This window comes from Lates calcarifer, linkage group LG4, assembly GCF_001640805.2.
Source record: "Lates calcarifer isolate ASB-BC8 linkage group LG4, TLL_Latcal_v3, whole genome shotgun sequence".
Classification (NCBI taxonomy): domain Eukaryota; kingdom Metazoa; phylum Chordata; class Actinopteri; family Centropomidae; genus Lates; species Lates calcarifer.
In genome coordinates, this window is record NC_066836.1 from 17991210 (window position 1) to 18133382 (window position 142173).

The following is a 142173-nucleotide window of genomic DNA, read 5'->3' on the forward strand; positions in this document are numbered from 1 at the left end:
TCCAGAGCAAGTGCAGCAGCTTTTCCTCACTGATAATATTCTCGACTTCTGGATTGAATTAAATATAATCAATTTAAATTTACTCAAAGAGGACAGGGTTGTAGCTAAAAAATATTAAATATTAATTTTGGAATAAAAAATGTATTCCAGTGTAGTGCTGTCCCCAAAAAAGCTCTCTTCAGTGTAGTCACTCAGTCATATTTGCTTAGATACGTGAACATACAGGCTTTTAACAAAGCTGTCAAGAAAATAGAAGAAGAAATAGACACATTTCTGTCTGACCACAGCCACAGTCCTGAAGAGACGTTTGAAAACACCTGTGTGGGCACAGGAACATTTCTCAGATGAACGTGTTTTAGAAACAATGTCTTTGCACAGAAACAGATACTTGAGATTAACTTCTCAGCAAGTCTTTTATCAGCACGGAGAATAACAACATTTTAAGTTAAATCATCACAACTAATCCTCCACTGACTGTCTCATTTAAGCTTGATTGATTGACTCATGTCCCGCTGCTCGGATATCCCATAGGAAACTGTCATTTACTTTTTGACAGATTTAACAAAATAAGGGAGTGTTTCCTCAAGTTTAACTATAAATGACATTCAAGCAGATGTTTCTCCAAAATTAACTACAAATACACCAAGAATGTGTAAGAACAACATGATTTAAAAAACTCACACCCACATCCGACAATGAACCTTTAATTACAATACAGTCAGGCCCACATGCCAAGCCAGATTTTTTAAAGAACTAATCCAATGAAGACAAAATACATTTTAAATTCTAAAAATAAGTGTGTGAGGTTATCATGAACCCTTTAGGTTTTATTTCTCTTGAAGTCAGCTGTGTATTCGGTCAATAGCATTCCCATGGTTTATTACTAGAGCACCAACGTAAAGGCTGTGGCAATAATTTATGTATGACCCCTGCCATTTCTTAGTAACCAAATCAAAACCATAAACCACCAAAGCCTGTGTCTGGGAATCACTTCAGTGGTCAGCACCAACATAGTTTTGCAACCACCAGAGTTTTATCAAATTACATTCTTTATTTAACTTTATAGGTTACATTATGAGAACAAACAAACAACAGGTGTAGAAAAAGATACACGTATTTACAATGGCAAACAAGTGTAGCAATCATCAGAGTTGGGCATGGTGGTGAATCTCTTCTCAGGAGACAATGTGGAGGGAATCCGACTTCACTTACTGAAAGAGAGAGGACTTCAGTCAGACCCACAAAAGCACCTGACCTTTCAGACATGAACCTGCACACTGCTACTGAAAACATGGTCCTTTAGTGCATTAAACATTATTGTGGCCAGGTAGTAAACACTAACTCCTACCTCTCGACTTCCATACTGTTCGTGTGTCCATTAGTGTCTCCGTTGGCTTTGTGATCAGCGTCAGTCTGAGGCTCCTGGGACCCGTTAGTGTGACCCTCATCCTGCTTCACCTTCTTAACCACACCTTCCTTCACTGGACTCTCCTCTGGTTTCCTCTGAAATACACCACCCATGATCAGAAATACAGCACACGTGATTCATGTTGTAATTAAATCAAAACATCTAGCTCCCTCACCTTCTTTCTGACCAGGTGGGAGATGTCAGAGACCGGAGCTGTGGAGGCGTGTCCGTTGGTAGAACTGACTCCATTGGTCGATGTGCCGTTAGTCTGGATGGAAAGAAACATCATGACACATCAGTTTTGGTTTTTTTTTTGTGGGCAATACAATCTAGATACAACTCCCATTCAAAACACACCTGTATATTTGGATTTAGTGCAACTTACTTTTGAACTGGAGGAAGTGTCACCATTCTGTACGGAGGACCCAGGGAACGCAGAGGAAGTGGAGCCTCCATCCTAACAACATTTAAATGAAGTTTAAATTAAGTTCATGTGTAGCTCGCAGTTAACAAACCATGCTACGCCTGCAAGACACTATCCACCACCACAATCATTTTCTTTTAAATGAAAGTTAGACTTTTTTTGAAGGAAGTGAATTCTAAGCTTGTCAAGCCTTTAGACCTGCAGACTGACATTTGAAATCTGTGTTTAAATGATGCGTATAAGTATTTAAGATCATGTTCTCCGGTGGCCAGAGTAGAGTGTAAGAAAACAAAAAGCAAAAAACACAAACACTCGTCAGGGCTGTACTCAGTCTCTTTTTGCTACACGGTGCACCACCTTTGCAATCCACAATTTTATTTGTGCCCACAGCAAAAACACCAAGTCCAGCAAAAAGTCATACAATGCAACTTTTCACATTTGATAGATGTGAGAACAGCTGCACTGCACTGCATCCATCAGTGGTGATGCAAAATAAGCAATTATTAGTGCCTGAAATCTAAATTTACTGCTTACTATGGAGACTACTGTTTATAATGTCAGGAATAGCAACATAACAAATCATGTCTCTACAGTTTGAAGAAAACAAGCCCATCCCCAACTCACCAGTACACCCTTCACAGCCTCAGCAGCAGTGCTTGCCGTTTTCTGTCCCTCTGTGGCGTCCTCCACCTTCTCCTGGATCTCTGGGAGCAGAGCCTTCAGCTCCTCCATCTCCTTCCTCTCATTCGGCAGAGCCTCGGGGCCCTCGGCCTTGTCTAGTAGCTCCTGCAGTTTGTCTGAAAGATGAAGTGGCTGTGTCAGCGTACAGCTCACTTGGAAAAAGTGGCTGATAGATGGCACCTAAACAGGTGAACATGTTTTCTATCCAGGTAAAGCTGTAGCTGCTTACCCAGCCTGCTCTTTATGACAGAGATGGAGCTGTTGAGCTCCTCGATGGCCTGTCTGTACTCAAGGTTCAGGCTGTAGGTCAGGCCGAGCTGGTAGTGAGTCTCAGCGAGGAGGCGGCTGTCTGAGTCTAGGTGCTTCACCTGCAGCTTCAGACACTCCTGGAAATCCTCCAATGCCTGTGTGTAATTTCCTACAAAGAAAAAGGCAGGAACTCATCACCCACTGCTCAGTAAGGAAGTAAAGGACCGTTTCAGACAAAGGTGTTGGTTTTTCCAGGCTATGCCTCCATTTATAGTACTGTCTCAAGGAGTTGTGGTTTGTTGGATCCCCAATAGTTGTTACTTTGGCAAATACCACTCCCCCTGGGGCCAATTTTACAAGTAATTCCTCAGTGATTGTTTCAGACATTCCCTAATATGAGCGTGAATTTAGAATGGCATGTAATTATTTTTTGATGAAAAATCTGTTGATTATTTTCATGAGAATTTCACAGTTAGAAAATTGTAAAAATGCCCATCACCATTACCCAGAGCTCATGTCATGTCTTGTTGGTTGTTTGACCAAGACCCAAAAACACCGAGTTTGAAGTGATAAACACAAAAAAGAGGAAAATGCTCACATCTGAGAAGCTGAGACCACTATGTTGACACTGACAACATTAAGTCCCCTCAGACATTTGTACGGGTCACTTCAAAAAAACAAAAAAACAAAAAAAAAACAAAAAAAAAACAGCAAAACACAAAATTTGCTGAGTAACTTGTTTGTACCTGATTCAGCAGAAACTTCACCCAGTTTCAGGTGGGCCTGAGCAGCCATCAGCTGGTCATCCTTACTCTCTTTCCTTATTAGCAGAGGGGGAAAAAAAAAAGTCAACACTGGAGCTGTAGGTCAGTAACTATCAAATTCATATCATCACAATCATGGCTCAAAACACATCTGACGTTTTCATTACCTCTTGTAGATGACTTTGGCGACTTCCAGCATCTCCCAGGCCAGCTGCAGGTTCCCCACCTCCTCATCGTCACTGTCCTGAACAAACACAGACACAGACTCAAAAAATGAGTCACATCCTCAGCTGAGTTTTTTTTTTTTTTTTTTTTGATGTGTACTGGAGCTGATTGGTCAAATACCTTCTCAGCTGCATTTCCTTCGCCTTGCTCCTCTGTGTCGCCCTCCATTTCTGCATCACCGTCTTCTTCCTCTCCCTCTCCCTCTCCTTCCTCTTCCTCCTCACCATCTGAAGACAACCACCAAGTGTTTAGATAACATGAGCAACATGCCAGTACAACCATCACAGTGCCATTTACAATCAGGGTCTGAAAGGACAGGAGGGAAAAGGGGGGGGGGTGGACCCACCTTCTGCTTCCTCTGGCTTGTCTGCAGATTCCTCTTCTTTTCCTTCCTTCTCAACCTCCACTTTTTCTTTCTTGTCCTCATTTTCAGCAGGTTTGCTTTCGTTAACCTCACTCTTCTCTTCTTCATCTCCCTCTTCCTTTGCAGCTTTCTCTTCTTCATCTCCCTCTTCCTTTGCAGCTTTCTTTTCCTCATCTCCCTCATCCTTCGCTTCTTTCTGTTGTTCATCACCAGCCTCAGCCTTTTCTGCATCGCCATTCTTTGTATCTTCGTTCTGCTTCCCTTCAGCTTTCTCAGCGTCTTCAGGCTTCTTCTCCGCCATGGCGTCATACACCTGAACCCTCAGCTCGTCTCTGGTCTTCTCTGTTAGGGTTAGGGACAACAGTTAGGATGAGCACAGTGTAAACAAACAGCACAAAAACTATTTGTGCACCATTTTCTTCCCTCACCATCAATGTTTTCTGTGGTCTCAATGTTGGAGTCTTTGGGTTTCTCCTCCTCCTCCTCCTCCTCTGGCACTCCTTCCAGAGCATTACCCAGAACTGAGTTTTCCATCCTACAACAACACAATCTGTTAGGTCTGCACACGTTCAACAGTTTTTAAAAACACAGCGATTAAATAACCTATGGTCATTAACCTGTAGATTTAAGTGTAGATTCCCATTTTTATGAAACCCATCAAAACCATTGAGATAAGATTAAAATATTCATAAGCTTACCGTGCCAAATCCAGCAGCGCTTTACCACACCAGAAGAAAGCCTCTCCACACTCATCTGCTGTGTCTCCATACTTTTTAGCTCTGAAAGGAAAATTTCAGAAAAACAAAGACAATCAGATTTTACTATTGTAATTAGAAGTGCAATGATTAGTTACTCAACAAAATTAATGCAATTTGATACTTAATTTTTGGGGTAATGTTTCAGTGAAAATAACGCCAAAATAAAACACACCTGTTGATTCTTGTTTGACATTACAGTAATATGAACATTGTTGGACTTTTAGTCAGATGTCAGCTTGGGCTCTAGGAAACTGTGAGGACTGTTTCAGCTTAGAAGTTGAATGTTATGATACGCTGCACTTCTATTTTAATTCACGCAATATGGTTCCTTTGTTAGACTTGTGTCACTGACCTCTCCAGGATATGAAACTATACATAAATACTGACCTATTTTTAAGCACATTTGCCCTCTAAAAGACCTGCTTTACAGCCCCCTTCTCCTGGCCACATACTGCTACTGTGAGCCCCTTTGTGCCATTACTGTATTTATACACGTTGTTTAATGTTTCCCATGTTCTACTGTAAAGTTTACCTGTGTATGAAATGTGCAAATAAACTGATCTGACTTAATATTGCCCCCACCCCTTTAAAAGTTTAGAGTATGTAAAAACTACACATTTTAAATGACATTAATCTGCATAGGTGCAGAACATCAAACTGCAAACATTAATTTGCACATGATATACTATGTCGACTATTCTCCACAACACGCTGGATTTTTTCCTCACAATTTCATCTACGCTTTAAAAACGTTCAAAATTAACCACGTTGACGCACTTCTGACTCTTCGCTGCTACTTATTTTTGAAGCCTGTTAGCTGCAGCTGTGTGTGACGGACAGACTTTAATATAATGAGTTTGAAGCCCCTTTGGTCTCTTTTGTCTAATAGTTAACTCACAGCATGCCGCAGGCTTCCTGCAGGGCGCTCACCGCCTCCACCACCTTCCCCATCACCAGATGCTTCTTGCCCGTGCCGATTAGCTTGTTGGCCTCCTCCATGTTACCTACACTGGACGGAGAGAAAACTCATTTTCAACTCAATTCTTTGTCCAAAACACTAAACGCCTGACAGTTTAGCTCTTGAGTCTTCATTATAGTGGAGGGTTATCTCGAGTAAAGTACAACACACAAAATGATACGTTAGGTAACGGCATACCTTGACAGACGGGGAACAAAGACGACTGAAAAACTAAACGTAGTGTCCGACGGTTTCTGGCTGGCTCAGCTCGTCTGTCCCGCCGTTCACACTAACTGATCAGTTGTTTCAATTTGGCGCGAAATATTACAGCCCTTTCCGGCCTACTTCCGGGTTTGTACACGAGCGCGGGAGAATTCTTAAAGGCACAGAGTATTTCTGCGACTATCACAACAACAACAAATACTGCTACCAGTAGTGTTTTCTTTGTTAATGCGATTATTACTTCTACTGTTAGCATTACTACTGCAATTATTTATTACCACAGCTGCTATAACTACTATTAATTCTACTACTACCTCCACTTTGACAGCAAGTATCACTACTTCTATTATCAGTACTACTGTTTATAGCATCTACAATGCAGAAACACAAACAGAAGTCTGTTACTTGACTACCACTGCTGCTATATATTTTACTTTTATTACTACTTCTTCTACCACTACTGCTGCTAATATAAATGCTGCTATTGCTACCAAGTGTTCAATACTGAATAAATATTATCCAGTAAATAGCCTAATTATAAACTAGAGACACAATACGTATTTCAACATAAAATGATGACATAAATCCATGATTTAAAAAAAAAAATCTTTATTTACATTTATTTCACAGTGTTTCTAATAGTTCATTACAGGCCAATTTTATTTGACCCCGGCAGTTTTGTTGATCAAGACAGACAGATCAGTGATATTCATAAAATTTTGAGTCTCCATACTACTGCATGTCAGTGTTTTATTAAAGCTGTTCAGTATAAGAATAACCTGGTGTGTGTGTGTGTGTGTGTGTGTGTGTGTTTCACTCTGTATGTGTGTGTAAGTGCAGTACATGCAGCTGTCACGTCCTGCTGTGAGGGACAGGGATTGTCCAGCTCCCCTCTGAGCTCCTCCTGCTGACTCCACTGTGCCACTGCCTCATCAAGACAAGTCTGGACCTGGCACCCAATCAACCTCACACTGAGACGGTCCCTCTCAACCCTCCTCACACTGTCTTCATTAGGGAAACAGCTTTAACGGCTATAATTTCTCAGTTAAATCTACCAGCGCCACACCACAGCTTATTCAGTCACACATTTCACTATGATTTCACCAAGCAGCATCAGTGTGAGTGGAAATTATTTGAGTTAGTTTATTTTGGGTAGAGCCCCTGTTGTGGTAGGTTAAAGGCTGTACATAACATTTGCTTCAGTTTGCCATGTAAATACACAATGATCACAGTATGTACTCCCCCCCTCATATAACAGTATCTCCCTGATCTTATCATCTAACATATGGCATATTTCCCCAAACTGTTGAATTATTAATCTAATGACATCCCCTGAAACAAAAGAAATACATTCAATGAGAAAATATTTTAAGTTAAACATTAAATGTTCATTTTTTGTTGAGATCTGCTGATTCTATTTATTTGGTGTGTTAAGGCTGATAAGCAATACACTTGAGATGAAAACCCCACAGAGCAGTAAAGTACAATACAGCCATCAATCCATCATTGAATGCAAAATGTGAATCCTTTAAATATATTCTTCACCCTCAGACCTGCATTATTTACCAACATTAGATCACAATCTCTCAATCCACCATCACATCCATTAAAAAAAAAGAAGAATGACTGAACAGTTTTGATATTTTGCAGGGCTGAACATGATCACGACACGAGCACCCTTCAAACATCAAGTTGCTTTGGATCAGTAGTAGAGCAGATGCATCAATTATGGGAATATTGTGAGATCTGGAGATGCGGGGCAGCGTTTGATCACTAACTCACCACGGTGCTTCTAACAGGAGGTTATTGTATGTCCCCCCTCTTATCTGGCCCTTGATGCGGTGCCCATGGCAACGGCATGCAAAGACGTCGCTCGGTGACAGTGGAGAAAAGAGGCACGGTGGAGGGGCTGGTTGAGCAGATAACACCCAGACTCAGGTGGACTAATATTCTCTGAAAAACAGTGCAGCTTTCCTCTGCAATTGATATTTCGAAAACATATGTAGAACTTAATTTCCTGGACATCAGATATTTAATATTGTTACAGAGTAAAGTAAGATTTGGTAATAAAACTGTATTTTTGTATTTATAGGAAGGGTTCCTAAAGGTCACTAAAAAAGATAATTCTCTTTGCCTTGGTCTGCCTTTGGCTAGTTTACATAAAACTCTTGCTAGTTGAAAAACAACAATGTAATCTGAGATACACTGTGGTCTACAGTATGTGAAACCAGCTTCACTTCCCCTTCATTGTTTTCTCTCTTGTAGGTGTATGTTAGATATGGAAATATTTTCTCTACACTTTTGCTGGCAAACTGAGGCATACAGTTCGCTCTGATTGGTAAAACAATAGATATCATTAATGGGGAAAATGCACATAATTTTTAGAGATGTGAAACTATGTCCTGATACAACATTTCATTTCGCAATCAGTAGATGATGACAGTGAAACAGGTTTTCAAGTGACTCTTCTGAATCTTAACAGCTGTTCTGTGGCGTCAACAGATATGATAATACCTGTGTGACAACAGCACGTTCAGTCATTAAACAGGAGGAGCTTACATGACATAACCAAGACCCAGCAAACCAGCACGTACTGTATGTCAACCAGAGTAGTTTCATATTTTATTAAAAAAAAAAAAAAAACAGAACTGCAGCATTTGTGTGAAAGAAACAGAAATCAAACTAAAAATGATATTGAAACATTATATTTACAGACTCTTTCATCAGGGAGTAAAATGTCAAGTTAAAATGATTTTATCATTAGCCTCTACAAACTGCCATCAGTGTGAACATTCACAGACAAATGGTGCTGTTCCTCAGCCTTGTCATTATGTAAATATAACAGTGGTAAGGAGGAAACGAGAATGAAAATTGCCTTCTGCAGCCCACAGAGCAAGTACGAGATGTTGCAACAGCGCACCGCCCCGTGCATTAAGTCCCATTGTAAATACAACATAGTTTTGTAGTGAGCGACAATCCAGGAAGCATGGAGGAAATTGGCTGGCAAGTGCAACTGTCTCAAGAAACTTAATAAAACTTTATGAGATTATAATTTATATAAATTAAGCATACTGAACTTGTCCTGGCTATTTGCTTTTTTTTGTGTGTGTTGTTTTTATCTGTTTTGGGGATCTGTTGTTTCTCCTTTCAGCATGTAGAATATGAGCCCATGTTTGACAATGTTTTGTCCTTCTCAAAGTTTTGTCTGAGGGTCTCAGTCCTGGGTTGAAACATGGTCATTACACCAAGTGAAACTAGTGAAACACTATAATGAAAAGTGTAGCTTGAATGGTGCTGGTGCTGCCTGTGATTTATGTCCAGAGGAAAGTTAATTAGTAAGTCACTCACTGATAAGGCACAAAGAGGCCACAACACAGAGAGCAGAGGTTGTAGCACCTATGTGGAGGTGTTGTTTAATGTCAGTTCATGATGACAATGGATTTCTTCCACATCCTGAAAGAGGGTGAGTCATATGAGTAAACCTCATGACTCTGTGACCCCTGCATGGCTGGAACTGCAAGGCATTACAAACCTGCTCCATTTTTTAGGTGAATAATTCAGTGTTATGCATCAGAACGGGTGACTGAACTAATCTAGGGATTGAAGGTTGCCCTGTGCTCCTGACTATGGCGAAAATACAGTGGTCACAGATTTCCCTCAGGGATTATTAAAAACTTAACTTGAAGAATACTTCCTGGAGTGTGTCCTCTTCGATCTGCCCCCATATCCCTTTTCCTGGATCTGACATGGTTTCACAAGAGCATGAAAAATTCCAGAAAAGTGATGTGGGAAAACTGCAAAGTCATGCTGTGTAGCGGGGTTGTAGAGACTGACTGGATTTAAGTGGGCTGTGGTCACGTCCTGAACACTTTTATCGCGAGAACTGAGCCGTTGTATAAATCCCCAATCGAGCTCGTCGCCTCCTGCACTCCGCTCTCCTCCTGCGTCTGTTAGTGTGGTCAAAGTCAAGGTACGTGTAACAAAAATGCACCAAATTATATTTTTCTCTCTGTCTTTTTACATGTTTTAAGTTTTTTTTGGTTTGAAGTGTTCCGTTGTGCGGTTGTTGGAAGTTTTTCAGTTGCGCAGCTGCAGCTGAATTCACAGCTCAACAAGTGTTTTGTGTGTTTTTTTCCCACAGAAAATTATAAACTTTGTTCATTCTGTAAAACCAACATATTTTTTTTAATGCAATGTGTGGTTTTAAGAGAAAAGGAAAAGGTGAATTTGGTGATAATTCGTCGCTGTTATGTAAAACATTTCCACTAACAGAAAGGAGGAGAACTTCTGGGTTGCTTTCAAATCAAGTCTCAGGAGAAAATTTCGACGTTTTTGGTGCTTCAGTTGGGGTCAGCGTTAGCTCGTAAAATACCAAAGTGTACTCGGGTGTAATAATACTATCAATTTGACCGGTGACCTCAGTAGTACTATCCCTGAAAATGTGCCAGGAAGTTGCGACATGAAAGAAACGTCGAAGATAGTGGTAGATATCCTCATGCGGAAACACCTGTGAATTTAAACTGAGAGAAGAAGTGGTAATGGTCAGTGGGTTTCGGTTGTTGTCAGTTTAAGCACCAGTGAAAGTGTTGGATGGTTCAGTAATGTCAGTCTGGGCTGAAGTTTGCACACAGAATCAGCCTTAAGTAAACATTTGCTGTAACATAGCCTACATCAGGTATCAGTCTGTGGTATTCAATCATGAGTTCAGAAAAAAATATCTTCTTCTCTCTTTCTTTACTTTTGGTTTCATGATGACTATTTTATTACAGTGTATTTCATAATTTCCTATTCTCATATGGCCCTAATATGTTTTCATAGTGCTAAAGGATGGCTGGTCACTCCATTGAAGACATGCATTATGTCAAAACTATTTTTCCACCTTTAGGCCTGCAACTAACAATTGATTATTAATAGCATGAGTAATTGCACTGTCTTTAAAATGTCAGATAGTAGTGAAAATGCCTGTTAAAGTTTTCTATAGTACACAGGTATTTTATTTTATCTGACAAACTCTCAGAAACTTCATGTACGTCAGTTTATTATCACATATAACAAAGAAAAGCAAGAGAAGTGCTCACAATGGAGAAGCTGAAACAGGTGTTTGGTGTGGTTGCTTGAACAATTGCCTCATAGATTAATCTATTATCAAAACAGCTGACCATTAATCACTCAACATTTCTACAGTACAGCTGCCTTTTCACAAGCTTTCAAAATCTATTATAAATTGACTTGTGGTAATAGAACACATTCATTGTGCTGTCGCATACCTTCAGTGATGAATGCATTGTAAGTGAAATATTTGAGTCATTTTTGAGCTCAAATTCAAAACTTTTGCTGGCTCCAGCTTCTCAAAGGTTGGGATTTGTTGCTTTTCTTTTTGTTATATGATACTAGACTGAATATGTTTTGGTGCGACTATTAAACTGTTCATATGTATAAAACATACTTCAGTGTGCCATTGTGGGATCTGGAAAATTGTGCGTTTCTCCCAAGTTTCAGATGTTTTATAGACCAAACAATAATTTGATTAATTGAGATGCTTATCAGTTCTAGTTAAGTAGTAAAATACACAGTTTTTTTTTTTTTTTTACAAAAAGAACAGTTGTACAACTGGGCTGATATTCAATACAAGAGAGACACAGTTTCCCTCTCCTGTAGATGAGGAAACTTGAGTTGTTTATAGTAAACACAATGCACAACTGTGAATTTGAGAGTAATTCATAACCATTTACTTCTTGTTTCATCCAATCAGACTGAAAATGGCAGCAGGCAATGCACAAATTGGAAAACTGGCCCCAGACTTCACAGCCAAAGCAGTGATGCCAGATGGACAGTTCCAGGATCTGAAGCTGTCAGACTACAGAGGTACACCTAAACCTGTGTCTCATCTTCTATTGGTTAGAGGACATGCTTTGATGCTGCTCTCTTCTGGACTGTGATTCACTGTTTTGTGAATAGACATTCATTTGCACTACTAAGGACAGGAATTAATTAGACTGTAATTACCATAGGAGCATTGTCACTTGACAAACTCAATGGCTTTATATTTGTTTTTTCCCTTTGTTGCAGGGAAATATGTCGTCTTTTTCTTCTACCCACTGGACTTCACCTTTGTTTGTCCAACTGAGATCATCGCTTTCAGTGATGCAGCTGACGACTTCAGGAAAATTGGCTGTGAGGTCATCGCCGCCTCTGTTGACTCACACTTCTCCCATTTCGCATGGTAGTAACAAGGCCTTATATCTGAAACACCCACAGGATTGCTGTGGGGATTTACTGGTCCTTGCAAACTCCTCACTTTTTTCCTTTTGGTTTCTGTTCTCAAAGGACCAACACACCACGAAAGCAGGGTGGACTGGGTGCCATGAAGATTCCCCTGGTATCTGACACACGGCGCACCATCTCCACAGATTATGGTGTCCTGAAGGACGATGAGGGTATTGCCTACAGGTGAGTTTAACAACGTAGATTCGTGCTGTTTCAATGTGTGACCATGAACCAGTGAAGTCAGTTTTAGTTGCTGTTCCTTCTGCTATCAGAGGGAGAAGGTACTTTTCTTGAGGTACCACCCTCAAGATGTTACAGGCAGAGAGCACAGACTGTACTGCCACCACTTACCTCTCTTTTCTGGGGCTAACCTCAGGCTGCATTCACACAGACATTTGCTGTGTGTGCCGACACGATCCAACTATCCGACATGCAGTTTGGTCAGAGTATAACTCCTGCTTCACGTCTTTGGAGACTCATGAGGTGTCCTTTCTCTCTGTTACAGAGGTCTGTTCATCATTGACGACAAGGGCATCCTGAGACAGATCACCATCAATGACCTCCCAGTCGGACGGTCTGTTGAGGAGACCTTGCGTTTGGTCCAGGCCTTTCAGTTCACTGACAAGCACGGAGAAGGTAAGTTACTGCTGCAGTTCTGTTGCACTGTAACGTAGACCATTATACTGTGTCTCGTTGTATACAGCCCGTATTTATTGAGCAATCATACCAATCTAAAAGATTCTGAGATTGCTTGAAATTGATTGATTGCTTGCTAAATTGATCGTTTGGCACCAATAGATTTTATATTATCCAAACCTCTGATACATTTCCTTGCTTTAAACCCAAGGCAGTGATGGTTGTTTTCTGTATATGTTCGTAATATCGGCACATGTTGACTGTTTCATCTGCCAGACCTGAACTCATTACACGCTTATCTTTTCAGTCTGCCCAGCCGGCTGGAAACCAGGAAGTGACACCATCAAACCTGACGTCCAGAAGAGCAAAGACTTCTTCTCCAAGCAGTAATAAGCTCAAGGCCAGAGTCTGCTGTCTGCTGTAGGAGATTTCATTTAGAGATTACATTTCCCAGAGAACAATATTTAAATCAACCGCTGTGCCTGTGGAGGAGTGGTTTTGTAGTTTTGATCATGTGTGTGTTCTGTTGTCTATAGAGCAAATAGTGCACTTGTGACCAAAGTATATGATTGTGTAATTATGTTGTGGTAATGTACACTATTTTCCCTGTCTGACTCCCTGTTTGTGCTTTCAAGTCATTCCTTACCATTGTTAGATTTTTACTGGAAAGAAGCCACAAAAAACCTTTCACAATTATCTCTAACTTTTTTTTTTTTTTTTTACAGTGCACAATAAATGTTCAATAAAGAATATTGTGTATAACACTCTCTTCAAAGGACATATTTACTTCAAAGCCCAATAGGTGGGATGTAATTAAATTACACTCACCTATCAGGGTGTAATTGAACAACATCCCAACAGGTGAGACTTTGGGGTCTTGTTTAATATTATCAAGTCAGGTACATGTTGGATTTTTTTTTATGATGTACAATGCTACAGCTACTGTCACAGTATCATGGGTACTATGGGTACTTTGTTTCCCAGCTTTTTCTTACATCTATTACCTTAGTGTTTCTGCACAAAAAAAGAATAGTGGAAGAAAAACTCCAGTCTCAAGTGTCTCAAAAGAAGCTAGAGGCTTAGCTACTGTACTGAATTGTGTAAATGGTGTTTTTACACAGCTGATTAGACCTCTTCAGTTTTGATTGACAATCACTCCTGTTAATTTTGTGATAACTCTACCTACAAATCAGATTCTTTTGAATATAAAATACATAATAATTTAACTCGCATTAATGTGAGGGCCCTCAACAGGGCCTTTAATTTGTCCTTCCCATAGACCTAATACCTCACCACAGACATTTTAATTTGGCACAAGATGAAAAGCGCTGGTGTAATTCATCGTAGCAGTTCTGGCTGTGTTTCACTTAGATGTTTTACTATTATGGCCCTGTATTGTGAATGTTGGCTTACTGACCTGACTTACTGGAACACCAAACAAAGCAATTCAAACAAAGCAATCATTAATGTTATGTATTACACCTATGGTTTTGCTGCAACTTCAATTAATATAGAATTGGCATGTGTCAAGTATCCAAAGCTTACCAGTCAGTTAACATTCCTGTTAATGTATTTTACTTGAATAAACGGGCATATTAATTAATTACCTGTTAATGATTCAGAAAATCAAAAAAGGGGGAAAAAAAGGTTATTTATTCTACCCCCTTCTACTTCATGTAAAGTCCTGTTAGTTAAATGTCAGTCCACCTCCTCCACTAACCTATATATGGTACACAGTGTACTGTATCACTGGGGACATATTTTTGGCGGGAAACACTGATTATGAGATCATATTTGTCTGGTTGTTTCATAGACTATAGAGCTGTTTCATGTTTGAATAACTTTATCCTAACTTGTTCAAAATTGAAATAGGCTTCTTTGACCGCATGATAATTTCAAGAGGAAAGTGAAGATAATATTACTGTTTCTTTTCTGGAATTAGCTGAGATTAAATATTTATGTTAGTTAGTTTATGCATTAGCATTAGCCATACCTAGCTAGCTAACCGGCGGCAATAGAAAAGAGGAAAATGGCAGCAAGGAAAATGTGTCTCAGGAAGAACAAGGAGGAAACTGCTGAGGTTTGAACACACCACACACAAGCTGAAAATAATATTTGTTACGAAGTTATTTGCATATTAATGACTTTTTCTGTCTGTTTAGTAAAATACGTAAGGCAGTGAGCTGTCGCCATCGCGTGGCCACGAGCTGTCACGTTCATTTGAATGTTTTCTCCTTTAAAACGTCTTCTTGTCACTGTTTAAAGTGGACAGGTTTATTCCTGAACGATCTAAAAACCAAGAACGAGTCCCTCGTCTTCGTTAAGAGGATGATGGCTGTGGCAGTGTCCTCCATCACCTATCTCAGAGGGATTTTCCCGGAGGATGCCTACAGATCCAGATATCTGGAAGGTGATCACAGATGACCACAAAACTGATGGACATTTTTTGGAAAACCTTGTAATTTTTAGCAGTGTATTCCAGGCAGGCAAAGTTTAGGAAGAGCAGTGGATCTCATATGTGGTTCACTTCACGATTTTAAAAGACAGATTTTTTAACTCTATTCTGTAATTAGTACTGTATTCTACTATAAACAACAATCAGGGAGAAATAACATTTATAGACCTTGTAAACATGACAGGTAGCTCCAGAAATCATAATTTAACAACAGGCTCATTGCGGATATAATATGATTATCATAGTAAGGACACATTCTGCTATCTGTCGCCTAAATGCCGTTTATTTTGTCATTTGCTGTTTGCCACATTACCAGATCTGTGCATCAAAGTTTTACGTGAGGACTGCAGCACGCCTGGTGCCAGCAAAGTTGTGAAATGGTAATTAAAATAAATTATAATAAAGATTATAATTTTCCTGTCGTAATGCTCCCAGACTTTAGAGTTGTCTTCAGCCTGCTGCTCGCAGCAGCTGGCTCAACCTAAGAGGCCAAACCTGGCTCATTTAAAATGGATAATCTGCAGTAATAATCAGCACTTAATTTTTTCCCTATTTATCCTGTTCATCCCTGTTTCTTCCAGGATGATGGGCTGCTTTGATGCATTAGAGAAGCAGTATGTAAGTTATTGCATCTGTGAATGCTTTGTAATATCTGGTCTGCAGTTTTGATCAATGCTGCAACCACTTTTACTAATATTAAATGTTGTCCTCTGAACAGCTCCAGATCGTGTACATTGGGGTATGTAAATCAGCAGCATTTAAGTTTAACTCATTGCTTACATAGAGCAAAGAAGTTACCAACAATTACTTTGTATATATTATTGCAATTTAGGTGTACACCAACCCTGATGAACCAAATGTAAGTTCTCTCCTAAATTACTGAACAATTGGCAGTCGGATCAACATTAAGAAACACTGATTGATTTTTCTCTTTTTGCAGTGCATTATTGAGTCGTACCAGTTCAAATTCAAATACACAGAGAAGAGGCCAGAGATGGATATACTCAGGTTTGGTTGGACATACTGTGTTTGCATGTGTCATATACTGTAGATGTGGTCTCCACAGGTGAGTTAGTAGTGATATAACCTTCATGAAATTGCAGAAACAATGACATGAAGATGCAGGTGACACTGGAGGACACCAAGAGAGCCTCTGTGCTGCTTGTCAGGAAGCTCTTCCTGCTCATGCAGAACTTGGATGCCCTTCCCAATAATGTCTACCTCACCATGAAGCTCTACTATTATGATGACAGTAAGATGTCACAGAGAATCAATTAAAAATCCAGTTTGATTATTTGGGTTGTTTAATGAAAACATCTCATCCTGCTCCCCTTTTAAAGTCACTCCTGCTGACTACCAACCACCAGGCTTCAAGGAGGGCGAATGTGACAGTCTGTGGTTTGAAGGTGTGGCTGTGCACTTCAAGGTGGGTGAGGTGCAGACGTGCTTCCACAGTTTGAGAGTTCGTGTGTCCGTCGAACAAGGCCGGCTGGAGAAACTTCAGGAAGGGAACCACCTGAGGGAGACCAAGCAGGTTTCTCAGAGAGATGCACCAAGGAGCGATACAATCAAGGTAAGTCCAGATAGAAGAGCAAGAACCCAAATTTCAGTTTCATAGTGTTCTCACAACTGAGGTTTTCTGTTTGGCTTCTTCTTATAATTATGAACACCTTGTTACAGGCTCCTCGCAAGAAAATACACGATGAAGATGATCTACCCTCTGAAGATGGTAAGTTAATGTGCTGTTGCTGTTACAAAGCTCTAAAATTTATCTGAGGTGATTCACTGAACACTTTACTTTAAACAGAGTCTGCACAGTTCAAGAAACCCACCAGACCTGTGGCAAAGGTAAAGATGTACAAAGGAATGATCGTAAGAGAGTATGCAGGTTATAGACAAATACAGAAATCATGACATTTTGGAGCTTCTCATGAATTGTAAAAAGGGTTATTATCTTTTTTTTTTCTATCTTAGAAACATGCAGCTGCCAAAAATCTGGCAAGGAAGAGAAGAAGAATTTAGCCAACAAGACAAGTGCTCTGACAGCGATACAAACACATCAGTGAAAAATGTCTTTATTTTATTGAAATATTTACAGTGTTTATGTCACAATTTACATGATTAACAAATGAGTTAGACTAGTTCCTTCAATAATTCACACTACACACAAAATGATGCTGTCACAGCTCTAATTTAAACAATGCAGTACAATAAGCGTACACAAAATGTACAATATAGATTATTTAAATCAATACAATGTTCAAAAGTGTTTCATTTTTTTAGTATTGTATTTGTATACAAATACATTGATGTGTATTGTTAAAAAAATAAAAGCTGATTGTAAACTTTGATTTGTTTTGTACAAAAATGTAAATAACATTTCAAATTCTATTAACATCACATTGCCATTATTTGTCTTAGTTACCACAGCTATTTGTCTCTGATTGACTTGAACTTTGCTACATTTCCCTTCAATCAACAAAACATTGAAAATCATGGCTCACACTAAGGACGGATCTCCATTGATCAAGGCTTGTTTGTCATCACTTCAGAGCACTGACGTTTGATGGTTTTTCATTGAGTGATGGAGGCAATATCTGTCTCCAGACCATCTGTTACTGTCTCTGGCTCAGTGTTACAGCTTCATCCTCCTCTGTGTGTGTTTCCTAGAAGAGACTGTCCACATCGCCCATCTCCACAAACACCGTCTTCAGCTGGGAATAGTATTCAATGGTCACCTGGCCATTCTCCCGCCCTATGCCTGGTGAATGTAAGGATTATACATTTACTTCCACTTACTGTGAAAGGGGAAACTAGGTTTTAAAATAATGAACTACTTTCCACACAAATCATATTAGCTACTGATAACACATTATATTTTGTATGAAAACACAATGTTAATAGAGTCATTTGTATGAATATTCCCTATAACTAGACTTGGTTCATTTAAAACTTACAATATCTATTTTAACCTGGTTTGAAAACAGAGTTGGAACCAGGACAACTTAATGGCTACAATCTCTGTCCTAGTGATGCAGGTCACAATAATCAACCCTGTAGTGTTGCAAGCAGACTGAAATGATGTTAATAAAAATAAGAATTTGCCGGTGACACTTAGCTCTTGGTCTATGTGCAAAAACACAATCAGACTGTACCTGACATTTTAAAGCCTCCAAATGGCACCTCCACAGGAGTGATGTTGTAGTTATTGATAAAACAGGAGCCAGCTTTGATCTGCTCAACCACACGGTGTGCTCGCCTCACATCCCTACAGATGTAAAACAAAACATTTTTTAAAACCCTTCAATTAGTCGTGTGCTCATTTTAAGAATATTAAAGCAGTGATGTATTGGGCCAAAAATTACAGTCCAGACTGTGAGTATTTGGATGGTTTCAAACATGTTTTGTTCTTCAGACTCTGTGCTTCAACAAATTCAATTCAACTATGTGTAGGTTGCTATCGCTACATAATGAACATTAGCATTAACAGCTGTTTACTTACCAAAAGCTTCAGCCATCATCGCATTTAGAGGTTAAACTATGCCCTCTAGGCAGCACTACTTCTTCTTATCATGTTAGACTGAGAGCAGACTGAGCACTACTGTGACTCACTATCACAAAGTGATGTTACAGTACACTTAGCTACTAAAGGTTTTTGGGCAGCTATTTGTCATTTCAGCTTTAGTTGATGCACAAAAAAAGCTCACAGGTGGCTCAGAGTTGATTGAGAGTTTCTACTAATATGTGGAGTAAAGAGGTGATGATGATAATGAGGAAAAGCAAAAATTAATCAGAGAGATGTGAAAGGTAGCTGGTTTGCCAACATCAGCCTAAATCCAGATTCGTCACGAAGAATAAAGACATTCTTATGGTTTAAAAAAAATCTGATTTATTGGCCTAAAATGACCTAAAATTACCTGGTGAAAACTCCTGCAGCCAGACCCATGGTGGTGTTGTTGGCTCTCTGCAGCACTTCCTCTTCTGTTTCAAATGACAACAAGGACATGACGGGACCAAAGATTTCCTCCTTCACACATGTCATCTCATCTGTGCAGTCACCTGTATTTGTAGAAAAGTACCAAACAAGTCAGTGGACACACTGATACTTAAAAAACTCAGTCACTCTACACTGTATGTTCTCTATCTATATATATAAGTATGCTGAACTCTTACCCAACACACACGGTGTCATATAGTATCCACCTTTGAGTCTGGGGTCTGATGGGACAAAACGTTCACCTCCACACAACACCCTGGCTCCCTGGAAACAAAAAATTCACACCACAGTCTAAATTTAAGTTGCTCTACACAATCCTTTCGACAAAGAAAAACACATCATTCTGACAAGTCTTGCCTCTTTCTTTGCCTGATCCACAAAGGACAGGACTTTTTCTAGATGTGGCTGGCTGACCAGTGCTCCCATTCGGGTGCTCTCTAATAGCGGGTCTCCTATCTCAATCGCCTGGGTCCTCTTCACAATCTCCTCCACAAACTCAGGCAGAATATTCTTCTGAACGAACACTCTTGTACCGTTGCTGCAGACCTGTGATACATTTGAAATCAAACAAATCAAACAATATGCTTTCATGTGTAGATTGCACACAAAAATAGAATGTGTCAGCACATAAAGATGCTAAAATGTGACAGCGTATTGAAAATGCAAAACAGTGCACACTACCTGGCCTTGGGACAGGAAATTGGCCATGAGAGCTCCCCTCACAGCGTTCTCCAGATCACAGTCCTGGAAGATGAGCAGAGGAGATTTCCCCCCAAGCTCCAGAGTTACAGGTTTCACCCCCTTGGATGCCATCTCCATAATCTATGGATCAAAGTCATTTGGTTGCAAATCAATCACTTAACCTGATCTCATTACATATCAGGACAGAAACATTTTTAATACCACAATAATAAAACCAAGAAAAAATGACAGGGTTTGTAGAATTTTTAGTTCACCACATATAAATAACACTGACCTTCTTGCCTGTTGGCACACTCCCAGTGAAGGACACCTTAGCCACGTCAGGATGGTGGCAGAGTAAGCTGCCAGTCTCCTGGCTACCTTGCACTACGTTGAACAGCCCCTCTGGAGCGCCAGCCTTCGTATAGATCTCTGCCAGCATGACTGCTGTCACGGGCGTCACTGGTGATGGCTTGAACACCATGGAGTTTCCTGTTTTATATGACAGACATGAGAGAGAGAGAAAACAAATAACTATTTATACTGAAATTGTTTGACTCATTTTGCAAACTAGAAACCACTCAAATCTGATACAGTTGCCCATTAAATACATGTAGTTATGACTGTGGTTGTGAATTTGGCACAATAGTTACATTGTGAATGTTGGGGCCTGTTACATCAAGAATTAAGTAAAGAGATATACCACTGGGATACAGCTATTTAAATTCATCATGTTGCTGTAGTGCCATCTGTAGGTGAAGAGCCATTATATTTTTATGGATTGTTCAGAGTAAATGTGTATACCCATCATTTTGATTTGGCTGCAATTACACATGTATGTTTAGGAGTTACAACAGATTATGTTAAATAAGCCAAACCTAGAAAAATGTACAAACATTTAAAGGAAAAATGCAAAAACTTTCTTCAGGTTCAACCAATATCTAAACCTACTTTAAGCCTTACCATTCAGGAGTTATTAGGCTATATGTAAACTGCTTTATAAACTGCTGCACTGTGGGGTTATCCAAACCCAAAAGCTAAGTTTTCCTTGGCCCATGCTTCAACTTTTTATTATGTCGTTTTTGAGATATTCTGGTAAAAAACAAATAAACAAACACAGCTAACCAAAAACATAAGCTTCCTGACAGGAAATCATTCACAGTAATATTCACAGATGCCTTGATAGCTTTAGAAGAATCTCATACCACAGGCCAGAGCTGGAGCTGATTTCCAAGAAGCTATCTGAAAAGGATAATTCCAGGCACCAATGCCGACGCAGACTCCCAAAGGTTCCCTGCGGGTGTAGGCGAAGGATCCTCCGGGCAACTGCACATGCTGGCCTTGACATGGGAAAACAGAGGCATAAACATGATGAAATAAAAGGTTCAATTGTCATTCTAAAAAGTGCTGATGCTGGAATGCAAAAATGTATGTCATAACATTTTTGCATAAAGTAAAAATGTCCATCAAACTGGATTTTCACACAAACAGTGTCTCATAATGAGCTAATGGGCTCATAATATGGGCATCCAGACCAGAACTTGTAATTAATAAAATTTTCATAATGTAAAGTTAAATGGCCACCATCCCTGTATCTGTTATTTATTTTCCACATGCTGGCTGAGTATGAAAACACTTAACTAATAAGTGAGAGTTGTAACCAACCTGCCAGAGTGCTGGCCAGTCCTGCATAGTACTCTATACACAGTCTGCCGGAGTCCACGTCCAGACGAGCCTCTGTGATGGACTTCCCATTGTTGACCACCTCCATTTCAGCTATCTCCTCTCTCCTGCTCTGTGCATGAAAACCGGGGTTAATGTAATAAATTGTGTTAGTGTAGGAACAATACTGGATGTACAAAACATTCAGGAAATCTTTCATGAATTTTGTAGAAGCTATTATCCCCTATTGAATTTCATTATAGAATTTGTGATCATTGTGATTTGTAATCATAACAACAACTTATTAGCCAATTTAGGTATTTAGCAACTATGAAACACAAACACACAGAATGAACACCTCAATGATATGGGCAGCTTCTATCATGATCCTCGCCCTCTCCATTCCTGACATTTTGCTCCAATGGCCAAAGGCTGATTTGGCAGCCTTCACAGCCTGATTGACATCCACAGCACCACAAGGCTCCAAATGGCACAAGATTCGCCCTTCAAGGTGCAACATATAATGGTGACAACAGCAAAGTATGCAGGTTAAATATAAAAAAACAACAGGTTACACAGTTTCTATTTGGCCATCTCGCATTGCTTGTTCATTTGGTTAGTACTGATTCATTGTGAGTCATCCTTCAGTAAAGAAGCAAATTAAGTCCAGGCCTGTAGGGTATGGGCTGTGGCACACTGAATTAAGACTGACATTTACACGGCGTGCGCGTTTCATTTCCAGTGACAGGGCAGCACTAAGATAAGGAGCATCATTGTTCCTGGACAGTGGGCTGCACACAGGCTGTGTGCCAGCTCAAAGATGTCTGAACTGAAACTAAGAATCAAGCCAAAGAGAGCCTTAAAATTAATGAGACTGAACATCTACAATGCACAGGGTACTAGGCAGGCTATAAAAGCTAAGGATGTGGTCATATGTCTTGGTTCTGCTCTACTGAAGCTGCCCCAGGGCCATAAAACTGGTTACATATGACTGGGTGTGACTATATAGATCAACAGTATTTAAAGGAGCATGAGCTAGAAAGTTTTCAGAAGGTCAAGTAGCCCGTTCAAGTATCTGATATTGTTTTCCTAGGCCAGAGATAACCACAGAGACATCTTCACACAGCAATGTGCATAGTCCAGTTAGGAGACAGTGTCAGTAAGGTCAGAAATGTTTTCCCCCAGTATTAAATGACTGTATGGCTTACCTGTGGCAGGTTCATAGACATTTTCCTTGTTGCAGTTCTCTTGGCTCGTCCTTCTCTTGCCAGCCCAGAAGTTTAGCGGGACTGTGACGTTCACTGAGGCCGAGGAGACGCATCGAACCGCTGCCCCGAGAGGAGCAGCTGCGGGCCGCCGCCGCAGGGACACAGCGAGCCTCTGGATCATACTTAAACTGGCCGTGTTACTCAAAGTTTACCCGATAACTGTAAAATACATTGTGCAGGTTAATGCGGTGCAACACTGTCACATAATACAAACAAAACCGACAATTTGAGAAAACGCCAACTACAGCAAGTGTACATAACTGTCAACATTAGCTACTTCTACCTGTCATATATTCATAATGTTTCACTACTGTATTTAAGTCTTGGTAATATACATACCCTCAGATGTCCTTACATTAAATGCGGTTTTGAAGATAATGAATCGAAATCTGTTTGTATTTTTAGTTAACGTTACTTTCTTTCGCTGAAGCTCAACCAGGAGGCGGGGCAAATAAAGTATACGTCCGAGGCTGAAATACGACAGCTAAAGCGTAACAGATGATTGGATGGCTTCACTGTCAATCACAAAAAGAATATTTGGTAATATTTGCAAATTAAAAATCTTATAAATGATAAACTCTGCGTGCACGACAATGAACATACATAAAAATATGTTGTAATACATTTATATAATTCAAACTGTGAGACTGTAAAACTTAAATTGGTGGTGGCGTGGGAGGAGTTCCGCCACGATGATCTTCCTGCACAGCAGCTCAGACGGCACATTGCAAGCATGGCCGGCGACAGTGAGACACATCTAACGGACCGCGGCGAGAACATCAACATTATTCGACAACCCTTTCTCATCGGTGTCTCCGGAGGCACCGCCAGCGGCAAGGTTGGCACCTCACTTAGCTAATTTGACAGTTTTCGCGAATTGTCATGTTTAGAATTTGAGCTAAATCACGGCAGATGAGTCGACAACCGGCAGATACTGGACCGCGTGGCTTCAGCGAAACGACGTGGGGACTTGATTGACAGCTCTCTCATCTGTTTAACCACCAGGCTTTCAGTTAGCACTGGTTTAAGTTTACATGCGTGTCCACCGTCTTTTGTACTTAAGTTTGTGGTTGTTCGGTTAGGCGGTAGCAGGACCGACTACCTTTAGCCTACGTGGAGATCACTGATTTTAGCTTAGTTAGCTACCTAGCTAAATTCCATCACATGCTATCCTAGCAGCGTCGGGTGAGCTAGACAATAGCTAGTGCTAGCTTGGCTTTAGGGTAGCTAGACTGTGTTTGTAAACATTGCCAACCACATTTGTTTCCTGTCTTCGGTATTTAAATGACAAGATAGTAACGATATATTCGGTTGGTAAGATGAATACCAGTTGTGTGGCGTTAAATTTGTTTGTTTTAGTTTGAATGACCAGGGATAACTGCCAACGTTAAATAACGTTAACCTAGATGTTGGTGTACTGAATGATAACACAGACGGGCGCCAGCGGGAAAAAACAGCAGCTCAGAAGATTTCTATCTCGCCTGCGCCCCTTTGTTCACCTTTAAGTTGACAAAAAGTAAAATGAGTCAGGCGTTGGTCGGGTTTAGTGTAGTGTAACATTAGCCGAGATTAACCTGGGCACATACCGACCTTTATTTTAACAAACGCATTTATAGTCTCCGGGCTTTGCCGTTTGCCGTAACTTGCGCGGCTGCGTGGGCAGTGGAAAAATAACGGCAGCACGCAAGCTCCGGTCCTCCTCTTGTTCCAGAGAAAATACACAGACGTGGATATTATCGAAGACGTCACTACATCCCTTTGTTATGAACCGGGTGTATATTGCGATTTACGAGTGGCGCATGAAACTCCACCTCACACACACTGGAGACACGAGTTGAAATAGTGCGTCACAGCCAAAATGATTTTAAAATAATAGTGTTGATTATTTTTGACCTTTCATGGTTCTTACTGATTTTTCGGTTTCACTAGCAGTGAAAGTACAGTACAGAAATAGATATGAGGGCGAAGACTCGCCTCTCTTCCGTGTACTTTCATCCCAGCTTGCCCCCCCCACCCCCACAACTTTGTCCTAGATATCAGCACACGGGCACTGAGCCACTGTTTTTCTTCCTGGAAAAAAAACGTCTCAAAGGGCTGGATGACGGGTTGCCTGCAGTGTTTTGACGCCAGGCTAGACCGGTTTTAAGTGAGAAGTTAGTGACTGCTTCAGTGGGTGTGAGATCACCCTCTTTTCATGAATTGGGTGATGTAATTTTAGCCTCCTTGTCTGAAGGGCCCCCCCCCCCCCGCTCAGTGAGGCAGCAATGCAGGTTGCTTTATATTTTCATCAGCCTCACTGCTGATGCCTGTACAAAGGATAGATCGGATTTTCTTGTTAAATATAGAAAAGTATTTATTTTTTCTGCAGTCAAAATCAATCACCTGTCAATTACTGGCAAATAAGCAGATAAATGGTCAATATCTATCAAGTGGCCAGGGCATTAAAAACAGAGAAAGCTTGCTTAGTATGACAGTCACACCTCGGAAACAGTTATTTTACAGTCAGTCATGTCATGACAGTCATATTTGCGGCCGACGCTGTCGTTTTATTGCACTATTGCACTACTAAACACCATTATTGTTTGGATCTGTGGCGTGTTCAAAATTGGGCCCAAAATCCTGTGTTTGAGTGCGATGACACAACCACCCAGCCCTCGAGTGGGGGCGTCCAGATTCATCATTGTAGCACAATTTCATGAACACAAAAGCAGCACAGCCTCGGGCAGCTGAGGAATGCCCAGTCAGCACTGGGTATGAGATTCATTTAGTTGGGGAGGTCAGTGAGGACAAACATGGTGGGCCACAGGACAGCTCACCTATGGTTGTATTAGCTGACCTCATGCACGGTGGGAATTATCCACCCAATCTAATTTGTAGTAAAACATCACTGTGGGTTTAACACTAAAGTGTTAATTCTATTCAGTTTTGACTGAATTGAAACTAGTCTAATCATTACAGTGCTTTCACTTATCCTGGTACTGGTGTGGCTGCCGATTTTTACTGTGCCCTTGAATAGTTTTTAACCCCCATGTATGTACACTGTCAATACTCCCATCACCCAGTTTTTCCATCTAGTGACCTGCTCCAACAGCCATCTCTTTTCTGTTCATCTGTTCCTGCAGTCGTCAGTATGTGAGAAGATTATGGAGCTGCTGGGGCAGAACAAGATCGACCACCACCAGCGGCAGGTGGCGATCCTCAGCCAGGACAGTTTCTACAAGGTGCTGACTCCAGAGCAGAAGGCCAAGGCGTTAAAGGGCCAGTTCAACTTTGATCATCCAGGTATGAAACACTGGATAGCTGGTGGCACAGCTCAGGCACTGTGCCAGGGATAGCACCTCAGCTAGTTTGCAGCAGGCGTGTTAGTTAGTCATATCACAGATTACAGTGGCCTCAAGGAGGGGATTATTCATGTAGTACTTAATTTGCAAGTGGAGTTTCACTGTGGTTCTCAGGTTTTGAAATTCCCCACATACCTGACTTGATAAATGTGATGACGTGTGTAAGCAGATGCAGTCATTTGTGTTATTAATAACAACTGAGTCAGCTTCAGTGCCACACATTAAAAATGAAGGCTCAGATGACAAAAACTTGCATTACACTAACAACCAAACTGCTTATCTGATATAAAAACAACGTTTAAATCAGGCTTGTCCTCTGCTGCATGCTTTACTGCCATGTGCGTAAATTTCCCAAAATGATCTTGGCAGAAGCATAGACTCCATTTTTGGAGTCTGACTTTGCTCCCCTCTTGCTCCTGTTTCCTTTCACGGCTGATTTTAAAAACCTTGCAGTCAGCAGGCCTTTCTCAGAGGCAGCTGCTCTGCGGCTCAGAGACCGAGCCCGACACGTGCTACGTGAAAGGAATTCCTGAGTTACCAAAAGGTGCAGTGTGGGGGTCCCACGTGTCACTGGGTGCACACTAAGCTTGTGCTACTGGGTTTAAGCAATATGAAATCCCACTGAGTTCACATTTCTGGCCTTTTCTTGTCCCCAGATGCCTTTGACAATGAGCTGATCATGCAGACACTCAGACAGATCCTGCAGGGGAAGACTGTCCAGATTCCAGTTTATGATTTTGTCACTCATTCCAGGTGAGCACCTCTCTTTGTTTCCTGCTCAATAGCTCTTTGGCCAGCACCCATCATTAAGCGTTACTGCAGAATAGATGCTTTATCTACAATTAAAAGTCATGATAAATAGGTTCCTGACTTGGCATTTAACTTGATAACTTATGCAATCTTTTTGAAATTGCATGGCATCATGTCTGAATATAGTCACTGACAGAAAGAAGGAAACTTTTCTGTGTATCATTCCAGGAAAGAGGAGTTTGTTACGGTGTATCCGGCTGATGTGGTCCTGTTTGAGGGTATCCTCATGTTCTACTCACAGGAAATCAGAGATCTGTTCCAGATGAAGCTGTTTGTTGACACAGATCCAGACACACGGCTCTCACGCCGAGGTGTGTAGCGAGAGCAGTGCACCTCCTAACTTAAGTTTGCTAGTTTTAAAAGATTAACCAAGGTAATCTGAGTACTATTAATAAGAGATACAAATCGATTCTTTTTGCAGCAGTGTAGGTTCTCCCAAGTCTCCACCAAATAACGCCATTGATTATTAGTGTGGGTTTTTATGTACATGTATTTCTGTTTTTTCTATATTTTGTTAAATGGCTGTTACTTATTTTATCCCTCTTTTCTGTGCTTCCTCTTTCAGTTCTAAGAGACATCAGTGAGCGTGGAAGAGAGTTGGAGCAAGTCCTGGCTCAGTACATCACCTTTGTGAAACCGGCCTTCGAGGAGTTCTGTTTGCCAGTAAGTGGTTTTCCTAACTTCATGCCACGTCTCTGGCTGTGCAGTAGAGTCTGACTGATGCGCCTCATAGCTTAGCACAGCTGCATTCATGTTGATATATATTTCAGCTGATGTGCAGCACAGCAAAAATATGGGGGTGGGGTGGGGGGTGGGGGCTTCCCATCCAGTACATATCATCCAGTACATATCTTGATCATAATCCTTTAGAGTCAAATGCAAATTCATTGGCTCCTTGACTTGATATCAGTCGATTGATAATCAGATTTTTTTTTTTTTTAAATCCCAGGTATCAGTTTGGCTGTATTGTGCAGTACACACAAGAAAAATGAGGTCTGTCTGGTAACTTGAGCACTGTTTAACCATGTCTTTATTTCTTTAGACAAAGAAGTATGCAGATGTGATTATTCCACGAGGAGCAGATAACCTTGGTAAGGGCAGAGTGATTATATAGAACTGACATTTGTATTGTACAGGTTTGGAAACGCATCTCTCGAGGCCTTGTGAGGCGTTTGTGTTAAAGTGGAACTCCACTGATCTTGGCTGGGGCTGAAAACTAGTTTGAAAATGAAAACATCAGGGGGTGTGGAGTTTAGAAGACATTTATTCACCAGACCTCTGTATCCCGATCCTCACCCCTGCTTTAGGCTAGTGGCTTGAGGCTACATTAGCCACTGAGTCTGACAGTGTTTAAGAAATGCAAAGCTTAATCAGCGTTGTAGTCTCAAGTCCTCTTTGTAACCATCTCTCTGTCTCGTTCTTTTCCCGCAGTGGCCATCAACTTGATAGTACAGCACATCCAAGACATTCTGAATGGCGGGCTAAGCAAGCGTCACAACGGCTGCATGAACGGCCACAGTACTCCACGTCAGCGGCGGACCTCCGAGTCCAGCAGCCGGCCTCATTGACCTCGTCACACCTCTCTTCACAGGGCGGAGAGGGGTGTGGGGGTTGTGCTGTAAATAATGCCTCTTGGCATCACTGTATTTAAGAGAAGAGGAAAAAAAAGATGCAAAAAGAATTGAAATGCCTTTTATTATTATTATTAAGACTACTCTTGTTATTAGTTACTTTCATTGTAATTGTTGAAGTTCTTGGATTCAAATTTTTTGTCAGGAGGGTAGAAGAGAAGATCTTGTTATTCTTGTGATGAGACCATGGGTTAAAATTGACCCCATGCATTTTCCTCCCAATTTGCATTTTGTTTTTTATGTATCCCCCGCTGCTCCATCGGAAATCATGCCGACAATGAATAAAAGAGGGGAAACCTTTTTTATTTTTTAATGTCTGATAAAACTTGAACCCCTAATGGCTGGGGAAGTCTGCTAAATGTTTGGGTATGCTGAACGAGAAGGATGCAGAGTAGAGGACGAGTTGTACAAACCAGGATTGCAACTCTGTATTTGTACTGACAATCTTGGTCGATGTTTCCCACCCTATTTCTTCAGTGTTCCCTCATTGTATTGTTTAGTGTAATGTGTTACACTAGAAGTCTGTTTACTACACAAAGTGTCCACCACATTGATTCTGTATGATGTCTGCAGCAGCAGAAATGCAACACAGGATTTTTCACTACCAATTGTCACATTGAAAGTATTGTGACTACCAGACCAGTGAAGCCAAAGGCTGGAAGGTTCAACCGGCTACTGTATTAACTGAGTCCAGTGTTGTGGGTATTGTTACATTTTTTGAGATGCTTGTCCCCTCTAATTAACGGCTTATTGATGAGTATTGACTGTCCCAATCAAAACTTATTAATACATCTGCTCCCGTTTGTGAATGACAAAGAATTGTTGATTCATGAGAAAGGTGCTCAAATCTGGATATATACTTTGCATATACTGAATAAGCTTAAGGTATGACATGTATACTCAGGTTGATTATACCGTTTTGATTTGAAATGCCAGAATAAAGGTGTGATGAGGGTGTTCAATGCCACAGCAATATCAGTTATCCCAGGTGTGTGGAACAATAACCACAGAGACCCACCACAATGCCTCTGCAAAGTTGCCTCAGGTTAATGTGTACAGCAAGTATCCGCACTAGAAACCAGTTTCCATTCTAACGCAAGGTTACAATAAAAACTGTTGAATCAATTTTGTATTCCATGTGCTGTATTTGTTATGTATAGTGCAATTGAATGAATGATTTGTACCATGACATTTTGTACGTATGGCTGTTGAATTGGCTTTGAATGATTTTTATGACGTCGTCAGTTTCTTTATGGTTAATAAACTGGTACAGCCCAGTGTATCCGTTTCATGAGTGTTTTTTCGAAAAATAAAATACCGTTAGTATTAGTGGGTCGTTCAGTTGACTCCCAGTGTGTCCACTAGAGGGCGCGGTCAGCCGCTGTATTTCTGCTCCCTTAAAATGCTGACGGATATGGGAGCATTTGGATGCATGGTCAACTTGAATACTAAAAGTGAGACTGCGTCGATTTTTATGGTGAAAATTTAAATTAAATAAAACGAAACAATAGGTTACTATTACACTGACTACTTTATTATGTCGCGAACGCTACCAAAAAAGCAAAACTATCCCTTTTGATGCCGAGGCCAGAATATACGAGGCGTACCTGAACGCAGCAGGAAAAGTTGTCAGTGGGAAGGCTTCAAGATGGTGGTATGTATCATTGTAGCTCCATGTTTCTGGTGTAAACTGTGAGCAGGTGTAGCTAATATTTGGGTGAATTCTAACCTCTCCCTTTTATATGTGCATGACAGAAATTTGGGCTTCAGTTTAAAGCCACTCTGGAGAACGTCACCAACGTGAGACCGTTGGGCGAGGACTTCCGCTGGTTCCTGAAGGTAGGATGGCTGTCAAGCTAGCATGCTAGTTCACTGCTTCATATAATAACGCATTCGCTTATTCACTCTCTGCTTAGTAAGGGTCATGATTTTATCATGTTCGTTGTTAGAGGAAACATACTGACACCGACCCCGTCTTTAACAGCTAAATAAGGAAAAACGTGCACACTGTGCTAATAGTCAATACTGTTGACTATTTATCACTGCACACTGTTCGATGCTCAGATTCCCACTATTGTCAGAACCAACCTCAACACTCTCCTGAAACATTACAGTAGCTTGGTACCAATTTCACTCCACTTTAACAACAGTTGTTGCAGTTGCGTGTGGGAATGTATCCCAGCCTCCACCCCTCCTTGTATCTTTAGTTCAGGTCCTTTCCAAATGAACTGCAACAGTGTAAGCTTTAATCTTGGCCAAATGTAACTTTGTATTTTTACTTTCCTGCCAAGGATGTGTGAACACCACAGTCTCTGTATTTTTTTCTCTTAATTTAGCTGAAGTGTGGGAACTGTGGTGAGATCCCAGATAAATGGCAGTATGTTACCCTGATGGTAAGAATGCAAATGCTCTTTGTACATTTTACCAGAATATCTAAAAATAACACACATGAAGCATCCAACCTTTGTTTTTTCTTTTTTTTTATGTTTCCATAGGAGAGTGTGCCACTAAAAGGAGGTAGAGGCAGTGCCAGCATGGTGCAAAAGTGTAAACTTTGTGCCAGAGAAAATTCAATCGGTATGAGCTGGCACACCATTTAACACAGTTTGGCTGCATTTTTGAGGCAAAAGCTCTGGTGGAAGAATAATACAGTGTGTCAACTTCTTCCTTTCAGATATCTTGGGAGACACAATCACGCCTTATAATGTAAATAAACATCCCATACTTCTACTCTTAAGCACACACACTACCAGCCTATTTTCATGCAGCCTGACACAGGACACACATTTATTTTATCCCCAGTGCAGCTGTATTGCAACCAGTTACTTCCAACATACTGCACATTGTATCTGCTAGTCGAAAGCACTTGATCTACCTTTTAGGCAAATGCTAATTATGTAAATACTTTAAGCAACATACAAATAATGTTAGTTAGATACTGATAGTTATAGGTTGTTTCAGTAATGAGAAACAATAGTAAAAACAATGCACCTTTTATATATTGTTTATATTTTTATTTCATATATAGTTAGTGGCTCTTAATATGCAAATGAAACAGCTCAGTTTTCAAGCCATTAACAGTGTGTGTCTCTGTTTTTAATGCTGTCTGTTTGCTGGGTTGAAGGGCGAGGACAGTGAAAGGTTCAAAACTATGGTGCAGTTTGAGTGTCGAGGTCTGGAGCCTGTTGACTTCCAACCACAAGTGAGAAGATTTGTTTCAACAAAAGTTTTACTGTGTGTGTGTGTGTGTGTGTGTGTGTGTGTGTGTGTGTGTGTGTAGTATTAAATGCACATTGTGTAAGTTTTTTAATCTGCCTTTTTCATAGTTGACATTTGAACACAGGTGGAATTAATGACATTATGTGTGCCTGTCCCTTTGTACTGCTAACATGCCTGTTCACTGGAATGTCTGTTGCTATCTGTTGCTCAAAAGTCAGGGAATATTTTACCAAAAAAAAAAAAAAAAAAAATCTGTGACTATTGTCCCATTGTCAGAGGTCTGGAGACAATCAGAATCCACATAACAAATGCCTCTGATGTGAAGTGAAATCAGTTGACCTGCTGAAACCATCACCTGTTTGTCCCACTCCAGAGGAAACATAGCAGACAGTTATCTCAGATTAAGGCTTTATATGTGTCATTCAAAACTATAAAGTATTCTTCTGCTTCCAAGTAACTTGGACAGTATGATAATGTCATGTGACACTCCCTACTTTCCTCCTCCAGGCTGGCTTTGCTGCAGAGGGAGCAGAGTCGGGGACACCGTTTCCTGAAATAAACCTACAAGAAAAAGTGAGTCCAGTGGGAACATTTTGTCTTGTAGAACATTCTCTGTTTAGTTTTGTTGTTTTGTTCAAGTGTTAACTTTTTAGGGAATGTTTGACTTGAAACAGAATTTCAACCTTTGATACTTGGTGATGAGTGAAGTGGATTTCAGTAGTTATTTTGTTAATTTTTTGGTCAGTGATTTCGCAGGTGATCTGAGCTCAATAACAAACCAATATGTTTTGAACACTTCAGGACTGGACAGACTATGATGAGAAAGTCAGCGAGTCAGTGGGAATATATGAGGTCACACACCAGTTCATCAAGTGCTGATGTCACCATGTGATGAGCCTCAGAGATGGGCGAATGAACACTACGGCCAAACATCTTCAGGCTTGTTTCATGGCAACAAGGATGCTTCAGATGCTGAGGTGGCTTGGTTCGGTTGATGGTGAACATTAAGAGGTGTGGATTAACAGCACAGGTTGTCCATAAACACGTCTTGGATTGATCAGCGTGCTCGACAGACTTTTTTTCACTGCCTCAATAAAATTGAAGGGTGAAAATTTTTCGTTGAAGTTTTTCTTTGCTTTCACTCCCTGCATACACTTATTCTGACAATGACACACTTGACTTGGTTCCTAGGTCAAGTGTGTCATCGTCATGGATGTTCCAGTTGTGTCAATGGAAAGTGTATTGATGGATGGATGAAAGATCAGATATCCCTTATTCATGTAAAATACAATGCACTTTGAATTTAAAAGATTTTTTTTTTTTTTTTTACATCATGTCGTATCCTAATTTATTGTGTATATATTGTACATTCTCAAACGTCAGTCGATGCATTCGAACATCACATCTTGCTATAAAATCTACAGTTTTATGTGGGGGGAAATCAAAAAGTAGAGAGTGCAGTTAACTACTGGAAAGTACAACAGTTATGCAACTTCAGGCAATATGAAACATTTTTGTAGCAAATCCAAGCAGCAAAGGAGTCCTGAGCTATCTGCTCAGTTGAGCGTCAAGAGGAAGTGCTGTTGTTTCTAAATGAAGTGGGATGAGCAAAGATTTCCAGTCTGGGAAATATTAAGTGATAAATACTAAATGAGGAGCAACAATTGCAACAGAAAGAATCATAGGTGACTGTTTGAGCAATAAAGAGTAAGAGGTCTCACTCTGTCCAGATTTTAAGGCACTGAATAAGCTGACGTGTATTAATAAAATACAGATGGTGGATGGTTTAATTTGATTTTTTTTTTTAATTTTATTTTATTAAGAACAGTGGACGTGAAAATATTTTGAATATTACATTTGTGTAAATTGCGCAATTGAGTAACTAAACTGCCACCACTGACATTTTCATCCCTAAAAAAGGAATTTAAGAAGATAGTTGTCATACAAAACACAAAGACAGTTAATGAAATTAAATTAAATAAAGATACTGTTCATAAACTAATTCAAGACAAAATTGAAAAGATTATCTGAACTTATTCAGATACACTTTTGAAGTGAAACATATCCTCACACACACACATATACGTGTATATATTGATCCACCGATTTTAAGGAGAACGTTGTGGTGTTGTTTTCCCCACCGAGTGACGCATTGTGTCAGACACAGACGATCTTTGCTGTGTAGTTCGTTAGCTGTGTCAGTGCTACTGCTGCTCACAGACCTGTTTGTCTCCGTCTGTGTTTGGACCAGCTGCTGAAGAGAAGCGACCATGGCACCTGGAAAGAGTAACAGGGTGTTTGTCATCGGTGTGGGCATGACGAAGGTAAATTTATTTTACCTTTTTTGTGTCAGTCCACAAGACGACATGAACGACCTTATGTAAGACTTTATGTTAGCCTGGTTTGCTAACTCCAGGCTGCAGTACACTGAACAAAACTTCAAGTTTTGCACTTTAACGTTGCAGTTACTTTACAGCCCGTTGTGTCTGGGACTGGTGCAGTTCATTCGTCGGACAGTAATTGTGTTTATATTGTTTGACAGCTCGACAGTGTCTGTCCCAGCTGGGAGTACACACTGTGAACAATAGCTAGCAAAATTAGCCCAAACAAAGTGACATTGTTGCAGTTTATGTTTGAGTCTTTTGTTTTAATTTGTCTGTTTTTGTAAGATAGGTAATTATAGGTGAAGGTTGAATGCTCTACACACTTGGCTCTGTATCTCATGCCCCCATGCCTACTTTGAGAGTCCATAGTTCATGGCCAAAAGAGTTACAAACTGTGCCAGGGGTCATCACTCCAGCAGGGTGCTAACGTTATTAACTGTAACTCCACAGCTTCAAGTCGAATCTCAAGTAAAGACGACAGTCTTTCAGCACCATTCCCATCACAATGACACAACACTTGTAGTGAATTTAAAAGTTTTCCCTTTGCACTTGTTTGCTGTTTTGTTTATAAACTGAGTTTCTGTTCAGTGCGACTGAGAGGTGATTCAAAAGAATGTGCTCACAATCCAAGTCCTTCAAGAGCAACAAACCTGTCATTTGTGTAAGCCTGATGCTCGTGTCAGACTGATCTGGAGACAGCATACAGAAGTGGTGGTATCACTTACAGTTCTACACATGTTGTCATCACTAGAAAAATACTCTGTTACACTGTTAATGCCTTTTCCATCTGTCTATTGTTGTTGATGTTTACTGTTGGTGTTGAACTCAAAATTTGTAGCAGATATACAACAAGAAAGCAACAAATGTTGGCTACTTATAATAAAAACGAAGAGCTGGATTTTCTGAAAAAAATATTTGAAATGTTTTCTGTGATCTTTATAAACATTGTTTATAGTTATTATGATAGAAAATCTGTTTAAAGTATGAAATTTGTTTTCCAACTACAAATACAAGCTACAGTGACCTGATCACTGTAGCTTCACCTTTAAGATGGTGAAGGTTGTAACCTTCACCATCTTAAAGGTGAAGCTCCCATCAACAGGGGGGCTCTGTCAATTAAGTACAAAACATTTTTAAATATAGTAACACAAATATGTCTGACTTTTTTATGTTGCTGCAGTTTGACAAGCCTGGAGCTGGAGACAACAGCGACTACCCTGATATGGCCAAGGAAGCAGGTTCTTATCTTTGCTGAATATGGACATTGTTCAGTCGTTCAAAAGATACCATATCTAAATATCTGTTCTATATTACGTACCACTGTGTTTTATAACTGTAAGTTTGCATCCTGCTTTAGGTCAAAAGGCCTTAGCAGATGCAGGAATCCCATATTCTGCTATTGAACAAGCCTGTGTAGGATACGTCTACGGTAAGGCCTTGTTGTTGAGTCTCCAATGAAGTGTGATTGTTTCATGTGTTATTTATGTTTTACATGTTCTTGACTAAGACCCTAAATACTTGACCCTACAACTTGATATTCCCATGTACTTACAGTGTCTACTGTCAGATCCCTCCTGTAACGTCCTATATCCCGCACACTATATTCTAAAAACAATACATTTTGGTATTGAAGGAAAAATTATGTGTGTCTCATATTATAATTACCTCAGGGGACTCCACATGTGGGCAGAGGGCCATTTATCATAGCCTGGGCATGACGGGGATCCCCATCATCAATGTCAACAACAACTGCTCCACAGGCTCCACTGCTCTCTTCATGGCACGGCAGCTGGTCCAGGGAGGTGAGTCAAGACCTTGAAAGTGATAAACCACCTAATATCTGTTTTTTTTTGTTTTTTTTTTTTTTTTAAAGGAGGCTGGAAAAGTTTGCTCTGTAACAGATATCAAAGGCTGTGGTCAGAATAGATTCGTGGTGGTTTCAGTAAATTCCAGTAATGTCAGCAGAAAAAAGTTTTGCAATGTCCATAGAGGCTGTTTGAATGAGTTCCACAGCATAATCTATTATCTGTTATGTAACAGAAACTGTAAAACTCTTTCATCTCCTTGTGCAGGTCTTGCTGACTGTGTGTTAGCCCTCGGCTTTGAGAAGATGGAGAGAGGCTCTTTGTCCTCAAAGGTATAAAACTGTATATTTTGTTGTACTGGATGTAGAGGAGGTAGACAAAATAACATGAACACTTCACATTATCTTGCAGTCTACCATACATGTGTTGTTACTGTGTCCACTGGCTGTAGTTTGTGCTAGTAGCATGGTTGTTCTGGCTGAAAAGGAAGAATATGACTCGGGGTCCACACTCGAGGGATACACCTCATTGATAAACATTTAAGAACAAATCACAGCAGACACAACTGATTAGTGTAGCTGCACCATAGAAATTAAGGAAAAGCGAACCTCTGCTGTCTCTTATTAGTTTTCATTAACTGCTTATTGCTGTTGAGGGAATTTCTGTTACAGAGGAGCAGAGGGAGCAGATTGTTGAGCAGAATAAAGATTTCTGGTTTTAAAAAGCCAACACAAACAGGCTGAGCAATTTTTCAAAATGAATTGCTCTCTCTAGTTTTCGCTTGTAGCTAAAACATAAAAATATAGAAATATATTATATAAGAATCTGTTCTCACCAAATTATTATCTAAAAACTACCTGTCTCTAGTTTATGGACAGGACCAATCCCATGGACAAGCACATGGAGGTAATGATCAACTGTTATGGGATGGTGGCAGCACCGGCAGCACCACAGATGTTTGGCAACGCTGGCAGAGAGCACATGGAGAAATATGGTACATGCTACATGTGTGTTAAATGGAGGAATAGCTTACATGAGCTAAAATATGAATGTTACGGTTGTATCTTGGATTGTGTTTCACAGTGTTTCACCATGTCCATTCTCTTCAAGGCACGAAACCGGAACACTTTGCTAAAATTGCCTGGAAAAACCACAAGCATTCGACCAACAACCCGTAAGACACTGCTCGTACCATTATAAAAACATATTATTGCTTCTAAATTTGAGCTTTTTCTCAAGTTTGTGTCAACATGTATGTGTGTGTTTATGCAGTTATTCCCAGTTCCAAGATGAGTACAGTTTGGAGCAGGTGATGAACTCCAGGAAGGTGTTTGACTTCCTTACTCTACTTCAGTGTTGGTGAGAGCCTCACAGATTTAAAGTTAAATAAGGAAAATCTTTAAAGTGGCCATCAGGTACATGTATCGATGCCAGGATCCATTTGACTGAAGTTCTGCTTCTCTCATCAGCCCTACATCAGATGGTGCTGGAGCAGCCGTTTTAGCCAGCGAAGCCTTCGTCAGGAATCATCATCTGGAGAACCAGGCGGTGGAGATTCTCGCCCAAGAGATGGTGACTGACCTCACCTCCACGTTTGAAGAAAATAGCTGCATTAAGATGGTAAGAAATGTAGGATGCTTTTACAGCACTCATACCTTTTTTTGTGAGTGACATGGTTCCTCCCAGTGAAAGTAAAGCTCTGTACCGTTTTAAAATCCTATACAACTATATACAGAAATAAGGTAATATCCTGCATGTTCATCATGTAATTATGATAAACGTATTTCCTTAAAGGAGGTCCTAAACATGCTGATACTTTTTGGTTTTTCTGCTCAGGTGGGATATGACATGTCTCGGTTGGCGGCTAAAAAGTGTTTCGAGGCCACAGGTCTGAAGCCCAGTGACGTTGACGTGGTGGAGCTGCACGACTGCTTCTCAGCCAATGAGCTAATCACATATGAGGCCCTGGGGCTGTGTCCAGAAGGTAAGACTGCAGCTTTTAAAATCCTTCTCATCCTCTAGCGGTTATCCTCCAAAATTTGGCTGTTGGAGAATCAGAGGGGGAATGGATATGTGTCGCATCATCCCTCTTCCACCTTTATTTAACTTTCTAAGGTTGACTTATATCAGTACACTGATAAAGATCCGTCGTTGTCAGTCATTGCCAGGACAGTTGTACACGAGGGATTCAGAGCTGCTTTTCAGAATGACATGTTCTGAAAAGTTGTGATGGAGTCCCAACACAAGTATCTGTATCAAGCCTGATTTCTGCAACAGGCAGTGGAGAGTTAAAGCTCTCATCCCCACCACTTCTGCTGTTTGATCAGCTTTATTGACACAAAAAATTAGTAACTGCAGAGAGAGCTGGAGGCAACAGAAAGTTGGCTTTCAAATGTTGATGACACACAGAGGTACCCAACCATATCTTGGAGGACTTACAGCTTCATCTGTTGTTGAACAGCTCAGTTAGCTCCATCGTAATGTTAAATTAGTTTAATCTGTCGACCTGTTTCACTGGTGAACATCCACTAGTTGATATCAGTATAATTTGTGGATTAGCGCTCCAAGGCTTTCTCCTGAATCCTGGACCTTGTTTTCAGTGCAGCATTTACACAAGCCAATTGTGTTTGTCCTTATTTACTAAAGGACTGCACCAGATTCATCACCGCACAATGACCACTGTGGCAGAGGTAATTTAACATCAAGATGAAGCAGGTGTAAAATCTGTGGTACTGTTTTAATGGTCCACACGCAAAGAAAAACTGGGTCGAAAGTGTGTGTGAGAGAGAAACAGAGATGTGTTGATAGTACAGAGATTAAAAACACCTTTATTTTCAAAAGGGGTTTTACCAGATTTTATCATGCTTTAAAACTAAAGCAGCAGAAAAGAAAGTCTTTTGCTTTCATTGTTTTCCAGACGTGCATCACATTCCTTAAGCAGCTCAGTATCAGTTCCTATGTAGAGACTTAGACTTAGACGGACTTTATTGATCTCTTTGGGATGACTCCCTCGGGGAAATTACGTTTCCAGCAGCAAATACAGACAGAACACATCACACAGGGCAGTACAACAACAGTTTGCGAACGAAAGACAGGGCAGCATGCAAGACAGTTAGCAAACGACACAGAATATAAATAGAATAGCAAAAGAATATAAATAGAATAGCAAAAGAATATAAATAGAATAGAATTAAGGGTGATTTAAGATAAAAATGCTGAGTATACTGGACTCTGTATGGCATTGACATAAATAAATATAAATATGCTGAACTGTATATTACTTGAGTGTCCAGGTGGGTTATTGCACTTTAAGGGGGGCTACCACTCCCTTCTGTCCTCCATACCCTACCCTATCTCCTCCTCCCCCCAAGTGAGGAGTTGTAGAGCGTGATGGCATGGTGGACAAAGGAGTTCTTCAGTCTGTTGGCAGGAGCAGACTCTCGCTGAACAGGCTCCTCTGGTTGCTGATGACGGTGTGCAGAGGGTGGCTGGCATTGTAGTTGCACTCAGTCCAAATGAGAAGAAATGCACCTGGGCTCAATTTTCGTCTGAAGTGTTGCTAAATTGCAATGATTCAAATTTCTGTGCCCCTTACAGTGACAGATAACAGGCTTGATAAATATGTTGTAATGATATAGCATTATTTTAGTACAGCTACCAATCTGTACTGCTTTGTCATCTTCTTGTGTGTTTAAAATTCTCTGCAGGTAAAGCTGGAGAGCTGATCGACAGAGGGGACAACACCTACGGGGGCAAGTTTGTGGTCAACCCCAGTGGTGGTCTCATCTCTAAAGGACATCCTCTGGGCGCCACAGGTATGTCGAGTCCCTGATTTTCTGACTCTTAATGAGAACAGTTTTTTTCCCCACACTGACCAGCAGGTGGCATGTGTCTCATATTGATGGCCAGCTGGTTTGTAACTGGGTAAAAGTGATCCTAAGCCTGCATGTGAGAGGGCAACAGGCTGTGGCTTTGGAAAGCCTCCCCTCTAATCTCTCCACATATTAAACCATTGCGGGGTGAGACTGAGCAAACAGTGCAGCTGGCTCACCCAGCCTCTGCAAAAGCGGGCATCATCTTCTTCCTCTATTCTTCCAGATAACAAGGTGAATCAGTGTCATATACTCCGTTATGATACTGACATGTCACTTTCTCATTCTTCTTTTCCTTTTGTTTATCATCTTAATTGCAGTTTTTTCTGAATAATCAATCCCTCTTCCTCATTATTTGTACCAGGGCTTTCCCCATCCATGTCATCCATACTCCCTCTGTCTCCAGGGTCACTCTCCCAGTGTTCGAGTGCCCCAGTCAGATAAGCTCTGGCTGATCCGTGGTGTTGCTCCTAATCTTGCCTGTAAAGGGCCTGACCTTCGGGAGCACAGAGAGCAGATATATCGACAGCTAATCGACTGACTCGAGCAGGGACCACCTCACAGGAGTGTGTGATTGTTATGTGTTGACATGATATCCAGCAACCTTGAGGGGTCACCAATGTGCAGCTTGACCTGTGCAGTGAATTACAACATTCCTTTACAATTGTGATCATCCTTTGTCACCCTGAAAGATCATTTGTAATATGCTCTCTGTAGAAGAATTTACTATATTACTATTGCTATTGCTCTCAACCTCCCTTTTCTTTATGTTTAAATTCTATTTCTGATGTGATTTCCAGAGTCTCTTTATTTAGATAAATTGCCTGGTGAACTCCACAGTAAATGGCATATAGACAAAATTGCTCTCACAAACAAGTCTCTGTGGAGAAGATTAGGAGAGCGCTACAGAATGTGAAAGACGCACTACGAAGAGGTCTTTACTGCTAAGTCCCTTAGCTTATTGGGATAATGGAGACATGCAAAAGCTCATTAAGCAGACGGGATGAAATGCTTAGCTATAACGCTAACGCAGTAGCTGACCCTGGCGAGATTAGGGAGTGAGTTGTCAGATTAGGAGACAACGTGTCACCCTTGTCAGTGAGGATGTTGTGTTTTACACTTACTGTCTTCACCTGGTGAGTCAGACATATCAAGGGACTGAATCCTGACACAGCAGTGGTATTTTAGTTGACGATCATTCTAATTAAGAAGAAGAGCAACATGTATTGACCACACTCCACACAAATTGCGTCCGTATCTGGTGGATGTGCAAATAAACTGTCAAGTTCACCGTGTCAGCTTAACAAGTGATAAAATGTCTGTGCCGTCTTTACAGGTTAATGTTGATGTAACTACTAGTAAAAGAACTGTGTGTTTTATGAAATGGGAAAACTGAGAAGTTTGTTGTTCTGTGCAACAGTGCACCTGTTCAAAAACACCCACTAATGTATCCTACCTGCATTTTGTAGCAGTACTTTCCAGGGCTGTTTGTCCTGTAAAATGCAGATTTCATCCTTGAACTGCATTTCAAATCTGAATCAGTCCACATAATAAACATGGGACCTAAAAACCTTTTATACATCAGTGAATACTGTTTGTGTGATGCTAATGCTTTTTGCAGCTTCATCAGCACTAATTTATATGGGGCAGCTCCTAACACCACATCCCCCACAATGACTCATGTCACTCTCACCCCCTGTCTCCTTCTCTTGTGCTCCCGCAGGTCTGGCCCAGTGCGCAGAGCTGTGCTGGCAGCTCCGAGGCCAGGCTGGCAGGAGGCAGGTCCCAGGGGCAAAAGTGGCCTTGCAACACAACATTGGCTTAGGAGGAGCTGTGGTCGTTGGTCTCTACAGGATGGGATTCCCACAGGAGACCAGGTGAGCAGGTCGTTAGCCACAGTCTGTTATTAATTCAGTTAGATACTTATTTTAGCACAGGAGAGATCTGTTATAGGTGTATTTTTTATGGCGTCAGTCTGTCAGTATGTCCTCCCTGCTGAAGAAGAAAATGTTTTCCAGCCATTTAAAAAAGAGGTAAAAGAAGGTTTCTGATAATGATGTCCATACTTTGTGTCCTCTTTTGTACTGTTAAGTATTTTTTGTGTGTTCTTCTCTTCCTTATTTGGCTTTGTGCAGTAAACACAGTACATTGCATTATCCTCTCTTTCTATTCCTGCAACAAAATATCTAGACTGAAATTCTTCAGAACCTTAGGTGTAACTGAATCACAATGAAACCTCAGCTAGCTTAAAGTCCTTTTTTCACACTGTGTTGTACGTCATATGTTTTGTCCCCACAGGTTGCACATAGGTGCAGTTCACACGAGCTCGGGCAGCAGTCTGGAGGGCTTTAAAGCTTACCCTGTCTTCAAAGAGATTGAAAAACATTTACAGGAGGTACAACAGCATGTTGTCACTAACCGATGTCTCCCTCACACTTGAACCTGTTTGATCTTATGGAATGTTTGCAACTAATGAAATGCCTCTGTATGTTGGATTTTCTTTAGTCGCTTTTCTTCCTTTCTTGTCTGCAAATGTGGCAAATGTAACCACGTATCCATTATTGTTTCATAAAAGGGTCCATCCAAGGAAATTACATTTCTCTCTTTTTCAAGGCAGTAGGCAATCTATGGCCTTTACTTGCTTTTATTCACTAAAGCACCATAGAGTATTGTACCAACTAAACTGTACATGAGTTGGACCATAATAGCAGACATTATTTGTACAGCACTTTTCAACAAATAAATATAATAATAATACATAATTCTTTGGTGCTGCAAAAATGAATGACAGGTCTAAATCTGGAACATGACCTCTGTTGTAATGTTACCATAAAACAGGGTGGTCATACCCTGTGTTCAAGGCTAACTGTGCTTTGACATATATGAAAAGATTACAGGGACCAGTAATTTATGTGCATTAGTGAAGCTGCGTCCTGAAGCCTCCTTTTTAAATGTGCAAAATGGTGTCTCAAAGAACCTCACAGTCCACCCTGCTGTGTTAAAACATATTAATTTATGTTTGAATGGCTTTAGTTTAAGACTCTGTTGAATCCCAAAGCACATATTTATTTTTGACATTGACTACATGAAGACTTTTGAGCCTTTGATTTGTCACAGATCTATCAGTTTTAACATGCATGTGACAGTGGCTGACGCCTCTGGTGTTGGTTCCTCGTCTCATTCCTAAACCGTCAAAGTGCACAAGAGAGCTGCTTTATAGCAATGATGTGGCATCAGTGGTCGGCTGTAAAGTGTGCCGTGGGTGGCAGGATTATACATTTGGAGCATGTATTCATGTTGATTTAGATTCTGCTCACTCCTGCATTTGAGCTTCCCTTCTCCCTGCGCTTGCCAACTCAATGTCAAACAATATCTGTGGTACTCGCTGATGGATTGTTACAATCTCTGAGAAGCTGCAGGAAACTTCAGTTTGATTGGTGACTCCAGTTGTTGGTCACATTTCTTAAGAGCAGACATGATGGTGCACCTCTCCACTACTTCTTGTCCAGAATGGTTTGAGTTGTTTGTTGTAGCACTGAGGAGCCACACGAGGTTTTTGTGGTTAGGGTGAGATGATGTGTTCACGTGTACAGGAATGCAGCAGTGTTACAGAGTGCTGAGATGCCAGAGGCTAAATTCATTTGCACACATTGGTGAAATGTGGGCAATACAAAAATAATAATAATAATAACAATAATAACATAAACAGGATTGTAACCATAAGCTGCATGGCTATTATAAAGACAAATACACAATGTACAGTCAATATTTCCTTAAATAAAAAGTCAGTCTTTGTTATTGATTTTGAAATGTGGGGGAGAATTACTACCTGTCTATGGCCAAATTTTTATAAGGACTATCTCATGAGCCTTTTCCACTCCCTGCAGGAGGGAGAACAGCTTGTCAAGAAGATTGGTGGAGTGTTTGCATTTAAAGTGAGGGATGGACCAGGAGGGAAAGAGGCAACTTGGATCGTGGATGTGAAAAGTGGCAAAGGTTCTGTCTCTAATGACCCAGGTATGTATCTAAATGAAGGTGTTTAACTCTGCTTCTAGGGCCAGATAATATGTATTTGTCACAGCATTGGGATTTGAAACTACTTCTGTCAGTGAGACTAAAAAATCCATTAAAACAGCAATTTCATACAAGAGGACCTCTCAGCCTTTTTCTATACACTGACCTCTCAGCAGCACTGTGTGCTTGCACCTACATGTGCCCTTTATGTCTGCTTTATTATGGCAAATATTTCAAGTGGGTTTCTTTCTAGAGAGAACACGCACATATTTGTCATATCTGAACTTTTTTTGATTTGTCCTTTTTTATTGAAGCTCAAAAGAAAAAATAGGTTCAATCCCTTCAGATAAATAAGACTGAGAACTGAAGTACCTGAGTAATGAAGTAGCTGAAATTTTGAACCCACAATAGCTCACAATAGTTTTTAAATGGCTTCTTTGTTGGATTTAAAGACTGATAAAACATGAAACTAATTTAAAACTCACAATTAAAGAGCAAAAAGAGCAGCATGCAGTCTCTAAAAGCACAGTCTGTTTCAACTGCTCTTTGCCTGAAAGTCTGCCTCCACTCAAAAATATGCTTATTGTTATTTCAGTTGGATGATTGACCTTCACTGTGCAGAATGATGTATGTATGCAGAGTTTTGACAGTGGGAGGGTGTTTTGATATTCATCTGCTAAAAGGGGGAAAGTTTCTCTGTGCTTACCCTAAATACCTTTATATGTGAGTTCAGGACATTTAATTGTAGGTGAGTCAGTTTATTATGTAACTCCTCTCTATTTGTGATAATGTTATGCTTCATTTTAGCCACAGCATAAATGTTACAGTAATTTTATCACAAAAGTAAAACAGGAAGTAAACATAGGAAACCTCGCTTAGAGACATGTATGTTATTTCACACTCACTCTCAGTCGTGTCTAATGATCACGTCTTTAAAGAAACAGACTCAGGAGACTCTGGAAAATGAAGGGAAATGTAGCATCAATCTGTGACTGCCACCTGTCACCAGCTTTAAAGGTGCAGTCACTTGTTTAGGGTTTATTTGGATCATCGTCATCATTGGGGTAAATTACTGTATTTCATTGCTTTTATTTGTTGTTATCTTCATTTCTTGTCTTTTTAATTGTTTTTTATTTCATTGAAATAATGAAAAAAAATTATTGTCTAATGTGAGCAGAACATCTCTTTCACAGCTTATGTGCAGCTCTTTTCTTCACTCTGCTACCTTTACATGCTGGGTCTTTTTGCCAGAACAGCTTGCATCTCTGAAGTTTGAAATTCTCATGTGAATGCATTGAAATACTTATTATTTATCAGTTGACTTGAAATAATGTCTTATGATGTGTTTTTCACATGTTTTGTTCTGTTCTTATTTGACATATAAAGACAAATATGTGCATCTCACATACGTATACTGTACAGTTTAAGTCTGTAACTGTAGGGTTGCGAAGATTCCTCTTCACAATTTCCCTATTTGATGCCTCAAGCATATTGAAAAAATGTCATCATTTTACCTGAGGCAGACATCATGCCTCTTTCTGTGAAGCGGTAAAAACTTGTACTCTGCTTTAACAGGCTGATGGTGGTTGCTCGACATTTTGCAATTTTGAAGCATTAGTCATAAAGGTCTCGGAATTGTTTGCACTGGACTTCTGTGCCGTATACAACATATTTTTACACTAATGGAAGGTTTCATCAGGTTGCCAATATACTGCAAAGTGCTTTCTATCTTTAGCATTGTAATAATGGTTCCTAAAATTTGCCCCATGTAAGATTTGTTTCCCTTTTGAGCAAGTGGAAGATGTTTTTCCTTAATGTGTGCACAACCATGGATGGATTTTTTTGTTCTGATGCATTTGATATATTGTGGTGGTTAGCTATAATAAATAAATTCTTGCCTCTTTATTTTTCTTTTAGATAAAAAGGCAGACTGCACCTTGTCCATGTGCGACGAGGATCTTCTGGATTTGATGACAGGAAAGTTGAACCCACAAACGGTATGTGTAATTATATATTAACTATACCTTTGTTTTTCTGTTTTACACGTGAACAAAGCATTACAGTCAAATGTAAGAAAGTTTTTTTCTTATTTTACATTTACTGTGTAAAAAAAAATCCTGTGACATTAGGCTTTCACCGCTATAGTTTTGTTAATTTTGTCAGAACCATGGAAAAAAAACATGTATTAGATTAAGATTTATGCACAGACAGGTCATTTACTGGACAATTTTTGCAAATGTCATAATGTGACATCAGAGTTACATGGACCCACACAATTAAATTCTAGTAACTGACTGCTAATCATTGTAGGACTTTACTGTGCCTCGTGTCTTTATTTATCTCCACTGGTTTTCACAAGTGTGAAGAAATTTTCCCCTCATTAGGTTTTAGGTTGTATTAGACAGTGTCTCATCAGGTTGATTCCACTTAAGCCCAGAAACCAACAGTTCATTATTTGACTCTAGCTTAGCTGAAGAAAACAAATGGCAATCGGCTGGCCATTCCTCAACAGCGGTTGTTATAGCAACTAATGCTATAGCAGAGACCCTCAGAGACAGGACAAGACAGAGCCTCCAGTAAATAGCTGTAACACCCCATAACTAAAAAACCCCTCTCGGTCAGTTATTTCCACAAGGCCTCACTAAGTAGGACAGAGTTATTGATGCTATATAACATGATTTTAATAAAATGTTGTTTAATGTTTAGGAGTAGGTATTTAATACAATCTTCAGGCATGCGTGGATGTATCGTGGTTCCTTGAAGAATAACCATGTTTACACATGTAGAAAGTATGACAAGGTGTGGGATTGAATATGATCAATGTAGGAAGGCTTAAGTGACCAATAGTGACCAACAGACAGAAAACATGAAAAAAACAGGCCATTTTCCATAATATTACAAAGATTACAAAGATTTTGAGTTGTAATAATATATTCCACCAATTGAAAGTCTAAGGTTTGAAGTGAATCTGTTTTCCTGCCAAATGTAAGTTTTCAATAGTTTTCAGTGTATCAGAGGTACATCTTTCATTGACAAACAAATTATTAAGTGTAGTTAGATGAAGTCAAAAGTGGACTGTTTATCTTTTTCCTCTCACCTACTGTCTCCTCAGGCATTCTTCAAAGGCAAGCTGAAGATCACTGGGAACATGGGCATGGCCATGAAGCTGCAGAACCTCCAGGTTACACCAGGCAAGGCCAAGCTGTGAGACACTGAGTTTCGTCCTATGAGCAGCAGTTCAAGAGCAATGGAAAACTTGATTTCTCCTATTGAAACTGCAATTGTGCTAATCAATGAACTGACATAATACATTCATAATGTGTTCAATTTTGAAAGACGTTCAACCTTCAGTTCCAGCTGCTGCTTTGATATCCGAGCACACTGAGTAGTGTGCACAGAATTGCTAATATAGATCTAGATCCATCATGTTAAAGTCTGATATGAATTCTGAGTGTATAGGAGCGGCTTTCTAATATGCAACATCAGTGAAAATAGTAAGAAATGTGAATAGCTTCACTGATCATCAAGATGTGCCTCTGACCTCTGTCTTTAAAATGAAACTTGTGGTTTAAAATTTTGATAGATAATTATGTATAAAATATACATCTGTAAATGAGTGAATTTATCATTTTTTGTAATAAATCCCTTACTGACAATAACAACTTCTGGAGTGTTTTTTCCCTTAATGTGGGCCTGGTCAATGATCTAAATAATTACATTAATATTTACCATCTCTGTTTGTCATCATATTGTGAAATAAATAAAATAATAATTTTACTCATTACTATGTCACATATTTTCATAAATATATTAAATCTATATAGGAAGGAGCCTCAGAAAAATCAGAATTTCTATGTGAATGCACTTGTGTTGGGGGCAGTTCTTCATTTCGGCCATTAATACAGTCACATGAATTGACCAGGTTTAGCTCCCTTATGTAACAATGCACCACTAACATTTTACAGCTTGTTGAACCAGTGAGCCTGAGCGAAGAACAGCGCTCAGTACATTAATTTAACTGTCAGTACAAGACTGTACATATTCTCACAATAATCCATTCCACGTGAGTGAGGGTGAGGGATGTCTCAAGGTTATTTAAAGAAACCTTAAAGAACAAAAATAATTGTTGGCGTATTCTGATTTAAAGCCTTAGAAATTCCATCAGATTAAGTTTGTTTGGAATAAAGCCATCATACTTTTGATTGGATTAATCCTATCCAAAAATCAGATTAAAAAAGATACTGCACACAACAGCATCATTGCAGTTTAAAAATGGTACTGCATTACTCGCCCATCCACTACAGCCTCAGGCTTGTAACTGCAGCACAGTTCTCTGGTTTTCACTGGAATTTAAACAAAGGGATTTCAGTTATGTCTGCTATCGCTGTGTTTTTTTCAGCATGTGCCCTACTTCCCTCTTTCTCCATTTTCCCTCCATTTGTTTGCCATTTATTTTTGACTTGATCCAGACCTCTCCCTGTTGGCCTCCCCCAATCCGCCCACCAGTGTCCACCTTCTGCCAGACCCAGTCTGTGTTCCTAATTGCTCCTATCCGGCCAACTCCCTTTAGCCCACCCCCATCCCTGTCTCTGTGCCAGGTGGCCGGCGGGCCAAATGGTAATATTCAGCAGCTGCACAGGCCGCATGGCTGCCTGCCTGTCTCACTGACCATTAGCAGCGGGCTAATGGGTCTTTAGGAGATATACTGTAACAAGCGCAGTAATAAAGGGGTGGGGTGAGGTGAAGCGGGAGTGGTGTTAGCTGAGGATTTTCAGGCTTGGTTTGCCTGAAGTCAACCTCAGAGGCTCAGCCTGCACTCGAATAAATAACCTTGGCTCAAAGTTTTCCTAGAAAGTTAAATAAAATTGAAGATCGGATATGCTATAATTGGACCCATCAGTTCTGCAGAGGCCTGGTCTTTGACATTGGTTCAGTGGATCAATCCTCTGCATGCTGTGTAAAAAGCAGTCACCACGTTCACCACCTGCCTATAAATGCCTCTGAAAAATATATTCTGCATCTGTAAATATGAGAGCTAGAAGTGACTGACACTCTGCTGAGCAGTGACATCTTTCTTGCAGGCATGTAGTAAGTACAAGCCTGTGTACAGAACTGGACTTTGTCTAACAGCGTGCTGAGCGGACTGGGGATGTGTAGCTGAATTTATATTGTGCTCTCTTCTCTGACCTTTGAACAGAGATACAGTATCTAACAAAAATAATTATTGTACACAAACAGGAAGGAGCTCAATACAATGTATTTCCCGAGTCTTATGAGTTTAATAATCACAGCAGCCTTTAACAACAACAGTGTAATTCATTGCTATCCATTCATTTCTCTCGCACTTGTAACTGTTTCCATTGATATAGCCTTTTTTGAACCATCTCTAAAATTAAAGGAGCTATTTGTAAGTTTTGCTATTGCTATATAACCAATGTTAGCATTAACAGCTGTTTATTACACATTGTAGAAGAAATGCTGCAAGCTCATCATCAAGCTTCATTCTTTTACTCACCAAGAGCTGTCTCCAGCAGTGGAAAGCAACACCAGTGTTCTGCTTCTAGTTCTATCACTTTTTGCTTACTGAAGTTAGCATGCTAAAAAGGTAGCCCTGACCCAGCTGGCCTGTCTTATCACTTTCCCATAGCAACTGACTGTAGCATCCAGACTGCTCTAAAGAAGTAGCTCTGCTCAGAGGACCAATCCTAACCTCTTGTATTGTAACTGCAATGATGGCGAGCAACCATCACTATCACCTGCTCCTAATAAGAAACCTTGTTCGGTGGTGAGAAAACATACAGTATAAAAAGCACAATGATTGTCACGTGCCAGTTTGTATAGTCAAGATTGGTTAGGATGTCCACAGACTCAGGGGCAATATAGTATTCTCTGGAGTCAGGACAGACATGCAGAGTAATTCATCCACTTTGTTCACAAATATATGCACAAAATCATGCTTACTTGCATGCTTGTGAAGCTGTAGTCTGTGCACACCCCACCACCTTTCACTGCATACACTATATTGCTCTGCTGATGCCTGGGTGTTTTGTCTTTAGGGGAAACAACCTCCTCAGTGTATTACTGGGCTTGAAGTGCACAAGGATACAGTGTTAGATATTCTCAAAGGAATAGCAGTGTTGTTCCATTGTTTTTTCTTTTCCTCTCTGTCTGTTCTGTATCTTTTGTGGTTTTGTTAAAGGTTCAGTTTGGGTGACCAGATGTTTCCCTGATGTGTCCTTGCTCCTTCTCCTTCCCCTCTGCTCCAGTGGATGATAAGAATGAAAGAGTATTGATCTGTGTGTGTGGGTTTCCTGTATACATTGATGTTGAAGCTTCTGTCATCTTTAGAGTGCACCACACAGTCCATGAGGGCCGGTCTATTTCTACTTTTATTTTCATTCATGAAAAATAGTTGACGCAGTACCTGAGAGCAAAGCTAGCCATCCACAGAAACATCCATTATCTATATCACTTATCCTTTGTGTGTTGCAGGATGGCTGGAGCCGATCTCATCTGACATTTGGTGAGAGGTGGGGGTACACCCTGTACAGGTCAACAGTCTATCACAGGGCTGACAGACAGAGACAAACAACCATTCACACTCACACTCACACCTAATTAGAGTCACCAATTAGCCTGCATGTTTTTGGACCGTGGGAGGAGGCCAGAGAACCCAGGAAGAACACGCCACTCTGCACAGAAAAGCTACGAGTTCAAACCCAGAACCTTGCTGAACCTGCTGTGAGGCAACGGTGCTGACCACTGCACCACTGTGCCACCCAACAATGAACAAATAAATAACTTTAAAAAGAAGAAGAAGTGATTGCCAGTTTGTTTTACTTTGTGATAAAATTCATAAAATTTTTGCCTGTTCTTAGTAATGACTGCTTCAAAGCTTTATATATCTAAAGTTTGATTAGCTATGAGGCGGCACGCCAGTGTTTACAGTGGTTAGCACCGTTGCCTCACAACAATAAGGTTCGGGGTTCAAGCCCCGGTTCACCTGAAACAACTCTAAATTGCCTGTAGGTGTGAATGTGAGTGTGAATGGCTGTTTGTCTGTATGTGTGGACCCTGCGATGGGGCTGTGCTCTGCCTCTTGCCCAATGTCAGCTGGGATAGGTTCCAGCCCCCCACGACCCTGAACAGATAAGCGGTATAGATAATGGATGGATGGATGATTAGCTATACAGTTTACCCAATAGCTAACTACTAGCTAAGCTACTGGTCAGTCCAGAAAAAAATCATTACCTTTGAAAGATTAGGAGCTCAAATTATAATAGGATGTAAAATGGTAACATTTAGACACATAAAGTCATATTTTCAGCCTTTCAGACGCATTAAAGAAAAAAAATCAATATGTAACCATAGCAACATTGTTAATCCTTTATGCTGTGTTAATGGTTGCCAAATAATACATATGGAAGATTGCTGTGATCTGTATACCTTGGTATACATGTCGCCCAGTGCCAGCTGGGATAGGCTGCAGGTCCCTGGTTCAGTGATATAGTTAATGGATAGATGGATGAAAAAACTGCTGTCCTACTGTCCCACAAATGTGGCCGCCTTAGATAATACCCATAAATCTGTCTTTAATATACTTTACACTCTCAATGCTGTCCTTTCAGTCTTTCTCTTTTGATCATTTGGACAGTGGGCTGGTGATCACAAGCACTTCCTGCAATTTGTTCTCTAAGGTTGCCTTGGTGATTGTGTTTCTCTGACATTTATAACCCTGTCTTCTTCCAAGGCTACTCCTGTTGTTTTTTTTTCTCCTTTCTTTTAAAAATCAGCACGGCACACCAGTGAAATTACATCTTATAACACATTTAAAAAAACATGTTGTATTGATACAGTGTGTAGAATTATTATTATATTTGCTTTTCTGTACTTTTGTTTTGTTGTGGATTTCTGTTTTTACTCATGTTGAATACTCTCATTATAAAGTATTTATGGTACTATCCAATCAATGAAACTTACTGGCCTAACTAAACTGATGTATTACAGTTCCCAAAGGTATATATGAGAGCTGCAAAAATACTTAACCTATGGCTATGTACATAGCAATGCAGATAGCAATATATTAGCTTCTTTGGCCAGACACAACACTGATTTAATTCTTCTTATGAATTCTTCATATAAAAAATCAATAAGCCATCCACACTCCCAGACGTTCTTGGCTTTGATGGAACCAGTCCTCAACTATAATCTTCTAAATCTCCTCTCTTCAGACACTTGACACCTTGATACAACCAGTGTCATGTACTTCCCCTCTGGCTCCTCTGGATTGGTGGGGCAGTCCGTGCTACGATGCCCTTTCTGGTCACATCCCCAGCATAACATTTCTCCTGGCTGGCTCCCCAAAATGTTGTGACTTGAAACCAAGGTCCCATATTACAAGGGCCAAGATTTGAGTCTTTAGCCTTGCTCAGATGCTCAAAAATTACTTATAGGTCTTCAGAAATCATCAGGAAGAGTCAGAGTTCAAGGCACCAGAGTTTTTATTGCTGGTAAAAAAAAAAAAAAAACACCGGAGAGCAGTTCTCAGCGCCGTCAAGCTACACGAGAAGGGCTCTGAAGAACAACAATTTGTGTCCCTCTTGTATACCTCTCAGGGTTATGGTTTTCCACGCCTGTTTGATCATTTCATTGGCTTGCAACATTACACCATTAGCTCTTCTCCAAAATGTTACTGTTGCTGGAAAATCCCATGTGAACTGGTCTCAACTCCTCAGGGCATGCCTGGGCATACCTTTCTTTTTCTCTCAATTTTACACCATTATTTCTTAACTCTTCCTTGTAATATATTTTTTAAAATGATATGTTTTCCTTCACATATACATATGCTTATTCTACACAATATACAATGCATGTAGTGCACACTAACAGCTATTTCATATGGTAACCTTGAACATACAACATTATTATTTTATCCTTCACACAGCATATTCTTAATTCTATTCATCTGCAGCATTGCTCAGTTGTTAGAGGTCAATTCAATATATCTCCTCATCATTCTCTCTGCTCATCACACATCTGTTGAAAAATTATACTACAACCTCATTTGGTTTAATTTACGCTGGCATTTCTAAGTGCTTGAAAGGGACATTTGTTCAGGTGAATAAGTAAACAGCTGTCTTTTCTGAATGCCTTTAAGAGAGAATTGTCCCTGCTTGTCAACTTGTCAGATTTCTAAATGAAGTGTTAAATACTTGCACATATGCAGTTTTCAATCCTGAAAATGTAAAAAACTTAAACCTAATATCCCCAAATGAATTTTAAGAATAACTCAAACAGTATGCTATTTGTATATTTTCATATATTTGTATATTTTTCATTTCTCATTGTTTTCATTTTTACAGAGTTAGAACATTTTTTATAAATTTTAGACTACAGTGAAATGTTTCTCTTTACAAATACAGAATGGCAGCTTTTGAAACATACTGACATAGTAGAGATAATCTACATTTTTTAAAAACTTTTGAAATACATAACATGTACAGCACATACATACGGACATAGTTCAGAGTGTGACCTGTTATTGTCGTCTTGTGTTGTTTTTGTCTCACCTGATTCAGTGTACATCAGTAACATTCTGGTCCCGTGTGCTTCTCCTTTGGTCATTTAAGGCAAAGAGGGGATACAATGGGGTGCAAAGACAACTTGACATGACTTCAACACAAGGGCAGACAGTCGTCTTTGTTTTTAACTGTCGTTTTGCTTTGATTCTGACAATGATGGTACAGTACTGCAGGTATATGAGGCAGAGTGCCCACTTAAGATTGAGGAGAACAAAGGCAGTGAAGACAAGTGTAAGGAAAGGTGTTGCTGAGAAAATGTGGGAAATTGTAAAGAATCCCATGTTCTTCCCCTAAAGATCTGTGACATTTGTTTCTGAACTAAACTGTTACATATGTGTGTTCAAATAAAGGTTTCTTGTTGTAGGTCAGTTATTCCCATTTTGTCTCTTTGTTGTGTGCTTTATTGAGTTAGTGAATCTATTGGAAAAATACTTCAACCAGGCAACATTTTGCCTGAGTTTGATTATAGAGAACACAATGACAAAAAAAAGAAATATACAAAAATCCCAACCAATAAAATGCTAAAAACATATCAAACCAGATTGTAATGCATAAAAAGAGATATTTGATATTTGTGTTTTTTTCCCACAGTCCACAGAGGGATAGGTTCCTTTAATTATATTTGATATTAGCTTTTGTGTTCTCCTTCTCCGCTCCTTTGAGATGCAGCTGACTCACAGATCAGTTTGACATGTTTATCAGCCAGAGCAGCGCACTGCCACTGCTGGTTCCAAATAATACATCTGATAAATATGTACACTCACAAACATACACAATCAACTGTGGGTCATCATTTAGGTTATGTAGAAAAAAATGTTTTTTTTTTCCTTCTGCATTCATCCACTCTGGGCCGCTCTCCTTCTCAGCAAGAGAAAAGCATGGGAACTTAGTCACCGCCAACTCCTTAATTTGTTTTCCTCTCCTGCTGGCCCGGCAGCTGTGGATGTGCCAGTAGCTGTCTGGAGGGGAGCTGCTTTTATACGTTAGTCTCCAGCCCGTTCATATCAATGGAACAGTGGTCCTTGTCCCTGTGCTCTCTCTTGTGATGAGAGGAGTGAGCGTGCTTCTTCTTCTCTATTGGCCGAATCCCCTCCTCGAGCTGGATCAGGCGAGCCACGTCTGGGGAGAGGTGGTCCTGTTTGCTGCCAGGTGGAGGCGGCTGGTAGCAGCCGTTCTTCTGGTTCTGGTAGGTCATCATCTGCTGGATGCTTATCATGGGTTTAGTCTCGCAGATCAGAGGCACCTGGGGGATACAATGAAGAGGAGGAAGAAGAAAGACTTAATTAGTCATTTAATCAAGAAAGTGATGCTTATTTTTGGGGGCTTTTTCATTTTGATTGGAAAGTGTGACATGCAGTAAATTTGAAGGTGGGATAATGGTTTGCCTGACTCCTTCCATAGTTAAAAATAACTAAATAAAATGTCAAACCCCTTCTTTTAAGCTGCAGTACAGTTGACTGAAATGACCTACACACCATACAAAGGAAAATATATTATGAAGTTGTAATCCTCATCCACATACCACCTCTCTATCAGTCTTTCAAATAAAGATCAATATTTGTGTACACAGGAAAATGAACCATTGAGTCGGCCTTGTTCTCTCACCTGCTCCCCCTCTTTGACAAAATCTTTTCTGCAGATATGAGCCATGATACCTGTGGCAAGGGCGTCACCCATCACATTGACCATGGTCCTGAATCGATCCCTAGATGATAAAACCAAAAGTCATCCACAGTGATGAGGGTCTGATTCAGTTTTATGCAATATAAATGCTTGTCGTATAATATTTGAAATACATAAAGTGTGGTGTCTGGTGCCAACTCTGCATATTTTGTGACTGCATCTTTATATAAACTCCAAGCAAAAATTTTAAAAGTTGGTGGCCTCGATTGTGTTCAGCTGTTCATGGCAGACAGATTAACCCTTACTTACAAAGCCCAATCAACAGCAATGATGAGAGTGATGTCGTCGGTGGGAAGACCCACTGAGGTCAGTACGATCACCATGGTTACCAGTCCAGCCTGTGGGATTCCTGCTGCTCCGATACTGGCTGCAGTGGCAGTGATGCTGGGAGAGAGAAACAGAAGAGTAGAATGTATTTTTTTTTTTTTTATAACACACAGAAACATGATCTCATCAAAGGTGTGTGTGATATCTCTGAAGGAGGGAAAGTATAAATCAGTTTGTGAGGGGCAGAGCTGCATTTGTAAAAGAATAAAGTGAATGTAGGGTCAACAGTACTAAGTAATGATTAAAGTACTCACAATTTTGAAGTACTTGTAGTACTTGAGGTACTTGAGTGCATCCTCTTCATACTACTTTATGCTGACACTTCACTATATTTAAGAGTGCAATATTGTACTTTCACTCCACTACATTTAGATAACAGCTGTCTCAAGTTACTTTGCATATTAAGGCTTCACACTCAAAACATGATCAGCTTACAATGGAGGTTCCCAACACTTTTTGCACTGCAGACTAATTTTCTTCAATTTGGTGACCTTATGACATTCAGGTAGCATCCTAACACAGATTTCATGTCTGTGTATTTTTGTCAATATATTTTTGTATTTTTGAGGAAAACTGCAGAACATAGTTAAAAAAAAGACTGACCTTTTGCTAAGCTCGCCCTCTTTAATAACTCCCACTGTCAAGCTCTCTACAACTGTACATTTGCACATTACACTGAAAACTGTGGCAAATTTACCACCACTAGTTCATAATAATTTTATTTTAAATATTTTTTTTTTTAAATAGTTTTTTGAAGAAATGGGTCCTTGATTTCACACAGAGCTAAATAAAGGCAGGCTTCTCATTTCTAGCTGAATTTTACCAGCTGAAATTAAAATGGTTGCTAGTTAGCATAAGTAAACTGACTGAAAGCTCCCTTTCCAGCTGACCTTTTTTGTGTGTTTCCAGCTGACTCACTTAGAAACGTGGAAAAGGGTGTTTTTCCTAATGTAACCTGTTGCCCCCCAAAATAGTGCACTTTGCTAAAAATATTTTTTCTTCATAGCCATGTGCTAAATGTTTCAAAGCCTTGTACCAGTCCACAGTCCTGAGGATGGGAACCTCCAGCTTAGCGCTAGATGAAACTAAAATAGTTCAAACTGACTCCACCTCAACCTGTCATTAAAATGCTGCTAAACGTCAAATCCAAAAATAAAATATGCAGTGTATAATAATTATGTATTATGACTTTTAATCAAGTAAAGGATCCGAATGCCTCCTCCAGCTCTGCAAATGTTCTGGGGGGGGGGGTTTGGGGTTAGAATGCAGATGGAGCAGCTCCATGGTCAGCAGCCAAACGGCACGGGAACAGGATGCAGAGAGGGAAAAATTATTATAATTCTGGCGTGACAAGGGAGATGAGTAATACAGGTCATATGGGTTTTACCGCCAAGGGATTATGAGGGAATGGGCACAGACTGCAGCCATGAGGAGAGGTCTGCTTAATGTTATTACAGTAGGAAATGTCATCAAATCACAGGAGGGACAAGACTTTTTTTTCTTGATCTTGGTGAACTTGTTTACCTGTGGTTGAAAGTTATAGGGTGGTGGTACTGGTGGGATGGGGCCTGTCGGTGTTTTTGTCTGTCTGTGTGTCTGTCTGTGTCCCTGGGGCTTCCAGACTGATTTAGCAGAAATCAGATCAGACTAAGAAGCTCATATGAGGCGTAATCTGTGTGACATTTACATATATGTGTATCTAGTAAATCCCATAATATTTTTTATTAATTCAGAATTAAACTAAATGTGTGACATTAGATTAATTCACATGTTTCACTCAAAACACCACAAGTATGCCTGCACCATTTTTTTGACCCAGATGAAATTTGCTTATATTGTAATACTTTGAGGAGGCTTTTCCTAATTTGCAACAATTGCGGTTCAGATCAAAACCTGCCCAAAAAGCTGTTAATAATGTCAGAGGAAAGGTTTGATTTTTGGGGATATGCATTTACTCACTCTCTTGCTAAGAGTTAGATGAGAAAGTTGATACCAGTCTCACTTCTGTAAATTAAATATGAAGCCAGTGAAGCTGTAGCCTGGCTTCATGGAAGTTAGCCTAGCACATAACCAGTATAAATGTAGCATAAAAAACAAAGAAAAAGAAAAAGAACAAAACACCATAAAACAGGCTTTAATTTTTGTATGGATTTAAAAATTAGATATAATATGTTGATCAGGGAGCTTTACAGGTGCTAGTAGGTGAGTTTTGTTACTTAACGGAGTCAGGCTAACTGTTTCCCCTTGTTTCCAGTATCTGTACTAAGCTAACCAGGCTCTGACCAAAGGTAAAAAAAATAAAAAAATAATACACATCAAAGTTCACCAATTAACATGTTATATCTTATGCATTTCATCTGTACAAAAACATTGCAAAAAGTATAAAAACAACAACAGCCAGGCTATCTGTTTACCCCATTTCTAGCCTTTATGCTAAGCTAAGCTGTGCAGCTGCTGGTAACAGCTTCATGTTACAGTACAAGTATGAGAGTGGCGTCAGTCTTCTCATCTAACGCTTGACAAATGTCAAACTATTCCCCTGAAAGCATATTCCACTGATTTTGTCTCAGTGAGGGATTGTGAGGGATTCACAAGAGACAGTTTTATAAAAGAATGCTCAAAACCTGTACAGGGACAACAAAGAGATCTTAACATTTAGTGTCAAGTAAAGGGTGAACCCCCTGTGTTTCCCATACTGCAACCAAGTAGCAGTCTTTCATTACACCCTGGCTGCCAGGTAAATCTCGTTCAGTTTCCATTCCACCTGTCTGTAACTGCTTTTACAGACTATTTTTACACCTCATGAACAATAAACTGAACTTGATATTGGAAAGGGAGGCCCCTTTAAGCCCTGTTCTTTTATTTCACTACATTTACTGAAGACATATATAAATAAAATATTTATAAAATCAATAGAACTGTTTAGAAAAAAGCTTTAGAGGTTTGCTCTCCTCACAGATGTTTGACATTTTTGTCTTATATTTCTGTGACCTCCCTCACCTGCTGACATTTATGATAGTTCATAACATTTTCCATCTAAAGTTTTTATGAGCTTGCTCCAGTCTAGATTTAGCCGGTCTTACCTGATTGTGATGATCTGTCCAAAGTCAAGCTCATAATTATTCACTTGGGCGATGAAGATGGCTGCCACGGCCTCGTAGAGTGCGGTGCCGTCCATGTTAATGGTGGCCCCGACAGGCAGCACGAAGCGGATGATGCGTCTGTCGATGTGATTGTTCTCAAGGAGGCACTTGAAGGTGATAGGCAGAGTGGCAGAGCTGCAGCAGGAAAAGATGATGATGATAAGAGCTTCTCTAAGACAAGCAGAGTTATCAATTGTGTGATACCATGAAATGCCTCTTACAGGAGCTATAATTATGTGATTAATATATGCTGTTGACAACAAAGACACAAGTGAAAATCTTTTGTTACATTATTCCAATTAGCTGTTTTCTCTGTAGGAGTCCTTTTGCTTTCTGCCACTGTGACAAAGGCATAAATACCCAAAATGTTTATCCATTTGTCAGTTTATTTACCAGATTGACTGCATTGTGAAAATGTCTGTCAAAGCTGTTGATATTAGAACCAAAAACCAAAGATATGTGACTAAAATGTTTTTCACATTTGTAATTCTGGAAAACACTGATGTAAACAGACATAGTTTATGTTTCAGTTGCTTGTCTTGTGATTGATTTACATACAGAAGAACATATGTGAGAATGTAAACCTTTCAAATAGCCAAATAAATTCCATAAAACTGATGCACAAGAGCTCAACAGTCAGTATGTATCTGATGTGTGTATATGTTTACATTTTTCGTGACACTGAAATAAAAAAACAACTTTATTTATGTTTTTTGTTATATGAGCAGTTAAGCAATACCTGAATGCTACAAAAAGATAATTTTATTTTGTTTAGTTTTATGTCTCAATTTACTGTAGCAGCACATAATCAAAAAAAAATATTGTTTCATATTTACTGAAAGCTTCACTGCTGCACTGAACAAGGCCTCTAAATATTTCTCATCAGAGAGGATCTGAAGAGGACATGTCAAAGGGGCCAGGACTAACTGTTGACTTACACTAACTGTTCATCCCTTCAAATGGTGAAAAGATGTAGTGTTGTTGGAAAAGACCAATATATCTCCAATGAAAACATAAAGAACAGCCCCTAAGTGTAGAGTCCAAGGTCACAGTGAAGCCCCACAAACATCCATTTAATACAAGGTGAATTCAATTATCTGCACCATTTGTACTAATGATATTGTATCTGCTCTGACCTCGGCACTCTCCTAGTTGGTCATGGGGGCTGGACATTGTGTGGGAGGTAGGGTACACGCTGGACAGATCGTCAGTCCATCGCAGGGCCAACATATATAGACAGACAAACATTCACTTATGGGCAATTTAGAGTTATCAGTTAACCTAACCTGCATATCTTTGGACTATGGGAGGAAGCCGCAGTACCCAGAGAGAACCCATGCGGGCACAGGGAGAACATGCAAACTCCACACAGAACCCAGAACCTTCTTGCTGTGAGGCGACAGTGCATCTGTCCAGTGTGTACCCTGCCTCCTGCACAATGTCCAGCCCCCATGACCCTTAACGGTTAAGTAGTATAGATAGTGAATTAATTTATGGTTCATCAAAAATAACAAACAACTAGGAGAGTGCCGAGGTCAGAGCAGATACAATATCATTAGTACAAATGGTGCAGATAATGGAATTCACCTTGTATTAAATGGATGTTTATGGGGCTTCACTGTGACCTTGGACTCTACACTTAATGGCTGTTCTTTATGTTTTCATTGGAGATATATTGGTCTTTTCCAACAACACTACATCTTTTCATCATTTGAAGGGATGAACAGTTAGTGTAAGTCAACAGTTAGTCCTGGCCCCTTTGACATCTCCTCTTCAGATCCTCGCTAATCATGATCATGATGGGAACATTACCATTATATTTTCAGAGGAACGTTCATTCAAATGCTCTGAGAAAGGGATCTTCTTGAGCGGCCGCACATTATAACTACTTTTTATCTTTATCTTAATCTATACTGATAAATGTACAAAGTAAAATCTAGGAACCTTGATTAAGTGGGTTTATTCTCTGCTTTATGTTAAAATTACAAATTTGTAAATGAATATAGCCAAATAATCCAGGACAGTATTTGATTGTGAAAAGACAGATCTTTGACTTTTACCTGGATGAGGTGGCCAAGGAGATGAGCAGGGCCTGTAGAATGCCTCTGATGTAAACAATGGGGCTCTTCTTAGTAATGAAGAAGTACATGGCCGGGAGGATGAACAGACCATGCAACACCAAGCCCATTACCACTGTTATGGCGTAAAAGCCCAGCTTCTTCCCCATGGCTGAAGGATCGTCCATCTCCAAGATCTTTCCGGCAACCAGGAACACAATACCAAAGGGGAAATACCTGGGAGGTAAAGAAGGTAGAGCACTTGTTCAGAGTATTAGCTACAAGATAATGCTTTTCCCCAGATGCTATTTCTCTTTCTGTTGTCAAGTCAGTCAGTCAGTAATCAGGTCATTATGTCAGCAGTAAGAAACTCTATGTATGGCAAGTATAATATCCTTTAGGGTGTTATAATGTAAAGAAACTAGAATTTAAAAAATCTGTAATCATAAGTGATGTTCCAGCTAAAGTTTTAGTCATTATTGCCAACAGCAGCAAAACAGCTCATAAATTTAGTATAAAGTATAAGTATAAAAATCATTTTACAGCAATGCAAGGAAGCTGCATTGAAGTTGTACTTAAACACAGCAGTGTTTTGAGCTGAAAGCTAACATCAGCATGCTTACATCAACATGGTCAAAATTACAATGTTAGCATGTTGATGTTTAGTAGGTACAGTGTTCATCCATTGTCTTAATTTAGCATGTAGGCATGCTAACATTTCAAGGCACTGGACAAATTTCCTTGTAATCCACCACTGTCAACAGTTGTTGACATTTCACTAAAAACAAAAATGGTCAAAGTCATGGTGGTGCTAAAGAAAAGTCAAAGGATCATCACATTCATACAGACTTATCCCCCGAGGACCATGAATGTCTGAACAAAATTTTAAAACATGACATTTTAAAGCAATGACAGCTTTCTAATGCTGTTCCAGCCATAATTATTAAGAATAATTATACTAATTATTACCAGTGTCAGCGAAACTGCTCAAAATGTTGTCATTTTATTTTGGTGCTGTTTACTCCCAAGGTGCAACTCTTACCAGATGACAATGGCAACAATCTTCAAAACTGCCTCATTCAAACTCTGGCAGAAGTTGACCAAAGCGCTTCCATTGGGTCCCATTCTTCCCAACATTATTCCTGGATTGAAGAAAACAACAGCAACATGTTACATCTTCGAACTGATCAAAATTAAAACAAACTGCAGCACTCTCCTCCAGCACACCATGTGTTATTGAATTGTTATTTATGTGTACATGAACTGATGAATGCATCAGTCATACACCCACAATAATGCATTCAACAAATGGTGAGATTGTTGTTTCCTGCTTTACTCGTGGGAGTACAACAGATTTTTTTAAAAAATTATGCAAAGATGTAGGTGTGCCAAGACTTCAATTTTGCAATTATACATGTTCATGTATATGTGTTGTGCACATTACTCTGTTACAGTGTGAGTGAAGGATCCATGCCAACCACTTACCCATAGTTGCAGAGAAAATAACAATCCCCAGCACATTCATGCCTTCGCTGGTGCCAGGTGATGTTTTCATGATGACGTCAGGTGGTGGTGTGAGGTCCAGGGAGAAGTTCTGGACATCTGTGCCGTTGTCATCTTGGATGCCGTAGATGTAGACCCTACGCGTGGTGGTCTCATCCAAGAGCTGAGCCACCGTTGGTTTGGGGATGAGCTCTGGGACTCTCTGGGTTCGATACTTGAGAAAGAGCACAGGCCCCTCACATCAGCAAACATGACAATGAACCACCAATGTAACTGGTCAAAGCAGCAGGTTCTGTCATGATAATGTCACGTGTGTGTGGGCTTGTATCAGAGGTGTTAACGTTTAAATAGAAGAATCACATTATGATAGCGAGCTGACAATGTCCACAGAACAGTGTGTTATTTATACCAGTGTTTCCAGTGGTTTCTATGGTATCTTAGATGGTACAGGTCACATATTTACCTTCCTACAAGCTAACATATCATTTTAATGTTCATCTAAAATACATGTTTGCGTCATGAAAGAGAAAGCCAGAAATATTTCTGCCTCTACATTGATACTAATGCCACTCTCATGTCTGTACGCTACATATGAAACTACAGCCAGAAGACACTTACCATAGCTTTGTGTGAAGACTGGAAACAGGGTAAGCAAACTGACTGCTTACTCTTCATATTCACAGTAGCTTACAAACATGAGAGTGGGATCAATACACACTAAACTTTCTGTAAGACAATGAATGGGTATAGTTCCCAAAATGCAAAAGTACTGCTTTAACCTTAATTCCAAAATATTGGTGCTGTTTATTTGTAGTTTGAACATCTTTTCCTATTTTTCTTTTTAGCATTTCTTTGCCCTCATCATTTTTAGCTTACCTGTTGAAATGTAGCTTGAACCAGGTTGGCTGGAAACATGTTGCTGGGGAGGAGAATTCAGAGAAATGTTTAAGTCCTTCAATGAGTAGCATATATCACCAAAATGGTTTTCACATACACAGAACTTGCCATGCAAAGTCACAATAAATTAGTACAACCGATCACACACAATATCTCTGATGTAACTCATCATTCGGTCTAAATAGAGATCTCCTCCCTCTGTTGTTGGCACTGATTTAATATGAGGAATTTGATGAAGGATAACAGCTTCTACCTGAAATCAGTTAATTAGTTAGTAAAAAGCCAGTAAATGGTCCCTAATAGTTTTGCACTATGACTCAATATTTTTCTGCACTGATCTTGGCAGATGATAATCCTCACAGTCTTCATTATTTCCATCTGAAAGCTGCTCAGATGTTACAAAGGTACTTTGGGAACAACACTAAAAAGCTTACTCAGCTGAGCAAAAGTATATTCTAAATGCTCTGTCTGCTGAGGGTAACTGCAGCAGAGGGATATGAACTGCTCAATGATAAAGGAGCGGGGAAAGGATGAAACCTGAAGATGAAGGGGCAGGTAGAGTAGTGAAAGAGAAACAAAGTGAATGGAAAGGAAGTGAAAAAATATGTGTTTTTCGAGGGGAAAATGGATGTTCAACATCTCTTATAGACAGAGATCAGATGCTTGCTCAACAGTTTTGATTCATCAAAAGGAACTAAGATAAAATGCCACCCCCCGCCCGCCTCTACAACCCTGTGAAGTATGGATTATATATGAATGTATGGGTCAGGGTTATATACTGAAATCACTGTAATTTAATTTTCATGTAGCTCTGTGATTTTCAAATGCGCTGTTGCTCAGTTCAGATAATTAAATGGGACCATTGTGTAATCAAGACAGAGGATTACAGCACAGGTGTACTGGTGCAGAGATAGTACAGACTTTTTGTGCAGTCACATGGCTGTGGAAAAGGTCAGCAATTTGCTACACAACAGGTACACATCAATAACACCATCACACAGAAAGAACAGAAAATGACTTGAATGGTTCTTATGCTGTTAACACTGCCAGTAGGACACTGTAGCTCATCTCAACATGGTAAAGTGCCCTTTAGTAAACCAGAGATGTATACTTTAAAGCTCTTTGTGAAAAAGGGAAATACAGGCCATTTAATAACAATGATGAATCTAATGTATACAGCATGTTAAATCTTTAGTGTTGTACAACTTTCAATATAATACCAGTGTAATGAAGATAAAGACAAAATGAATATATTTATAAATGATAATTAAAATGAAAATTTTAACTTGGTATATTATTGAAGTTTTAGAATAAGGATTATACCAGATTTTCTTTTTTAACCCTAACCTTGACTCAACTTTTAAAAATTAAAGCAACATAATTTTATTAATCTGTCTGAAACTGAGTTTTTTTTAAGTCAAGGCAAACCATTTTTAAGTTGAGCTATCCATTCATTTTAAGCTTCAGCGTGACCTTTGACCCTCTGTCTGCTGATTTTCTCAGGCATCGCTCATCTAAAAAACTTCTCAATCGACACCTCAGCAATATACCCATTAAGTTTGAAGACGATTGGATGAACAGTAGCTGAAAAAATGGAAATACAGACAGAGATTCCTCCATTTATAGTTAGATGTGATGATATCTACTGTAGAGTGTGGTATTGTTTTTCCATATTTCCTTCCATCATTTGATCTTTTTATCAATTGATAATATTTGGACTCGGAGTATAACCAGTACTTTTACCATGGACTGATCAAACTGGAGGACAATATGAAGCACTTTCTGTTAATGGTGCAGACTGCTGCCTTTTAACCACAGGCTGTTGAAGAACATACATTATGAGGCGTTCTGCAGACAGAGAAGTGTCTGTCAATCTCATCAAAGTCAGCAGTGCATTAGCGCTGGCTGTAAATCCCACATCAAAACAGAGCTCAAATCACAATCAGAACACAAACAGCACATTTCAGATGCAGAGAGATTAAAAAGCATATTGTATTTTACTGAGTGACATTAAAGAAACATATGGTGAAGATATACACTGACATTATGGTACAACTCAGTGGACTGTAGCGAGTATCATGGATTTGACCACTTAGCCATTCAGCAGCCTGTCCTGTGTCTAAGACAGAGCAAAGCAGGCTAATGAAGCACACTGACCCCAGTGCCCCTAATAAATCCAAGTATGCACATATTCATTCATACTGTGCTCATTATTCATACTTATCTCACACACTCACACTCACACTCACACACACACACACACACACGATTGCAGACGGTCAGGCCCATTTGTGAGTGTACCGGTATAGTATGCCTGCATGATAGATGAAGGCTGTAAAGAAGCTTTGCGAGATAAATCCAAAGCACAGCTGTGCTCTGTAAAAAAAACACACACACACACACACACACACACACACAAACACACATGCACACACACGCACACACATGCACTGAGATCACCACTGCCACATGATCAGTACATAGTTTTTTTTTTGTTTTTTTTTACATTTTGATTGAAAGTGAGTCCTTTAAATACAATTTATTTCCACTATGATTTGATTTTGCTATGGAAACTCTCAAATATAGTAAGAATGAGATGAGAGTCAACAAAATATGACATTATTTTTAAATAACAAAGCGTGAAATATTTTTAAATCAAAAACACACAACTGTCAGTTTTTATACAATTTTCTATTTTAGAATAATACCATAAACTTAAATATTCTGGTGGTGGAGTCAGTACCTCAGCAGCTCTCTGTGGTATAGGCCACTGACTTTAGCCCATTGACCAACTGTCCCACTGACACAGTGGCTTGCAGGACCTCACCGTCACGTTTCTCTCTGTGAGGCTGACCCAGGTTCACCTCTAACACACTACCTCCATCCTTCAGCAGCACTAATTAGCTTAGCACAATAACCCACTGGCACATGAGGCTCCAGGCTTTACGCTCTGACCTCAAGCACTACCCCCACCGCATTCCTCATGAAACCACACGCAGGGCAAGAAATGTACATATCACAGGTATTATAATGGCAGCTTTAAATGAAGTTGCTGTGCATGCAGCATCTGTGCTGCTAATGACGCTGACATAAAGTTTGTACTTTCTCTCCCTTGTCTCTGCGGTTAGAAGCAGAAAATAATATTTACTCTGAGTGTTTATGATGATTTTTTCCATTTAGTTTGCTGACGTTAGTGCTGTAATCAGTATCTTTTTATTTCATCTGCAAATTCACAAAACCCAAAGCAAACACAAAGGAAATGTTATGTTAGATCTGAGTAAAATCTTTTCTTTTTTGGTCTTATCAGGATTATTGCTTTTTCTTTCTTAAAAAAATACCATTACCCATACTCATACACACACTGATCAGCTCCAAGGTAAAACTGGTAATTGGTTTTAATGTTTTGGCTGATCGGTGTATATAGGCCTATGTTTGATTTCAGAAAAAAAAGTACATCAATAGAATCATATAATTGCACAACAGACGTCAAACCTTTTTCTACACAACAGAGCCTTTTTTTGGCATCCGCCCCCAGTCTCCACCACAATACTTATACAACAACCATACATGTGCACCCTTTTTTGGTTAAAACTGCACCATGGACATCTGTTACAAGAATTTCATCAAAATACATGAACTGACATCAATATGGAGTGGAATACATTGGTATGACGGTGCATTAACATATTTTAGGAAGGTAATTTCAGTGTTTACTGGCTGTGTGTTCATATGTTTGAAAAAATAATATAGTTCATGTAAATGTGGTGAAACAGTAAAAAAATCAAAATAATCTTACAACAACTTTCATGTGTTGGTGCTGCAGTATCCACTTAAAAAACTGCTGTCTAAGAGCCTTCTGTATTTCATACTCTGTTAGTATGACAAGTAATTACAGTAGATTCTTAAGATTGTACTGTATATTCATTCATGTCACGAACATGTCTACCTCCCTGTGTTGCCTTCTGTGTCTGTGTGTTTATAATCCAGTGTTGTGACATTGCTCGTGCACCTCACATCTGGGCAACCTGATGTTTCCTAAAAGGATGATGACAGTTTTCTCTGGGTTAACTGACACTGAGTGTATATGTGAATAAAAGAAATGTGACAGTCTCTCACCGAATGAGATCCAGCAGAGCATCAGCAGAGCTGGTCATAGGCTTCTTGCTGTCCTCAGAGTCCTCCTTCTGAGCAGCACCACCTGGGTGGATGATGTACACCATGACGATGCCCACTACCACGGCAACAAAGGTGGTCCAGAGGTAGTAGGAGATGGTCATGATGCCCAGCCGGCTGGAGCACTTGGCGTCCAGGGCAGCAAGACCTGACATCAAACTGACGTACAGAGAGAAGAGAGATGCAAAGGCAGACAAACGGAGAGACAAAAAGACAAAGTGTGTCAGTGTTCAGAAGTGGACATCGAATTACAGTTTCCCTGCAGAGGGAGACTGAATGAATAAAAATGTTAGCTCATTAGCATGCTGTTGCAGATGTTCAGCTTTTAGTGCATAGAAATAAGTGGAAATAGACTACACAGTTTAGCAACAGGTTATAGGTTCCCACAGATACATGTAATTACTTTTTATCTTTTGCTTTGTGACTGTATGAAACAAATCTCCAACTCTGCAAATCTCTCTATCTGTCTCTCTATCACTTGCTTCTCTTGTGAAATGTAAGTGTAGTCATACAGAGCTTCCCCTTTTCTATCAAGGCATATACACAGTGGTAATTATAAAAATTATAAGCAGAAGAATGTAATTTGAATTTAAATAGGAAGCCTTGAATAGTTCTCATGTTGAGATATTCATTTCCACTGCACCCGAGATGGTGACATTCTCTGTGAATGTTCAAAAACGGGGAGAAAAAAAAAGCTCTTGTTCAACACTGTTTGCAGCTGGTATAGATGAGAAAAAAAGCAGGCCGATGTCATTTGTAGGAAATTTGAAAATGCTGAAATGATGGCACAGCGGGAGGGTGAAGTGAGTGAAAGTAGGAGAGGGAGAGAGATGGAGATCTCTTTATTCAGTCTCTTGAGCTGGGGTGACAAGATTTTCTCCCTGTCCAAAGTGTAATCTGGCTTGACTTGGCAAGTGTTGTGATAGAGCTGCTGAGTCTTGCACCGTCTGTGCTCATCCTTATCCTGCCATTTCCTCCTTTACTATCTCTGAAATGTTTGTCAGAAAGTCTCCATCTCCTGTAAGTTTCCCATCATGATGTTAGAGAGTCTTTTCGGTGTTTACACCTTTAAAAAGCATGTAATCTAATTTTTTCAGCTAGTCTGAGACAATTTTGAAAGATGCATTAGAAGGTGTGTGTAAGTGTGTGTGTGTGTGTGTGTGTGTGTGTGTGTATGGTAGTAGACCATCGTTTTATCCAAAAGTGAGTATGCAAAATTATCTGAAAGCATTAAAATGTCCAAATATGTGACCACAAGTATGAAATTGGTTGGAAGTATCAGTAAATTAAAAGCAGCAGAACTTTTAAAAAGTTCAAATTAATCACAGGATTAACTATTTTCACTACACACTGCAGCTACATAATATTTATACAAAATTCTTTAAAAAAATGACTTAGTACTGACACACTTGAAGAAGAATTAAAGCCACACTTGAGCCTGAGATCACAACATGAGTGCAGTGGAAATATACACATAACTGAAGGACACAAGCTCAGCAAATGAGCTGACATGAAGTCGAGGCATTTTTCCAGCTAAAAAGTATAGATGTAGGCTGCTGTCCAAAAGTCACATATTTATGTTCCTAGATCATCTGAGCAAATGTGGAGTGGGCAAGAGAACTTTGCATTTAGCTTTGAACAAGACTGTGTTAATTTAGCCAAAATGTGGCCACAAGTGGCAGTTACAGGAGAATGGTAATTGCTAAAACATAATGTAACAGTAGCATGAGTGGAGAAAAATCATAGTCAGTATACTGCTTCAGTAATGTCATGTAATGTCAGTTACACAGCTATCCCTGTCTAAAGATGACCAACATTAACTACGCTAACTTTAGCCGCCGTAAAATACCTAGCAAGGTTGCAAAACCCCTGCATCAAACTGAGCGTTGGTATGTTTGTGAATGATAAATTAAATCAAAAGTACCATTGTTTCACTTTAAAGGACTGTTAGACATTTTGCAAATTATGGCCCACCAGTCTTTTGCCAAGAGATAGATGAGTGAATGAGTCACTGTTTATCCTCCATGCAAACAGGTACAAATGATTTCTTTTAGACTTGTATATTCCCAGCTGGATAAAATGTTCAATGTCATGTACAACTATAGGCCAACAACTGTCAACTTGGTCACATCTGGTTTACTGTCATATGTAATATGAGATTTCACTGTCTCAAGGCTATTACAGCTCCTGATGTGATTGCTACTACTTCACCCACAGAAATGAAGGTGAAGCCCTGTGCTGGCAGGTTCAGTGCCTGTCTAACTAAATCTCTTGCTGCTGCAGGGATGATGATTGGCAGCTGACCCTGTACTCACTGTAGCAAGAAAAAATAAAATAATGAGGTTCATTATATGCTCTGCTTTCTATCTGAGTCTTTCTTTCCTGTACATGCATGTTGGCTAATACCTGCAGTAATTTTACTCATCCTTTCAGATAAGAAGAAAGAAATTTAAACTGAGCCAAGAAATCACTTCCACTAATTGCGTTACAAAAGCCTTCTCTCCAAAGATTTCTATCATACCTCACTTTTCACCATGTCTTTTGTCAATCCCCTCATTCAGCCACTTTGACCTTTGCTTTCTTTTTCAATTGGACTTGTTAACTTCAAATGTTGCTGTTGCTGCAATGTGCCTTTGGCTTTTCTGACATCTTGTATTTGCGACTCTAAAAAGAACCAGGCATCTTCTTGGTAGGCATCTTAAGGTATTTCTAGTGTTTTGACAAAAGGATGAAGGTGTTACATGGTGAGACACTTCAACATTGCACTAGACAATTCCCATGAATGATCACATGGTGAACTTCATTTGAATGCAAGTAGAATTACATTGCTGCTTACAGCATATTAAACACTTTGACTGGGTGTATTAGTGTGCATTAATGGGACCGCTACGGAGCAAGTAAGTATGAAGCCAGAGTAAGTGTACTTAATGAGGCCAGAATGTAGAATTCATATCACATATATTAAAGGCTGCAGCAAATGGACTGATGTGCAAGTCATAATTATAATATCCACTATGTTATTCCCCATCTATAACAGAAAAACTCTTGAAATTCACTGCCAAAGGTGATCCACCTTTGTTGATTGGTTGCTTAAATTGAGTGTTGTGATGTGAATGGAATTAGACTCGCAGAATTATATGCAGTTTGTGTGAATAAACCATGCCCCCTTTGGCGTATCAGACAACAAGTGCAGCTGCAGCAATGATAAGTAAGGGGCTTGTTGTACGCTGGTCAGGGATTAGATGACCTCCGGCAGGAAAATCAGAACGTCATAAGTAGAAAGTCAAGCTGAGGTGGATTGACGGCACAATAAAACATCAATCTTCTGGGAAACAGTTGCAGCTGAATTGTGCTGCACTGTATGTCCAGATGTTTAGTGCAGATTTGACATCAGTGTTTGTATTCTACTGCAGCTCTTTGGGAAACTAGAAACTACAGCCAGGAGATCAAAGAGGGAAAAAAATTTGTTATTCCAGGGATTTACCTCATGACCTCCTCCTGCTCTCTACTCTGTGCATTTAAATCTGATGATAATATCACAGGCAAATGTTGTGTTTTTGATGGAAACTATCCACAAATCCTGTCTTTATCTTGAGTTTTTGATGTGCCTCTGTCTTGTGAGGTGGCAGCAGCCAAGAAATTGATGAAAACTTCAGAGTGAAGCGATTAAAAACACCAGAAAATGAATAGATAATTACTAAACACAATATGGAGGACCCTGCTTATTCCATTTAATTGACAACTTTATGAAACTGACAAGCTTTTCTTTCATCTCAGCCCAAAATATTCAAATCAGTTGCTGATTCATTGTGAGATTATTTAGAAATTTTAACATTTAATTTGTTTCCTGTCTGAGGCAGATAAGAACTGTTGGTAATTCTGTGTTCTGTACTTTGTTCCCCTGCATGGCATAAATGAAAGTGAAGGTGAAGAGAGAAATGAAGACTCATAAGAGTGTTTTTTGTTTTCAATCACACCCACTGACTGATAAAAAATAGATATAATCATAGACATCGTCTGTCTGAAGTGACAACCAGATAGGGAAGATAATATACTTATAATGTCCCATAGAAACACAGTGTCACTCCAACACACCTCCTGCCAGATAATCAGTGCAACATTTAACATTTATTTGATAAAACCATTGTTGTAGACATTTTGCTAATGTCTAATATGATGTGTCATGGACAGATTTGTGCATAAGTGAAAAGAAAAATGCTATACACAATGGCTTAAATGTATTATGCAGCCAGTGGTTCTCAACCATAAGGGTTTGTGACTCTTAAACCTACAATAAGCCTACATATTATCACCTTTTAAGTTGACGTGCTAAAGTTGTTAGCAAAAAGTTGCCTATTTTTTATATTCAGCATTTTGTGTTAACAACAACATTGGCATTTATTTGGATATTTCTTGCTCAAGCCAACTGACAGATGTAAGTCTAATACGCACTTTTAGCTCTGTTTTTGGTCTCCTCTAATTCCTGAGGGAAATTTCTGGGTATTTTTAAACTGTTAAATGTTCCAGTGTGTTCAACAGGTAGTTGCTAACTTTGTCTTTCAGTGTGTTTTTGAGCCTAAAAACAGGTGTTTGCTGTGGCCAAATATGAGAGCTGTAGGATCAAACCAAAAGAGTAAATTTGCAGAGGAGCAGCTGGAGTGATAGTTCTCTCTGGGTGTGTCGCTATGAGCGATCACCTTTCGCATAAACAGAGTTATGTGATTCAATGTAACACAACACTGAACACAAGTATCTACACAGAGATCTCACAGGTGGGATTACAGCGTATTGCCTGTCTTGCGTAGCTGCCACGATCGAGAACATGTATGGCAGATCAGCCACAGGACTCCTGGACCATATGGGGCTTACAGTCCTCCCTCCTGCACCTTCACTGAGCAAGAGCATTACTGTAATCCCACAGCCAGATGAAAAAGAGAAGGCCGAGGCTCCTTGGAGAGGGGTTATCCATGATATCTACGCCATGTAGCAGTGACACTGTGGCTTTTGTTTCAGCAGCTCAGATCAATACAGACAACACTGATGTCCTACTTGATGGCAGTTTCACTATTTGTTCTAGATGTTACTAACGACGGCTTTATAATTCAACATATTATAGGTGTGAAAAGTCGTTTCAATCTAGACCTAGAACAACCCTGACAACTAACAGTGAGCATGAAAGGCCAGAAATATATCTTAGGAATTCAAAACATTTCTGTGGACTTTGCTTTTATGGCCTTTTCAAATCAATCCTTTGCCAGGCCATGAATTAAAACAACCCTAAGAGGAAGAGGTAATGGTCATATGTTGGATTTGTTTGAGTGGAGAGGTCACATCGCCCCTTTGAGAAATCAGGTACAGGTCAGTTTGTGTCAATAATCAGTTCAGTTGACTCAGCGGATCCCATCTCAGTGAGACACTTGTCACCCTGCTGATAATCACACTGTACCTGTCAGTTCCATGAAAATCAATGCAAGTCAATGTCTGAGGAAATAGTGCAAACAGCTCAAATGAAGTCAGGGCAGTCGATGTTAATATACATGTTATTAGTCGAGAGCTGTAAATCCAGCCTTGTGAAGAAGTGGAGAAACAGGTCACATATCAAAGTGAACCCTTTGCCTAGTGAATAATACTGAGCAGTAAGACAGGCATTATAATTTTAAGAATTAGTCAAGAATTGATTCAATGATTGTATGAATTCTCAGATGAGAAATAGTTTGCATCACTGTAGTTTTATCAGATTCCTCTCTGCCCTGGTGTGCAGTGTGCTGTATGTTTATCTGTCTCTCTGTATGCTGAGGTTAAGAAAAACAATTCTCTGTAAACCTCTTGCTCATCCAACTCCACTGCCTGACCTGCAGAATTCACCAATAACATCCAGCAGACATTGGTGTCACATGCCAGGTTTCTGCTTCCTGCTAAAATGGGCAGAAAAACAAACAAAGCCCATATAAAGAAACAGATCCAGCCAAAGAATTTATAGCAGCATGACACAACACCCTTTATATGTATTATATATGTTTCTGTGTAATGAACTCTGCTGTGCTAATAAAGGACTATAGCAGGTGTTTCAAACCAAACACCTCTTCATACTGCTGCAGATGTACAGTTTTTGTCAGGTACTATACAGCATGCAGTTGAGGTTTTAGCTGTAGAGCTAATTGTCTCCACCAATCTCTGAGCAGAAAATGTAAATCTATAAACCTAGTCACACCAGAACGTGGCACTAATGTGAAATATTTGGCACAGAAGCTTGGTGACGTAGAGACTACTAGCTGAGCTAGTTGATGAACTGCTGTAGCCAGCAAGCTAATGGTTAACAACTGCTGGTGAAAGTTTTCCAAGCTTCTCTCTATTTTCTCTGTACAGGGTTGCTCGCAGCATTTATTTATTTTCAATAAAAAGTTATTCAAGAGGGAAAATAAAACTTAAAAACTAGCTTGTTAGCTTAGCTTTGTTGCTAATGGAACAATAAGTTCCTAAAGTTTATTTAAAAGACATATTTGTACAACTCCCAACTCCCCACATATGTTTGTAACAACTGGTTTTGTGTGAATATTTTTCACTTTGACAGAGGCGGTTAAATAAAACATGATTGTACAACATAGCTAGATACAACATAGAAGCTACATGCTCCTCCCTGGAGTCTCTCTGGCTCTGGCTCTGGTCAGCACTGTCAAGATGACTTGATATTGGTCAATGGGGCAAATTTGCAGATCAAAGTTCAGCCAGAGCTAAACATTGCAAGGATTAACTTCACCCTGATAAGCAAATTCTGTGATCCTGTAGTCCAATTGAATGAATTGAATTGCCCTCAAATTTTCACCATTTAAAATGCATTTACTCATAACACAAGACACACAAGCAAATGAGACTTAAATACACAGATGTTTGATGAGTTGGAGACATCAATTTGTGTTGCACTTATTTTAAAGAAGATCTTACCTACTTCATTTTTTTTCTGTCCAAAATTGTATACAGTCTAATGAGCAGAGCAGTTTTATAAATGTGGTCTGACAGCCACTCAGTTGATTAGACATTGTTGTTGTTAAATGATGCCATAGAGGGAGTACTTTATGAAATATTTAAAACATAAATAAATAAATAAATAAAATAAAGTCACACCCCCTTGTGGTATCTTTCAACCAGCAAAACAAATCTGGAGAGATGCACATATTGTAACCTGCACGACTGTGACATGACATCATCACAATGTGACTTGATGAGCATGGCATGTGCCCAAACCTGAGTCATCCTGACATTGGCAAAAAGGGTACAAGGATTTAAATTTGAAGTATTTACACTCTATTCACTTGCACATTAGCACTGTCTCAAGAAAATTACTGTGGCTCATTTCATTTCTGTTTTACTCTTTTAGTCAAAGAGGTATTCATAGGGAATTATTCAGCTACTGTTTAACTGAGCGACCAATCACCTTGCTCCTGTGTAAGGACTGAAATGAGGCAGTGACAAAGAAAATCTGACTGTGAGGAGCAAATATCACTCCATACATCCTCTCCACACATGTTACTTTGAACGAAACTTTGAATGAAATCAATACACTATGGGGATGATATGGAGATGAAATCAGTCATATCTTCAGGAGATGCTGTGCACCATTTTAGGGTTCTCAATCAAGTATTTGAATTTAGTCTTTTTATAAAATGGTAACCAAAGGGACACCAGTGGCTGAAGATTCTCATTTTCTGAGAAACAAACACCGATGGTAGCTTCACCTTCAATCAGAACACGTCCCCAGACTATGTGTGATTCATACATCTCCTTTGTAAACAGGACACATCCATGTTTCACAATGCTAATCCTTCATGCCAGTGCAATTCTTCAGTGCAAGTAACTGTGGTGGTCAGCTTAAAGCTGCACGTGGAAAAGACTGATGGAGAACAAACAACAGCACACAAACACAGAGTGAATACAGCTCTGGAAACAGGTGCTCCTATCACAGCATTGCTCGCCATCATAAGCCAGAAAGACTCATATACACCTGACTGCAAGATTTCACACAAATGCAGATGCAACTGTCAGCAGTCTGAATCCGCTTCGGACCAGCCATATGTTTGTGAAGATGCTGTGTGTCATTAAAACCGCTCTTCACCTTTGACCTACAGATCTCAGCCAAAGCACTGGTGAATAAGAGTTTCCAAGGGTTTTATTAAAATGTTAATATTAAAAAACTGAATAAACATTCAGATCTAACTCTATTTAATTCTTCATTTTAGTTACGATCCCAAAAATGAAAGACAAGTGGAATATAAGGAGGCAGTAAGTGGAGTGGTCATTGATTCTGCATGACTCTGGGATAATCTGGTTTCTGCTTTGGCTGGTGCGCAGATGGCCCTGGGAGGGGAAAAAAAAGGGGACAGGCAGGCTATAGGGCGGATATTCACCCCTAGATAAGCCCTACTGTACCATGCGCCATGTCAACCAGCCGGTCTGTGCATCCCAATCTAGATACGCACTGCTGTCATCAGTGGCCTCAGCAGAAAAATCAGGATGTCAGCTAAGGCTGTGTTAGTGGCTGTGGCTGGATTTTAACATGCACGTCTACACCAGGTTGAAAAGATATGCAGATATTCTGCAAAACATCTCTGCCTGGGATGGAGCGGGTGGATAGTGATTGGTCCAAACAAGACAGCTGTGAAGTAACATGCCTTACTTTCTACCTTCATCATCCATTATTACCTCCACCGAGTCGCAGGCAGGCACCGGGAACATTGAGTGTGCTGCAGACTCAACAGGAGCTCCAGCAGCTTGAGCCCATGCTAAGAGCGTTGAATGTTTGCCCTGATTGCTTTTACATTCCCGTGTTCTGAAGCAGTCTGTGTAACTGCCTTTGGCCACCTGCCTGCATGCACTGTTTCAGATTAGATGTAATTAACGTCTCTTGCCCTCACGTGCATCATGTTTGGCAGTGAATCCGCACTGAAGTGATCTCCTGCTCTGACTCTGTGGAACTAAGGGAGTGCATAAATGCACAAAGACATAGTATTGCTGCGCTTTGCCTTGTGCTCCGTAGAAAAAGAGCGAAAGAGAAAAATATACAAGAGGAAGCCACAGAAACACAGATAGAGAGACAGAGAGAGAGACAGACAGAGAGAGACAGAAAGGCACGGAGGATTAACTTCTCATCCAGTCTTTGCTGTTGCATAGATTGTAAGTAGCTTATTGCACAAAGCACCCTGCATGTAACCGGTGCGTTTGCATGATTTGTTTTGGGAGGGTTTTTGTGTGTGTGTGTGTGTGTTGGACATCAGTGACCTCATGCAGGCAACTAAGAGCTTTGGGCCTAAAATAGTCAAACTGGAGAATCTGGCGTCCTGTATGCTTCTAAGAATGCATCCAAAGCTATAAAAGGGGCAACAGGTTTACTTTGATATAAATATTACTCTTAAATCCTTGATGTTTTTTTTTAAGGTAATTGGGTGCAGTCTCATCTAGGTTTTTGCCTTTTATCTACAGTAATCACCATGTAGACCTAAAGCCAGAGTAACAAATCCTGTAGGCAATGCATAAAGAATATATGAATCTACATAGAGAATGCATGATTTCAAACTTAAATAGGAGGTGAAACTGTGAGATTTTTTTCCATCAAAGGGAAAAGTCCATAATCAGACACTTCTATCTGGAACAGACTTGAGGTCTGCTCCAGCTCTCAGCCCTTTCTAAAGGAGATTTAAAACATTCCTTAAATATGGGACTATTTGTTCGTGTCTTGCACTGCACTGTTCAACTGCAATGTTTATCCTGTTGTCCTGTTTATTTTTTTAAATTAAATCAAATTCAGCTTATATCTTCTATTTCTTTTCTCATGTCTTATATGAAGTGTTTTGGAATGCCTTTTTCCAATAAGACGAGCGTGAACTTGGGGCTCTAAGTAAGAGGTGGGTGCACAAGTGGATTAATATGTAAATAGCGGACTGAAGTTAGACTATTTTAGACTAAAGTCTATTTTTATTTCTCATTTATGAATACTGGGGTGTGTCTGTTAACAAAGATACACCCTTTACTGATGAGTGATGGTAACTACATTTGGCCAGTTATTCACAGTAGACCAATGAACAGGTGGTCTCTGAGGACAGCTGATTGGCTCAGTGGGTCAGAGGGCGGGGATCAAAAGGCAAAATGAAAGAAGGTAATTCAAAGCAGATGCATCCACAACAGACAACAAAGGTAGACAGTAATCATGTTTCCATATCCCTATGCAGAAATTAAGTTAGGACAAACATTCATCATCAGTTCCCTCTGAAGCCTGCAACAAAAACATCTAATTTTGATGCGGTCCCTGTACTCTCAGCAGAACATTCAAATGGCTCCCAGGCTGGTCGAATTTTATGCTTCATTTATTCAAAAATAAGAGTTGAGGCATGTGGGGTCAGCGACACTGATTTCTCACATTGTCAAAGTAACATAGTAAGTAACTGACTGCACATACTGTACTGTGTCTCCTCTTTGCAGTTCAGCTCAGTTTAGTTTGATCTGGTTCAACACAACAGAACACACTAAAACTATAGGGAATAAATGCAACAGATGACAATGGTAATGTATCAGTAGAAACCAATATATTTTTTGGTTTAATGGTCCTCCTAATTCTCTATTAAAACCTTTTCTCAATCATACCCCTGCACTGAAAATCAACATCCACCCAAATAATTATACATCTCTTTTGTTAAGTTTGGCATTTGGCACAAAGGGCATCTACGTGTTTGTGATTATGTTTGAGTCTGTGTGTGTGTGTGTCTGTGTGTGCGCATTGCTCTTACCTAGACACAACAAGGGGCAAAATTAACATTTTCAACATCCTCATCAGCAGCTCTCCCGGAAACTGGAAATATTTCACTTCCTGCAAATGAAAAGAGAAAAAACACGCTGTTTGTACAACAAAGTTATACAATACAAGCAAATTACATTACACAAGTATTTCAGTCTGTATGGTGAGCTGCAAGATTCCTGTTTGTATTAGTGACATCTGTAGAGTAATGTGCTAATTGCTGTGGAGTTTTTTCAATCCTGTTGTCAACCAATCACTCTGTCAGCAATTATTACACAAATAAGTTGTTTCTTTTCTAAACCAAACCTCGAAAGGCCTCTGCCTGCTTTTGTAACTTGTAGAATAGAAAGAGATTGTGAACACTGCTGCAGCCAGAATGATGACATTAAAATAAAACTGAAAATGTACAATGAAATGGCTTTCATTGAGCTGACTTTTAGATTATTTCCATCTTATATAAAACATGAAAAGCTTTGGTACACAAAAAACTGTTAGACCTGCTGAAAAGCTATGAGTCACCCAGACCTCTCAGGTCCTCTGGCACTGACTTCCTGTTGTTTCAGTGTTCAGGTCAGAGACTCAAGCTATCTTTAGCTTTTATGTTCTTTGTTACTGAAAAACCCTCCCAAAGGACTTGAGCATTTCAGTCCTGAATTTTTAATCTCTTAAAATAAATTCCTTTTTCATTTTCCTGTCAATAATACCTGTCTCCTTCCAGTAACTGTGCTTTTTGTGGGTCTGTATTATTAGTCATGAAAAAGTCAACAATGCCAAAAACAAACTGTTACTGAGACAAAACTAAAGCTGTACTTTTTGCTTTGAGCTAAATGCTAACACTGCCAGGCTAAAATGCTCACAAAGACAATGTATGTTTACCATGTTCATATTATTTTAGTGTGTTAGCGTGCTAACATTTGCTAATTGGCACTAAAAACATGAATGTCCATACAAATTTCATGGTAATCATCCCAATAATTGTTGAAACATTTCAGTCTGGAGCAAAGTGGCCAGCTGACTGACTGACACTGCCATCAATATGACTAATGATGGGGCCAACAATGGGGCACTGAATTATTTGTGCTAGTTTGTCCAATGGTTGCTAACAATGCATTCCTGTGTTTCTCCTCAAGTGATCCTTTGACAACATTAAGTGTAGGTTAACATGATTACTGAACAGTGGTAGAGGCTGATAAATATATCTGATGAAGCTAAACACTGTAATTAGAATTAGAGCAACTATATACCACTCCTGAACAGGACATAATGTTAAATTATTAAATTATTCAAGTACAATATTCACAGGTGGCTAAAAATAAAAGCCTTTGCTGTGTGTATTCAGATCATTACAGTTACATAAACCAAAAACCAGTCATATTATTAGATGCATAGCCATGCTTATGTGTTTGAACAAAACCTTGACCATAATAAAGGCGTGTTCATTGTTTTGAATGATAGCTTTACATCCTCACTTGTATGCATGTCTGAGGTCACATGGGCTGCTGTGTCTAGAGGTTAAAATTTTTTAACACACTTCCACAATGTTTCAGTCCCATGACTAAGTCAGTGACACGTAGTCATGCAGGTTGTGCAATACACATGGAGTTTCTCATATGTGATCACACTGTGTCTGTAAAACTAAAAAGATTTGCAAATTAAAAAAATTATATTCTATATATGTTTTCCAGATGTGACCTCTCAGCTGAATTTTATTTATATTGCTCTGCAACAATTACAAAGACAGTGTGAGTGAACTTGTGACTTGTGACTTGTGAGTGAAGTGTGAAAATGGTGCAATAGAGTCTCTTTTTTTTATTCCATGCATTCCTTCTCCCTTGTCTGAGCCAGGTGACGACCACACACAGTGAAACCTGACAGCTGACAGATTTGGGTGTGTTTATAGCCTCAAGCAGAGATGAGGAGCAGGCTACAGAGATGTGTTAAACTCGCTTCGTCTTTCAAACTCCACACCCCCAGATTTTACTTTATTCTCTTACTTGTGGTCTCCAGCTCCAGTTGACTTAAGTGACGTCACAATTTATCAGACTTCATGTTGCTCCATCTGAAGCCACAAAAGGCTTTGATATGTGAAGATTCCCTTTAAGGAGTGCACCACAGGAACTATTTGAAACCACATGAGAATGACTTTAAATATCTCAGGGTCTTCACCTGTGATGGTTACAATGAGAGTGGGGTGAAATACTCTATTTAGCAGTCAATTCATGTTCCAACTCGCACCTATGGTCATACTCTTAGAACTGAAAAAGTCCAGATGAGTTTCCTTTTGTAGTTTCCTCTGACAGGGCAAAGAGATGGAGGGATTTTTAAGAAGAACTGGCACTGAGTTAGTTTGGGCAGCTGATCTGGATTCTTCCAAGACTAACATGTGAAGGTATTTCAGTTGTGTCCACATGCAAGAAACTAGGTAACCTATCCCCAGAAGGCAATCATAAGAACAGTCCAAGCATATTTCATACTGTAAACAGCCTGTCAACAGTGAGCGGGCACAGGAAAATGAAGAAATGGATGTGTAGCATCCAACAAGTCCTCCAACATAAATGACCATATAGATCGCTTGTCCCCTTCTCTCAGATATGACCCAGACATACTCGACCTTTGTCATGGTAACAATTTCAAATTCTGAGAGTACCAGTGGCGGGCAAATCAGACCTTTGTCATAAACGCAGTTACAGTTGTGGAATGGTCGTGGTTTGGTTAAATTTAGGCACAGAAACCACTTTGTTTGGTGTAGGAAAAGATAGTAAGAATACTTCCTCGTGGATAGAGAACTTTCATTGTCATGGTTGCAGTAATTAAGGTGGTGGAAAGGTCATGGATAAAAGAAACAGCAATGACTAATGATTTAACATGGGGAACAAAGAGTGGTCTCCTGCATGAAAATCTTCTGTTTTGTCAACCCAAACATCCACCCAAAGATCCTCCTCATTCAGACTTTGCCGCTCTACACACTATGTCACCTAATTTGCTCCAGTCTTGTTCTATGGCTGCAGGAGATTGCCTAATGAAATTTAACCATAGGTTGAAAGAAATTGCTGGAACAGACATTTTTTACAGGAAGACAGTCTGACTGTCTCCTCAGCTCTGTGGAGCCTTTTACTGTCTTTTAGCTCATTGTTTTGGTTTTCTGCTGCAGGCAACTGTTTTCAGCAAAAAAGCTCTGATGTACACTACCTGCCCAACATCAACAGCCAGGCAGAGAAGAGGTAACGACTGGCTGATGAACCCAGCGGCTAAAGATCAAGGTGGCTGGAAAACATAAATCCAAATGAATGCTGAAGTAGCTCCATATCTGCTGTATGTGTTAACATTTTGTTTTATAAACACATTCACTAAAACAACCTTAAAAGCAAATGTCTGGGCAGATAATGGTTAAAAAAAATCAATAAACAGGTTTTTCAAATCTTCGCAAATAATGGATCATAATGGAGATTTTGACTAAACTGAATTTAAAGCATGAAATGCAGTAAACATCTGAATTTATTGAGTGGATGCAAAGTGAATGAGTGGCTGCAAAGTTGGCTGTTACTGATAAACAAGAAAAAAAAAACAAACAAAAAAGTATTATCTCATGATGAGAGTAAGCCATAAGGGGAAAAAGCCAGTGAAAAACAAAACAAAGGTGAAGAGTTGGAAATGAAAAAAATTAAAGTTAAGTACAGCACATCTGTGCAGTGAGATGATGGAGCAATAAAAGCTTTCTGTTTCTGGAGTGAGGGAGCTTTTAAACTAAATGGCTGAGTGTGTGTGAGAACGTGTGTGTGTGGGGTGGGGGCGGCAGTACATTTGTATGTTTTGTTTTGTATTTCATTATGTGAACATAGCATTCAGAGTCTGTATGCACACGTGTGTGTGTGTATATCCATATACTGTATATGTATATGAGGACTATATACCAGTTTTACAAACAGACCCATATAAATGAATGACCAACATGAGCTGCAGCTGTGCAACAGTCAGCGACTGTTAGATATTGTCCTTGAATGAGGTACAGAGCAGCTTTTGGACCATGAACTGTAATTTACTTTTATACATACATTTGTGTATTTTAAACCTTAAAACTGTCTCATAAATTTTGCTCTTTCCCTTGTTCTTTTGTCTCAGTGTTTTTCATTTAGTCTGACATTTTATTCTGTTGTGTTGTCAATGTATTAACTTTGAATTAGTTGTCTATAAAATGTGCTGTCTATAAAACTTTAAACACTTGGCCTATGTAATAATGTCTTCTATGGGGACAAAAAGATAGAAGTTATTTTTATTTTTATTTTATTTTTTATTTTTTGCTGGAACTCAAAGCCAAAAATTTCAAGTGGGTTTAGCAGTTTTAGCAGTGTGTGATTCCACTCAGTTGTGTTGATCACAAACTGCTAATTATATGGTCTGCATAATCATATGGCAAGCAAGTTCCACAATGTATGAATGCTATGTATAAATATAGCCATACATAACACCAACACACACACACACACACCTGCACTCTGAACTCTTGCTTTCACCAGTTCATGAAGGCAGTGTTAGCTTGACTGTCCTCACCTTTGCACCTTTGTTGTCACCTTCACCCTGCCAGCTGTTACATTCACACTGTATCCACTGCCGTGCTCCTCGCTACATGAAAAATTTCAAAGCCTTTTTCCATCATGACGGAAAGATGAAGCAACAGAGCACTTCCATATAAAACTGAATTATTCTGCTCTCTTAAAAAAAAAAAAAAAAAAAGAAACTGCCCGTGCTGAGCCTGTCAGGATTGTTGTTGTGTTTGTGACAGAGAAAAAAGCTTTGCTTCTCCATTAAAAACCCCATTCTCCCTAATCGGTGTTATCCCAATTTTTGTTGACACTTATTTCAACCCTCAGTCACTGGCAAAGACAAAGAAACTAGAGCTAGTTTACTTAGTGTGTTTTGCCACATAAATGCCAATTACTTAGATCTAGAATATAAAATGATTTTGTTTGTTTTTTGACGTTTGAAGTACCATAAAATCAAGTCAGATTGTATAGGTACTTGAGCTGAAGGCTCCCTCTTGACCTTTCTTTCTAGATTTCTGCTGCAGCTCAGAGATCAAGATCACACATTGTATAGGAGTGACCTGTTGTCAATTTAGCCAAGTTAATGGCCTGGCTCTGTGGCTGGCAGTGTTTGACTAGTCAGTCCACTACTTTGGTACAGAGAGAACTATCTCAACGACTCTTGGATGAAATTTGGTGATTCCTTTATCTGGCTTAATTGGGTTTGGGTTTTTGATTGAAAAATAGCACAGCAAGCCATATAGAGTCACATACTGTCATCAGATGTTTCTTTTGGGCTGCACGTTTCAGGATGATTGTTCTTTATTTAAATCAAATCTCCTCCCACGCTTTCATTTCTGGGATGAATCATTCTGTGGCCAGATTTGAATGTGAAGTTGTGAATGTCTCAGCATGTCTCCTTATAATTAGCTCCCCCATTCTGTGCCAACAGATATCAAACTGCAGAAAGCAGACACACATTTGGGGGCAGTGACTTACTCTGAATTTATATCATTTTCATTCTTGTATCCTGTTCTTGGTGTGTGCCCATACCAAATAGTAGCAGGACAGGAAAATATGAGCTAACATGATTCATTTTGCCTGTTGACTGTGATAAATTCAGCCCAGTGGCTCTTGTGACCCTGAACAAATGGCAGGTATAGAATATATAATATACTTTTGGACAAGTGCTTATTTCTACCTTGGCTCAAAGAGAACATGCACATATTAACTGCAGTATCTTAACCAGAGCATGTGGAGGATAACGTATTTTAGCCTTTTGTTCATCACACTGACGTTTTGCTGTGAGGTCCACCAGCAACTTATAATTAATGTATAATTTTGAGTTTGTTCACATGCACACTGACTCAGACACGTGCTCCATATAAAACAGATGACCGCTCCTGTTATCTTATGGATCAGAAAAAAATCACCAGGAAGCCACACATCTGAGTTCATTCATTTAACAGCACATGCACGCTTAAACATTATTTAGCAACACCAACATACATTTTACATCATACATACAAAAGCGCACATACACCCACTACCTCCAATGAGAAAAATGTCATCAATTTCAATTCATTACATTTTTCTTCATTTCGTTTCAGTCACCCTAATCATGACAGCTTCTCCGCTTTAAAGCAACATTTAGTTGGACATGCTTTCTCAGCAGTTCAAAAATAGAATTAGCAGAACAATCAATTGAACAATCTTTTTTTCATTTCTTTCTTACAATAATTGAAGCCATTATCAAACCAAAGTGGTTGGAGGAATAATCATACAGCTGCATGAATGTTATTCCTCTATTCATCAGCAGCCTCTTCATTTTCCTGAATTCCAACTATTTAATTCCACTTCTCATTCAGTCTTGTGTGAATTATATAAGTGAACGTGAATGGTATGTTGACTTGATGTCAACTAATCTCCCCACTGGCAATCCTTTTCCATGGCTTCACTGAGCCCAGCTGATAGGCAATCTGAACGACCGATGACACACTGTTTCACACTTCTTAAAAAAAAGCAATAAAAAACCTACTTTCTTGCTCTTGGGGATGTCATCACTATTTAAATGAGTCTGAATTTTCATGCCATTCTACCTAACCACTTTCACGTAGCATTTTTTCTTACTCTCTAATCAAAAACAACCAACCCCAGAAGCTTCTTTAAGCTGTGTTTTTATAGTCTTTTGCAATCAGACTGTGAGCAGTGAAGATGAATAACCGCACGTCAGTCACTTATAGGTGAAACTAAACAGCCATCAACACAGTCCTCTCCTCATCCCATTTGTTCGTAGCTCAATCCACTGCTCATTACATCGTTCCATTATTCATCTCAGTGGTCCTGAGTGTGGCTGAGTGTGGTGATGGAACCTATATTGATGAAATTAGATGGGATTAGAAGGGCTGGTTTATAAAAGATGATATGAAAATATTTAAAGTGGATGTGGTCAAGTGTGTAGTGTGCTCTCATCCCATTGTGGGGATTTCTCTGCCATCTGGGGACAAAAATCAAGTCCCCAGACTGAGCCAGGGACCAGGGACATAATGTGAGTTAGTACAATGCCCTCACAGAGATAGTAGCACATGTTAGTGTGTGTGTGTGTGTGAGAGAGAGAGATCTTGGTGTGTACCACATGGAGTGGAGATAAAGAGGCAGATGCAGGGGAGAGGGAATTGGGTAATCTCTTGAATTAGGAATTGTGGTGCTTGAATCTATCTCTGCATTTAAGCGGGACACAGGGGGTCACACTCAGACAATTGGGGGGGTGGGGGTGGGGGGGTATGGCAGACAGGCAGGTGGGCGGGTGGGTAGTGTGTGTGTGTGTGTGTATATGTGTGTGTGTGGGGGGGGGGTTGGCTGGGGAGGGGGTCAAGGGATGACAGCGTTTTAACCAACTGACCTGCTCGGAGAGCTGCTTGCCTCTGAGGAAGAAGCCCAGCAGGCAGCCAATGACCACGGCCAGCACAGACAGGATGAGCAGTCCGTTCTGCTTGCAGACATTCTTCACCCGCCCCCACACTTCATCCAGAGCCACCGCCATCCTCCTCCACTACCTCCTCCTCCTCCTCCTCCTCTGCCTGCTTGTCCTGGTCCTGACTGTAACTTCACAACTCCCCTCAAAGAAAACCACCCCTTTTACCACCTATTCAGCCATATAGAAACAGCACAGAGCCAACAGCTGCCACCGCCACTGGAAGAAAGTAGCTGACTATGGGCGCGGCAGAAGAAGCAGGATAGATGGGACGCAGGATGATGAAGGACAAGGTGGGTTTGTAAGAGAAGCAACCAAGAAAGAGAAAGTTTAAAGAAAGAAAAATACGTTAAGATTTGGTTAACAGAGGGGGGTGAAAAAAAATTAAAGAGGTAGTCATCCAAAAATAAAGCACTTCAGAAGTTTCTGCGTCCCTCCTCTGACCTGCTGCCTTGGTTATTCCACGGGACTAAGAGCATCACGCAGACACACTCTGTATCTCTGTATGTCTGTCAGTCACCTCCCTCTCTGTCCCTCTGCCGCCACCACCCATTATGTTCCTCCTGGTGGCCAACAGGGGGCTCTGTGACAGCTGGTAGTATTGTCATCGGGGTTAATACTAAGATCCTATTAGGCTGTGCTGCACGACTCAGATCTAAGGCTGGATTAGAGAGCTCTCTGAACAATTGGACAGTGGATTGTTTCAGACCAATAAAAAGAGGGAAAAAAAACCCAGAAAAAATTGCAGTGACATGAGGTAAATAACAGCACAAAACAAAAACAGAGCCTTATAGTTATGTTTCACAAGGGTACAATGCAAGACACAAAACACAACTGGAGGTAAAAATGATTTTTATCATGATGTTCACAAACAAGGGACATGATTAGTGTTAAAAAAAAAAAAAGCAAAGCAAAACAAAACATTCTAGCAAGGCCACCCTCAGAGCATCAAAATATCATAACTACCCTTCCTGAGATGATAATGATTACAATAATGACAATGATGATAATAATAATAGTGATAATGATAATGTCAGGTGGAAGCATCTGAGAAAATGCCAGATACAAAATAAACAATGTTATATTAAGTATTCTTGCATCATTGTGGTAATATGAATTTAAGTGGTAAGATGAAGTTAAGTTTAAAAATTGCCAATAGTCACTATTTGTACTTAATAGTAGAATTTTTTTGACTGTGGCCACTTACAGGAATTTGCTGACTATTAAAAAATGTAGAATATCATCAGTCTTATCCTTCAACAGCCATGCAAAAGTAAAAGGCTGCACATGTTGTTTATTGTACTGTATGATAAGTAAAAAGTCCAATTACTTCCTCTCTTCATGTGAATTTGCAGCATTAAATCCAGAATACTTGCTTCTTTGGATAGCTGTTGAACAGCTAAACAGGCAAGTTGGTTATGGATGTATAGAGCACATACTGTACATGCTCTTATGTTGTCAGTAGTCTGTTTGGCTCATGTTGACCAGTGTGGGCAAATTCCTTGAAAATTACACAATGAAAAGTAATCACAGAAAATAATCCATTGTGATTCAAGATGACAGCCTTAGTAAGTATGAATTTACGATCAGCAGCTAGCATAGCAGCAGTCACAGTGAGGCTGTCAGGTTCAACTGATTGATATTAATTATTTTACACATAATAACTGAACAAAGAATGCAATCATGTATGAAAATTACCACATTAAATGAAGGCATACACATGTACACAGACACAGGACTCTGTACTTTACAAGGAAAGCTCCAGTTAACAAGTCCCTGGGGTTTCACACAGTAACACAAGGAGCACAGTGCAGCTATTTGGGAAACATAATTCAGAGCATGTCCTGCAGTAAAATTATTTACATACTGGATTGAATCCAGGCGCCACTCCACCTGATATAATTAAGGATGATTAACATTCCTCAAACACACTTGCTGTAAACCCTTTGGCTTCCACTCATATTCAGTGAAATTATCTCCCACCAAGACACTCAATTATACACTGTCTATGAAAATGGCAGTGATATTTTGGGATATACTGAAACCCTCCTGGAAGTGGGAAGTTAAACATGCTGTGTTCAGATTGAATACATCTAAATTTGTGCCTGAGACCCCCAATTACATTGTGTTATTGTTAAATCAGTGTCACTATGTGCAGCAGGCTGTTACTACAGGAGAAAACAGTTGGTCAGTGTCAGCTGGATTTAATGAATCTATTCATTGTCTGGCAGGATTTTTAATTTTTTTTTTTTTTTGGTGAAATTGGTTTTGCTTTTCCTCTTTACTCTTTAAAAGATGAAATGATTGTCCTTTAACGAGCTGCATGTATTGTACAGTTCAATTATGGAACATGTGACAGCAGACATGGCTGTGGTTTGCCTGTATATAAATAAAGCTGACCTTTTTCCCTTTCTGTACCTTTAAGATTAGGAAATAGGTTCACAATTAAGTTAAAAGCAGTACACAGTCATAATGAGTGTGTGTGTGGTCTAGGTTTTCCTGATGTTGTAGGGGCCTAAATCAGTTTACACATCATGGGGACTCTTTATGGGAACAAAAAGCAACTCCCAAATTTCAAGTGTTATAGCAAAGGGTCTGAATATTTATGTCACTTTGATATCTCAGTCTTTCCTTTTTAATAAATTAGCAAAATTTCAAAAATTCTGTATTTGCTTTGTTATTATGGGTTATTGTAGATTGATGTAAATTTTTTTTTATATATTATTTTAGCATACCGCTGCAACATAATGTGAAAAAGTAAAGGGGTCTGAATAGTTTGCAAAGGTACTATAAACCATTTTTACCATGCAATGATAAGAGTTGGGTAAACCCTATTTTATTGCCAAGTAATGTGCATTTTTTCTAGCTGGGGAAATTTTACAGTATGAAACATGTACTGGTTTTAACCTGAAATAGACTAGAATAGCCTCCCAGAAGTGGAAAGTGATGAAGATTAGAGACGGACTGGAAGAGGAAAAGAACCAGGAAAATGAAAAGTATACAGTGACAAGAAAGAAAAGGTATTCTTGATTATGTAACAGAAGCAATAAGACAGCTGTAAACTGGCTGATTTCACCACCAGACTGCCAGATCTCACCTACAGGTCTGATACATCCTGTGCACCCCAACCTCAGACTTCCATCATCCTGATTACATCGAAGTCCTGCACAATGCAAACAGCTTATTTAATTTCCATTAACAACAATGCTGCCACCTGTGACACACAGGGAAAACCAGAGGCTTTCCTGTTATGTTAACATAACAAGCTTTCACATGATGGATGATATTACTCTAATTGTAATCCCAGATGCCACATCTGCTGTGAGGCTGCTGTGTAATCCCTGACTGACTGCAGCTAAAGACGTCAACTTGGACACAGACGGGCCCTGCATGCAGAATCCACTGAAGTCTGAAATATTAGTCGCTAAGGCCATTTCTGTGCCCTGCAGAAAATATCACCATAAAAAAAAATCCATGGACCAATTTAGTCATAGATCAAAACATTCAACATGGCTGCTTTGAGCACTGTGGGAAATAAAGCCTCTACAGCTGACACCTTGCAGTTTTCACAGCATGTGTGATAAGCCAAGGGACACTGGGACCTAACTCAAAATCAAAATGCTGTAATATGGGTTTGCAAGGCACAAATAGACACAAAGACAGTAGGGTGAATACTGATGGATGGATCTCATGTGTTATCATGCCCTTTATCCCTGTGACAGAAAATAGAATGTCAGTGAAGAACAATTGAGTTCAGTTTCTGGGCTCAGTCTTAGTAACCGTTACAGGATGAGAACATAGAGGGGTTGCATGTTCTCTCACGCCCTGTCACAGACTGTCAAAGAGTGGTTCTATGCAAGGTGAGAAAAAAGTAGGTCTTTGTGGTCCTCCTAATGCATTTTCATGGCAGGTCCATGAAATATCCTGAACTGAAATCCTATCCTAAAACATCTCAAAAATATGAACCCTCTTTGATGTCCATACATTTTCTTTCTTGTAACGTTGTGAGTGAAACTGTGTGCGTCAGTGTGAAAATGTATTTGGATGCACCAATGCAGCTGACTCTGTTCTGTCATCCGGGTTGGCAAAATTTTGTACTTGCAGCATGACCTATTACATATATAAGCCCAGCACACTTCAGTGAAATATATAGCAAGGTCAATGGTTTCTGTCCATTGTTTCTAGCAGAAGAGAGAAATGCAGAGGTCAGAGGAGTTGTTGAATTGTGCATTTGTGAAATTTTATCTCTGAACTGAAACACATTCCTCCTGTGATGCTGCGAGATCAGTAAACCTCTTAAAATGCAGACACGTTACACTGCACCCCTCTGATTTTCACTCACATTTCCAGGTAATTTGCAGACAGTGTTATACACTTCACTCATGCCAATCAAATAGTAACGGAGGTGCTAATGCAGAAACCATTTCTTGGACTCATTTTGGCTCATACAAGACAGCTAGAGCTAAGAAATTACATTAACGTGTAAATGATACATAGTTTTGAAATATATGTAATATATACACATATACATGTAAGTGCATGTATATCAGGCAGCGCAGGGATCTGAAGTGCTGTGGTGACAGTTGCTGTGATTGTTACAGTGATGGAGGATGTTTACCAACTGATGCCTGGAAGGAGAGATGGATGGGAGGGGGAGGTAGAGGAAGGAGGAGTGGGATGAAGAGGCTGGGGGTGGAGTTGGGGGCGGGCCAGTGGCAGGGGACATGTCAAGGGAGTTGTGTCATTTGCCTCTCGCCTTCATGAAAGAACGAGTGATCAAAGTGTGGCTCTCCATCTGAACCATGCATGTGCTGTGCATGTCCATATGTGTTCCTGTACTTTGTGCATTTCTGTTTGTGTTTGCATATTTGTGAGGGTGATGCTTATGAACAAGGAGGTGTGTGTTTTAAACGCCACAATCCCCCCTCCCCACCACTGCCACCACTGTCCAATAATCCCCTTTCTTTTGCCAATTTTTTCCCTGTCTCTGGATTGGACTGGCAGAGATAATCTGGGATTAGAGCGAGCAGTCAGGCCTGGTGCGCTACTCATTCATTTCGTTGCAGCAGACGTGTTCATCATCCACAGGTCATCTGCTATGTGCTTCAGCATATTCCATTACATATCATCCTAGGGCAAAATTTAGCAGCTTTGGGCGCTTTGCATGCTAAACTGAGAGGAAGAATGAATGTGGCTGCTGCCAGTTGGGCTGTGGAGGAGCAGCTGAGTCCGTCCTCATCTGACTAAATGAATGCTGTCCTGAAATACTGTCTGATATTGGTCTGTGTGACTGACGGGCAGGAGAGATCAATGATCTTATCCTTGTCTTTTCTAACCCTCTGTCACTGTCTTTTTCTGATTTATGTTCACTTTTCTAATTTATATTCAAGCATCCAGATTATTTCCAGCATCACTGTTCTATGTTTTATGATGGAAGACATTGTCTCTAGGTGGCAGGAGCCATTATTCTTTCTGACTAACACTGGTGTAGTCTTAACTCCTTTTGCTCATAAATCCAGCAAAGCTGAATGTCAGTTAGTCATCTTTGTAACACCCTCCAGTGAAGCCTTTTGTTTGTATAACTAAGCACAACCCACAATCTTCTGTTTCCAGAAACGTTATTCAGTAGGATTATTTTTTAATTCTTAAAATACCTTTCCCTGTGTCTTTTCGTTTGAAAGGATTACATCATTGACTTACTACTTCTGTCACACACTGATCACATGGCATCTCTTGCCTGTGATGGTATTTCTGTATGGATGTTTGTCCATTAATGTGCAGAGAATAGGAGGAATTTTAATGGCTCACTCTCCTTTTTCATACTGATGACAAAAATGCCATCTTTCATGTGCAGGCTCCTCAGATCAGAGGATGTTCCCATGAGCCTTGTTACTGTAAGGGAGCCCCTGATTCTAGAGCAGAGTGGTCTCATGAAATATCACCACGTGCATTAATTTGCCTTTCTCTGCCCATCATAAATAATAATTTCATACCACTGATGTACCTCACACAGAAGAACTATGTGACTGATTCGATCCAAAGTAATCAACAGAGGTGGATGGACCATATTTATTTTTGATGAAAAAAGCTCAAATATTAGCAATTATATTCCAGTAGTAATTAAGTCAAAATTAAGTCAAAAGTTTTTCTGCCAAGTACCTGAGCACCTAAGTGGCTGTGGTTTTGTGTAGTGTAATCAGATCGTCTCTTGTTTTCTCCGTTTTACTCTCTCAGTTAGTGTGTACTTCAGTGCAATTATTTGCATGTAACTTAAAAGGGCAAACATCTAAAAATCAGCATCACATCAAAAAAGAAAAAAAAACAAAAACAAATAAATAAAAAAAATAAAAAAGTAATGTTATGTGTGAATAGCTTCAGTACTGTACAAAGGATACATTTACATAGGAACAGGCTTGTTTGCTGATTATATTAAAGGAAGGACACTGTCTCAGAACATTCAACCCATCTACTGATAAGAGAAGATGAAAGACATTTTGTTGCATGACATTTATCAGAAATTGATCTGATTACAAATAAATCAAATCAAACTATGCCGTTTGGTAATATATATCAGATATCTTAAGAATTTGTAACTTTAAAGCTGCTCTAATCAATATTTTTATATTAACAATGAATGAAATGACTACATATAATGTGAAAATAGTCACTTGACACTTAATTCTGGTTTCTCTCAGCTTAAGCTTAGTTTAAATTTAGTCTCCTTCAGCTCAGTGTTTTGGTTTTTGAGATGGGAAATCTTGTGAGTTGTTGAACTGACCCAGATATCTGAAGCAGAAGCATTCAGTGATGAGCAGTGAGAATTAACATTGTGTAATGCCAAGTTCTGAAGGTTCTTCCTTGCAGGGCATATTTAAACCTAAACTTACTTCATGTCCAAATAAGTATATTCCTCAGGGGACCACAGCACCTAAATGACTGTGCACCCTGTAACTCTGAAGGGCACCTGTTATTATGACTATTTACTCTCCCAACAGAAAGCTCAGTTTATCTCTTAAGAGCATAGGGGTAGGAGTGACCCGATGGCTGAATACCATACCATACCATGCATACCATAAGGGCACAAATCCTGAGCTGCTGGTCACCAGCTCAAATCCTGACCGGGCAGATCCTGTGCTGCATGTCTTTCCCCCACTCTTTCCCCTCACTTCCTGTCTCTATCCAATAAAGGCTGAAAAATGGCCCCAATAATAATAATAATAATAATAATAATAATAATAATAATAAGAAGAAGAAGAATAAAGCATAGTGTTTATACTACAAACATGGCTGCTATGGCAGCTTCCTTGGAATAGTTAGACTTAATCAGTCAGACAATAAACGGTGGCTTTCATTGCTTACTCTGGTGATCTGTGGAAACACTGCCACTGAAAATCCTAAACAATAAAGAGCTGAAAGAGCTGATGTGGAGGGCTTGGACAAATAATAAGTCTTTCATGGAGGGGGAGCATTTCTCTTAACCTTAGAAGGGGACAATCAATTAACAAAGGCTGAAAAAATACTGGCAAATGGAAATACTGGCAAGGTTTTCCCCGGTCAGATCTATACATTATAATGAATGAATTCTACATTTTTTTTTCACATGTGCAATATCTTGTGTCATATTCTGTAATATTCTGTATATTTTGTATGGCTCTTTTTCTTTCTCTTGATTTCACTTGTCCCTTTTAATTTTAGTTTTATTTTAATTTATATTTGGTGTGCTGCTGCTGTAACAAAGCAATTTCCTATCAAGGATCAATAAAGAACTATTCTATTCTATTCAAATCTCGAAGCACGATCCAACTCATGTAGGTAGTGTTTTTTCAAAATTCTGTTTCTTTACACTGAATCATTTCATCCACTCTCGTCATTTAAAGTTGTGAAGGTGTAAATGTAGTGAAGAGCTTTTTGTCATATAATCAGAAGCTCTCTCTCTAAATCAAACACATTAACACATTTCTCTCCACTTTGGACTTTCTAAAAGGGATAAAGTGCCCTAAAAATAACTGTAAGACGTATGATTAGACACAGAATTGTAAATGAGGATATTAGTCTGCATTAGAGATAATTCAGTAATGAACTGAATGAAACTCAGTGAGTCATACTGAGCCTGTGGGTCTGCTGAATAAGAGAAAAGACAGTGTTTCAACCAGATGGAGCTTTTATGTCTGCTCCAAGTTTAGTGATCATTGGACGTTGACCACTGGAATACTGCAGACGTCAGTGAGAGCTCACCAGTTTTTTTTTTTTGCCACATAGTCCAGGCTGTTCTCTCTCAAGCCAAACACTAGCATGTTGGTTTATTTATCAGATTTACTTATGAGTGACATGCCATCAGACACTACTAGAAAAAAACTGTGGGCAAACACACAGATGATTTTACAGTTTCTATTTGCATTCAAGGTGATATGAAAAAATACCCAGGTGCCATTGATTAAGGTAGAATTGATTGTTTTTGGCCACTTGGGGCAGTGTAACAATAACACATAACTACCTTAAAAAATGATATAGCTGACATATTAGCAAACAGTTGGCTATTCACCCAAGTCCATTATTCACTCTCCTCTAAGCTATGTGTTGCTCTTCACAAACTCCTGGGGGAAATAACTGTCTTTGTAAAACAGCTAAATACTCCACTATGTTCAGTTGGTTGTTAACTTTGTAACTTTGTGTTGGGCAGGAAGTGTCCAATACAGTGTGTTTATCAGAGCTTCTTTTTACTGAAAACAGCTGCCTGCTGCTGCTGGAAACACAGAGTGAACCAAAATGCTAAAGTTGTGGGCCAGTTGTGGGTTGTAATATAGGAAAATGGTGATAATCAGTGAAGTAGATGAAGAAGTATGTGCAAATAAAGTGACCAGAGAGTGGAGTCCAGAGTGCAGGTTTATTGTTGGGTCAGTCTGGTGTTGTACAGTCTGATGGCTGTTGGGATAAATGACCTGTGCTAGTGCTCCTTATTGCACTGTGGGTGCAGCAGTCTGTTACTGAAGCAGCTACTCAGGTCTCCCAGAGTCTCATGCCTGACCAGCTTATGCAGTCTCTTCCTATCTCTCTCTGAGCATCCACTGCTCAAGCAGACCACTGCATAAAAGATGGCAGAGGCCTTAGCAGTGACCTGCAAACTCCGAAGGACCTCAGTCTTCTCATCAGGTGGAGATGACTCTGGCCCTTCTTGTACAGGGCGTTGGTGTTGAGAGACCAATCCAGTTTATTGTTGATATAAACAGCCAGGTATTTGTACTCCTCCACGATCTCAATGTCCAAACCCTCGATGTTCACCGGTGCAGTGAGAAGTGACTTCCTGCTGAAGTCGATCATCGCCATCTTCGTCTTGCTGGGGTTGATGTGCAGATTGTTCTTAACACAAGTCGACAAAGTTAGTGATGACCTCCCTGTGCTCCAGATCGTTCCCCTGAGAGACACACCCAACAATGGCTGTGTCATCAGAGAACTTCTGGAGGAGGCAACTGTCAGTGTTGTGTCTGAAGTCCGATGTATACAGGGTGAAGAGGAAGGGGGACAGTACTGTACCCTGCGGTGGCTCAGGACGATCCTCTCCACTGTCTTCATCAGGTGAGAGGTTAGGACTGCTGGTCCGAAGTGTTTTGGCTCACTGGGATGTGTGGTCTTTGGAACTGGGACCACGCAGGATGTTTTCCACAGGAGCAGAACTCTCTCCAGACAGAGGCTCAGGTTGAAGATGTGGAGAAAAACCCCAGAGAGCTGATCTGAACAGTCCTTGAGCAGTCTGGTGCTGATGCAGATGTGATGGAGAGTGGTGCGTGGATCACCCTGGTGGAATGTGAAGGGGGGGGTGGAGTGGGGTGTTGAAGGTGACGAAGGAGGTGGGGTGTGAACTAGAGGTGCCATTAGGTCTGGGATTGTATGGATGGGGGAGGGGACAGGGACAGCGACACAGTCAAATCTGTTAAAAAACAGGTTCAGTTTGTTTACCCATTCTCTGTTGCCAGATTCTGGGCCTCGTCCACTGTCCTTGATGCATCCAGAGACAGTTTTTAGACCTCTCCAGACCTCTCTGGTGTTGTTCCCCTGAAGGCACTCTTCCAGCACTTGCTTTAGGTAATTTGCTTCAGATAGTGTAACATAGTTTGCTCCAAAACTGTCTTTGTACAGACAGACGGCTTGAAAATCGTCAAATGTTGGGACACTCATAAGAACTGTTCACTATGAAATTTACATTATTCTGTTATTTTTCAACTTTTGCTCACTTAAACTTTTTATTCTTCCCAGGCAGTTTGTTACCTTCTACCATTATTTTTTTTAAAATGAGTTGTTCAGTTAATTTTAGAAACATGTCTCCTTGAGCATAAAGAGAGACACAAGGCTGTAAGCGTGAGAGACCTCTCAATCAACCTTGCCAGATGTATAGGCGTATTGCCTTGAGTTGCTTTGTTACCATCACACTCAAGCAGTCTTGGCAGCACTGGGCTTATTCCTGCAAATGAAATATTTAGTCATAATTTCAAATTATGTTTAACCTTCAGGAATATTTACAATATTAACCATTTTTAAAGTCAGTCTTTGACAAAATGTGGCAAATAAACCATTTCACCTTCTAATTTTTGGTCATACTGTTGTCAGTTGTTTAGTCTGTATTAAAGTGAGACTTTGGAATCTTATGAATTCTCATTATTTGGTACCAGTGCTGGTATAAAAGGAGTTGCACAACATGTAATATTCAGTGCACTCTACAGTAGTGGATAATTTTATACACTCAGAAATTGGACACTCAGGTAAAATGATGTACTGCAGTACCGTGGGCAACAGTAAACAGAGAAAGATTTTGAAAACAACCAATGTACTAGGGAGAATAATAATTTTTTGTGGATGTAACAAGGACAGAGATGTCGATCACAGACCCACACAATCTGGGGAGCCAAAAGTAAAACCACCTGTGTGGGTGCACCAAGTGTGAAATTGTATGGGAATTCATCACATTGAATCTTAAGGTGTTCATAGTATTATCTGTAGAAATAGTTTGAGGCAATCAAGCCAAAGTAATCAGTTTAGTGATCAGCAATTGTGTGATAATTCACTGCACAACATTGCCTAGAGTAGGTGTGTTCTATGACTCAAGCTCAGATATGTGAACACATAAAGCTGCATGTGTGAAAAATAGACTGACATTTAATTAGAGGTGGCTCAGGCAACGCACTGGAGTTAATATGATTCTTTTCGTGTGTTCACTGTAAGATGAGTGGATGCTCCTGAATATACCTGCACTGCACCACTGGGGAGGATTAATTCACGTGCATCAAATTCATGTGCAGTCTGTCTCTGTTTCCATTATAAGGCTTGTATTTTACTGTAGGTTAGGAGCACAAGCAGGACTTTCTTCCCACAGGAACAAAATAAAATTACTATTTTGTAAACCATGTTACAGCTTTCATAATCACCACAGAGTGTGGTCCTCTAGATCATAACAACTCCAACACAAAAAACACTGAGAGGTAGATTGTGCACTGCAGTACCATTAGATCACAGTAACCTGTAGATGTTATTCATGTCCACCTGTTGTACTGCACAGGTCTCTGAGGCACTGAGACATTAGACTGCTTCCACTGAATTTAAATGAATGAGTTCACTTTAACAACGGTTCGAGTATGCAATTAAAACAGAGTTCAATTCTATTTGAATTCACAGTAAACTTTTAGTAATAATTTCAGGAATCTATTGCAGATTTAAGAGTGTGTAGGTAGAGTGTAGGTAGTGAGTGAGATGGATGTATGTGTGTGTGTGTGTGTGAGAGAGAGAGAGAGAGAGAGAGAGAGAGCGCTCCAGTTTACTGCAGATTCAAAGTTTTCCACCTCAGTCTCTGTGCGTGTTCATTCACGCGGTGGATGGAGAAACGCTCGCTGCCCCGGGTCCAATAGCGGAGCGAGCTCCCTGGAGGATGCCGGGATCTTCTTCTTCACTTTAATCCACGGACCATAGTTGTTTTTGCTCTCTCTCTCCCCCGTCTCCCTTTTTCTTTCTTTCGCCGCTGCATCATGATCTCTGAATGCAGCAGTTACTACAGCACTGACGGTGTATTTGTGGACGGTTTCTCCTGCCCCAGACCAGGAAACGCCGCCGCCGCTGTCTACTGCTGCGGATTTAATGATGTTAAATATTGCTGCGATGATCCCAATAGTTTTTTCCCGTACGAGTATGGATACATGTGGTGGCTGAGGTAAGAATCATTGTCATAACTTATTGTCATTTCTCATGATCATTTTTCTCAGGCGTTTTACTTACAGTAATTTTGTCACTTATTTGAATGAAGATGTCGTTGGCTGCGGAATCAGTTCTTCTATGATCAACCGGTGGAGTAATCACCATACAACTGAACGATTTTCTTGAGATTGCAGCTTTTTGTTTACTTTATTTTTGTGTGTATGTTTGTGTGTATTATTATGTGGTAATTAAAGCAGCAGCTCCTGCTTCAACTCTGACTCTACATTCCCCAGTGATTCAGCACTGACAGAAAATCATTGATGAAGCTAATTAGGCTCCTTCATCCTCTGGTGTCCTTTGCGCCAGGATGGATAATTACTTTAACCCAGTGAGACCTCTGTTTTGCCCTCTCCTCTCCTCTCCTCTCCTCTCCTCTCAGCATTGGCGCTCTGGTTGGTCTGTCCATTGCAGCGGTGGTCCTCCTTGCCTTCCTTATCACTGTATGTGTCCTCTGCTATCTCTTCATCGCCACCAAACCCAGTCGTCCTGACAATGGCCTACCCCTCAGAATGCCAGGTTAGTGTGTGTGTTTAGGCTCTCTTAAGTGCACTATATGATAATACTCCTGACGTGCTCCTCCTGAAGGCCTTCATTTCAGAGAGAACCTCTTCAGTCAGCTGCATTTTCATCCTTTAAATGATTTTTTTTTCTTTTTGTGTGTTTTTTGTGCTTTTGAACTTTGAATTTTGTACTCTTACCTGTGTGCTCTCCAGAGGGCGATCCCCCAGAGGGGCCCAGCCATGTGAGAGCCGCCTCTGCATCTGGTCCGCAGGGATTCAGAAAACACTTTGTGAGCAGGAAGCTGGACTGCGATAACCAGCCGCCAGACCCTGAGCGTCTGTTCCAGAGATGTTTCACACCTACGGTCACCAGCGTGAAAGTGGAAAGTCCCCCGTAAGGCCACTGATGAACTTCTTGTTTTAAAATGGTACCAGCAAGCCAGAGGCCAAGAGAGACACCCAGGAGCTACCAGGTGACAGCTATGGCACTAGGAGGAACAGAAACTGACAGAACCTGGTGTGCAGTGGAGTCATGGTGGTGGAGTAAAAAAATACATTTATAACATTATAAAAAGAACTATTCTCAGTGCTGTAAACCACACAATCACAAACTAAGAGGGCTCTGAAATCTTATGCCTTTAATAATGAATTACTTTCAAGTGCTAAATTTCTCTCCTTTGTGCAGCAGTAATTTAGAGCATATGACATGAAATGAAGCATTCTCCATCTTCTTGGGTGAGAATGCATATAATTGGCTTAAGACTGATTAATAATTGTTCAGTCACTAAGGCGAGGGAAACAAAGGGTGCAGGCTGAGTGTTTGTTGTGGTACAGCTTACATCCAGGATGTGCAGTTTCATGTGCACCTAGGAAAGATGCTGAGGATGAGGCAGATGGCAACAGCAACAACAAAAAATCTAGCTACATCAACACAACAGCTGAGCCTGGACATTAAGGTTGTGCACCCTTTATAGTTACATCTGCTACATTTTACTCAGGGAATGAGGGATTTGTAGGGAGGAACGATAGACATGAGACTGTCCTGACACACACACACACACACACACACAAAAAGAAAAAAGAAAAAAACACATTTAGGTTGGGATGGATGGTTGGGCATGTCTGATGTCTTATGATGACTTATCCTGACTTCTACCATCTTTCTTTTAAATTATTATTTTTCTTTAACCATGACCACAGCATTTCCCTAAACTTAACTGAAGAGGATTCTGCTGCAAAACTAATCCCTGTTTAACTCACACATCAATTGACATTAAATATTTGTTAAATCAGTGACACCAAAAATGTGAAGCTGAATGAAGCTGTAAAACTGAAGCATGAATGAAATGTCAGTCCGCTAATTCAAGTTTAACATCAGTGCTGAGCTAAAGGCCTGCACACACCAGGATTTAATTGGCAACAAACTCAGTTAAAGTCCACTGTGATCTGAAGATCCACTCAAATGTTCAGTGTATAGTTCAACTTGACCTGCAAGTTTATGCTGTTGACAAATAGCAACCCAGGACAGTTCTGACCTTTGTGGGCAACAGAGTAGCTTATGAGCTGTGTTACACCATCCACTTTTGTTTAAATTCTTCTGTCAGAGTAAAAATTGTTCCACAAAAGAGTAGTATTTTGCTGAGTAATGACACAGGCTTCAATGGTACAAACTACTCAGAGGTAGATTTATTTTCCCTCTTTAATTACTTTAAAAAACAAAAATGTGTGCAATGGTGAACAAAATGCCATAGAGAAGTAAACAGAACAGTACAGAGACAATAGAGAAAGAGAAGCTTCAGGAACTACTGAGCCTGATTAGCAAGTTAACTGTTAGCTAGCCAGCTATAGCAGTTCACCAACGATTTTGTGTAACACTGTGGCAAAGTTTTAGAGTTTAGACACATTCAGTCAATTCTGAAAAAACACCCAGGTTCTCATGCATCTGCACTCTCTCTGCAAACCAAACTAGTTTCTAGCTGCTGCTACTTAAAAGCCCAATGGATGGTATGAGCCTACCATATACACTGGTGTACTGGTATATTGGTATATTGGTAAAGCAGTATACATACGGTGTGAAGATGTGAGTTATTCTTTTATTCTGACCACTGTGCCATTGAGCTAAGGACATTTTGTCTTTTACTCAAGTATTCCACATTAATCAACCAATAAATCTATCCTTAGTACATTTTTATAGGGAGGGAGTTGGACACCCATCTTTTCAAATTTACAGTATTTTTCATATCAAAACAGCTAGCATAGTAAATGAAAGTCTGATGCTGCTTAACTTAATGACATTACATGTTACACCAGCCTTTTAGCTTCTATCTGAAGACTTCAGATTGCTTTGCAGTGTTTCTTTAGCAAGGCATACAGAGAGCTTCATTTATGTGGACCCACTAAGACACTATCCTCTGTATCTACTGGCTAGTCAGTTTAATCTGAAAACGTTCAAGTGCCCTTGTTTGTTGTTACTCAGAATGTAGTATTTATGGATTCTTGCAAATTGCCATGTCTTGCAATTGTGATTTAAGTTTCACTTGTGTATTTGTTACATGGAAACTGACATTCATTTTGAGTTTTATCATTACCTGTATTCCTTTTACAACACTCTGTTTTTTGTTTTTGTTAAAATGTACTTTAAAAATGTTAAATGTTTGGAGTAATCCACTGTGCCATATGTGTACATTTCAAAGAATCAAAGATGAAAACAAGACTGAAGGTACAGTTTATTTTTTTTAATGATGTTCCTATATGTTTGATGGTGATGATTTTAAAATGCATTCCATAAATATGTGTGGTGATTTATTCACAGTTCTTGAAAGAGCATCAATACATTGTGAATCAAAAGATGCAACTTGATTAATATGCAGTGATGCTGCCATTTCAGTGATCAACTATACTAGCCAGATGTCATGTTGGAGAAGCAACAAACAAGCTGTGAATCATTCAACAACACTGTGAAGTGCGGTAAAATTCAAACTGGGTTTTGATGCACATTCTGTACATGCATATATGATATCTACTTGGAAAACTGATAATGGCTATTAAATCATAAAATAATGTAATTATGACTTAATGTCAAGTCATTTATATTAATATTAAAAATGTCCTATGTGCACAGTAATGTTCAGGACATCTGTCCTGGAGACTAGCAGGTTTATGCCATTCTAGAGGAGGACACTTCACACACTTCATTTTCTGTTTTGCTGTCCTGTATGAGGATGTAAGGGACATACTTTTTGGTAAAATGTCCTCTACTTATGTTAATTTATTCTGCCTGCATGATTATGAAAAACTTGAATTTGCTTCAGGAGGGAACTTTTTTGTAGCAGTTCTTATTTGTCAAGCTTGAAGGCTGAATATTTTGTTCAGGGCCAAGCTGTAAAATAACCTGTAATTTTGCAATGAAATTAAATGTTTGGCCACTGTATCTGTACATTTGTTGTCCAAGAGGGTTGGGCACTTTGTGTGCATGAAATAAGATACAAATAAAGAATACAAAGTTTATAGTATGGACAATCAGGATAACAAAATTATAAATTGTAAACATGGGTGAGGAAAATCATCTGGTAAATAAAATATATATTAATACTGATAAAAAGCCAATTACTGAAAGTTAAGACATGAAGATGAGTTTTACATTTAGATTTAAAGGCTTCGGCAGAGTCAGACAGTTCGTTTGATGTAAGAAAGCAAGACAGAACAATAGGAGAAAGCGCAGCAGCCAGTACACTTCTTTGTAACTCTGGGGACAGACAGGAACCCTTAATTAAGGTTTAAGAAGATCAGACAGGTATTAAGGGACCTGTCCATTTGAAATACCATTATAACCACCTTAGAGTCTGATCTGATGTGGATAGAGAGACAATGGGGAAGCTAAAATTGGTTTAATGAAAATTAAATATAAAATTTTAGCTGCAGAATTCTGAACCATTTGAAGACTTTTAGCATGAGCAGTAATCCAGTCTGGATGACAGAAAGGTGTGAATTAGGGTCTCTGTATCTGCCATGGACAGAAGAAGATTGAAGTTAGGTTGCACAGGTGAAAACAGGTGGTCCTGAGAGGGAAGGTAGGATCAAATGTAACACCCAGATTCTTGGCAGTCAGATTTTAAGGAAGTACAAGTGTTACTTGATCAAACTGCTGTCTATGTATGGCTGGGCCACTGACCAGCATCTACGTTTTATCAGAATTTAGAAGCAAGAAATTATGTGACATCTACCTTTTCAAAGCAGACAAGCACACCACCACTGTAATCATCTGACAAGGGACATCAGCATTTACAGCCGGTTAGCATCAGAGCAACATAAAGGGCCAAGAACAGAGCCCTGGGGTACTCCATATTTTACATCATGCTAATGTATACATTATACACCATACATTATGCTGATGTAGTATTACTACAGGAAACACATCTTTTTCTGCCCGCCTTTGACATTCGACAACTCTTTTGTCATTCCAAACCCTGCCACTCCTTCCAGCCCTGCAGTAACCCCAGCATTCTTATATATTGACCAATTGTCACTGATTCTCTGCTAGATTGTGTATTGTGCTTCCTAAAATAGAAACAATCAGTTTTCAACCAGTTTTTTTCTGCTCCTTTCTCTTCGCCAACCACTGCCCCACATCCTGACTGTGCCTGTTGCTGGTCCCTTCCAGTGTTTGTCTGCTCAGGCTTAAGAAAGGTGAACTGAGTTTCTCTGAGTCATGCAGCTGAGTCTTCCATATCCTGAGCTGCAACTGTCTCTTTTGCTTTTCCATTGGTTTATCTTAAAGTTTCTTAGCACACACTTCTTTTCAGAGAAATGGTTCAATGAGCACCTCCACTGCCAAGCTGGTGTTTGTTGTTTGTACCAAACACATCCAGCTGAGCAACTCTGATCACACAGGCTTCCACTCTCTCAGTTTCCTCCGTGTTTTAAAGCCACTATGCTGGCTGAAGAGTTTAAGCGTAAAAGATTAGATGGTTCAGTGAGACTTAGAGTCAGTCAGTTCAGAGCTGTCACTGCTTGTGGGTTCTTAATCTTTCTCTGTGGAGAGTCAGCATGTTGGAGAGCCAACGGGAACATTTCTGAAAATGTATGTGGTAGGAGGTTTCAGTGTAAATAGATGACAGTGACAACTGACCTGCTTTGATCATAGATAAGCAACAGACAATCTTTTTCATAACCTTATTATCTTGGACCAAAGATAAAGGATTTAATATTCATAACACAAATAATCTCTTGTTGCCAGCTTAAAGATTTGTATACACCAAAGACATTTTGCTCAGCTCCAGTTCTGACAATGAGCACAATGAGAGATGCCATTAAAATCAGATGGATCTTCTCTTCCAATCTTCTACTCTAATCTGTAGACTGGGTGAGAAATGTATTCTTGGAATAGAGAAGTGTTGTAGTGTCTCAAACTAGACGTCTACATTTTAATAAGCTATGTTAATGTGTCAGATGGGTGATAAGAACTGGAACTGGAAATGACTAGAAGCAGAATGTGTACAATATGCCTGTGGCTGTATTCAGCATTTTCCACATATTTGTCATGATGGCAGAGGTGTGAGCAGACAAATCAACCTGCTTTGATGTTAGACTGTACCCAGTATTAGCTTGTCATATTGACAAGAACCACATGAGAAAGATGACAGAGTGGGCTTTGGTGAAAAGACATGTTTTTAGCAGTCACTCATTTCAGCAAGTAATTTACTGTAATTTAGTCCAGGCTCATTTTAACCAGGTGAAGTAGTGTCTTTACTTGTTTCTGCTGCTGATTCAGTCGGTGTCTCATTGACACTAATGTGTTCAGCCTGTCTTAAAAAACCTCTCAAATAAGACATATTAACCATTTTTCATCAACTATTTTTGACTGGATTGTATGTAAATAGAAAGTGAAAGTATTATTTCTTTTCACAAGGATTGGATGGGTTCTTGATGGTTTATCAAAGTATTATAAACTATTTTTTAAATAGGTGACACTGAGGGCTTCACAGCTGGAATTACATCTGATTATGTGAATAGAAAACTGGGAACTAAGGGACCACATGTAAATGATGACATTAAGGTTGTGCTGAAGAGAGGGCAATCTGACATTTTTGGAACAGCAGAGAAGGGTATTTTGACTTTTTAACACCCCAAAATGATATTTTAAAAAGTTTAATTTAAAAAAGTTACATGTTATATCATTCATTTGTCCTGTTTGCCTTACGTATGGAAATCTATAGTTCAGCTTCTGATGTGCACACTGGTAGCTGCAGTAGTCATGGTCAAGTGCAGCATGAATAATGAGGTGCTGAGAGATGAAAATCCATTTTTGAGTCAAGTGTCAAAAAACACACTTTAAGCACCTCTGAAGACACATTACTTCCTCTCACAGGCACAGAGATCATGGTTGAATGTAAATTAATAATAAAGGCCATCTGGAATTATTTCAGTGATTTCCAACCTGCTCTCTTCTCAGCACTACCAAATGGAGACCTGGTGACTTAGTGAGCGGTAAGTGGTTCAAGAAAAAAAAATTCTTTCTGTTAGAGAAGAATCCAATTAAACAATGTAAAGTCAGAGCTTTTTATCAGACCGATCTTCTGATCTAAATTGTAAATTGTCAGAGATACCCTCCATGCTCAAACAACATTCAGAGTGTGTGGAGCGCCTTTGATTTACACATCTTATGTGATTACAGTGCCACTGTCTGGTGTCAGAGCACAGATGCAACATCTAATGACAGTTCATTTCATCATGCTGTCTTTGCCCCCAGTTGAGGAGTTTGAAATTACTTTGACCTTTCCTTTGAAAGAGTAAATTGTGGAATTATTTATAATTCTAAATTCTGTTTATTTTCAGTTCCTGGTTGAAGAAGGAATTACACCTGTAAGGCAAATGACCTAATAAAGGTACTCATTAACATCTTTGTGTTAAGGGCATGGTGCAGCAAGGGAGGCGGTATGGCATGTTGTGTAACCTTTGCCCAGGAAGTCCAGCAATTTTTTTCTGAAGGAGCTGAAGAGGAAGACAAAAACACCAGGACAAGGAGAGAAACACCTGCTGTGTCATTTACCTTTTTTTTTGTACAGGTAAGCCACTTTTTTTTCTTTCTTTTTTCCTCTTTCTTTTTTCCAACATACTACACTATCCTCTTGTTATGGACTGTGTATGTTGACAATTGAGTTACTGTGAGTGGCTGGACTATGTATGTGACACAGACTGAATAGTCATATGACTTGAGGCACGGCTATTGTGTCGCTGGCCTACGTCACTCAACAAAATTTTTCTTATGTTACTTGTGTACTTAATACGTACTGCTATATGGAATCAAATATTCACAACCACCTATATATATATATATGTGTGTGTGTGTGTGTGTGTGTGTGTGTGTGTATGTCTTCTGTCTGGATTAACACATGTCTGTCTATGCTATATTTAAAATTAATCAGTACATAGTTCAGGGCTATAATCATGAACATAGTTCAAAACCTCCTAAAGACTCCCTCACAGTTTCTGTGTGAATAAGAGAACTAATAATATATATAATAATATATTATATATATATATATACACATACACACACACACACACACACACACACACACACACACACACACACAAACATAATAAAACACTACATTCAAAATGTTACTTATGTAAAGGCACATGGGTAATATTAGCAAGATGCACTTAAGTTAAGTAAAAGTAAGTAAATCAATTTTTTTTCAAACAAGTAGAAAATCTGTTGCTGCAGTATTTTCTTTTCTAATCTAAATCAATTTATTTAACAAGTTACTCACATGACTGAGGCATTAAGAACTCAGTTAAGGACTAAAATTACTCAACAAACAGATTTTGTGAACTGAACAATGCATTATATTTTACAAACTGTTCACATGATTGTGATAATCTGTGCTCTGGAGAAGGGTTATATCTGATATTTCAGTGTAAAGTTTCCCCATGACAAAGGGTTATTATTAACAGTTACGATGGCAGTGAAGACAATGTTTATGTAAACCAGGACAATCTCGAAGATATAATCAAATCTTCTGGAAAGTAAGTACAAAATAGAAAGACCAAATCTCAAATCTCAACATAAACCCTCTGATATTCCAGTGTCTATTTTTACTCATAAAACATGGGTTAATGAATATTGGTTTTAAAATATGAAACATGAAGTTTTTCAGTCTCAAAGGGTTTTTTAAAAAACAGATAATCCTATATGTACATTGAAAGAGTTACTGTTCACTGTAATTGTTCCTCAACTCCATAATGACTGTGAATGCATCCCTTCCTATGATTACAATGAGAGATGTGAGACAAAAATTACAGTCCTTGTCATGTAAATGTCATGTAAAATTACATTGTGAAGTTCAGTTGAAGCTTTAAATCATCTAATCAAGTGGGTTCTGTGATTATGGTCTTTTTTAGTGCAGTCCCTCTTGGTGTTTGGGGATGTTAACATATGATCCTTGGTAAACATAATCAGTCGATGGTTTTATTTCTTTAGGTTCTGCAACAAGAGAGATGGGTCAGTGGAGCTGCAGCATCCTTGTGATATCTTTTCTTTGTGGAGCTTTTATCAGAGAAATACACCCTGCTTTCATACTGGAACACAAAGGCTCTCTGAGACATCTTCTAGCGGAAGAAGATCACACTGATGGTAACAGTACTGAAATTGGAAGTAAGTAAAAAAAGCAACTCTGCTGGGTATTTTACCATCACCTAGCTATTTACAACCAGGTGTGTCTGAGGAACTTTGAGCTCTGTAACACTTTGCTTACAGGAAACATTTCAAATGCATTAGTGTTGGCCTCATTGTGGATGCAATAAATTATTTTCCCGCTGTTTCACCAGGGGCAGCCAATACAGATGAGAGCCCAAAGTCACTGGAGTGGTCTTATATGGCTGCAGCACTGGGCACAGTCCTCACCATCTCACTGCTCATTGTGATGGCAGTCAAGTTTCGCCTCTTCCATCGATTCCTGGCCAGCTACAGACACTCCCTGCTTCAAGAGTCTGATGGCATCAGCCAATATGGTCAAGAGGAGGTGTCTTTCCCTAACAACATCTCAGGTAGAATCGGAGTGGCTGGAGGGACTGTGAATGGGCTGGATGAAGATGATGATGGCTTCATTGAGGATAACTACATTCAGACCAGTGAGAAAGACAGGGCAGAGAGAGAAAGAGAGGAGGAGGAGGAAGGGACAGATGACAGCGATGATGATATTCAGTTCACTATAGGGTGATAAGATAGAGGGAAACTTCATCAAAAACAGCTGGTGTACAGCTAAGATGATATGGCACTATGGAGAGATCTTGATTATAAGTTTAAAACAATGGCACCCAATTTTTTTTTTACTCTTGACAATTGAAAATGAAACAGTGTCCACTTGCAATCACAGCTTGTATATGTCTACGAACGTAAGAGTGAGATCCCTTCAAAAGTCTTATATTGTTTCATTTAAATAATTCTTAGAAGCTGAACAGGCAAAATTATATCTGTGCATTGACAAAGAATACTATAATTTGGGGTCAGTTATAAAGGTACTGTAAGTTTTTGCTATTGCTTCATGCCAACGTTAGCATTAACAGCTGTTCACTAACAGCTTCAGTCATTGTTGCATTTTCAAGACAAAAAGTTATGTCCTCTCAGTAGGCTGGATGGTACAATGACTCTGTATCACAAAGTTGTGTTATGAGGCACACCAGGACAGGGCTAGGTGGTTTTCATGCTAACTGCAGTAGAAGAGGCGACATTAATAAAAGCAGAACAAGAATTGACACTGACATTACTTTCCACTGCTGGAGACAGAGCTTGGCAAATAAAGGAGTAAAGTTTTATGCTGAACTCACAACATTTCTTCTAAATTGGTAAGTACAGTTGTTACTACTATAATGCTAACATTGCTAATATTCTGATAGCAAAAACTTACACATTGCACCTTTAAAGACGTAAATGAAAACAAATTTGTGTGTGTTTTTTCAGTTTATCATTTTGTGGCCTCTAAGATTACATTGTGACCCTTTGGAGTGGGCCCAGCCCCTAGTTTGGGAACCACTGAAAGTGCACAGTAGGTGTAAGTTAAATGTGAAAGTTGAATGAGCCACAGTTGCTTAAAACATTACAATAATAATCCAACTTCTGTCCAAAATGAGCAAATTCAATAGTATGATCTGATAAAAGTAATGAAAAGCACATATAAACATTGTATAAACAGAAGTAAATAGATTTTTAAAATCTACTGCACGTCACTGAGTTCATGTGAGAATAGTGCAGTAGGAAGGAAAAAGAAGAGATTATCTGCATTCAGACTGATTACATCTATATACCTTCACCTTTGTTGTGTTAGAAGATCTAGTAAGTCGAAATGTTGCCTGTCACATAATCTTTACTTTTTCCTTTTATGCAGAGTAGAAATTGTTACAATTAAAGCTAAAATCTGTTATTATCTGTATTTTAATTAATATACTGTGTGTACATCCACCTGTAAATTGACTGTGATAGCACCAGTGATAGCACCAGTCAATCACTTGTGTAAGGAAAGTAAGTTATGTGTATGGTTGATATTTTGGCTCAACAACAAAAAGAGGATACAACTCGACACTGTTGTCTTTGTTGTAGTCTGAATGTGCAGAAAGTTACAGATTTCAGCTTGAAAGTGTCCAGCGTTTGTGAGACCCAGGAACTTCATTGTATCCATACAAGATAAAATTAAAAAAAAAAAAAAATCCATGTATAGTCTGAAACCTCTTTGTCTGAACAAGCAAATCATGAATAAATTAAATCTGATTGAAATTCTATTATCATTCATTTTCGATACATGTTGCCAGCCTGGTTCTTTGAGTCTGAGGTACAGAGCTCACAAAGCAAATTTAACACAGTAATGTTCTGATTTGATGTGAAAACAAATTGAGTTTACTGTCAACCATAATTATTCAGTTGTATTAAAAATAGTGCGTTCAGAGAGTAAAAATGGAGAAAATGCGTACTTATTGAGCCATTGTTGACAACAGTTTGTTGCTCTGGTGCAAATTATGTTCAGGTGCTCTTTTGAGGATGCTCAGTAGTCATCAGTTTTATGATAATGGCAACAAAAGGACTGGAAAAAGAGACCTGTGATGTCTTAAATGGGGTACTGACAGTAATGCACATGCTCTCCTGAATTCCTCTTCCGTTACCTCCTTTAATACGTATATCTACTTGACAAGTTTCATGTAATCTTCCTCTCATAGTTTCTTTCAGCCTTTTTCTGAGAGTGTTTTTGCCCATTTAGCTCGTTCAGATCAAGCTGGTCCTGCTGGAGGACGTCTCTCTCCTGGCCTGGCTCATCTGTCCTCCTGAGACACTGAACACCCGGACAGCTCGGCTCCCCAGCCTCCTCGCTCTGCTCATTCTCATCATCCTCCTCCTCCTCTGCTCCCTTTGCCTTTTAAGGTAGACCAGTACACTGTAGCCCACTACAGCTAGAGTCATGCCAGTCCCAGCAGCCATCAGCACCAGCCCAGACACCAACATTTCCCTGCTGTCATGACCTCTGCTGCCGATTGTGGCCACACAGAGCAGCACCGTCCCACAGAGCACCACTGCCAACCCCACAGCAAGAATCAGTGCTGGGTCAGCCCTCCCGCCGCTCTTCAGCTGGTCAATCCGGCGCCGGCTGCGCACACAGTTCATGTCCTGGATGGCAGAACTGAGGAGCTGCTTGAGCAGGACAGCGAGGGATAAGAGGCAGAGGGTGGTGCCCACCCCAAGTCGCCACTCCCCGGACAGGCTTGTGGTGGTAGAGAGGAGGCCCACGCCGCCGAGGCCCAGCCCCAGTATGAGAGCCACCGAGGCACAGTAACACAGCAAGGAGCGACGTGGCTCCTTGAACCACCACAGCTCCACCTGGTCATCCAGGATGCGTCTTTGCATCAAGGTGGGCTCTAGATAGAGGCTTGGGGTCTGACGCACAGTGTGGTGGGAGATCTGCATCTCAGTCATGGCACGTCAGGCAGCACAAAACCAGAATGACCTTGTAAGATTGTGCAGAATTTGGGTTGCTGACCAGAATACAACACTATTTTTAATAAGATTGCTTTTTACAGTTTCTATTTACCGGAACAATTCCAATGTGTGTGACAGCAATTACTCACTTTTTGTTAAATGAGTGATGCGTTGTTGTCCATCCATCCCATCAAACAACCTCAGTCAAAGGGTCATTACAGGAGTTAGTTTGGAAGGTCCCACAGCTGTTTGGTGTTGTTTCACTCTGTAGAAGAGATGATGTCCGCCTTCAGTAAAATATCATCCAGCTTCAAAAATATGATCAAATTGTGAGTTTGTTTCAGGGATCAAACTCTTGTTGGTGTAGATGATAGGAGTATCCTCATTTCTAGCTGAAGGCACACCCAACAGTACATAAGCAGGGACTCCCACAGTGTTAAAGTCAACAGGATTTTGTGTACGTAGCTCGTCCACATGTCTGCTCACCAAGCTTTCATCACCACAGTGACTGTAGTGGTGTCACAGATCGATATTCTGTGCCCTCCTCACATTCTCTACCCCAGTGCCAGGCAGAACAGTGGACCCCCCCTGCAACTCCCCTCTCATCACACGGGAACACCATCTTGTCTGGTTAAGTGGGAAAAAGACGGGGCACAATGGCAGTGTTGGATCATGGTTTGGACAGAGATTGGCGACATTGTCCGCCGTGCCCTCACACAGACAATGGGTTAACCGATGAACACAATGACTGTGCTGCAGAAGGCGGGCATTGGTGTGTGTGTGTATGTGTGTGGGTGGGTGGGTGGGGGGTGCGTGGCTGTTGTGGAGGGCTGAGTGATGTCAGTGTGAACTGATAATGGTGTTTCTGTGATCCCAAGGATAGCGTCATTCACACACTGAGCTGAGCCTCTTAGATTGGCCACTGTGAATGCTGTATCTCCTCAGTGAGACGTTCACTGACCCGAGCCAGCTCATCTGTGTCTTCCAGTAACACAACCGCCGACTCTGAAAACATCTTTTTCTTCTTTTAATGCAATATTTCACTCTGATGTTTAAAATAGGAAAATCGATGTAAACAATTCAAATACAAACTTGTACTTCAGTACAGTCCTTAAATAAATGTATTTCGATACTTTCCAGCACTGTGGTGAGTCATTTTGTTCACGTGTGGGAAACAGACTGTACAGAAGAACACAAAACATATCTGTAGAACATGGACGTTATTGTACAAATCTTGGACGCCATTCAGTTCTGGTAAACAGGATCTCAGCAGAGAGTCAGAGTCAAACTACTGTGTGTAACAGACACACAACTCTGAACCACACAGACAATGACAACAACAATAAGAACAAAAGTATTCCCTGAAGAAATGGAGAATGGAAAAAGGGAGGGGCTCCATAACAAGCTGGAGAGACAAACACAACACAGGCAGAGTCTCTCTGCAGAGAGGTGGAGGAGTTAAAAAGACAACTCCAGCTCCAAAACCAGAGACAGTTGCGCCCAGGTGAAGCAAGTGGATTGTGTGTCTTGGATGGAGGAACATTTCTGCAATGATGATGACTCTCCAGACTATAAACCAGATAAATAAAATAGAGGAAGGCTGGGAAGAGGAAAATGATGAACAAGAGCTCAGGAAGAATGTGGGGGAATTGATACATTCTCATATGACCGCAAACTAAAAGTTTGCATCAGAGAAAGAGAAAAAGAGAAGATGTTTAACAGGCAGCTGCTGCAGCTTCAGCTGGAGGAGGTTTTTGTCATTCTGATTCCAGCTCACAGTCTACAAGTCTAGTAAGAGAAGAATCAGGTCCTCTGTCCACCAGCCCTGAAGGTGGACATCTGTGAGCTGTGTGTGATGTGTGACAAAATTATCCCTGATCCTCGGAACCTCAAATTCCAGGATGACCCAGAGTCTCCTGAAGAGGTAGTGAAAAAATCTTCATCTTAATTCACACACGCAGTCTAGATTCAGATTTTCTGTTCCTACACATCAAGACTGTCGGCATAGTTAACACTACACAGCTCCCTCTGGGTAAGAGCAATTTAGAATATGCAGTATGCATTACATTTGTTAAATTCCTGGATTTAATCAAAGAAAGAAAACTAAGAGCTCTATCCACACTGTGGCTGTGTTGAGGGGAATACCTCTGACTAGTGGTAATGGGTCGGGGACACAAAATGCACTAACTCCCCCTAGTGGACAACATTAATTACATAACGTGTACAATTCAGCCTTTGACTCTACGGTAAATGAATATTTGAAACCAAGCTGAATTAATAATATAATATTAATTAAAACACATCTCCATCCATCCATCCACCCATCCATCCATTATCTATACCACTTATCTATTAAGGGTCTGCCCGAGACGCATCTCAACATGTCTTAAATTTACCTGAAATATCACTTTGTTCATGAGAAATGGAAACCTGATGAGGAAAGACGATAGGATAAGAAAAAGGGAAGACAGAGCAAATGAGGGGATAGACAGATACGTACCCCTGGTAACTTCTCCTGCACCAACAGCTGATGGTGACTCTACTGGGGCTTTTAGTCTTGTTTTCACCTGCTACAATTTACAGTGTCTGTTTGTTTTGAACACAAACAAAATTTGTCAAAGCTATTAGCCTAGCAATCAAGAAAAACACAACAATATTTGTAGAAATGATTGTGACAGGTTCTATAACCATTTGGCATCTTTCTGAACAGCTGTTAAATCTGTGTGTTTATCTGTTTGTTAGTCCTGTGACAGATCAGCCTGTCACTTGCCTGTTACACTGTGGGAGAGACTCCACAATACAACAGGCTCTGAGAAAGCAGAGCAGGATGTAGACTGACAAATGGATTAACAGATGTGTGAATGAATTACATATTATGTATTCCTGAACATACATTAAAGATGTCATTCAGCTTTTTATTTATCACTTTAGTAAAGCAGTCCACGTGTGTTTGGACAGTTTTTTTCATAAAATAAAATATGAAATTTTAAGGAGAGATTTGAACCTCATAGTCACTAAATCGATATAGAACCACATCAACAGAAAATGTCAAAACTGTTGAAAATACCTACAAACTTCACTGTAAACAATATTCGCTATTTCCCTAAGACTCTTTGCAGGTATCCATAAAATTTATACTTACATACATTTGCAGGTTCATAAATGCAACTGGTCCATTTACTGAAATAATACCACAAAAAACAATAATGTACAACATATTCCTGTCTAAAATATATAGATTTGTTGTTGCCAAAGATCAGCCTGTAGAGGGCAGCAGCCTCCAGATTTGTACAGCAGCCTGCAGGATGTCCATGCAATAATAAGTACAGTATATGGTTATAGGTGCAGTGTATGTGTGTTTTGTGGCAAATCAAAATAATTTTAAAAAATCTCTCTAAAATGTGTAGCAAAGCAAATCGGAATAGCACTTCAAATTTGTACTTGAGTAAATATGTTACTTACATTTCACAGCTGTGCAGAAGTGTCACCACTTTCAGTTTCCTTCAGGTTCAAATGGTTCCAGACTCAGAGGATAAGCAATTAAGTGGCTGCGTAGGTTTTGATGGTAACCAAAGCCCCCCCCCTTTTTTTCTTATCACTTAAGCAAATTATCTTATATGAATTTGGTACTGTTATATTTACATGATGTGTGTGTCACATTTATTTGCATTTTAAAAAGTAACTCAAATGCATCTTTCAGCATCACTTATCTAAAAACACTGCACATCAGTGATTTACAAGTTTTTACAGATTTTGTTTTAAACTAGGAAACCGAACTGTGTGTATGGAGGAGGGATAAAAATTTTGCTTGGAGCCTTTAAAAACTGATTTTCTGTTATGGTGAGATTAGAGTAGGGCTGTGAGAGTGTTGAGCAGAGATGGCGGCCTCCATAAACCTGCAGCACTATGTGATTCACTGTCGTACAAACTGGTGTCCAAGCATGTGCAATGGGGAGATTTGTGTGAACAATTTGTCATTCTGGCCTGACACTCCAGCAGCTGATTTTGCTGACAGGTGCAACTGAAGAGGATGAACTAATCTCATGGCTGCAGACCACTGGGTTAGACAAACAGGGCTTGTGACCAGAGCATCGCATCATTCCAGTTTCCCTCAACTAGCTGGTGAAAGGTGGAGAGAAACAGAAGGAAACATGGCTTTCTCATCTCTCAATGGGAGCTATTGAGGTGTTCTTGAGCATACTTAAACCTAATTGCTTCAGTGCTCAGAGGCCATCAACAGATAGCTACTCTGCAAGTGAACCATGACGCCTGTTGATGCCTGCTACTGCCGCCATGTGAATGTGGGGCAGAAGGAAAAAAACTGCATGCATGCTCAGCAAATGTCCCCTAAAGGTTAATTAAATAAGAAACGTAGCCAGAGCAGAAGTCACACTATTTACTGAAATGCTGTTCACATGCAAGAGAAAGTGCAGATTCCCATGATTACTGTGACTGTTTGGGAGGATGATAGAAGCCTCTCCTGAATCTATAATGTTGAGAAAATATGTGAGATCTGCTGCCAGTTTTTCAGGCCCCTGATGACAGGGGACACGATGTGCAAACACAGATACACCTTAGCAATCCTGACTTTTAAGTGCTCCCTATAATTTTCCCCCCAAAATTATGAACTCCTGCACAGACATAGTTTAAAGCACTTGTCACTCTGGCATACAGACATCTTAAGATGTGTCTTGAAGTGACTTTATCTCAGTAACAGCACTGAAAATTCTGTAGACAGTCTGTCAAAAAGCTGGAGTGATGAGGGATTTTGATGTGGCATAAGTGGTACTCTGCAGGATAATATCGTCTAAAAGTGTTTTGCAGTACACATCTGCACACTGTGTCCATTTGTGGGGAAATTATTATACTGCAATTAATGACAACCATACAAATCATCTCTTCAACTGTTGCTACATGACGTACTGGGTATTGAGTGGCTGTGAAAACTGATTTCTACTTATACTAGCAGTGTGGCTTGAGAGATGGCAACGTCAGTTGTCATCCACCAATTTTGTCCAGACTGAAATATCTCAACAACTCTAGGATGGATCGACATTTATGGTCCCCAGAGGATGAATCCTACAGACTCTGGTGATCGCCTGACTTTTCTTCTAGTGCCACCATGAAGTTGACATTCTTTTGTTATGAGTGATGCTTTGACCACTAATGGAAGGACTGCCATGAAAACTGGTACAGACACTTGCGTTCCCCTAAGGATGAATCATAATAACTTTGTGGATATTTCACCTGGTACCACGCTTGGGCCAAAGTTTTAAGTTTGGTGTAGTCTAAATTACCAAACGTTGGCGTGCTAAGATGTCAAACTAGAATGTTGATCATAGCAAACATTACTTGCTAAACACTGGCATGCTAACATTGTCATTGTGAGCTTGTAGCATTCTGATGGTAGCATTTAGCTCAACGTACCACTGTGCATAAGTTGCACTTGTGTTGTTGCTGGTCACAGTTGTTTGAATGGTATTGTTTTCACCTATGTGCGTATAGTAAAACATGGTCCTGGAGACACCTACTGTGACCCAAACTACCACAGAGGTGGCTTTGAGTCCTCTGGCAAGACATATTTTGTCACTGCGATAGTGTCACATCTGGACAAGATACAGTCACAAATCTTTACAGATGAAGTAAGAGAGTTTGGAGATGGGCATGGTCCAAGCCATGACTATTGAGTTCTCATGTAATAATGTAGTAATAACCACTGAGACACTCATGGGTCAGAACGTCAACATGAAGACGGGCATTGGTGCTGGAGTGATCCTATCGCAAGATGGTCCCTAGTTATGTCGCTTTTTACCTGAAATAAATGTAGAGGTCTGTTGTTTTCTCAGTGTTTTTAAAGGGTCAAAGTTTACAACCTTAACTAACAGTGTGCTTTGGTATAGGCTGAAAACAAAGAACCTCAGTATTACTTCTTGGTAGCTTCCTGGTTTGTAGATGCATACACTGGTCACAGACACTGGAGGTTTAAAGGCTTCTGGACAGGGCACTAAGGCCTGAGCATGCATGGCCTATGTTAAGTATGCAAAACCTGTTCTCTATAATTTCTATATTTCAGCTGCTTGACAATCTCTCTCTCTCTCTCTCTGCCTCCTCCTTAATCCTCAGTGTGCTAAAAGCATTTTCATTTAGTCATGACTCATTCCTCACAGCAAATTGACTAAACTCAGTTTAGTTGGTGTTATCTGTGATGAGTGAGAATCAGATAAACCAAAAACATTTCATGTGCTACATCAATACTTATCACTTAAATTTTTACTTGAGCAAGTGAAATGGGAACAAATGATAACGCTTACTGTACCTTACATGTTATAATTTCCTTATGAAGTAAAACACCCACAATATGTAAACTATTTCAGTGAGTAACTTGTCACATAACGAGCCTATATTATATGATGGGGATCATGCACACTAAAATGAAATTAAAACTAAAAAGTCATTCATTTGTGATTCCCAAGTCATTTCCCTTACAGTTTGCAGTACTGAAGGTTTTCTCTGGCAGAAAATTAGGGCGCTGTTTGTGATGGGATGTTTTCCTGTATGACTAAACGTCCTGGTCACAGCTCAGAATCTGAATTTGTTACGGGAAAGTCTGGAATGAGCTAATATCACATTGGCTGATATTGCTAACATATTCATTTTCAGACAGTAATTCTTGCAACAGATTCGAACACCTGTTCAACAGCCACTGTGTTTTTTTTCCTTTCAGTCCGCTTCTGCTGCTTCATTTTTGCTGGATGGCTGCTGTGCAACCATGACAACAGGCCCCAAATATACAGTACCATGATTTTCTCCCCAGTGCCATGACTTTTATTGGCTGTGAGTACAATTGCTTGTGCAAATATGTGCATGTGTGTGCTAGTGTCTCTTTGTGTATTTACTATATGTTGAGGTTTGGAGGGGGATTAAGTTATCCCTCAGCTTATCTCCATTAAAATGACTGATGATTATGCTGTCAGCAATGGTCGTGGCCTAGATTTGAAAGACAGCCTCGTTCACTCTGGCTTGGAGCCACTAGACCTTGTAAATACTACTGATGCACTTTTATCTGCAGACAAGTATTACCTCATTGTGTTTAGTAAGAGCAATAACGCTGCAGTTTGGTTAATGAAGGAGGTACAGGGTGCCTTTTCCTGTTGCTCCTGCTTCTGAGAAGCTGTAGCCTGCAGTTCACCTTAGCATTCGCATAATTTGCATATAGATGAGAATCATATCACATTATTGCTTAGGGGGTATATTAACGATGGGGATGTTGAACAGGGTACAGTACTGTACAGGAGAGCTGTGCAGATGCTGAAACAGGTGGGGCCAGGGGGTGCAGGTTTCTGCTTCACTGAAGCCACATTGTACCACATCTTTCTCTTCTCCCCCGCAGCCACACCATAATTCTTCATTTCTATTTTTTATATTTTGAAGGATTTAGGATGATCCAGGACAATATCCCTGAGTCGGCCTCTGGCTAGCTACTCTACAAAGCATCACTAAATTACTCCCTCAAAACCAAACACAAAAACACCAGAGGGACACTTGCTTGACCTACTGAACTCTCTCTACCTACTCCTGCTGTTCCCTGTTGCACTACTACTGCCTGTCTGTCATGCTCTAAAATGGATTTCACTGATTGAATTCAGTAACTGATTTCAGTGGGTGTGACATGGCCACCCCACATTTGATAAGTATAAGTAATGCACACAAGAACAACAACAACAAAACAAAATCTGACTTGTCCAGATAAATGCTATGTCAAAATGCATTTGTTTGTTGTTGAATTTCTCACATACTTCACTTCACATTATTTTTCCACTATTAAGTCAGGTAGCCAGGCAGCTGCACCAGAAGGCAGCATAACTGGCAGCATAAGTGTTACCTTTGCAATACTAAGTTGATATAACGTACATATTTCCTATAGCCTACTAGAAAAAAGTTTTCCAGCTTGTGTTACTTACACAGTAGTTTTCTCCATAATCCAGCCATGGGCATAGTGTGGGTCTGCAGATATAAAGGCGAGGACAACCATGAAATATTAAATATTACAATAATGTCTCCATAACTATGATAAACAAAGAGTATTTAACATTACAGTAAACCCCATCAGTATTCTGCTATATTCAGCGGCATAGGCAGAAGAAAGAAGAAATTGGCCTATGTATTTTTGATTTGGTAACGCCACAAAATTAAATTATTATCAAGTATTATAATGTTATGTATTTTATTGCTATGTATTATTATGTTTTGCTTTTCCATCAATATTATAACCACTTTATGAACACAACAGTGAGAGCACAGGCTTGAACTACACCACACAGGTGTTTACTGGACTGCCTTTTGTCCATACCTGTGATTACAGGATACTTGTATGTGTTGCTATGAGTGGGTTAAAAGGTAGATGGCTATTAAAGCTAAAAAATCACTGACTGTTGTTGTACTAAGTGGAAACCAGTAGAGACAGTCATAAAAGGCAGACCTTGGCCAACCACCTCTACACATTCAATATCAGACAGCAAATAGTTTGTGGCTTTAAGCGAGATCACAGGTCATACCAGAGAAAGATGGGGCATGTGGATGTATGTTTTCAGTTAAAAATAAATAAATAAATAAATAAACTTCAAAGTCCCTGTGTCAACCCACACAGGTGCTTTCACTTATATTGCCTGATTAGACCTCTTCTCAAGGCTGTGTGGGTGTAAACACGCCATACTGAAGAGGTCTACACAGCAGGCTCCCTCTACCTTCCTGGTAACTTTGTAACCAAAACATTAATACATTAAAGATTTTAGATATTTTGGGTAATGAAACAAAGAATATCAGTTTTGGGATCATTTTAAACGTGTTATATGTACGTTTTTCCAATAGCTACATAGCCAACGAGAGCCTACTTATCAAGAGCTTCAGCCAACTCTGTGTGTACACGACAAGAAGTTAGAACATGATCTCTGGGCAGTGTTTTTTCTTTATACTCTCATGTTGGTCTGTGGGCAAACTGAACACTACAGTGGTATTACTGGACGGGTTGGAGCTAGCTAGTTAGCATGCTAACTTCAGTAGAAGAAAAGACAAAGTGAAAAATGTGAAGGAAAGTCGATAATCAAATATGAAAAAAAGAAGAAATACTACGAGTATTTCTAGTAGTAGTGGATCTAATACTATTACTAGATTTAGCAGTTCTGTTCTGTTCTATTCTATTCTGTTCTATTCTATTCGTCTCTCCGCCCTGTGCGGTGTCGTCACGCTCCGGGCAGCCAGTGAGGCGGAGGGAGGGGGTGTCTCACAGCGGAGAGGCAGGCAGGCAGTGGCGGCGTCGCAGCGCTACAACCAGAGCGGCTCTCGGGCTTTGTTTTGTGGATGTGAATGAGCTCCATCACCTCCTCCAGAAATGTGGACGGATATAAGGACATTGCTACTTTTTCATTTGTTAGTCCTGAAGCTTCATCTATCGGGAGGTCAGTGCTGTTTTTCCCCATGTGTGTGACAGGAATTAGATAAAATATAGCCTAAACGGTGGTATGAGTGTGTGTGTGTGTGTGTGTGATGATGGGCTGTAGAGCTGAGAGACTGGAAGCGCTCCCCGGTACTCAGCGCGCGTGTGATACCAAGCGAGAAAAAGACAAAAATACTTTTACTGTATGAGTTGGATCATTTTAAATCTGTGATAGCTTGGTCCATGGATGAATGAGTGTGTGTTCAGGATGGGGAGAATCCTCTCCAAGTCTGTCATGTGTTCCCCGCTTGTGAGCATCCACACTGCATCAGAGGTAGTAGCTGTGTAGTAGCCCAGACTGTATCTTTGTCTTCATGTTGTGGTGAATTGTGTCCGGCAGACACGGGGCCTCCTCTGCTGCTGTGTCTCTCCTTTCTCACAACTGTTTTAAATTATTTTGAGGAAAAAAAGTAGATCAATAAGTGAAAGAAAGACGGGGACCATGACGCTCTCGGTGCCTCAGCCAATTGACCCGAATGAATGCTGAATATCAATTAGGCATTCATTTGCAAATGACAGTTGAACTACTAGCGGTTACTACTCCACTATATTCGTTTGTTGCTGATCCATCTGGACGCTGTCCCCCTCCCCTCTTATGTTTTATGTTTTTTTCGTCCTGTTTCCAGCAACGGATGAGTGTGAGGATGGACAGTTCCAGTGTAACAACAAAAGGTGTATCCCGACCATCTGGAGGTGCGACGACGATGACGACTGCTCAGACAACAGTGATGAAGAAAACTGTCGTAAGTGTTGAAATCAATGTAGGGGAGTCAACGCAAACAAGGGATGTTAACTGTGAAAAAGAGCTGTCATGGTTAAGGTATCATAGAGATATCACAGTGAAGAGGAATAACCTGTTAGAGTCATGCCAAAATAGATCAAATACATAAAGACTTCATAATTAGATCAGGACAGCCCCACCCCCCCCCTTCTTCTTCTCAATGCTTCCCACCCAGAACAATTCACTGTGTAAAAATGGAGCATGAAAACACCCCATTGTATTCTTATGATCTTAGAGAGTCCACTGATAGTCCAGTGTCCAAGTTCAAAAACTAATTAGAGTTATATCATTAATGTAATCTAGAGACAATACCTGGAACTGCTCCCATCAGCCATCCATTATTGACTTAATGGTCTGTTCATGACTGGAATGTTTATTGAAGCTTCTCTATCTTAATGAGCTGTATTTTTTTCCCAAAAATGTTAACTGTTATGAAGCAGAAAACGCGCCCATGTCTCCCCCAGATCTCTGTCCTCTCATAATTACATGTTAGTTTTATGTTGGATTTGTTGTTTTATTAGCATTCTATCTGTTTTTTTTTTCTGTTTGCTCATCGTGCATGACAGTGCCTTATTTTCAGGGAGACATAAAAACCTACAGTTTCCAAAGAGGCACAAATAAAAACCATGTTTTGAGTGGGGATTATGTGTATGTGTTTGTGCCTCAGGCCATGAGTGTGTGCAGGTGATTTCAACCCTTGTGTTTCCTATATATAGAAAGCTCAGCAAACATGTTTTCTTAAAATGAGGTTTGATTGGGCGGAACCATTTTCCAATCATCTTCAGATAAGAAGCTGTCCAGCAGAGACAGGTTGCGTGGTGCGGCGGTCTACAGCTCTGACAGGTATCTCGGATGTGTTGTTCTGCGCGGAAATAATAGAATTCCAGTTTCCTCTCTCTGACTGCGAGCCAGTGGCCTATATTTTTGGAGGGATGCTTGCACTGAAACTAGTGAAGCTGTGCCAAAGCTGAAGCCAAGCTCTGCATGTTTTGCGTGCAGCTATGTTCTTTTGTGTCTGGGTTAATTGTGGCTCAGGAGGAATTCTTGCGCCTCCCCACATAAGCATACATACATGCTCTCTCTGTTTCTCCTCATACCTCTCTCTCCGTCTTTGTTTCTGTTTCTGTCTCCCACAAACTCCCACTCACCTAAACCTGCTCTGTACACAACCACCTTGATGATTCCCATATGCGTTAATCTGAAGGTGTTGTTGCCATTGTTGCCTTGTCTCTGAGACCGACAGGATGTCCACGGGCATGCCAAAAAAGAAAAAAGAAAAAAAAAAGCAGGTCATTTGGAACATCTTTGCTCCTAAAACATTCATGTGTCACTGCCTCTCACACACAAACCTCCTGATGTTTGAGAAAATTACTCTGCCAGGTTTTATTTCCTCTGTATTTCTTTTATGAATGAAATAGGAAATTGTCAGCAAGGTTTTATTACCCTCTGTGTGTTTTCCATCAGGCACAGCTTCTGACACATTTAGGGTTTGAGTGAAAACACTCCTCCTGAAAGCCTTTTAAGCTGAGACTACTGTCATTTGATGATTATGACAGTCCAGCATTACATGCCATTATATTAGAGAGTGGCCTTCACTCTCTGTCTCCATCTCCTCTCCTTGTGTTTCTCACTGTCTGTGCGTGGGCAGGCGGATGAGGCTGGTTTGTCTGCGCAGAGAGTCATATCCGTCTCTACACTGGCATCCTCACAGTGTTGGACCATTGATTGGCTATAAGAATGTTAGTTGTTCAACTTTTACGCTGTTTGATTTGGGAGAAGCAGTTCTCTGGCACACAGTGCAGTTCTGGCAATATTTAATTAATGTGTTACTATTAAAGTCATTCTCAGGGGTTGCCTCTGTAAACCCTTTTTCTATTTCTACATCCGAGCAGGCTTAAAGACAAGTCGGTGTAGCGCAGTGGAGTGTAAACCTGTGCAACATATGCTGCACAAGGGGGGCAGAGTACTGTGAGGATTTAGCTTGTTCACACAGCAAATCCTGTGCAGAAATTACACAGTTAGTTTGTTGTTGACTATGAAGTGGTTGGATTTTTAAATTAAGTTTCTGAGTGGCTGAATGGATGGCCTCACTTTTTATTCTGCTTGTATTCACAGTATATTATAGTACAACACAATGCCAGGCCCAAGCATCCAGTGACTGAATGTGTGCAACAGACCATGGTTATGAAATATGCTGACAGGAAGGAACCTTTGCTGCAGCTCCTTATTTGTCATTCCTGTGTCACCTTATTTTTTAACCTGACCGGTGCATGTAGCTGAACCTCACCGAACACGTGTAAAGGCCTTACAGCGCTCTTATTGCTCATAACAGTATCATACCCTTTATGCACAATGATCCCCTCCATCCTCCACCCTGTTTCCGTTAACCCCATCCCCCACCCGCCCACCCCCAGACAGCACTCCCATCTCTCCATCTACCCCACCATCCCCCATCATCCAAACTCTATTCCCCGCTGACCAGTCACCCGCTGCGTGCACCCATACATTCATACATGCATAATTGCACTCATAAGTATGCATGGACACAAGTATGGACAGAACCAGAGATGGCATAAATGCATACACAGTATATAAGCACAAACCAATGAACTCTGCGCTCCTACTCTTCTAACAGCAAATTTCAAAGTTGAAGCCACATGAACCGTAATAGAAACTGTATATTTTGTTTACCAGTTGCATAGTGTTTCTGGCTAGGATGAGATGCAAAGCCACCCTGCCTCTCGCCTCGTTGACAGCAGTGGAGGCAACAAAAGAACTCTGCCTTGAATTCTCAAAGTCAGATTTGTGCCAACTCTGATACAGAGCTGCTGTTTAATCCTCATCCTGATTATGGCGGCATGTCACCCACTTTCCACGTTACCTTTCAAAGTCTGGCGTGTCCGCTCGGCTTTCTTCTCATGCTTGGATGTGATAACGATCTGTTTCATCGGTGTTCATGAATTTAACATTGATACTTGTGAGGATGCATTTCACATCACTGGAACTCAAAGTGTTGTTTTCCTCTGTGATGCAAAGTCAGCAACAAAGCACATGCCCCCTCCCCCCCACCTTTTTTTTGTTACCTAATAAATCCGCACAACTCCTTCAGTGGCAAACTCACTTTTGAAACTGCTGGCGCTCCTCCACACCTCATTGTTTATTTCTTTATTCCCAAGTCTTGCACTGGAGGCAGCCTCCTCTGCTGCAGTGTTGTACCCAAAGTCCTGCCAACACACCATAAGCAAAGTTTCAGAATTGTGAAAAGTATCCTCACAGCATTGATTAATGCTTTAGTCAAAAAGGCACTGATGCATTTCTGAATGCTTTTTCATCACTTGACAATAGTTACAATCGCTCACTGGCCTTAACTTTCAAATCCTGCTATTTTGTGCTTTAAAATGTTTCAGGTATTGCTTTGCATACAATGAAAGAAAATTGAGAAACAAGCCGTTCAATGGAAACTGAAAGCAAGTGGGCCTCACATTACGGGATTTGCTTTTGTGTTGCTCATCTGTTGCTTATGCTCTGCATTTAATTTTTCAACTGGCTTCTCCTTTTTTCACCACCCTTTTCAGAGAGAGAAAAGGGTTTGCTGTCAGAAATCTCCAGCTTTCTTAATGCTCACTTAAAATCATGTCTTGTGTGACCTGCATGTCTGTTTAAACATACTGTACATACTTGCTATTTAGAATCAATTTGGCTCTGATACCATCTACGACTCTTCTCTTCTCTTCTCTTGTGTCAGCAACAGATTCCAACAAAAGCACAAACATTTCCAGTTAGTTCTACATTTTGAGTACAGGTGGCTGTGTTTTTATTGCTTTGGCAGGTTGTTGTTCTCCTTGCTGGGCGGACTGTACCCTGCAGCGGTATTTCATTAAAATAATATCCCCTAATTAACCATGAAGAAGCTGTTTGGATCTACTTACAAACACAAGAGAGTAATACAGTAACGTGTTATGCTGTTTGTCACAGAGGTTATGGGAAAAGCGATACCCATCATCCTGTAGCGCTTTTGACTTATCAGTGTTAAACACATGTTTTGATGTGTGCATGTGTTTCGCCACAGTCTTTGCGTCTCCTTGTCTGTGCTGTGTGAAGGGATGCGTTTGATAGCAGAGAAGTGAGGGGTTGCTGATGATCTGGAACAACAAAGACTGCGGGATAAAAATGAGTGAAGTGGTATAAAGTAGCGAAAGAAATCATTTTGACCTGTAGGGTGAGTCTAGGAGATGTTTGTGTTCCTATCAAATTCTCTCTGTAGTCTCCACGGCTGTTGACAACTGTACACAGCATGGAATGGATTATGCCTTTATCTCTTAAATGCAATGAGGCATGTTTTCCATTGGGTCTGTGGTCAACTTATTTTCTGTTCACTCACTTAGCTGCAGTTCACATAATCTTGATAGAGCCTTAATTAGTGTAACAATGTTTTAATAGTCTGGATAAAGCAAACATTTTTTGGTAAAAATGATTGAATTTTGAAAATCTTTACAAACTGACTGAGTCCAATTGACCTCTATCATATTATCTGCAACTTTTATCCTTTTTTCATTTAGATCAGAAGCTGTGTGTCTGTGTTTATTGTGAGAATATCAAGGAGTCATTGAACTGAAATTTGAAGTCTCCATACATTTTTATGCAAGGAAATAAAAACTACAGTGATTCTTGTGGAAGCTAAGCTTTTATGGTCCTCTTTCTAGAAGTAGAAGAAATGTTGTGAGGTCACCATCAGACTTCATGAATTTACTTGCTAAGAGCTGTCTCCAGCAGTGGAAAGCAACGGCAATTTTAACTCGTTTTCCTTCTGTTACTATCACTTCTCATCTTTGCCATGTGGTTTCTTAACCTCTGGGCAGATATATCTATATAAACATATATCCATATATCTATCTATATCTATATCTATATTTATTTCTATATCTTATATAGATATAGATATAGATATAGATAGATATAGATATAACAGTAGATATCTCTGCAACACAACTCGTAGACTTCTTTGAAGTAAAAACTGTTATTTCGTCACATTCTGTTGATGATTTTAATACATTTTTGGATGTTTTTAAATAAGATACTCACCTATAGTACCTTTAACCCTCTGGATTAAAAATGTCATAGCACTGTATGGCTATGACTGTTGATACCAGAAGTTATTTTTCCTTTCTCCAACACACCCACATAGCATAGCTTTGTGTACTGTGAGCAAGAGACACCTAGACACTTAGACACCTGTCCCTTAACAACATTCAGCATTTGGGAGGACTGAGCTGATTCCCACTTGACATTACTCTGTTTTTCAACACCTGCTGAGTCACTGGCAGTTCCTGGACACTCTGTTGTGTTTGTCCTGTATTATAACAGGGGAGTGCTAAGGCAAGTCTCTCTTTCTCTTTGGGTCCTTGAGTCATTATAATCTTTGGCCCCTGGATCCTAGTGTGGCGATGGCAAATGACCAGACTGTCCTAACACCTAAAAATCAAGTTGGGACTGAAAATTCACCCTGTAGAGCAGTAATGAAGGAGAATCTACCACTTAAATTTCCTCCTTCTGGTGATTTTGACTTAAGTACACAAGTCAAAACACAGAAGAATAGGGGTTAAAAAAGTAATTATTTTCAATTATTTTGATAACCAATTATTCATTGAAGTCATATTTTTCTAGCATAAATAACAAACATTCATTGGTTCAACTTCTTAATTGTGATGGTGTTCTACTTCTCTGTGTTTTATATCACTGGAGACTGAATATCTCTAGGTTTTGCTCTGATGTTTAAACTAGGCGATTCATGGTTAATTGAGAGAGAGAGTAATAATAATAATAATTAAAAAAAAATAGTTTCAACTCTAATATACTGATTTTTCAGTAAAAATTAATTTTAATTTCAGTTTGACTTTAAGCAAGATGGATATAGAATAATAAAACAGCACATGTAAGTAACAAAGTGATAAAATGCAGATACTTGACCATTAATCATTAAGGAGTAGCTGTAGTAAATAGTGTAGTAATCAGGTTTTAAATCAGCTTCCTGCTTCTGACAGCCAGATATTGACTGGAAATTTCTGCCATGATGCTCTGCTGTTTGCATTTGCTGGCATCAAGTGTGGGAAAACACTTGAAAGCCATAGCTTTGTCTAGCGCTCATCCATGTGTGTGTGTGTGTGTGTGTGTGTGTGTGACTGTGAGTGTTTACTGGGTTGCTGGCCCTACTGGCCTACTGCCCTATGTCTGCATGTCTCAAAGCCACCTTGCCCAAAGTGATCATTAAGAAGTCTGCAGCTCCAATTGAGCTATTATCTCAGATTAGTGAGTGTCGCTACACAGAGATGCTGAGTGAGAGAGAGGATGAGAGAGAGAGAGGGGGGGGGGGGATTAATGTGAGGGTATAAAACATCACTCAGCCTCAACCTCTTGCCCCCATTCACCATGTATTTATCCCCCATTTCACTTAACTTTTTAGTGCTCAACACCTAAACGAAAGCACTTGTTTGCACCATTTTAAACATTACCCTCCCAGAAAACTGTTCATTTCAAAGCAGATATTTCTCTGGGGGGACACTTAGCAGTGTGTCTTGCCTCGTGAAAAATGCTGTTTCAGTTCAGTTGAATCGTTGAAATACTGCTGTGGTATTGAAACAACAGCGTAAACTGTAGTTTGTGCAACACTGTTTTTTCTTAAACAGAATATTCATCTGTGTAATTTCAACACTGGATTCTCTCCTTAAATTTTAATTGTTTTTAAGTCGATTAAAACTTTGTCGTGCCTATAATTGAATCATGTTGTTTACTAGAGGTCACGAACCCAGGAAGTTTCACATGCAAGATTTTGTGTCACATAACATCATATTCCCATTTTATCTGCCTTTCTTGTATATTTAGAGCTTCTCTGGTTGCCAGTTAATGATACAAAATGTATAGCACAACAGGGTGCCTAAAACACTGTAGTAAATGTCAAGTAAAAAAATGAATAAGAAGAACTAGAACAGTCTGTGTGTGCATTTGGTGAAACCTTGTTGGTTTTTTAATGAGTTGAGAGCTGAGCTCATTTTGAAATCCCACTCTTCAGTTTGTATGAAAATGTCACAGATAAAGTGACACTGCTACACTTGGACATAGTTATTGTAACAGTGATTCAGTGGCAGTGGTGAAATGAACCCAGGTTAGCTTGAAAATCAATAAGACACATGCTGGATGTTTGAGAGCGGCTGTCTGCTCTGTGAACCCAGACCTCAGGGCCACAGGCATCTGGGCAGACAGCGCCTTTCATCCACAATCACTGTCAGAAAAAAAAAACAAACCCACAAGGGGGGATGTTGGCACACAGTGCAAGAAACTGTGGCCCCTTTGCAACTTGTGAGTCATTTTTGTGAAAAAATGCCACTTAATGTGACTCAACAGGCGTGCTTGTGAGTCTTTGCTGACAGCTCCGGGGATGTTGGAACTGGCTGAGTGTGGCTGTGACTCTCACTTTATTTTCATTTATCTGTTTGTGGATGAGTACACACACTCATCACAGACCTATGGAGGACATTATTCCACTCTGAAGCCAAGCCAGGGTAACAGAGAGCGTCAGCAGCACGCGTGGTAGTGAATTGAAATGATGCGCAAATGGCTCTGACAGACCAACCAAAACCCTCAGCCTCTTTGTCTTTATTGATGATTCAGTGTAGCTGGATGAATTATGAGTGTCACCACCACTCACACAACTAGAAACATTCACCTCCTCCTTCCCAGCCACGCACTGACTCACCATCACAATGTTAAAGCTTTGCGTGTGGGGCAGTCACTGCTGTGAAATCGTTCCACCTGCCTATGTGTCTCCTCCGTCAGCACAGCCATCGGACCCACTGTGCCTGGTTAGAAATGAACTGTGACCTATGCATTCCCTTCAAAGGGCCGCAGAGGTGTGAAGACAAAGGGAAGAAACAATGGTCAACTACATGCAGCTAGGCAAGGAGATTCAGTGATTTTATATTATAATTTATCATTCTTCATTGGTTATTTTCATTCTTCCTGTAGAATGACTTAATGATTAAGTGACTATTAAAATTGTTAAAACATATGATTCTGAGGATTGAACAGTTTATTTTGAATGTGTCACCTTTCACACTAAATATCATTAACATACTCTATCAATAAGAGATGATACAGTGATAATTATGGCAGCATTCATTTTGACCACATCATCCACCCCTAGTTATGGTCTATTCAAGCAGGACAGAATAGACCTCAGTGTAATTTCACAGAAACCCTAATTAAATCACATTTTCATGTTGTGACCGGAGTGAGCACCCTGGTCTGCCTGGTGCTCCCCATTGCTGTGTATATTATGAACATATTTAGGCATTCTGAATTTCTCTTTCATTCACTCAGCTGGTCATTATGAAGCATCAGCTGAATGAGGTCCTGAATGTTCTTAAGGCTTTTAGTCTGTAGTAAAGAAAAACTAGCTTCCCCCTCCTCTCAAGAAATGATGTGTGATCTGCACCAATGCAGAATTTATGAGCTAAGTTAAATGGGTATTTAATGGCGTCAAACACTGCAGTATCTGAACAATGATAGCAAATAAGATTCTGGCTTTGACTAATTTTCCCGGCAGTAGAGTTTTAAGTGTGAGGGGCCTTAAATGCAGCCAGACAGAGACGATCAAATTGTACCAGCCTTCCAATTAGTGGAAGACCAGTTTACATGTGCTGATCAAATGTCTAGACTACAGACTCATGATGCTTGACACTCTTCTCAGTGTAGATCTGTAGCAAGAAAAATGTGACACTTCTTGACTGGAGGAATATAACATGAGAGACTCTGAGACAATTTAGCGGGTGTGTGCAGAGCACAAAGCTTCTCTGCAGAGGAGCTTTTTTCAGTCCTCTGTCAGGCCTGTTTCACATCAAAGCACCCCCCCCCCTTTCACTCTTTTGCTCTGTTAAAATTTGGATTTTAAAACAGCAGCCAGAATTAGATTTTTTTTAGCTTTCTTTGAAATGTTCTTAGTAAACGCGATGTGTATGAACCAGAGGGAATGAAAATGTTATTATTCACCAACACACTTAGTTTTATCATGATTTAGATATAGCTTAGGAATGTGCAAAAACTCAAAATTGCCAAATCCTTCCAAATGCTGTAGCTAGAACTTGATTTTTTAATTTGAAATGAAAGTACTTTTTCATCATTTTACCTTTAATCACAGCGTAATATGGAGCTTTTAATAGATTTCTTCACCCCTTAAAGGAAAAAGTAGATCTCATATCTGTAAAGGTCAGCTATGCCTGTTTCAATTTAGAGAGCCCATATTTAAATCATAGCCTGCATACGTTTTTAATGCTTATTCAAGAGTCATCCTGACTGTGTGTGTTAACACCAAAGTTGTAGCTCAGTACTTCAGCAGAAGTTTTCCTGGAAGTGTTATTGAAAAAGTATATAGCTGGTAGAAAGCAGAGTAGTGGGAAATATTAGCTGCAGCTGGTTTCTCAGAGTTTTGCCTGACCTCATGTGCTTTAGGGAGGCATATTGTGATCAAAGCTCAGCAGCAAAGCTCTGCCTAGAGATAGGTATGTTTTAAATGCACAGCCATCGGCCACTCGCATGCACTCACAAATGTACACACACAGGCACACACACACACACACACATTGTACCGTGGACTTTATATACACACATACATAACAAAATGTGGGCTGTTTTATTGCTTTTGCGTTACCTTTTGTATAGGAGAAATGATGTAATCTCTTGTGACATGGATCACTGGAGAAAGATGAACAAGAGCGATGGAGAGTGGAGAAAAATGAAAGGAGAGAAAAAAGAGAGAGTGTAGAGGCAAGCCAAGGAGAGCGTTGTTGTTGTGGGGGTGGGGGGTGGGGGCAGGGAAGAAGAGTGCTGCAGTGTCATTGATTTTAGAGCGGTTGTTTTGCAGTATTATTGTTGTGATGCAGATCAGATAAGACAGAGAGCCCATTAAAACTCACCTGTTGTCTCTCCTTCAGAAAGGTCAAAGTTGAGTGTGTGTTTTCTGTCGCAATCACAACGTTATCACGTTTGTGCTGAACAGAGAGTATCTACAGAGATATAGGGAGGCAGCAACAAGGCCGCAAAGCAAACACAAAGCCTGCAAAGTAGTGAAACCAATGGCAGCCGTTTGGTTTGAATGAAGACAAGCAGAGCATCTTTATGGGAGGCTCCTGCTCACTGCAGAACATCTGCTCATCCTATCAGACAGCCAGACTGCTGGGAACACCTGGCGTACGTGCAGCTTTCCTGCTCTACTTACAATGCTGTTTGAAGTACATTTTCTGTATTTAACGGTGGCAAAGCAGGCTTTCTTTATTGCCTTTTAAAACAACATAGGTTATGCATTTGAATACCAATTCACTAAGCTACATTACATCGGCCAAATAATAGCGTGTTTAGCCTGAGCCTAATAGCAGAACCTATAATGTGCACACATGTGTGATACATTGCAACAACCCACTTCACAAAGTAGTGCTAGAGTGCATCATATACAGGTGTTGTTGCATCCATCTGTTCCACCTCCTCCAATATGGACTCCTGTCCCTACTCTAAAGTCATTATCTACTGTATTTTTCAGTTGTAGTGGTCCACAAAGACATATTTCTTATTTGCGCAGCAGAAACCTCACTTTTGCATACAGCACTACGGCCTACTTTGAATCTCGACATCACATACATTATTTCAGGGTAGAAGTAGCAGCGAAAATGCCCCAGAAAAACCTTCATTAAATTGCCTCATGCAACAGGAAGCTGCTATTGCATTTGAAGGCTTCAGCCTATTTCACACATTGCATTGTAAAAAAGAATGTCATGATCTTGACATTAATGTGCAAGCTTGCTTTCGCTTTTATGCTAAAGGCTTGTAGAAATGGCTTTGTGAATGCAGAAACAAATGTGATGTAACTCTACTGTATTGGCACTAATGTTTGTCTTGCAGCACAAACCCATGTGCTCATTTGAGGTATAGAATTAAATGTGCTTTCATATGAGTCTCTAAAATCTTGGAAGTGTTGTGCTGCCAAAGCCATCTCACCTTCCTATAACTTTCCAATCAATGCCTGTGAAGAGTTTTGCTTGATTAGTCTACCCAGTCATGCTTTAAATCAGTTTTGTGTTATGACATTTTGGTTGATCAGGAAATATTAGACCAATGCGGCCATATTCCTCAGCCCATTAAGGCTTAAGTAAGATATTATAAAAACAGCTAACAAACCTCTTTGCTTCTCTCCTATTAGTTTAAGTGAGGCCAACCGAAATGCTACCTCTCCAGTGCATAACAAATGTACCGTGCTTTTAATAGAGCCATCTGAGCTTTACATGCATGAAAGAAACGGCAGTAAAGAGCATAGTTGCTGTGTCACCTTCAGCATTTTTCCAAAGGCACTCACTTGGAGATGCAGGGTATTTGCTCATACTGATACTCTACACGGCAAATGCAGATGTATGGTCTTGCATTGCAAAAAGGAAAAGATCAGTGCTAAGAGAGAGAGGGAGGTCTGTCTGTCTGTTTTGACAGTGAAGTGTTCCGGTTGGATTTCATTATTAATAATTTACATGGAGTATTTACAACCTTGTGTCATTTTCTGTGCTTGGTAGCAAACATTCAGACCTCACATGCCCTTCTGACCCTCAGGGTGTCAGGGTGTATTCAATCTTTTGATATAGAGTATTAATTCAAAGCATTATTTAGCTTATAGTATGTGCCCAACCCTAAACAGTAGCTGCATTGTGCTACTTTGCTAACATTCAGCTGCTCTGGTGGTGAGAGGGAAGGCTTTAGTCACGGTTTAAGTAATCTGTTTCTGTGGTGGGTGGCTGCTGGACTCTTTGATTGGTTCCCTTTTACAGTGGGCTTCTGGTTGGCCCACACTAAAGGATATCGGCCCTCACAGAGTCCATTGATACCTGTCTGCGACTTTGTTCTTCCTGTGTGACACAATTCTGCTGTTTGTCTTTGTGGGTGAAAGAAGAAAAACCCAAAAAACAGACAAAATTTGAAGCTTGAAACATGGAAAAACAAGTTTTACTCACACATGTGCAGAAGTGGGCAAATGTGCGTGTAAGTGTGTTGTTCACATGTAACTGTTGGGTTATGTTCAAAGGCAGCAGCTGTTTGTCTTAATTACAGTCTCTTGTTGCTAGGGGCAGATTTTCTAGAACAAGAAATTTAACCTCGGGCAGTATTACACTTATGCAAATTTTCGTCTGCAGTGGGAAATGTAAAATCTTGCTCTCAGTGCCTTTTCACAGCAATTTGAATGCCTTAGTCTTCAGGACAGTCAGGGTTTCTCTGAAAATTTGGTCTGCAGCTGGCATTGTGTTTCATGTTATTGGAGGTTTTTGCAAGAAAAAGAGAGAAGGAAGGAGAGATGGAGAGAAGAGAGAGATGTGGTTCATTCTCTTTGCAGGGTAAAAGGCTAATCTCCCAATTCCCATTACAGTCCCTTAGTTAGTAGACAGACACCATAATCCAATGTGGCACACATTTCCATATACAGGAGTGACTGCACTGTAGGCTCTCCTAATGCATTTGGCTGCCTGTGACTTAGAATGGCAAGGCACTTTTTAGCATTTATTCTTAAATCCAGACCTATTGTAAGCTCAGGATAAATAATGGAAGACTACTCAAAAGTAATTAGACCAGATGTAAACCTTTCTGAAGGCTTTTACCAACTATCTTATTTTCTGTGTTGTATTCAGAAACAGGAATGTAATGACATACTTAGGGTTGGCTGCAAGCACTCTCATAGATTAATTTATATACTCTAAGATCAGCAGTCTCAATGCAAAGAAATCTCAGAGACCCAAATACCCTTAGCTCTTGTCATGGATAATAGGTCTAATGTAGACTTGTCTCTCATATTTTCATGAAATCCAGACAGTTTCTTTTACCCTTTGTCGATATGTCCATTAGTGAGATTACAATCATGATTTCTGTCCAGGTCTTCCCAGTACTATGCCATTGATTTGTGTTTCTCCTCGCATTAACCTGATCTTAACTTAAGCCCTGACCCCCAATCATGTTGGACAGTGCTACAGACATGGGGATACACTTTTTGAAGGGTGAACAAAATTTGACACAAGATGGGGCTGCGTGCAAATCAGGATTGATCCTACTCTAGTCCAAAGGGTAGTGGAAACTCAACTGAAGGTTTTGGTAACAGCTAAAAACACCAGAAGAGGTAGAGTTTAGCAATCTGGTTACAACAAAAACCAACCATCCAGAATTTAGTAAAACCACAGGTATAACTCACACTGTTAGACTTGCCCATGAGATTAACATTTTCCTCAATTCATGGGATCTCATTCATGCCACTCCCTCACCCATGCAGATAATCCATTGATCAGGGTGCAGATAAACTCTACAAGAGCATCTGACACCTTCTGTATGACTGTCCAGTATGTTTTGAAATTGCTGGAGGGGCTTTCTTCCTGTCACTTTATATGTGACAGGAGAGGGACGGATAATTTAGCTGCCCATCTCACAAGGGACCAACTCTATTAGTGGCTATTTCCACAGATCGCTCACTGACCTAGTTACACTTGGGAGGAGTAAGACTATGACCACATCTTGGAAAGTTACATTTACACCTTTTCAACATTTCGCCATCTGGCTAGAGTGTGTCTCATTTGCACCTTTGTTTTAGCCATGGTAGTGCTGGTCAGTCCATGTTGGTCCAACATTTCAGTTGGATGGATTGCCATAAAAATTTGTACAAACATTTGGGAATCCTTCTGACATTGGAAAGTTTCCAGAGTTTCCCTCTTGTACCACTGTTAAATTGATGTTTTTGTTTTTTACGAAATGTTGTGAACTTGCAAATGTTAGCATGCTAACAAGCTAAATGACAATGGTGAACATGGTAAACATTACCTAGACTGTGTTAATATGACAATGTTGGCATTGTCTTTTTGAAGATGTTAGCATGCTGACATGGCTATAGACTGCTGTTTTATATTGGTTAGCTATCTGGTTTGAATTGGTTAAGTTTAAAAGGCAAGAAATATTCCCATCACAAACCCATCTCAAAATAATAGCCCCACCACCTCTGTAATTGTTACAGACTTTCTGGACTGTGTCAGTTAGGTCTCAATGGTGAGTGATGGCATTTGGCCCTGGAGTTATAATTACGTTTGACAGCGGGATAATGATTGTTAAGAGTAGTGTCTCCTGTGTGCAGCTAGATTGAAATTGAGACGAGATTGTCCATGTGAGAGGGAAATCACTTTGGGATTCTCCTCATTAATTCCTATTCATCTCATTGCTCAGCAGTACAGGCTCTCAATTCTGAGTCATACTTGTTCTGAAGTTGCTGGGAAAGAGGGTTAAAGGCTGTTCTTCATCTTTTTACCGATGCTGTAAGGTTGGACAAGAGTGCAGAGAAAGATAAATGTGTGTTCATGTGCAAAAGTTGTAGTGTGTGCTGGGACACTTCAGATGGTATTTGTCCTGAAGTCAGATGTTTTATAATCAGTCTTTTGCACTGAATGCTCATATCAGTGAATTTGTACACCTGATTACTCAGTGAACTTGCAGTGTGTTTTACTGTAAACTCACAGCTCTGATATTTTCCCCCTGAGATCTTCTACGAGGCTTTGAAATGCTCTCCGCTACTAATTTCTTAACTGTGTTTGCAGTCTAGGCTTTAATCTAAGAAGTCTTTGGTAACTTGAAAACTAATACTGGAATATATGAGTAGCAATAGCCTTGATGTTAAAGATGTGGTCTTAAGATACTGGAGATTTGGGCTCTACTTTTGGGAAAGTGAAACGCTCTCCTTTTCTTTTCCCAAATATCTTTGAGTATCCGCCTTAAGCAAGCTTCTGAACCCCCAGCTGTGCCTATGGAGGTGCTGATAGTAAAAAGACTGCACTTTCTGCTGAATAGCTGCAGGTTTAAGGTGGTTTAAACCGTCTGAATGTGAAGCAAATCATTGCTGAGAAAGATTATGTGTGTGCAGTCAAGCTTCCCTGAATCATTAAAGGCTAAAAACAGGGAATCTGATCAATACATCTCTGAGGGAAAGGTCTGGGTAGACCGCTGTGATTGCGATGAGAAATGCAAGACCTCAGGACTCAATAACACACAACACAACACAACACAAAGCAGAAGGCTACAACCTCTGCAGAATATCTTAAGTTGTGTTCACCAGAACCTTGGTTTGAAGTCCAGGCTGCAGACTGTGGTGTTTCAGGCCAGGAGGAAGGAGCATCTGTGCTGCTGTGTTGATTTGGAGTCATTTCCACTGAAGCGTGGAGGAGATGCTCTGGAGGGAAGAACAGTGGTGAATGTGTCAGCTGTTTGGCTGAGAGACCTGTCCTCAAACTGTGTGCCTCTGTGTTTTCTAGACCAGGGAGACTTTATTACTAAAAACTGTGGGGCAGGTGACAGACTGCACCAACCAGCTTGTCTCCTTCTACCTGGATGGCACCTCAGTTGGAAGGTTTCCAGTTGTAGATGTGTGCTTTATTACATGTATTTGACTATTAATGATTAAATGCAAAGTTTCCTTCAACAGTGCTTTTAATTCCTTTTGCATTTTCCTTTTATAAATTCCTTTTCTTTTTGTAATTTATGTGTGAACTTGTTTGAGAAACAGGCTTCATCAAAATAGGCTTTCAGTGTTTTATCTTCCCACAAAAGGCCCATCCATCTGTTCAGCAGGATTAGATTTAATAGGAAGTTTCCTGTTTTCCTGCTCTTTTCTGATAAAAGTAGGATTTGGGGATGCATTCACTAACTCCAGCTGTGGAAAAAGTACACACTATCTGACCCTTGCCAAGGATTTAGAAACAGCAGTAGGGTCTGGTTCCAGCAAACACCCACTGTTAAAATCTCGCCTACTTCCGCCACTGCCCGCCATAATTAGATTGCTCTGCCAAAATGTTTTATTCTACTCCAAGCACAGGTTTCTCAATGAAATGCTCAGTAATTGCTTGGCTCTTCATCACAGCTGCTCATATTTCCGAAGGCACAACTGTCCTCACAGAAAAAAATATCAGAGAAACATTGCCCTAGTCAGGCAGAGCCACATCAGCTAATTGTCAGCTACTCTAACAAACACAAATCACTTTCAGCACATGAAGCAAGGTGTAACGTACATCCCTGTGGTTCCTACCTGCTGCTCTGCTGCAGATTGGTAGGTGCATCACACCTTCCTCCTGTTCATTTCCTGAGGCATTTCTATTGAAGCTATGCCTTCCATATCTCAGTGATACAAGTTGGCTGGGCTCTATTCTGACGCCCCTGGGGTTTGATTGGGCTCCCAGCTGAATCATTAGTGCGATGCTGGAAATTCTTACTGGGAACACCCCAGAGAGCAGAACCTGTACCTCTAAATATAACTGTGTAACCACTTGTACAACAATTGTTTTAACTCCATAATGAGATGTGAAATTCCTGGCTGAATCTAGGTTAGACTTTCCAGCAGAGGTGGTAATTATGTAGGATTGGATGACATTACAGTGAGGTTGCATCACTGATGCTGCTTTAGAAATACCATAGGTGAGCTGTAAAGGAGGGAACAGTACATTCTGAAACGGGCTATATTTTATCTGAATCACCCTCCATTGTCTGTTCTCGTCTTGTTCTCTCTTGTTCGGATCTTATCTATTCATAAATGTGGTAATATAGGCACTGTTACCATATTCTAAGCCTTATTCTTTGCTGATGAACCTGACACCTCCTTGTTGATATGATTCTACACTGTCACAAAAATGGAGATATTCAATCTCCAGCACCTTAACGTATGTCATATGGCATATAGTACTATGCTGGAATACAAATTGTAAGTATCGTTATCTAATGTAGCTCGTTATCTGACTACACTACTCTAAGTCAGCAACCTATCATGAGTCACAGGGACCTTCAAGATGTCCAGAACATTTCTACATCAACCAAACACATCATTAAGCTTAACAGGATCTAATATCATCCTCTTCTGTGTTTGAAACCATCAACAAATGGTTGTTTCTGCTGATCGTGTTATTCTGAAGTCACAGTATTTTATGTTTTCAGCAGAAGTTCCTCTTCTTCCTTCCTGAATCTTGACAGTACATTCAACACACTTGGGACCTAGAAATGTTTTTTTTGCCACACGTCCAGAATGCTGAGATTTTTTACGTGTCGTTCATATCTCCTTCTTTTCACACTTGACCAAACTTAATTTAAAGAGTGTGTTCAGCTTGTTTGACTATACAATATGCAGAGGTCCCTGAAGGTTTGGCTAGCCCCATGCTTTGTGTAATGGTACAGTGTGTCACAGTGATGATGCCAGGCTGTAGGATAAAAATGTTGACATATGGCTGTAGATCAACCATATTTTGCTTCTCTAAACCAGCAAACACAGGAAAAAGGGAGTGTAGCAGAAGGTCAGACACATGGAGAAGGCATCATGCAGTGAAGGGTGTGTGTGTGTGTGTGTGTATATATGTTGAGCAGTGGCAAGCTTTTCTTGTAAAACAGTGATGTATGTGTGATTTCAGCAATATTGGTCAGTTTGAATTCTCTGCTCTGTGGTATGTGCATTGTTTGTGTGTGCATATGTTTGTGTGTGTGTGTCTGTTTGTACTGTATGTCTGTGGGTGTTTGTGTTCACTCCCGTGCATACTCCATATGAGCATGCAGAGCTAAAGGAAGTGGACTATCACATGAGGCATGAATTTTTAAAAATCATCGAAGCTTGAAAACAGCTTGATAAATCAAGACTTGTTCTAAATATCAGTGTAGCTCGGCGGTGTCCCGTTGCCTTCTCACACTCTCTCTGTACAACCACCTGTACCTCTGTCTGATATTGCTTTGTCATACTTCAGGCATCGAGGTAAACCTCTTGGGGTTTAGCCAAGCTGAACCAAACTGTCTTTAAAATAAATCACTCTCAGGCTGCCTCAAAGGGACAGCTAGCTGAGGCTGCCCGGTCTCCTCCTTGGTCAGAAAGTGTTTGTGCCAATGTGGCCTGACAGGAGGAGAGAAAATATGTCTTTTAGCAGGCTGAGATGCTATAATTAGCACAGTATGTGTCTCTGATCAGTACACAAGGTCACAAGAAATGCTGGGGAGTGAGCAGCACCAAGTAGCCTCCCATACCACTATGTGTTGTGATGCAAGCCTGATAGCAGGCTTCAGTGTTTTTCATTCACTGAAACTGAAACATCGAACAAAATAATGACAGGTGGTGGAGTAAGGATATACAATAATTTGTATAAAATATGACAGTGTAAAGATTAAAAGAAAGGTTGATATCAGTGACTTCTCTGTAGGTTATATATTTCAAGAGAAATCATTTTTTAATGTAGAATTTTTCTGCTGTCTTTTTAAGACACTATCTTTGTCAACTTATCTCGAGTGGGACAAACTGTTGCCTAGAAACAACCAATACTGTCAACCAACTAGAAGAAGCCACATGAAGTTTCTGTTTATATACAGTATATCCCTTTTTATTTGGTTCAGTGTCTTTCCTGTCAAAATACAGTACTTTGTGAGTATAAGTTTTATATGACTGTGAATAGTTAGAATGGAGAAGACGTACCATGATATTATAAATTAATGCACATCTTTCAGCCACACTCAAGTTTATCTAGTTTTATTTAAATGGATAAGAAAGAACTCCACCAACAAACAAGAACTGGCCATGGTATGAAAAACAATTAGGTGTGATTAAGTTTGGAACCTAAATTGGTTTACCAGGAGAGGGTAATAGCAATATCTGATGTCATACGTTTGGCTTTATCTTTAACATTTGATTCGCTCAATTAGTCCAAAAGGGCAAAAACGTACTGGAGGGGAGGGTGAGAAGGAGAGATTTAATCTGTAGATGCCACTACTCTGTGGCTCTGTGTTTCCAGATCAATACTCTATCAACCACTTCTGAGTTAAAGCTCAGTCTCATGTGGCTTTTTGTCTTCCTGTTGGTCCCAGTGGCTCACTGCTCTCCACACAGATCTGACTGACTGACTGACTGTGATTTCCTCTATTGACAGATAAAAGTACAGATAAAGGAATAAACAACAGAAATAATGCACTCACTCTAAGGACATTTTTTAATTCAGCAACATGAACCTGTGAGATGTAAAGCTGATCAAAGTAGAGAATTTCTACCTGTGGATCTGGCACTTCTAGCAAACCTCAAAACTCAATTTAAGCTAATTATATTCTATAATCATTCGGAAAAAACAAAAAACAAAATCAAGAACAGCTTGGCTGAAGTCTTGTTGATGCCATGCTGTATTTTGTATGCTACCATGGTATCCCATTAATTTTGGAAGGTTTAGTCATTTGCATGCCGGTTAAAGCCAACAGGATACATTATGTTTCCTGCTTCGACAACACTCCCCTACTTCACTCTGAGCTAATGAGGCCATTTGTCTTCTGATGCCCAGGAGAATGTGCTTATCACTGCATTACCTATTAAGCTTCTCATGGCCCCCAAATGGAAAGAGCTGTCATTAATATCTTTCATGGTAAAAAAAAAAAAAAAAGTTGTGTGTGTGTGAATGTCAGATGACTGAAGACTGTCTGCTGCTCATCACTGAATGACTGAGTGAGCTCAGTTGTTGACATGGTGCATCAAGATGTTCATCCTGTAGAATTTTGTTTTCAAATTGTATTCCTGTCACACTGAGCTCTCAGTTTAGATAGTTTGATACCGGAAATCAGCTAAACTAATGTTTGAACAAGAGTCTACAGTCAGTGCTTTCAGCTAAATGCTAAACATCAGTGTGCTAACATGATGCTGATGTTTAGGGTATAATGTTTACCATGTTTACCATCTCAGTTTATTGTTAGCATGCTAACATTTGCTAATTAACAATTCATGTATTAGTTTGCAGATACAGAGTTGTGAGAGTACAAAAGATTAATAATTATATTTGGTCCTCTGATTAAGAGATTAAGCTTAAAGGCTGTGTACATTAAAAAAAATCTGGGAAAAAGGCAACTACATCTCCCTAGGTGCACTATGGCAATAAATATCCAATCAACAAGCTTAAAACTTAGGATTTATATTAATTTTGTATTAATTCAGCAACTGCCATGGCAAAGCGTTTTGAATTTGTTATTGCTCCTATTTTCACCCTCAACTGGTTGCTGGTGATGGTGGTGGTTGAGGCTCATGGTTATCTTGAACCACGTCCAATGCTAAACTGACTCTCTCAAAAACAAAAACACAAACATTTCCAGTGAGTGTTGGACAGACTGACCAATCAACCAACCGACAGCCTGACATTGCCGTCCCATGAGCCATGCTGCTGTCTTGGCTAAAAGTGTGAAAAGCTGTTTAACAGCTCCTCAGAAAGGGTTAAGGCAGATTTCTTTGCAGCTTTTTCCACCCTGACACACCTGAAGCCTCAGAGGAAAATTATATCTCAGTCACATCAGCAGTGAGCCACATTGACTGCTCCTATCTGATTTTCATATGAAGTTTAATATCAACCCAATGTAACACCAAACTCATAGTGCATATAGGTCTGCTGTGCACGTCCACATGAATGGCGTGTAAGAAAGATGAAAAGGAGTAGAACCAGTGAAACGCTGAAAACATCGGCCCCAGTGGAGAAGGCTCCAGGTGGGGTTGTCGGAGCGTGGAGCTCCTTCCCACTGTACCTCCTCCAGGAGACATAACATGGCTGGGTGAACTCCCCTGTGCAGGGCCCTCATTCTGTCTGTGTCAAATCCCATTTGTAATGCTCATGATAGGTGACACACACAACACTGGATTGCTTTTGTTTTTTCTTAGATTTTTCTGAGATGTACTTGAGCTGTGTCTAAAAGTCCACCATACAAGACAACACTTTGTGTACTGTATATTCGTGTGTGTGAGAGAGAGAGGGTTTACATGTGTGCAGTGCATGTCTTAGGGATTAATGTTCACTAAGTGATATCCCTGTCATCTACAGTATAGTAATACTGCTTGATTTTATTCAGTATCACACTTTCCATTAGGATTCCATAAAGCATTATTACTGTCTATGTCACTCTCCATCTCTGCTGCTATTACTCACTCCTGTATTTTCTCAGCTTACCTTCTTCTCATTCTCTTGTCACTTTCCCCTTCAGCCCACCCTCACACTCGCTGCCCCCTGCTCCACAAGCCTAACATTTTAAAACCTCTCCTAATTAAAACAGAAAGTCATCCCAAGCAGATGGCATGAGATGGCCTGGGTAATTATTGCCAAGTGAACCATGGCCCCCGTAGACCTCGACTGAAATGAGTAGCGAGCTCAGTTGGATTGGGTAAGAAGCTCAGGCTCTCAGAGAGAAACTGCACGACATGGGCACATCTGACCCGCAGAGGCCACGTACTGGATCAACCTGAGATTTTCAAGGTCTTTGTCGTGCGATCAAACAAAGCCTTAAGCACTGTCTTAATCAGCACATACTGCAGCGCCTTAGACTCTCAGTATTGCCCTCATCTCTCCTTTTGTTCATCTCATGGGAATCAGATTAATTAATACCCA

General features: G+C 40.0%; 12 protein-coding genes across 16 annotated transcripts in view; 8 read left to right on the plus strand and 4 right to left on the minus strand.

Annotated features, from left to right (window-relative positions):
- Positions 1-1031: 1031 nt before the first annotated feature.
- Positions 1032-6170, minus strand: LOC108883808 (histone-binding protein N1/N2). 2 transcript variants are annotated; one of them, XM_018677305.2, is made up of 14 exons: positions 6030-6170; positions 5772-5882; positions 4814-4894; positions 4544-4650; positions 4098-4457; positions 3872-3978; positions 3694-3770; positions 3509-3582; positions 2743-2931; positions 2457-2629; positions 1794-1865; positions 1584-1676; positions 1349-1503; positions 1032-1211 (listed from the first exon to the last, which is right to left on the minus strand). In XM_018677305.2, the coding sequence occupies exons 2-14, from the start codon at positions 5870-5872 to the stop codon at positions 1205-1207; spliced, it is 1596 nt and encodes a 531-aa protein (XP_018532821.1). In that variant the 5' UTR covers positions 5873-5882; positions 6030-6170; the 3' UTR covers positions 1032-1204. The 2 variants fall into 2 exon arrangements, with proteins under 2 accessions (XP_018532821.1, XP_018532822.1); XM_018677306.2 differs by having other exon boundaries at positions 5772-5877; positions 6030-6163.
- A 3691-nt stretch (positions 6171-9861) lies between these two features.
- prdx1 (peroxiredoxin 1) lies at positions 9862-13720 on the plus strand. Its single transcript, XM_018677313.2, has 6 exons — positions 9862-10023; positions 11806-11918; positions 12123-12276; positions 12381-12503; positions 12826-12956; positions 13264-13720. The coding sequence occupies exons 2-6, from the start codon at positions 11813-11815 to the stop codon at positions 13344-13346; spliced, it is 597 nt and encodes a 198-aa protein (XP_018532829.1). The 5' UTR covers positions 9862-10023; positions 11806-11812; the 3' UTR covers positions 13347-13720.
- Positions 13721-13855: 135 nt separating this feature from the next.
- On the plus strand, positions 13856-17760 carry zte38 (zebrafish testis-expressed 38). Its single transcript, XM_018677310.2, has 12 exons — positions 13856-15036; positions 15222-15366; positions 15728-15791; positions 15993-16029; positions 16130-16150; positions 16244-16270; positions 16352-16419; positions 16515-16663; positions 16752-16984; positions 17092-17140; positions 17219-17259; positions 17386-17760. Exons 1-12 carry the CDS (start codon positions 14986-14988, stop codon positions 17431-17433), a joined length of 933 nt encoding a protein of 310 aa, XP_018532826.1. The 5' UTR covers positions 13856-14985; the 3' UTR covers positions 17434-17760.
- aldh9a1b (aldehyde dehydrogenase 9 family, member A1b) lies at positions 17471-23500 on the minus strand. 2 transcript variants are annotated; one of them, XM_018677307.2, is made up of 12 exons: positions 23359-23500; positions 22960-23178; positions 22110-22255; positions 21755-21884; positions 21295-21429; positions 20385-20581; positions 20090-20230; positions 19766-19954; positions 19585-19672; positions 19329-19470; positions 18567-18679; positions 17471-18172 (listed from the first exon to the last, which is right to left on the minus strand). In XM_018677307.2, exons 2-12 carry the CDS (start codon positions 23138-23140, stop codon positions 18078-18080), a joined length of 1557 nt encoding a protein of 518 aa, XP_018532823.1. In that variant the 5' UTR covers positions 23141-23178; positions 23359-23500; the 3' UTR covers positions 17471-18077. The 2 variants fall into 2 exon arrangements, with proteins under 2 accessions (XP_018532823.1, XP_018532825.1); XM_018677309.2 differs by lacking the exons at positions 22110-22255; positions 23359-23500 and having other exon boundaries at positions 22960-23126.
- Positions 23501-23697: 197 nt separating this feature from the next.
- uck2b (uridine-cytidine kinase 2b) lies at positions 23698-30081 on the plus strand. Its single transcript, XM_018677312.2, has 7 exons — positions 23698-23857; positions 26142-26301; positions 27017-27113; positions 27339-27481; positions 27736-27833; positions 28213-28261; positions 28602-30081. The coding sequence occupies exons 1-7, from the start codon at positions 23753-23755 to the stop codon at positions 28736-28738; spliced, it is 789 nt and encodes a 262-aa protein (XP_018532828.1). The 5' UTR covers positions 23698-23752; the 3' UTR covers positions 28739-30081.
- A 212-nt stretch (positions 30082-30293) lies between these two features.
- Positions 30294-33135, plus strand: czib (CXXC motif containing zinc binding protein). Its single transcript, XM_018677314.2, has 8 exons — positions 30294-30455; positions 30557-30640; positions 31138-31194; positions 31297-31378; positions 31476-31507; positions 31926-32003; positions 32528-32593; positions 32822-33135. Exons 1-8 carry the CDS (start codon positions 30450-30452, stop codon positions 32897-32899), a joined length of 483 nt encoding a protein of 160 aa, XP_018532830.1. The 5' UTR covers positions 30294-30449; the 3' UTR covers positions 32900-33135.
- Positions 33136-34176: 1041 nt separating this feature from the next.
- On the plus strand, positions 34177-47757 carry scp2a (sterol carrier protein 2a). The gene is made up of 16 exons (XM_018677315.2): positions 34177-34344; positions 35585-35642; positions 35762-35833; positions 36075-36206; positions 36477-36541; positions 37077-37203; positions 37320-37383; positions 37482-37568; positions 37679-37829; positions 38046-38193; positions 39917-40024; positions 41805-41958; positions 42380-42476; positions 43969-44098; positions 46013-46092; positions 47208-47757. Exons 1-16 carry the CDS (start codon positions 34291-34293, stop codon positions 47301-47303), a joined length of 1623 nt encoding a protein of 540 aa, XP_018532831.1. The 5' UTR covers positions 34177-34290; the 3' UTR covers positions 47304-47757.
- Positions 47758-54652: 6895 nt separating this feature from the next.
- On the minus strand, positions 54653-85805 carry slc1a7a (solute carrier family 1 member 7a). The gene is made up of 11 exons (XM_018677317.2): positions 85665-85805; positions 78235-78314; positions 67403-67618; positions 63266-63308; positions 62372-62603; positions 61929-62028; positions 60890-61123; positions 58770-58964; positions 55609-55743; positions 55282-55381; positions 54653-54919 (listed from the first exon to the last, which is right to left on the minus strand). Exons 1-11 carry the CDS (start codon positions 85803-85805, stop codon positions 54653-54655), a joined length of 1743 nt encoding a protein of 580 aa, XP_018532833.1.
- Positions 85806-97601: 11796 nt separating this feature from the next.
- Positions 97602-100195, plus strand: shisal2a (shisa like 2A). The gene is made up of 3 exons (XM_018677320.2): positions 97602-97929; positions 98353-98489; positions 98687-100195. The coding sequence occupies exons 1-3, from the start codon at positions 97748-97750 to the stop codon at positions 98869-98871; spliced, it is 504 nt and encodes a 167-aa protein (XP_018532836.1). The 5' UTR covers positions 97602-97747; the 3' UTR covers positions 98872-100195.
- Positions 100196-105457: 5262 nt separating this feature from the next.
- Positions 105458-109252, plus strand: LOC108883817 (leucine-rich repeat-containing protein 19). The gene is made up of 3 exons (XM_018677319.2): positions 105458-105537; positions 106959-107132; positions 107306-109252. The coding sequence occupies exons 2-3, from the start codon at positions 106976-106978 to the stop codon at positions 107695-107697; spliced, it is 549 nt and encodes a 182-aa protein (XP_018532835.1). The 5' UTR covers positions 105458-105537; positions 106959-106975; the 3' UTR covers positions 107698-109252.
- An 84-nt stretch (positions 109253-109336) lies between these two features.
- tmem125b (transmembrane protein 125b) lies at positions 109337-111490 on the minus strand. The gene is made up of 2 exons (XM_018677318.2): positions 110588-111490; positions 109337-110466 (listed from the first exon to the last, which is right to left on the minus strand). The coding sequence occupies exon 2, from the start codon at positions 110433-110435 to the stop codon at positions 109731-109733; it is 705 nt and encodes a 234-aa protein (XP_018532834.1). The 5' UTR covers positions 110436-110466; positions 110588-111490; the 3' UTR covers positions 109337-109730.
- An 8220-nt stretch (positions 111491-119710) lies between these two features.
- The window catches only part of LOC108883819 (low-density lipoprotein receptor-related protein 8), a 75230-nt gene continuing 52767 nt past the window's right edge, over positions 119711-142173 (plus strand). For all 3 annotated transcript variants that reach the window (XM_018677321.2, XM_018677323.2, XM_018677322.2), the window contains exons 1-2: positions 119711-119893; positions 120558-120674. In XM_018677321.2, coding sequence (XP_018532837.1) covers positions 119827-119893; positions 120558-120674 — 184 coding nt within the window. In that variant the 5' untranslated portion in view covers positions 119711-119826. The remainder of the gene's footprint in view (positions 119894-120557; positions 120675-142173) is intronic.

Bases quoted from the DNA above. Each gene is read 5' to 3' on its own strand.
- prdx1 (XM_018677313.2), top strand. From the start codon at position 11,813: ATGGCAGCAGGCAATGCACAAATTGGAAAACTGGCCCCAGACTTCACA. The intron at 12,277-12,380 runs GTAGTAACAAGG...CTGTTCTCAAAG, and splicing joins CACTTCTCCCATTTCGCATG to GACCAACACACCACGAAAGC. The intron at 12,957-13,263 runs GTAAGTTACTGC...TTATCTTTTCAG, and splicing joins CACTGACAAGCACGGAGAAG to TCTGCCCAGCCGGCTGGAAA.
- aldh9a1b (XM_018677307.2), bottom strand. From the start codon at position 23,140: ATGATCCAGAGGCTCGCTGTGTCCCTGCGGCGGCGGCCCGCAGCTGCT. The intron at 22,256-22,959 runs GTAAGCCATACA...TGCACCTTGAAG, and splicing joins TGTCTATGAACCTGCCACAG to GGCGAATCTTGTGCCATTTG. The intron at 20,231-20,384 runs GTCAGTGTTATT...TTTGATCCATAG, and splicing joins GTGTGCCAACAGGCAAGAAG to ATTATGGAGATGGCATCCAA.
- shisal2a (XM_018677320.2), top strand. From the start codon at position 97,748: ATGATCTCTGAATGCAGCAGTTACTACAGCACTGACGGTGTATTTGTG. The intron at 97,930-98,352 runs GTAAGAATCATT...CTCTCCTCTCAG, and splicing joins GGATACATGTGGTGGCTGAG to CATTGGCGCTCTGGTTGGTC. The intron at 98,490-98,686 runs GTTAGTGTGTGT...TGTGCTCTCCAG, and splicing joins CCTACCCCTCAGAATGCCAG to AGGGCGATCCCCCAGAGGGG.
- uck2b (XM_018677312.2), top strand. From the start codon at position 23,753: ATGGCCGGCGACAGTGAGACACATCTAACGGACCGCGGCGAGAACATC. The intron at 27,482-27,735 runs GTGTGTAGCGAG...TTCCTCTTTCAG, and splicing joins CACACGGCTCTCACGCCGAG to TTCTAAGAGACATCAGTGAG. The intron at 28,262-28,601 runs GTAAGGGCAGAG...CTTTTCCCGCAG, and splicing joins ACGAGGAGCAGATAACCTTG to TGGCCATCAACTTGATAGTA.
- tmem125b (XM_018677318.2), bottom strand. From the start codon at position 110,435: ATGACTGAGATGCAGATCTCCCACCACACTGTGCGTCAGACCCCAAGC.
- zte38 (XM_018677310.2), top strand. From the start codon at position 14,986: ATGGCAGCAAGGAAAATGTGTCTCAGGAAGAACAAGGAGGAAACTGCT. The intron at 15,792-15,992 runs GTAATTAAAATA...TGTTTCTTCCAG, and splicing joins GCCAGCAAAGTTGTGAAATG to GATGATGGGCTGCTTTGATG. The intron at 17,141-17,218 runs GTAAGTTAATGT...TACTTTAAACAG, and splicing joins TGATCTACCCTCTGAAGATG to AGTCTGCACAGTTCAAGAAA.
- LOC108883817 (XM_018677319.2), top strand. From the start codon at position 106,976: ATGGGTCAGTGGAGCTGCAGCATCCTTGTGATATCTTTTCTTTGTGGA. The intron at 107,133-107,305 runs GTAAGTAAAAAA...CTGTTTCACCAG, and splicing joins TAACAGTACTGAAATTGGAA to GGGCAGCCAATACAGATGAG.
- czib (XM_018677314.2), top strand. The intron at 31,508-31,925 runs GTAAATAAACAT...GCTGGGTTGAAG, and splicing joins ACACAATCACGCCTTATAAT to GGCGAGGACAGTGAAAGGTT. The intron at 32,594-32,821 runs GTGAGTCCAGTG...TGAACACTTCAG, and splicing joins AAATAAACCTACAAGAAAAA to GACTGGACAGACTATGATGA.
- slc1a7a (XM_018677317.2), bottom strand. From the start codon at position 85,805: ATGGCGGTGGCTCTGGATGAAGTGTGGGGGCGGGTGAAGAATGTCTGC. The intron at 62,029-62,371 runs GTAAGTGGTTGG...TCTTCAATCCAG, and splicing joins TATTTTCTCTGCAACTATGG to GAATAATGTTGGGAAGAATG. The intron at 55,382-55,608 runs GTAAGTAAGGGT...TTTATCATCTAG, and splicing joins ATTGCTGTTGATTGGGCTTT to GGATCGATTCAGGACCATGG.
- scp2a (XM_018677315.2), top strand. From the start codon at position 34,291: ATGGCACCTGGAAAGAGTAACAGGGTGTTTGTCATCGGTGTGGGCATG. The intron at 36,542-37,076 runs GTATAAAACTGT...ACCTGTCTCTAG, and splicing joins GAGGCTCTTTGTCCTCAAAG to TTTATGGACAGGACCAATCC. The intron at 42,477-43,968 runs GTACAACAGCAT...CACTCCCTGCAG, and splicing joins TTGAAAAACATTTACAGGAG to GAGGGAGAACAGCTTGTCAA.
- LOC108883808 (XM_018677305.2), bottom strand. From the start codon at position 5,872: ATGGAGGAGGCCAACAAGCTAATCGGCACGGGCAAGAAGCATCTGGTG. The intron at 3,979-4,097 runs GTGGGTCCACCC...GGTTGTCTTCAG, and splicing joins CAAGCCAGAGGAAGCAGAAG to ATGGTGAGGAGGAAGAGGAA. The intron at 2,630-2,742 runs GTAAGCAGCTAC...TTCATCTTTCAG, and splicing joins TGTCATAAAGAGCAGGCTGG to ACAAACTGCAGGAGCTACTA.